Genomic DNA, 107172 nt, shown 5'->3' with positions numbered 1-107172 from the left:
GAGTAAAGTTCTATGAGAAGATTTAAAAACACTTCTTGTGTGTGTGTGTGTATCTGTGTGTGTGTGTCCAATGGCAGCCTACATATTAAGTGTCAGTTGAAAATAGCCTGCATGCGACAATGAGTTTAACATGTGTGTGTGGATATTTGTGCATGTGTGTGTATCTGTGTGTGTGTGTTTATCTCTGCATGTGTATATATGAGTTTGTGAGCGTACGATCACCCAAAACGATGCTGAATGTTCCTCTTTTAGCAGGATGTCCTTATGTCCTCCCCTGACTATGAGTGACTGTGTGTGTGTGTGTGTTTGTGTGAAAGTATATATGTGTGTGTGTGTGTTTGTGTGAAAGTATATATGTGTGTGTGTGTGAAAGTATATATGTGTGTGTGTGTGTGAAAGTATATATGTGTGTGTGTGTTAATATCTGCACCACTCCCATATTTACTCTCTTGCATCACATCCTAGTACAGAAGGATCAGGCTGCAGGTGGTGCTTTAGCAAACACACACACATTCACACATGCATACATACATACATACATACACACACACACAAACACACACACATACATAATCACGCGCGTGTTTGCTCTTTAAGCCATTTCAATTCTATATAGCAACTTTATATTATCAAACAATAGTGCGTCTCTGTCCCTACAATATTCTCCCGTCAGTGCGCGCACTTAAATGTGTGTCCTACGGTTCTGTTCGCCCTCGCCCACCCTCCGTAGGGGCCCCGAAAATAGACCAGGCACTCCGTTCAGCACACACGCGCAGTATGTTTTATCGCCCCACCGACACTTTAGATTCTCGGCGCTTAAATATACACCGTCAACAACAACAAGACGCTCGTTTACCTGAATCTGGTTCCCTCCCAATGATAGGAACAGAAGCGACGCTAGAAGGCGTCCCAATATCCTCATGATCACAAAGACCCCTTCTTTGATATTTCTTATGAATAATTTACAGTGCTTATCGAGGGTATAAAACTATCAACAGAGGTCGAACAATCTCCAGAATTCCAGCGCGTGCGTCCATCTGTCCGAACGTTAACGACTAAAAACAACTTTTTTGTCTTCTACACATTGACTCAACGGCTTGTGTTGACAGTAACATCTTCGGTAATAAAAGGCGAAACATGGTAATAACGCAACGAATATTCTTGCATATTTCCGTGTTGGGACGGAACTTCTGACGTCAGCTGTGAGAAAAAAAGCTTACTGTCAAAGAGCGGAGAGGACTGCCAACGAGTGTTTGATTGACAGGTGGTTCAGCCAACAGGTGGCGAGAACACTAGGGGCGGGGCTAAAAAGAGGGTTGGTTTGAGAAAGACCTCGATGTGATTTTGGCCCACGTGGAACAACAGCATTGAGCACACGCAACAAGTGATGCTTTATGTGCAAGAGAATGGAGGGCGACAGAATAGGAAACAGAACTCACATGAAATTAAACAAACACATTAGTACACAGTAAAAACAGAGTAGCACAAAATATAGCCGTGCCAGTCTGTTTGGCCATATCAAAACTAGTTAGATTTATTAATTTAAAAAAGTATTTAAAAAGTTAACTTTTTGGGAGATTTTTTTTTTACACAATGTTCTTCCCTTTACAAAACAGTTCAGGAGACACTAGTACGTTCCTGAATGAAGTCCCTCTGCAACACACACACGCACACACACACCCCTCTTGAGTGTCCTCAGAGTGGTCTGAGGTCTGTGGGTTTCAAGGCACCACCAGTGTTGCTACTGCCTGTGTAACCAGGGGCAACACGCAACCATGGCAACAGGTGTGTTTGAGGTGTGTAGGTAACAGGTGTAACAGCATGTGGTTACAGGTGTAACAGATCCTGGGGTTTGGGGTAACCGAACAGTTTGAAGTCGGGTTCATAGAGCTCATACAGCTTCCTCCGCAGATCCAGCGGAACCCCAGCGAACCAATCACGCTCCCAGCTGGTCGCCGTGCGGTTCCTGTTGCTAGGCGGGAAGCGGATCAGGCGGTCCACTCCCAGAATCCTCAGCAGCTGGTCAGCGTCACGCTCCAGATCCTCCAAACGACCCACAAAGTCGTAGTTCACCTGGACGCCCAGAAACACACTGGGATGTTAGCCATGATAGTGTTAGCCATGATAGTGTTAGCCATGATAGTGTTAGCCATGTTAGTGTTAGCCATGATAGTGTTAGCCATGTTAGTGTTAGCCATGTTAGTGTTAGCCATGATAGTGTTAGCCATGTTAGTGTTAGCCATGTTAGTGTGAGCCATGTTAGTGTTAGCCATGTTAGTGTGAGCCATGTTAGTGTTAGCCATGTTAGGATACCTGTCAGGGGCGGCCGTGTTAGCATTAGCATGATAGCATCATTATTAGCATGATAGCATCAGTATTAGCATTATAGCATCAATATTAGCATCAGCATGATAGCATCTTTAGCGTACCTGGTAGGGGTGGCCGTGTTAGCATTAGCAGGATAGCATCAGTATTAGCAGGATAGCATCAGTATTAGCATCAGCATGATAGCATCTTTAGCGTACCTGGCAGGGGTGGCAGAGCCGGTACACCTGACGCCAGTGCTCGTTAAACTCCTCCTCCCTCTCCGTCTCCGGGTCCAGCAGGTAACGGACGAACGCTGTGAAGGAGGGGCGGAGCCCCGCCGAGAACGCCTCTGCCGCCGTCTCCGGGAGCTCCGCCCCCCCGTCGCCGTAGCGACGCAGCATGACGGCGCCGAACTGCCGGTAGAAGTCCTGGTTGGGCTGGCCGAGTTTGTTCCGGAAGGCTGAGATGAGCCGGACGAAGGGATCTCGCACGAACAGGAACTTGGTGTAGCTCTGGAGCTTGACGGACATGAGGTGGCGTGAGAGGCGGCCGTAGCGACGCCAGAACTTGGAGAAGGTCAGGTGGAGGGTTGAGTTGTGGACGAGGTCCGAGGGCACCGCCTGGGGGTCGGCGTAGGGTTGTCCGTCCGTTGCTAGGAGACCCTGGGAGAGGACGACCATCACGCGTTTCCAGTTGGTGCACGCCACCTTGAGGAACGACCACACACACAGGTCACCTTAGGAAAGAGAGAGAAGGTGGGTTGAGGAGAGACACACACACACAGTCCTACCTTGGGTACGTAGCAGTAGATGACCTTGTGTTTGTCGTCCACAATCAGGTGATCCAGCTCGGTGTTGGGGATCTGGTTAAAGGTCAGAGTCCGCCCTGGGAACTCCACAGAACCGCCTCCAGAACACACACCCCTGATCCGCCTCCTCCTCTCCTTTTGCCTCCCCTCCTCCTCTTTTCTCCTCCTCTCCTCCCCCACCTCCCTCTCCTCCTCTCCTCTCATCCTCTCCTCCCCCACCTCCCTCTCCTCTGCTTTCATCCTCTGTTTCCCTTCTTCTTTGCCTCTCCTCTGCCCAGCGGGAGTGATGAGGTCAAGGGGAGGGTGGGAGTGGCTTCCTGGCTCCGCCACCTCCCCAAGAATGGGGTCAACCCCAGTCTGATCCCCCCTGGAGGGGGGCAGGGAGGAAAACACCCTCCCCAGGGCAGCCAAGCTCCCCCAGAAGAGTGAGAAGGGAGGGGTGAGGGATGGGCCGGGGGAGGGGGGGGGGCTGGAGGTCTGCGTCGATGTCGACCAGGGGTCACGGCGGGTGTAAAGGTCACGCAGAGGGTCGTACAAGTTGAGCGCGCTCACGTCGTCCCAGTATAAGATGATGAGCAGGATCATGAAGAGGGAGCCAATCAGGAAGGCGGCACGCACCTGCCGCCACGTTCCCATGGTTACCGGAACACCAACAAACAAACTGGAAAGAGGGCGGGTCTATCTGAGCTCCATGGCAACGCTGCCTCATGCCCAAAGACACTTCCTGGCCGGCAACCAGACCTGGGAGAAACAGGAAGTGAGATGGTCACAGTAAATAAATACAGGGTGAACAAAACAGCACAGAAAGTCACTGTTTGTTCCACACCCAGGAGTCTGGATTGGACTACAGTATGAGAATTTGTGGATTTTATAAAATACAAGGTTTTGTTCTTTGTGATGCAAACAAAAGGACGGGAAAAAAAGCCTATTTTCCAGGCTGCAGACTTTGTTGTTTCCTAAGCTGGAGTGATTCAATACAGTTAATTCAACGTAACAATCATGTGAATGATTATTATTCACTTTGGTAAGCTGTAAGTATAGGACTTGAGATGTGAACCTAAACCACATAATTAAGGACAAACACATCTTTCTTCGTCCGACCGGGTTTCTAAACATTAGTAATTCAAGCCTTCATTCCCCAATGGATCTGACCACCGAAAAGAAAGACACGAGATAACGGCACTGTGGGAATGTTCGTACTTCGGTTCGCACCGAGCTGCGAACAAACGGCAGCTCCGTCCCGAGGGAAGCAGCCGGTTGTTGTTCCGCGCTGTGGTGTTCCTGGCGCGAGGGTGCGACTTCAGAACCGTGCCCTGCAAAAAACGTTTCTCGAACCCAGCCACCTCGCGACCAAAAGTCTACCCACGGATCACAAAATCACCGTCAAGTTCCATATCGTCAACAAAATAATTAGGCTGCAAGAACCTCTTCATAACAATTAGACACATTCTTTCACAACAATCATCCTTTTGAACGACTTAAACTTTTTATCCAAGGGTTTAGTCATAATGAGTGTTATCTTTGGTTCGTTTAACGCAGGAGTTGGTATTTTGAGGTTATCTTTACGGCGTGTTTTCCAGTTACTTGATAGCCTACTGACCACCGTTATAACGACGCCTATACTTCCGCTCCTTGATCTTTATTAACTTTTATATGCACATTTTGTACTTCAATTTGATTACCTATGCGCCTGCTAAATGAATAAAAAGTAGCGTAAATGTGATTGAGCTGTTCATCCGAGTTGGTGTGTTTCCGGCTTGGTCTGCAAGTGCTGTAGACAGACTGATCCTGAAACGCGTCCTCAAGGAACTGCCTCTCTCTCTCTCTCTCTCTCTCTCTCTCTCTCTCTCTCTCTCTCTCTCTCTCTCTCTCTCTCTCTCTCTCTCCCGCTCACTCTCTCTCTCTCTCTCTCTCTCTCTCTCTCTCTCTCCCGCTCACTCCTCCTCTAACCCCCTTCTCTGAAAATGAACCTAATTTATACAGTAGACTACAAGCCCTGTACAATGTTGCCCTTTCACTAGGGAATGGACAGACAGAAACTCTCTCTCTCTCTCTCACACACACACACACACACACACACACACACACACACACACACACACTCACACGCACACGCTCGCTCCACCACTTTCCACTGCGCTTTCCTGCAGCCTTCTCTATCCTGCCAAGTTACTGTCACTCCTGCTTGAGACACGTCTACTCGTCTCCCGTTTCTACTGTTTTCCCGTTTCATCCGACAGACAGGCTATCTCAACTCGTCTAAAATATATGGCATCACGGCAACGGTTAGCTGTCAAGAGACACTGATTAACAGTTTATCCCGTTAATTAACGGTTAGTATCCTACCAAAACCGTTAATTGGAGCCTTCACAAATGTTGACTGAACGCGAAAGTCTACCGGTTTACCTTTAGAAGAGGTACCATGCCTCCCGCTGCTCCTATACCATCCCGGTGTCTCGCAGAGTGGGTTACTGGGCGTCCGGTCGGTGGATGAGACAGTTTACGAGAGCTGAGCAGCAACGGAGCCACTGGAGGCGAGAGAACTCCAAATACAAACCCTCGCGAGATGTCTTGTCAAAAGACTCAGTGGTTTGCTTTATTTCAACAGGTCCAACAGTCCCAAACATAGTCAACGAGTGTTAGGTTGAAATATTATGACGTTATTCGGCAATACCACACAGAAACCAAAATGTGGTCTGTTTATCTAGTAAGTTTAGTCAAAGGAATAAATGGCATTAATATTACAATCATGGACTTTTTCAATTTGATGTTTGTTGTAGGAACCCTGAATGGGATGTGAATCCTGGCTGCCAAGAGACCTCCAGTCAACAGTCTTAACCACTTCACCACACTGCAGCTCATGAATGTTCTGTTTCTACAGACTGACTGACATGATTCTCAGCGATGAGGACTGTGTATCACTGGCCTCCTCCCTCCAGTCACCAGACTGTCCTCTGACAGAGCTGCACCTGGAGGAGATATGGATGCTTGATGAGGATGGTGACATGAGGATTGTCCTTGCTGCCCTGAGAGGTCCACACTGTAAACTGGAGACACTGAGGTCAGTACCTGTAGAGGAGTCTTCACATGATGACAACACAAACATGAACACAATGTTGGACTGTTGGTTAGTTCGACATGGTCACCCTGAGAGCCAGTTATGAAGCAGTATATTTTAGTTTAATTGTTTTACAGACCAATCACAGTCCTTCAGAGACAGTATAGGACACAGAAGGTAGGAGAGATGGGGAGTTGTTTGAATTTATATAAGTCTGCCACTCATAGTTACTATTAGCTGGGTTACCATAGTAACCATTCAAAAGGGAATATTCAACTCAGCAGAGTGAATTAGAGTATTTCTAAACACACCTTACATTTAGTACATCACTGGCTGTATGGATTACATATACTTTATTAAAGTAGTGTAAACACTACAAACTGATATATAACAACAGGAATATTATCTTTATGCATCTGGAGAAACACAGAGGTATGACAGAGGTGTGGATGTGATGTGAATCCTGGCTGCCAAGAGACCTCCAGTCAACAGTCTTAACCACTTCACCACACTGCAGCTCAGGAATGTTCTGTTTCTACAGACTGACTGGCATGAGTGTCAGACATAAGGGGCTTGTATCACTGGCTTCCTCCCTCCAGTCACCAGTCTTCTGAGAGAGCTGCACCTGGGGAGGATTAGAGTGTCTTATTCTGTTGATGATGATTATTATGATGATCATGAAGATGGTCACTTGAATGTTGTCCTTGCTGCCCTGAGAGGTCCACAGTGTAAACTGGAGATACTGAGGTCAGTACCTGTAGAGGAGTCTTCACGTTAAAATAACCCAGTACACATTGATGGACATAGACTGTCACAGGCAGAGGATGTTATAATGAACATGATCATGTTATGGTAACACGGTCATTGAAAATACTTTTGACTATAGATGCATTTTCACTTTTGTGGAATATATAATTGTATTATCACTCCTGTCTACGAGTTAATCTTCATGTTGTCATGTGTTTCCTCATGTCTGATGTAGGTTGAACTGGTGTGACCTGACGGAGGACAGTTGTAGAAAGTTGTCTTCAGCTCTCAGCTCAAACTGTCTGAGAGAGTTGGACCTGAGTCACAACGACCTGCAGGATTCAGGAGTGAAGCTGCTCTCTGATGGACTGAAGAGTCCACACTGTGTACTGGAGATCCTGAGGTCAGTGATCAGACACACATGGAACCAGACAGGGACACATACAACATGTTGAAGAAGTAAATGTATGTCAGTCAACAATGTACCCAGTGATGTCAACAACACCCACCAGCAGAGGGCAGCAGGTTCTGGTTGTCTGTTTAGCAAAGCTGTTTTGTGTTTGTCATGTCAGTCCTGATGTGTAGTTCACACTTGACACACAGCCAGGTCAAATTAGTGTTGGTCACTCATACATTCCTCTGCATATGCCATGTTTAATGCTGAGTAGTTGTTGATTATTATAGAATGATGTTTTGGTGAGGTTCTGGTCACCTGGTTACAGAATCTGTTTGTGTTTTGACGTTCTCTGTGTTTGTCATGTTGGTCTGAGAACAGTCAGGTCCTGATATTGAGTTCTTACTGTTACTATTCACACACAACCAGGTCCCTTTACTTTAGAGATGATTACCAAAAGTAATCTCTATTCCTGACCACTCTTCATACACAGGCTGTGTGTGTGTGTGTGTGTGTCACTGTCTGTTTCTCTCTATCTCCCACAGTGTGGACCATAATGAAGAGATCTGGGTGAAACCACAGCTGCTAAAGAAGTGTAAGTTTAGTTTTACATCAGAAGATCCAACATTGAGACTTCATGTTGATATAGTGTGTGTGTGTGTGTGTGTGGTGGAGATACACACATACAGAACATACTGACACGTTTACCCACTGACACACATACAAACACTCTCTCTCTCACACACACACTCACACACAGTTAAACTATACCTGGCATCACTTATGTTGCTCATCAGTAATGCTTCCACTCTTACTGGGTTCAATCCCAGAATCCTCTGACTGAAAATCACACATGACCATCTGACAGAAACAACCTCTCACTCACTGACAAGATGGAAATGTAAACATCCAGACACACAGTTCTGATCCAGCCTCTCTGCTCTATAGATGCCTGTGATCTCACACTGGACACAGCTCACATAAAACTCTCTCTGTCTGAGGACAACAGGAGGGTGGACAGGGCGAGGGAGGACCAGACGTATCCTGATCACCCAGAGAGGTTTGATAAACAGCAGCAGGTGCTGTGTAGAGAGGGTCTGACTGGATGCCATTACTGGGAGGTGGAGGTGGGGGTGAGGGGGGATGTTCTGGTAGGAGTGACGTATAGAAGCATCAGGAGTGCTGCCTGTAGACTGTAAACGACAGATCCTGGTGTCTGAGTCTGGACTGTTAGTATTCTTATTATTTTTCCTCTTCTCCGCTAAATAGCTCAAAAAGTCCTCAAAGTTTCCCCAGCTCCACATTACTCCAAAATGACTGAAAATTGGTATACATGCCTTATTTCTCATGGGGAACAAAAAAGCCTCAAGGACCCATAAGGTCCGCCATGATAGATTTTGGTGACATAGAATAAGAAATGCAAAATGGCTGTATTTATGTAAATGTTCACATTGCCTCAATATCTTTGTGTCAATAAATCAAATATAATTTTGACTGATGGTTTTTCAAACCTTATTGGATTCAAGGTGACATCGTTCTGAAGTACCATGCACAATTTCATGCAATTTTACATTGAAATGTCAACCGTTTCTTAACCTTTGTACCAAAGCTGACCAATGCTAATAGTGTTCCCTCTTCATAAAATCTCAATAATTGGGGTGTAACAGAGAGGATAGAGAGACACTGACTTGTAACCTTATACTCACAAGTTCAAATCCCCATTCAGCCAATTGTTGTTGGCCAAACATGAAATCGTTTTGCTCTCTTGTTGTCCAACTCTTGACCTTCTACAATGCACATATTTATAATATTTTGCCATTTTGCAGAGAAACCTGCATCGCTGCTTGCAGCTATATTTTTATTACTTGTTCTTTAACTGTACATTGTGAGTTACCTGGGCACTTGAATATTTCTTGGGGACGAATAAAGTGAATGAAAGGTATAACACCTAATCTAAAGTTGTTGGTAGTCATGGTCACTTCTACATAAACTGAAATGTGGCCTGGACTATTTTATTCTTCTCAAAGGGGTGTTTTGTTGTTGTTAACCTTTCAGTCGTGTTCCCTGAGACTTGTCTTGGAAACAAACAAGGGCTCTTGCCTCATGGTCACATGTCACTTCTGCAAATTAATCTACACAGAATTAGATAACTGCACGCAGTGTTAACTCAGCTTGGAATGCTGTCACCGCACCTGCTCCCATAGAGACAGAAGCGTCTAAACCAACCCTGCAGCAGGCTGAGAAACATTCTTTTTAAACACAAGCAAAAATATATAAATATAAACATACGTGTACACCTGTATATGACAAAGGACATATAACCCCCCAAGCAACAGCTAGGTTGTAGTTACAAGTTATCTACATGAAACCTAACTTGACAAAACCACACCTTTTTCATGTTTTTTTATTTCTTTATGGAGACACGCCCCCAGGCTGTCCAGCCAATGAGAGAGGAGTAGTAGAACATATCTGAGTCTAAAGGGAGGAGGATACAAACCGCTGTAATGCCATCTCAGCATCCTAAAAAACACAGTCGCTAATTCGCTCACAACACCCCCCTCGTTTGGAGCCACGGGCTTTTCCGCAGCCATGACGACGGTGACCAGACCTGCCACTCAGCCCAGGGCAGCAGGTATGAACTGAGTCCAGGAGAGGGGGAGGAGGGAGGGAGAGGAGGGGGGGAGGACTGTTATATTTCTAGAACCAGAAAAAAGGAGAGAGGGAGGGGTCTGGAGATGGGAGAGAGAGAGAGAGAGGGGAAGGTTCAAATGCTTCTCCTCTTGCTCCCTCTCTCCTCTTTTCTTCCTTCCCTCGCTCGCTCGCTGTAATCGCTACGCGACAAGGCACGCTTTGATGACGTCACAAAGGTAGAATGTCAGAACTCTGGCGACTTCCAAGATTCCAAGCGCGGTCTTCCTCCTCCAATCAACACCTTCGTTCTCCTCTCCACAAACAAACGGTTGAACTGATGAGGGGGAGAGAGAGAGAAAGAGAGAGAGAGGTGGGGGAGGAGGAAAGAGTATTTAAAATATCAGCCCAAAAATGTACAAATTAGTCTTCTACCTATGAATGTTTGTGAGTTTAGGTAGATGATATTAAAGTGTGTGTGCGTGTGTATGTGAGGGAGTGTGTGTGTGTGTCTTACCTGCGTAGGGGACTACAGATCTCCGAGGGGAATGATTTCTTCGTTGATAAAAAACTCGATGGTCTCCTCCTCCCAGTCTTCCACGTTGCTGTCCAGCTCGTCTGTGTCCACTCCTGGAGAGAGGTCAGGGGTCATGGTTAGAGGTGAGGGGTCAGGTGTACAGGTGAGGGGTCAGGTGTACAGGTGAGGTGTACAGGTGAGGGGTCAGGTGTACAGGGGAGGGGTCAGGTGTACAGGTGAGGTGTACAGGTGAGGTGTACAGGTGAGGGGTCAGGTGTACAGGTGAGGGGTCAGGTGTACAGGTGAGGGGTCAGGTGAGGTGTACAGGTGTGGGGTCAGGTGTACCTCCTCTCAGCTCCAGGCGTAGCTCTCTCTGCTCCTGGTGGGTGCGTGTGGTCTCCTCCCTGTAGCGGTGGTAGTCCTCCATCATAGACCTGCGCTTGTCCACCAGCTCCTACTCTCACACACACACACAGAGAGAGACACACGCAGGTTACTTACAGCTGGGATCCTCAGACTAGATTAGAAAACAGCCTGTTTTGAAGCAGCCCCCCTTCCTCCCCCTCCTGCTCACCTTGGAGGCCTTTGATTGGCTGAGACGATCCTTCTGTTCGAAGATCTTGGAGTATTTCTTCAGATCCTTCTTGATCAGCTGTAGAAAGAGACCCCAGGCTAGCATTAATACCACCACTGGATCAGTAATCAATGACCTCATCCCCTCCCTCCCCCATCTCCCTCCCTCACCTTGATCTCGTCGGCGCTGAGCAGGGTGGGGGGGCGTGGCCTCCACAGCAGCTGGCAGAAGCGGTCCTTGTTGTTCTTCTGCAGCAGACGTCCCTGGAACGTCCACAGCCAGTAGGCGTTGTCCACCTACACACACACACACACACACACACACACACACACACACAGACAGGTACACAGACAGGTAAGGCAGACGAGACGAGAGAAACTCATTAATTAATCTTATTATAGGCCAGTGTGTCTGGATTATTGTGTATGAATTAATGCATTAGTGAATTATTGAAAGCATGTGTATGATAGCATGTGTGTACAGATGTGACCAGGTAGTGTGTGTGTGTACCTTGTGGCTCCACCAGGACACGGAGGTGACCAGGTAGTGTGTGTGTGTACCTTGTGGCTCCACCAGGACACGGAGGTGACCAGGTAGTGTGTGTGTGTACCTTGTGGCTCCACCAGGACACGGAGGTGACCAGGTAGTGTGTGTGTGTACCTTGTGGCTCCACCAGGACACGGAGGTGACCAGGTAGTGTGTGTGTGTACCTTGTGGCTCCACCAGGACACGGAGGTGACCAGGTAGTGTGTGTGTGTACCTTGTGGCTCCACCAGGACACGGAGGTGACCAGGTAGTGTGTGTGTGTACCTTGTGGCTCCACCAGGACACGGAGGTGACCAGGTAGTGTGTGTGTGTACCTTGTGGCTCCACCAGGACACGGAGGTGACCAGGTAGTGTGTGTGTGTACCTTGTGGCTCCACCAGGACACGGAGGTGACCAGGTAGTGTGTGTGTGTACCTTGTGGCTCCACCAGGACACGGAGGTGACCAGGTAGTGTGTGTGTGTGTACCTTGTGGCTCCACCAGGACACGGAGGTGACCAGGTAGTGTGTGTGTGTGTACCTTGTGGCTCCACCAGGACACGGAGGTGACCAGGTAGTGTGTGTGTGTACCTTGTGGCTCCACCAGGACACGGAGGTGACCAGGTATCGTCCGGTGGGGTCCCACTCCACGTCGGAGGCCATGTAGTGCTCTGCTATGTTCATCATGGTGCAGTCTGACGTGTCCACGAAGGCCAGCGCCCCGTTCATGCTGGGGAGGACAGGGGTTACCACAGGCTCACACACACAGGCTCACACACACACACAGGCTCACACACACACACAGGCTCACACACACAGGCTCACACACACACACACAGGCTCACACACACACACACAGGCTCACACACACACACACAGGCTCACACACACACACACAGGCTCACACACACACACAGGCTCACACACACACACAGGCTCACACACACAGGCTCACACACACACAGGCTCACACACACACACAGGCTCACACACACAGGCTCACACACACACAGGCTCACACACACAGGCTCACACACACACAGGCTCACACACACACACACACACACACAGGCTCACACACACACACAGGCTCACACACACACAGGCTCACACACACACAGGCTCACACACACACACACAGGCTCACACACACACACACAGGCTCACACACACAGGCTCACACACACACACACAGGCTCACACACACAGGCTCACACACACACACACAGGCTCACACACACACACACAGGCTCACACACACAGGCTCACACACACACACACAGGCTCACACACACACACAGGCTCACACACACACACAGGCTCACACACACACACAGGCTCACACACACACACACACACACACACACAGGCTCACACACACACAGGCTCACACACACACACAGGCTCACACACACAGGCTCACACACACAGGCTCACACACACAGGCTCACACACACACAGGCTCACACACACACACAGGCTCACACACACAGGCTCACACACACACAGGCTCACACACACAGGCTCACACACACACAGGCTCACACACACACACACACACACACAGGCTCACACACACACACACACACAGGCTCACACACACACACACAGGCTCACACACACACACACAGGCTCACACACACACACACAGGCTCACACACACACACACACACACACACAGGCTCACACACACACACAGGCTCACACACACACACAGGCTCACACACACACACAGGCTCACACACACAGACTCACCTCCTGAGTCCAGCCAGCACCAGGAACTGTCCCTGAGGACTCCAGAAGATGCTGTTGGCCTGCTGCTTGTCAAACATCTCTGGGGACACACACATGATACGTTGGAGTTGTTAATAAATTACATTGTTTCAAACTAATTAGATGTGTTGAAATAAGTAAACAAAGCACTGTAAAGCATGGCGGAGCGCCGTAAAGTGTTGAGAACAGCAAGAAGGCGCCAACTCACTGATGAGCTCGATCTTGCCGTTGTTCTTGACGTGGTAGAAGGTCACGCTGATGCGGGGCGTCTCTCCGTGCAGAACGGCAAACTTGCTGCCGTTGGGCTCCCAGGCAAACGCTATGATGCTCTCTGCAGGAGGAACGCAAGGGCACAACCACGCCAGGGAAATGGGCACAGAGGAAAACATTATACACAATAAACCTGTTTAAAATCAAAAAAAAAAAAAAAACTACAGCAACTGTACAATAAATAAAAAACGTATCATATACAAAGAAAAACTGCTACTAGATGAAAATAAGTTCAGAGTTCCCCTCGAGGAAAAGACTCCACTCTGTTACCATCTTATCTCCATCTATTAGCAGTTGTTTCTTTTCTATTTGTTTGTGTTTACGTGTGTTTGTTTGTGTCTAGGTCCAGACCCACCCTTCATCTCCACCACATCCACCGGCACCTGCTTCTCCCTCATGCGGAAGATCTCAAAGTTGGTGACGACCCCCTGCGTGCCCTTGGGCGTGCGGTCCACCTTGACACACAGGTAGTCCCCGTTCCTCTGCCAGTGCAGCTTGCAGTCCACCACGTTGAACAGGTTCCTCACACGGATCTCCTGCCGCGACGGCAGCTGCATCAGCGTCACGCGAGCAGGGATGTCCTTGTCCTCCGGGACCCAGAACGCTATGATGTTGTCTCCTGGAGACCAGGAGAAGTCCCTGGTGGGGAGGGAGGGAGGAAGAGAAGGGAGTGAGAGTGTGTGAGAACCCTGCACTCCAGGGGGTCCCTGAGGGCCTGACAGGCTGATCTACACCCAGGGGGGTCTGAGGAAACAGGACTTACTTGATTCCAGAGATCTTCAGACTCTTCTTGTCCAGCAGGCCCATAGACTGGAGAGAGACAAGGAAGATGTTAGTGTCAGCCACACACGCAGAGGCAGAGAGAGAGAAAGGGCAGAGAGAGAGAAAGGGCAGAGAGAGGCAGGCAGAGAGAGACAGGCAGAGAGAGAGACAGGCAGAGAGAGAAAGGGCAGATAGAGACAGGCAAAGAGAGACAGGCAGAGAGAGAGAGGCAGAGAGAGAGGCAGGCAGGCAGAGAGAGACAGACTTACTGGAGTCTCGTAGATGCTTAGAGTGTCCTGGGTCATCCTGGCGAAAAACTTTCCGTCGTGACTCCACCTGAAGCCACACACACACACGTTTAGAGCCTCTACTGAGAGGGGGGGGCAGTGCCACATCAAATAAGTAAGGCTGAATCCATGTGCCCTTGAAGATGGGCCAGTGTGTGTGTGTGTACTAACTTGAAGATGGGCCAGTGTGTGTGTGTGTCCTAACTTGAAGATGGGCCAGTGTGTGTGTGTACTAACTTGAAGATGGGCCAGTGTGTGTGTGTACTAACGTGAAGATGGGCTAGTGTGTGTGTGTACTAACTTGAAGATGGGCCAGTGCGCGGAGCTCTCGCAGTGGAAGCCCCTCTTCTTGTGTCCGGTCAGGATGTCCCAGATGATGATGGCCTGAGGGTCCTCCTTGGTGTCCATCAGAGGGCTGAAGGTCACCACGTACCTGGGGGAGGGGCCAGAGGTCAGGGGTCACCCAGAGGTCACACAGCTGCTCACAGCCACCCTGAAACAGTGTCTTAAGAGCGTGTCCCCGCACTTCGTCAGGGGACACGCTCGAGTTTCTCTTGTGATGGTAGTGATTCTGGTGACTGAAACAACGTGTTGCATGTATATATGAAGGATGAAAGGTGTGTTGATTACCCATGAGCCTTTGAGTATGTGGGTCAGTACTTAGTTCATGAACAGCGGATTTAGATCTACATAAATCAGGGGCTAGGGGAGGATGGATAAGTGATCAGTTATAGTGTTCATTGATGAGGGGTATTGGTTACCTCTCGCAGGGGGAGAAGTCAATGAGAGAGACCCCCTGGTGACTGAACCTCTGAATCTGCTTGAACTTCTCGCCGCCCCACAATGCAATGCCCCTCTGGTGGAAGGTGGCCAGGTAGGTCCCCCTGGGAGACCAGCGGACGTAGGTCTCCGTCCAGCGCTGAGGAGGGGGAGAGGAGAGAGGAATGGAGAGAGGTGGAGAGGGGGACGGAGAGAGGAGGATGGAGAGAGCGAGAGGATGTAGAGAAAGGGATGGAGAGAAGATGAAGACAAAACAAGACAGTTAAAAAGAGGGATGGAGAGAATGGTGTTGAGAGACAGAAGCAGGTGCAGAAAGGAGAGAAGAAGAAAGGGATGTACAGGACAGCAGAAAGATCAACACCCTGTATCTGAAGCTTGTGATGTCAGAATCAAAAGCAATTGAAACAATCCACTCTCTGCTGCAATAGGCCGAGACTGTTTACTCACCGCCCTCTCCTCAACTACGATTGGCTCCTTAGCGTCATTGGCAAAGATGGCTGTCCTCTCTCCTGATTCGTAGATGACGCTGTACTGGTCACGGCAGTCCGAATCCTCGATCCAATGACGCATGTTACCCTGGTAACACACACAGGAAGTAAAAACAAACAATAATGAAGTCTGCACACTTTCTACGATAACACCACCCAGTGTGTTATATTTCGACAGGATGAGGTGTCAGGTGAGCTTGTAAACATTTCAACACACCACAGCGAGCACACGCCACTAGGAACATGCGATGACATCATATCATGACTGAACCGACTTACAAAGTCCTTGAAAGGCTGTTTCTCTGGAGTCTCCCACTCATCGCTGATGTTCATGTACCTGGAACACACAGTTAGACAGCATGTCAGACACACACACGTTACGTTATTAACGACACACGTTTCATTTGGTCTGAGCTTCGTCCTATTGGTCAATAACGAGACTATAGATCAAAGACAAAGTATAGCCTTGTCCTGTAGGACTTCTCCTGGCCTGGGCACCTTTACATCCTCTCTGAACACCCAGCTTGTCTCCTTTACATCCTCTCTGAACACCCAGCTTGTCTCCTTTACATCCTCTCTGAACACCCAGCTTGTCTCCTTTACATCCTCTCTGAACACCCAGACTGTCTCCTTTACATCCTCTCTGAACACCCAGCTTGTCTCCTTTACATCCTCTCTGAACACCCAGCTTGTCTCCTTTACATCCTCTCTGAACACACAGCTTGTCTCCTTTACATCCTCTCTGAACACCCAGCTTGTCTCCTTTACATCCTCTCTGAACACTCAGCTTGTCTCCTTTACATCCTCTCTGAACACCCAGCTTGTCTCCTTTACATCCTCTCTGAACACCCAGCTTGTCTCCTTTACATCCTCTCTGAACACCCAGCTCGTCTCCCTGCTCTGAGGGGCTCTAGAAGACAGAATCCTAGATCTGCTGTGTCGTGTGTAGCTTGTCTCTCGTGTGTCAGGGCCTCTTAGTTTTTACTGTACAGCACTGTGCCTGGCACCCTGTGTTGTGTAGAAAGGGGCTGTGAGAGGAGGTCCGGTGAGTGACTCTTACTTGTCGAAGTCGGTGAAGACGTTGACCCTGAAGGTGTGTTGCTTGTCCAGCTTGTAACCGTCGGCGTTCTTCACCGCCTCCAGAGCCTGCGTCGGAGCCCCGTACTCCAGGAAGATATACCTGACAGGTAGGAGAGAGAGAGAGTGTGTGTGAGAAAGAGTGTGTGTGTGTGTGAGAGAGATTGTGAGAGTGAGTAAGAGTGTGAGAGTGTGTTAGAGAGCGTGTGTGTAAATGAGAAAGACAGCGTGTGTAAAAGAGAGCGTGTGTGAGTGACAGAAAGAGAGAGTGTGTTTCTGTGAGTGATTGCTAGGATAGTAAAGGCTGGACCACTAACTGTGTCAGAGAGATCCACCTGAATGTAGCTATTCTCCAAACAGACCTGAAAATGTTGCTTTAACAAATCCTACTCAATGCATGTTGATGTTGCCTTCATTGTGATTAGGACACGTTAAAGGCATTTCCACATTCTTCGGCTACTCACCCTTTGGTCAGACCGTCTGCGTCGGGGTAAAACTCGTTCGTGATTTTTCCAAACTTTGAGAAGATCTTGTGGATGACGTTCTTGAGCTTCTCCAGTCTCTCCGGGCCAACCTGGGGCACGTTATCCACCACCACCACCGAGTCGATACCGTCTGCTTCCAGAGGCTTCTCCCGAAGCACATCCTCGAGCATCTCTGCAAAACAGCAGGACAAAGCGGTCGTCAAATTGCGAGGGTAGGACGGTAACTTGCAGGGTTGGTTGGAAAGGTGTGAAATACATAAGCTATTCTTTTGCCACCGAAAACTGCCAGTTGGAAAGCTAGGGTGTCCGAGTCCTTATCTGATCGTAGCTAGCGACAACTCTAGCTAGCTACTCTAGCAGATGGTAGTCCTCATCTACCGCTTTTAAGTTGCAAATATGGTTGTTTTTGAACCATATTTAAAATATTTTAAACCACCTCACCCCGCAGTCAGGTAAGATATGCCGTTACACCGCCATTAGCAGATCAACTCAAACATGGGACATTTAGAGAAGATGCGCGAGGGCGAGGCTTGACTGAGGCGTTAGCATGCTATCTACATAATAACCGCTAACGTTAGCTAGCTGACGTTCGCTTGAGTTGATCTCTGACTGCTTGCTAACATATCGACATGCAGTAACAGTCGTTTAGGTTTCGGATGAATTCTAAATATTTTCTAAACAATAGACAACAACACTGTAGCTAACTCGGTCATGTGTAGCCAGACTTTAGCTAGCTAAAGGTAAGTGCTTAGCTAGCTAGGCCGCACAAAGCCGGCATATTTCCTGCGGCCGCATACCCTCATCCTCGATGTCATCTTCGAAGTCCTCTGGGTCGCTGAAGGAAGGCTCCTCTTCGTCATACTCAGGGTCGTCCGCCATATCTACCGTATCTTGCATTTAACTGATTTGGGGTTAGTTTGATAGTGTCAATAGAATATAATTTTGCGTTGTGGACGGCAGACGGTTAGCGACTGGTGTGGCACCATGTGCGATTACGTGAAAATGGACGAAGTGTTGAAAACGTAGAGCAGGAATTTGCGCGGACCACCGGCGTCGCTGTACCGGAAGAAGAGATGGATGGTATGTAGACAGGCTTAGTAATGACATTTAGTCTATCAAACAGTGATAGATCAGAGAAACGACGCAGTTTCAAGTCATATTTGGTGCTGTTACAAACCACACACTCTGCTTTCCGTAGCTACACTCTCACGTAGAATGAGAAACGTTCCCGCGAGATAAGATACATTTCAACTAGCAAGCTCAAAGTTAGTAAAATAATGTGTTTACTCTCTAGATTAATTTCTTGTAACGATATAATACGTGGGTGTAAAAGTCAATGTGTGTGAAATATAGAGGACAAAGCTAAACGCGTTATATTTTCCAGGGAGTGACGCTAGTGTTTATGCTTGATGTGGCGTGAAGTAACAATGTCTTGTCTAACGTAGCCAAGTTAGCTGGAATCCGGTTAGCATTTAAATTGACCGGTTCATTTACGTCCACTTTTCAGCACCATGGACAGAGAGTGTCTTGCATTGCTGCCCCGTGTGTGTGAGGTCCTCGCGGACCCCAAGCAGTCTTTACCGGACGACACGAGCCTGGAGAAACTCCTAGACTGGCTTTCTGGACTGACCAAAGATATTGGAGGTGAACAACTAACCCTGGGACTCCTTCCTTCCTTAAAACAAGGATAAACTGCCTCGTGCTACCTCTCTCTCTCACACTCTCTCTTTTTCTCCCTCCCCTCTCTCTCTCGCTCTCTAGCTGTCTCTCTCATGTCTATACACTTTGCTGGAATCATATGCTCTGTGTTCCAGACTGTTCTCTTTCCCGGCTGGAGATCCAACCGTGTCTGACTGAGTTCCTATCCACCGTCTTCCACAACAAAACTACAGGTCCCAGCATCCTCTCCTTCGCTCTCAGGCTCACTGGCCTGCTAGCGGCGAGGGAAGACGGCTTCAGGCTCCTGCAGGTAACATGATGGCGCACCTCGGGGTGCTAATCATTCACCCTTCTCCTCACAAAGTGTGTTATCTTTGTATCACGAAATTGGTGCAAGGTAGGGATTGACAGAGAGACAGAGGGTTGGAAAAAGAGACATAGCTGATATCTCTGCTCTCCATCCTCAGGAGGGCTCCATTTTGGGCGTGGCCTACAACAGTGAAGGCTGGCAGGAGGTGGGGTTATGGGAGGATCCCTGCGTGCGGATTGGCTGGATCCAGGGTTTGAGGAGCATGCTGCAGCATCGATTGGCTCTCCACTTCCTGGTTCAGAGAGGTGTGTGTCTAGGGCTGTCAGAGCTGGATAAGCAGCTAGATATATCTAGTCTTGAACAGCCTCTGTCTCTCATTCTAAACAGTGGTGTGTCCACTTGTTGTATCTCTGTCTTTAATGTTGGCCCATCAGGACTCACCAAGCCCCTCCTCCAGCTCCAGACAGACCCCAGCCTATTCGTGGCTTCAGCTGCCAATCAACTCCTCGCCCACCTGGTGGTCTTCTTCCAGCCTATGGGATCGTCCGAAGAGGAGGGTGAAGCGGTACAAGCAGATGCTTCCACGGATAACAGCCCGGAACACCTCCCTGTGGCCATGGCGACTGGCCCGGAACACCTCAATGTGGCCATGGCGAGCAGCGCGGAGCACGCCTGCGTCACGGTAGCCATCACGGACCACCTGGAGGAGTCTCTGACCTCCGACCAGCACCTCCAGACCCTCCAGAGCCTGAGGCTGCTGGGCCTGCTCCTAACCCAGGCCAGGGCTCCTCTCTGGGGAACCTTGCTCAGGCGAGTCCCAGGCTTCCTGGAGCCACTGGTCAGAGCAGGCCGCAGCCAGCTCATGCTGCAGCTCACAGACGTCCTGCTGACGGCGTACAGGTCAGTTAGCCTGGTTAGCATAGCAACCAGGAGCCTACAGGTCATGGGTCAGGCCTTGTCTGTAGACACTTGTGAAACCACACACTCACAGAGTTATGAGAGACCAAGCAACGTGATTATGTAGGTCCAGCATGATTTTCGATTGGCTAGTGGGGAGTGCCTCTATATATGATGGACATCTGTCCTCACCAATCAGATGTCCAACAGCGTAGGGGAATCTGGAAGCCGTTGGGAGTATTGGACATGTATATGTATGTATATATATGTGTGTGTTTATGTATATGAGGGTATTGGTGTCCCTCCAGGCTCCCTGTACCTGACCCGACCATCTGCAGACTGCTGACCGCCATCTTGGATTCCCAGAATTCCTTCGACGCCGTCCACGCTGCCGCCGCCATGCTGCGGAGGAACCACCGGTAACCACAGCGACGATATCGCCCTGAATCATAATATTTTTTGCATCACTTCAGTCTGTGTTACTGCATTACTGCAGTGTGCAGAACAACTCTTTAATAGGTGTAAGAAGTCAATGCAGTTAATCCTTTTCGTGTTCCAGTGACCCAGTGCATACGCTCAAGGCCATCTCCATACTCATGTTGCCCCTGGAGATCCTGACTGGAGTACCTCTCCTGGAGGCACACACTGCAGGTAACACACACATGCCCTAGGCAACACACACACACACCCTAGGCAACACACACACACACCCTAGGCAACACACACACATGCCCTAGGCAACACACACACACCGTAGGCAACACACACACACATGCCCTAGGCAACACACACACACCGTAGGCAACACACACACACATGCCCTAGGCAACACACACACACCGTAGGCAACACACACACACATGCCCTAGGCAACACACACACACCCTAGGCAACACACACACACCCTAGGCAACACACACACACATGCCCTAGGCAACACACACACACCGTAGGCAACACACACACACACCCTAGGCAACACACACACACCGTAGGCAACACACACACACACCCTAGGCAACACACACACACCGTAGGCAACACACACACACATGCCCTAGGCAACACACACACACCGTAGGCAACACACACACACACACCCTAGGCAACACACACATGCCCTAGGCAACACACACACACCGTAGGCAACACACACACACACACCCTAGGCAACACACACACATGCCCTAGGCAACACACACACACCGTAGGCAACACACACACACACATGCCCTAGGCAACACACACACACATGCCCTAGGCAACACACACACACCGTAGGCAACACACACACACATGCCCTAGGCAACACACACACACCGTAGGCAACACACACACACACACCCTAGGTAACACACACACACCCTAAGCAACACACACACACCGTAGGCAACACACACACACACATGCCCTAGGCAACACACACACACCGTAGGCAACACACACACACATGCCCTAGGCAACACCCACACACCCTAGGCAACACACACACACCGTAGGCAACACACACACACACCCTAGGCAACACACACACACCGTAGGCAACACACACACACATGCCCTAGGCAACACACACACACCGTAGGCAACACACACACACACACCCTAGGCAACACACACATGCCCTAGGCAACACACACACACCGTAGGCAACACACACACACACACCCTAGGCAACACACACACATGCCCTAGGCAACACACACACACCGTAGGCAACACACACACACACATGCCCTAGGCAACACACACACACATGCCCTAGGCAACACACACACACCGTAGGCAACACACACACACATGCCCTAGGCAACACACACACACCGTAGGCAACACACACACACACACCCTAGGTAACACACACACACCCTAAGCAACACACACACACCGTAGGCAACACACACACACACATGCCCTAGGCAACACACACACACCGTAGGCAACACACACACACATGCCCTAGGCAACACCCACACACCCTAGGCAACACACACACACCCTAGGCAACACACACACACATGCCCTAGGCAACACACACACACCATAGGCAACACACACACACACCCTAGGCAACACACACACACCGTAGGCAACACACACACACACCCTAGGCAACACACACACACCGTAGGCAACACACACACACATGCCCTAGGCAACACACACACACCGTAGGCAACACACACACACACACCCTAGGCAACACACACATGCCCTAGGCAACACACACACACCGTAGGCAACACACACACACACACCCTAGGCAACACACACACATGCCCTAGGCAACACACACACACCGTAGGCAACACACACACACACATGCCCTAGGCAACACACACACACCCTAGGCAACACACACACACCGTAGGCAACACACACACACACACCCTAGGTAACACACACACACCCTAAGCAACACACACACACCGTAGGCAACACACACACACACACCCTAGGCAACACACACACACACCCTAGGCAACACACACACACCGTAGGCAACACACACACACACATGCCCTAGGCAACACACACACACCCTAGGCAACACACACACACCGTAGGCAACACACACACACACACCCTAGGCAACACACACACACACCCTAGGCAACACACACACACACCCTAGGCAACACACACACACCCTAAGCAACACACACACACACCCTAGGTAACACACACACACACCCTAGGCAACACACACACACCGTAGGCAACACAAACACACCCTAGGTAACACACACACACACCCTAGGTAACACACACACACTCGTGCTGCAGTAACTGTGTCTGTCTCCAGGGAGCAGCACGAAGGACCAGCGCTCTCTGCTGGCTGAGCAGCTGAACAGCAAGTCCACCTGTGTGTCCCTTCTGTCTGTCTGCCTGTCCTGCACACAGACACTAACACACACGGTAACACACACACACACACATTATACAACACAGCTCTCCTCCAGGACACATACACGGTAATACAGCTGTGTGTGTGTGTCCACAGGTCCCTGACTACCTGCCCACTCCTGCAGTCTCTGTTGTCATCTCTGTGATGTCACTACTCAGGATATGTGGAGGCCATGCCCCCTCTCCCATTGGCTCTGGCAAAGCTTCCTGCTCTGAGCCAATTGGCCGCAACAAGGCATGTGGTAATCTGATTGGCTGCAGTAAGATTCAGAGGTGTGGCCTGGATGCTCTTGCGAACCTCAGCAGCTGTCCAGGTAAGGAACCAGCTCTTGGCTGTGTGTGTGTGAGCGTGTGAGTGTGTGTGTTTGTGCGAGGGGACAGGTTTAAGATGTCACCTGTATTTGTTGCTTTTCAGGAGCTGCAGTGGAGGAGGTGCTCTCTCTCCTGATCCTGTACCTGCAGAACCCAGACTCACACCCCACTGTGAGTGTGTGTGTGAGAGTGTGTGTGAGTGTGAGTGTGTGTGTGTGTGTGATCCTGTACCTGCAGAACCCAGACTCACACCCCACTGTGAGTGTGTGTGTGAGAGTGTGTGTGTGTGTGATCCTGTACCTGCAGAACCCAGACTCACACCACACTGTTATATACAGTATATACGTTCTCGTTTGTTCAGATCCTACAGACTTGTGATTGATAAGTTGACAACTAGGTTATATGTGGACCGTGTGTATACCATGTGTGTGTGTGTGTGTGTGTACCATGTGTGTGTGTACCAGGTGTGTAAGAAGACCTATCAGGCTTTGTTAAGGTGGCTTGGTGTTTGTGCCTCCAGCCCGTCTGTCACACACCTGCTCACAGAAGGTAAATCCCACCAATCACAATCAAGGTGCTTAATCCTGTTGGAGTTACCTTGTTCGCTGTTGATATTCACCCGTGTGTGTGTGTGTGTGTCTGTCTGTCTGTGTGTGTCTGTCTGTGTGCATGTGTCTGTCTGTGTGTGTGTGTTTGCACGCCACAGAGCTCCTCCCGGTACTGAGGAAGCGTGTGTGTGATGTTCATTGGGAGGTGCGTGACTCCACCCTGGAGTTCCTCAGCCAGCTGGCTGTCGTGTGTGAGGGCTCGCTGGGCCGCAGTACCACCCCGCTCCTCACCGAGGCGCTGGCCGACCCTGAGAGCTACGTGCGAGCTAGCGCCATCGCTGGCCTGGCAGTGACACTACGGCTCAGTCTCCAACAGGGGGCGGAGCCTGCCGTGCTGGAACAGGTGAGGCCTGAATAACGGGGCGTCACACAGGCAGCGGCGCGGTGTGGAGCTAACGAGACCTTTTTCTGCTTTTGGTGATAAAAGCATAGTAGTTAGCATAGTAGTTAGCATAGTAGCTAGCATAGTAGCTAGCACAGTAGCTAGCATAGTAGCTAGCACTACGTAGCTTCCAACGCCCACACAGAGGGTTGAATCCAGTGTGCTGTGCGAATGCATCATTAGCACCTGTGGAGGATATTTACCTGCCTATTGTAAACTCCTGCTTTGGCTTATTTTCTATGGTGTCTATACCTGTGTGTCTATGTTTGTGTGTTCTCTAGGTTGCCATAATACCCAGACTTCTGGAGATCCTCTCCCAGGATTCCGAGGCCTTTCCGAGACGAGCCGTTGTCCAGTTCTTCATCACCTGGCTCAAGACATGCCCCTCATCATCCTCATCATCCTCTTCCTGGTCCCTGGCCACGCCCCTGCAAGCCGTCCTACAGCTAGGCAGTGCTGACCTGGACTGGGAGGTCAAAGTTCACACCCTGGAGCTGGCTGAGCTGCTGATGGAGGAAGTACTTCCGGTTCAGAGGTCACGGCCGGGGTCAAACACACACCCTTACGCCATGATGCCAACCCTGCCAGCACAGACCACACACATTCCCACCGACAAAGACACACCCCTGGGGTCTCAGTATGGTGGCTGTGGGGGGACAGACCTAGCGGCCGCTCTGTGCAGTCTGGTTCAGACAGGAGTGGTGCGTGTGCTCCTAAACGGGGTGTTTGACTGCGACAGGCCGGTGGGGCAGGAGGCATGCGGTGTGCTGCTTGCGCTGCGACGCACACTCTTCCCCGACGGCGACACGGCGACCGGTGAGGTTGCCAAGGTGACGTGTGACGTTAGGGGGCAGGCTTGGGAGCGGGACGTAGTCAGGAAGTGCCTGGAGATGAGACGGGGAAGGAAGGGTTGCGGTTGGCCGAGACAGACAGGGGACTCTGATAGGCTGGATGAGGCTGGCTCGGAGGCCGGTGATAGGTCAGGAGAGGAGGTTGTGTGTGGTGGTGAGAATGTGAGTTTGTGTGAGGACGTGAGTGTGTGTGAGGACGTGAGTGTGTGTGAGGTGCTGTGTTCGCTGGCTCTGGAGGAGAGGCAGAGCGTTGTGAGTCAGAGCAGTGATTATGTTCAGAACTCTCCCCTGTCCCTGCTACAAGACATACTGACGGCTACAATGCCCACTGAAGACGTCATTGTGGACTGTTACTGACACATGCTCAACTACTGTACATCAACATACACACATGCACTCACACAAGTAATATCACAGCTGTTTTGCTAAGCATTGGTCTATTTTTGTACAATTGTTTCAATGTGTCAATGTAAGAACAAAATTAAATTAAAATACGCATTTTTCTTCATTTAACTTGTGGTAAATAAGGATTTAATCGGCACTTTGTTTCTAGAATTACAAATCAATTGTATTATTTCTCAGATGCCAACGCCACTGCAACCGGAAGAGGTTGTTTAGGCGGATGTTTTTCATCCGGTTTTCGTTTTCTTCAACAACGTTGGGAAAGCTAGTCGAAAAGGTTAGCTACATTACGGTCTTGGGATCAATGGTGTCCCAATAGCATGTCAAATTAAACGTGAAGAACACTGGAAGCTTTACGTGGAGATGGGACAGCTCGTTTGGGGTCTCGACATATAAAAACCGTTTAATTTGAGAACAGCAGGGCCAACACGTAGCACAAGCTACTGTAGTGAGTTAATTAGCTATCTTAAACTGACCTGTGTTGTTGTATATAGGCAGTGAGAACATTTCAGAATGTCCAAACTACAGCTATTTCGAGAGTTTATCAGTGAGAGATTAACAACTGCAGCTTTGGAGATTTTCGGGGCCGTCGAAAAAACGTTTGCCGAGTACGAAGAGGAAATCTCGCTTTTCAGGGAGCAGAGCGCGCGGCTACAAGGGCTGTTAGATGGTACGTCTCTACCGGGTCAAGCTTACAGTAACAGGTTCTATCGGTGTAACTTTCCCATCTGATGTGGTCACATTCGTTGTTACTTTAATTAGCTTCTCTTTATGAAGTCGGACGGCGTTCCTATTGTCGCCCGTCCCCCACATAGCATAGGCTACGCTCATGTTTTTCAGTACCGGACATACATGGTTTTGTTCGACGAGTTGAGTAACAAATGAATAAAGTAGATTACAATTATTTTCCTTTCTCTTCTTTCCCCTAGATGTGCAGCAGCTTTCTCTCCCGGAGCCCCCACAGATTAAAGAGGAACAGGAGCTGTGGACCAGTCAGGAGGAAGAGCAGCTCCAAGGACTGCAGTCTGAAACTACAGACTCCATCTTGACTTCTCCCAGCGTGAAACTCTACTGTGATCAGAACACCTCTGAACTTTCACATCTTGAGCAACGTCACCCTGTGGAGAACAGAGAAGGAGACTCTCTACTCACCAACACAACTAAGGAGCAAGTCAAAGCAGATCCTGGTGGACAGGTTTGTAGATTGCAGGATCCAGCCAGCGACTTCCGGCTTCTGTCCTTCGTAGCTCCAGACTGTTCACCAGAGGAGGCCTACCCTCCGAAAAAGAAGACATTCAAATGCCCGGCATGCAGTAGATGTTACGTGACGGCTTCCAGTCTGCAGATACACATCCGAAGCCACACGGGGGAGGAGACTCTCAAGTGCCCGGTCTGTGGCAAAGTTTTTAGTAAGAAGCCACTTCTCATGGTGCACATGAGGACTCACACGGGGGAGAAGCCGCATCAGTGCTCGGAATGCGGCAAAGCCTTCAGCCAGCGGACGAGTCTTCGCTTCCACATGAGGACTCACACGGGGGAGAAGCCCTTCCAGTGTCCGGAGTGCAGCAAAGCCTTCATCCAGAAGCAACACCTGCTGGATCACCTGAAGAGACACGCGGGGGGCAAAGGTCATCGGTGCCAGGGGTGTGGGAGAGTTCTGGGTCAGCAGGGCGGCCTGAGCGCCCACGCCAGGCCGTCTCACTGCCAGGAATGCATCAAAACCTTTGGGCGTCCTTCCCAGCTGCGGGGTCGTTTGAGTCCCCATGAAGGAGAGAGATGCAGTCTTCTACCTTCTGGTGTTCTGGAGGTTTGAGTGGAGGTGAAGGGTGGGTGGGGGTGAAAGGAGGGTTGTGGAGGTTTAAACTCTTCCGAAGCATTTGATCCCTGCAGAGTGGTCTGCTGGTTAGTCCTCGTCATGGCGACTGTGCCGAGCGCATGAAGAAATGGAGTGTTGGATAAACGGACTTCCTGGAAATCCTCCTACACGTTAATGGAGCAGATTACAAACTAGGCCAGTATTGTCGTTGACATTTTGAATAATAAAAATAATGTGAATCTTGTAGAAGTGTGCGTTTCAAAAATGTGCGGTCGTAAATCTTGTTTTGGTGTTTGTATGAACAACAACAACTTAAACTTGTAGTTATAAATTAGTTTGGGGTGTGTGGGGTCACATGACCAAGAAGCAATCGACGCAAGCGAAGAGTCAAACCCTCATTCCTGTTCAATCAATTTTTTAAGGTAATTTTAGGTGAAGATTTATTCACAAATGTAGATATATAAAGACAAAACCCTTATCGGTGGTTGTCATAAGAACCAGCACTGTACAGCAAATCACGGAAGTTGATGAAAAAAGAAAACAGCGATAAATCTGCTGAGCATTACTGATGCACAAGAATAATTATTTGAAGATGCCTCTTAGCTATTATAATTTTTATTATTAGTATGGTTGTGTCCTACGTCAAAATAGCCTAACACCGATGACTTGCCACATGTTGTAGTCCTACTATTATATTATGAAAACGTTAGGCTGTGCTTCAACAACAAGACATTTGTTTACACCCGGAAAGATTTACGTGCGGGACCCGGAAACGATATCATTTTTTTCTTCTTCACAATCTTTATTGAATTTAATGAGCACATTATACATAATGGCATTCGTAATAACAATATCAAATCAATATCCATTGGAAGCGCTATCCTCGAGTTAGGTTTGAGCTATTTGGGAAGCGTATCGAAGGGCGGTAACAAAGCTGGATTTCTGGAGTCTGTTCCGCATGGTTTGCTTGTTTCATTGCATGCGATGAAGGTAGACACGGAAGTGTTGTAAATTATATCTGAGCTGGCCCTCACGACTATTCACAAAGAACTGTAGGCGAGGGACAGAGCAAGGCGCCAAAAACAAAGTATCACGTTTTCCACCGCTAAAATGTCTAAACTAGATGCGTTTAGAGAATTGATCCGTGAGATCCTCACAATGGCAGCTTTGGAGATTTTTGGAGGATTTGAAAAAACGCATGCTGAGTACAAAGAAGAAATCTCTCGTTCTGAGGAGGATATGAAGCGGCTACAACGGCTGTTGGACGTTGTTACTCAACCCGAGATCAAGCTACACCGAACAGGTTGGAAAGCCTATTCATGTCATAATATGCTGCTAAATAATGAAATATCTGAAAACGGTTTAACCCTTGTGTTCTCCTCGGGTCGTTCTGACCCATCAGTCATTGTGACCCACCGTCGTATTGCGACAACTTTACCGCATACAAAAACAAAGTGAAGCATTTTCTTTTAACCGTCGGGCTGTCTCAGACCCCCCACATTGCGAAGGTTAAAAGAAAAGTATTTTTATTTGGTTTTGTATTGGGTAAAATTGGGTAAACACAATGATGGTTCGTTATGAACCTTTGGGTCATGTGACCCGAAGGCAGCACGAGGGTTAAGACAGATGCATCTCACCAGAAATTGCTATTGTCTCTCTGAAAAGTCACTAGATTACGTGACGATATGTAGATGTACATTCATATAGTCCTACCCAGAGCCATATAAAAATAATTACGACACTTTGATCTCACCCACACTTGATCACGTGGTTCAAGTAGCTCGCTGTAGTTCCAAAAAAACACTGCTGTCAACCTGTTTGTTTTCGATGGGACAGACAGCAGCACCATCTCGATTTACTGACATTTTCGGTATTAACACATACTGGTTATTGGTGTGTTGTATATGTCTGATAGCTACCATACTGTAGCCTAATGAGGACTATTGTTCTACTGAACATTTAACTTTCGACTGTTGAAGTAAATGGGACTTGTTAAACACGTTTTCTTATTCATCAGCCCACCTACAATTTACCACGTTAACAACATTTATATTTGTAGTACTTGATGCAAGTTGAATCTAATATAGATAACAATCACACCAGCAACTGCTCAATTTAAGACAAGAAAGGAGTTTGGAAAGTAGAACAGAATATACAAGGCAACCAATTGCATTCAATAAAACATTTTATTATACAATATGTCCACTGAGAGGGTCAAGTTTGTTTTTAGTGAGTGGACCTGAAATTCCTGCTGAGCGCCGAGAGCTAGCTGGACGATAGGGGACCCCTTAATCTGCAATTATAGAGGGTCAGATGGCTGAGCGGTTAGGGAATCGGGCTATTAATCAGAAGGTTGCCGGTTCGATTCCTAGCCGTGCAAATGATGTTGTGTCCTTGGGCAAGGCACCCTACTTGCCTCGGGGGGAATGTCCCTGTACTTTCTGTAAGTCGGTCTGGATAAGAGCGTCTGCTAAATGACTAAGTGTAAATTCATTGTTGCTGGCTCTGATCAGATACAACTAGGCTAATAAGAGAAGACTAACTTTGTATGCCAACGAACACCAATAACTAGAACTAATTTGACAGACTATAAACCAACGGACTTCTGGTTAAGATGCACGTGCTCTCTAGCTAGCTACAGTAAAAGTGTTGCTTACGTTAGATACTAGACCTACTAGTCTAGCTCTAACTGCATTTCTATCTAACAAGCTATATTTTACGATACACTTTAACTAAAGCTGGCTATATAAAATACTACTCCTAACAATTGATAAAAGGTCCACAGCATGTGTTGAAATATGAAAAAATGCAGTAATTTGATCAATTTACCAGCTATCTTGCTTCGGAAACACTGAAAATGAATGAGGTTGAACGTTGGAAAATACAATGTTTGGAACTATAGGTCGCACATGACACGCTTTACTTCTGCATTCTTCGATTACAATGGAAGTCTATGGAAGGGTCGCAACTCTCTTTTTCTATGGCTCTGGTCCTACCTAATACACAACAGCGAGTACAGCGGAGCACTTTCTCCTAGCCTCAGCCTGGCAGGGACAAACAGGGCAGAGGATAGGTCCTCCATGTAATGATGGTTGAATAGCCTATGTATTGTTGTTAATAACCAATAGGTGGCAGTGTTGGTCACAGCTAAAGAGAGTGCGTCGATTAGGTTGAAGAGGAAGACTAGTCGACAGAATAAAGAACTGGCCTGGCTAGCTCGAAGAACAACGTGTGTTTGATTAATTTCTTATACAATAAGAAACATTACACTCCAGATAGCGCAAGATAAAATGTACATTTAACTAGATAGCTAATGTTAAGTAAGATGTATTTTACAGTTAAAATTAATATACCCAATGTAATGTTTGTGAAGTAGATGGCCAAATAATCATTAATATTTCATTAATTGTGAAATAATGTTCAAGCTAAAGCTATTATGGTAACTTTAGCTAGAGATAGTACTGTAGCTGAACTCAGTGAATATACCGGTAACGTAACTTCAGTAAAGAAAATACATTCCAACAATGTTTACTTAAGATAGTGTGTTCAAATATTCCTGATTGTATGTTCTGATGAGTTTGTTACCATTTTTCTCTCAGAAGAAAAAGATGCCTGAGTGGAAGATGGCACTAGTACAGTACGATTCAGATAGCGAGGGGCTCAGAGTCTTTTTATGCAACTAAATTTTGAAGGAAATTTTAAAATCTCCCGCCGCTGCCGAAACAAATCCTAGAGGGAACACTACTGTCTACAGAGGCTGCATCTAACTGTTGTCTTGCCTCTTCCCCCAGATGTGCAGCAGCTCTCTCTCCCGGAGCCCCCACAGATTAAAGAGGAACAGGAGCTGACCAGTAAGGAGGAAGAGCAGCTCCAAGGACTGCAGTCTGAAACTACAGACTCCATGTTCACCAGGGACTCCAACTTGCATATCAGAGCATTTCTCAGTGAGAGATTAACAACAGCAGCTTCAGAGATTTTCGGGGCCATTGAAATAACATTTGCTGAGTACCAAGAAGAAATCTCTCGTTCTGAGGAGGAGAGGAAGCGGATACAACGGCTGTTTGACATTGTTGCTCAACCTGAGATCAAGCTACACCGAACAGGTTTGATATTCATACATTCATGGTAAAATGTGCTGTGTGTAGAATCGTTATGTCATGTAGGAGGGGGGAAGCTAAATTGGAAAGGTGTGGTTGAAAACTATGCGACAAACGCTTTAATATGGCTTCAAAATTTACTAATAAGAAGGCTAACAAGTAACACTAGCATGGTAGTAGCATTGCTATGAGTATTATGCTAGGTAACTTAGCCCGGAAGCTAACTAAAGCTAGCTAGCTACCGTTTCGGAAAAATAACTTGTGCTGTGGGGACCATCGGAAATATTTAGAACTCACGCATTTAAAGGTCGAGCTCTCAACTAGTATAAAGTATTTGTGTATGTTGTGTAGCATGGTTAGTCTGGTTTTGTCTTAATTAATTGGTCATGTTTTTCTACCAAACATGCATGTTTTGTTGTGCGAGTTGAGTAACGAATGAATGAAGAAGATTACAATAATTTACCTTTCTCTTCTGTCTCCCAGAAGTGCAGCAGCTCTCTCTCCCGGAGCCCCCACAGATTAAAGAGGAACAGGAGCTGTGGACCAGTCAGGAGGAAGAGCAGCTCCAAGGACTGAAGTCTGAAACTACAGACTCCATATTCACTTCTCTCAGTGTGAAACGTGATTCTGATCAGGAGGGCTCCTCTGAATGTTCACCTCTTGTCCAGACTGTTAAAGTGGAGGACAGAGAAGGAGACTCTCTACCCACCAACACAACTGAGGAGCAAATCAAACCAGAGCCTGATGTACAAGACTCTGCAGCACCAGAACTAGGCAGTGACTCTCAGCCCCTCTCTGTTGTAGCTCCAGACTGTCATGCAGCTCAGAGTTTGGAGGAACATGGAGGAGTGCTGCCCTTGCGAGAGACAATCAATTCAACAATAACACAAGTACATTCAGCTGTGCCAGGTGGAAAGATGCCACAGGCAAGTCCCACAGGAGTGAAAGTACATCAGTGCCAACATAGTGTCAGTGTCAAAAGTGTTTTGGATTGTCATATGAGTACACACACAGGAGAGAAACATTATCAGTGTCAACGCTGTAGCAAACGGTTTGTTAGCAAAGGTAATCTTGTTAAACACATGAGAACACACACAGGAGAGAAACCATATCGGTGTCAGGAATGTAGCAAAAGTTTTTATGAGAAGTTTAATTTGGTTCAACACATGAGGACACATACAGGAGAGAAACCACATCAGTGTCAGGAATGTAACAAAAGATTTTGCGTAAAGTCTCAATTGGTTAAACACATGAGGACACACACAGGAGAAAAACCATATCAGTGTCAGGAATGTAAAAAAGTATTTTCTCAAAATCAGAGTCTGGTTAGACACAAGAGGACACACGGGAGAGAAACCATATCAGTGTCAGGAATGTCATAAAATATTTTTCTTAAGGTCACAATTGGTTAAACACATGAGAACACACACAGGGGAGAAACCATTTCAGTGTCAGGAATGTAATAAAGCATTTACCCAAAGTGGGAATCTGGTTAACCCTCGTGCTGCCTTCGGGTCACATGACCCAAAGGTTCATAACGAACCATCGTTGTGTTTACCCAATTTTACCCAATACAAAAACAAATTAAAATAATTTTCTTTTAACCTTTGCAATGTGGGGGGTCTGAGACAGCCCAACGGTTAAAAGAAAATGCTTCACTTTGTCTTTGTATGCGGTAAATCTGTCGCAATACGACGGTGGGTCACAATGACTGATGGGTCATTCTGACCCGAAGATAACACAAGGGTTAAACACATCAGGACACACACAGGAGAAAAACCATATCAGTGTCAGCAATGTAGCAAACGTTTTTGTGAAAAGTTTCATTTGGTTGAACACAAGGACACACACAGGAGAGAAACCATATCAATGTCAGGAATGTAAGAAAAGATTTTGCGCAAGCTCACAATTGGTTAAACACATGAGGACACACACAGGAGAGAAACCGTATCAGTGTCAGGAATATAACTAAGCATTTACTCAAAATGGGAATCTGGTTAAACACATCAGGACACACACGGGAGAGAAACCTTAACCCTCGTGCTGCCTTCGGGTCACATGACCCAAAGGTTCATAACGAACCATCATTGTGTTTACCCAATTTTACCCAATACAAAACCAAATAAAAATACTTTTCTTTTAACCTTCGCAATGTGGGGGGTCTGAGACAGCCCGACGGTTAAAAGAAAATGCTTCACTTTGTTTTTGTATGCGGTAAAGTTGTCGCAATACGACGGTGGGTCACAATGACTGATGGGTCAGAACGACCCGAGGAGAACACAAGGGTTAACGGTGTCAACTATTTATCGAACTTTGTGATCACAAGTGTAATCTCAATTTCAAACAAGATGACACAACCAGAACAGAAACTGTCAGAAGTTCTTCAGACTTTATAAAAGCTTCAAGATGTTTAGAGTTGGGGACTCCTCTCTCTCCTGAGGCCTGTTCCATAAAGGCCGCTCAAAAAAGCTGGACTTAAAGTCCCAAACTTGAATTGGCTTAACCCTTGTGTTATCTTCGGGTCGTTCTGACCCATCAGTCATTGTGACCCACCGTCGTATTGCGACAACTTTACCGCATACAAAAACAAAGTGAAGCATTTTCTTTTAACCGTTGGGCTGTCTCAGACCCCCCACATTGCGAAGGTTAAAAGAAAATTATTTTTATTTGTTTTTGTATTGGGTAAAATTGGGTAAACACAACGATGGTTCGTTATGAACCTTTGGGTCATGTGACCCGAAGGCAGCACGAGGGTTAACAAGTCAAGCGGGGCTAAAGTGGTTCCATAAAGGCCATTTTCAGCTGACGCAAACCTACTAATTCAAGTCAGATTTAAGTAGTCAAGCTAATTGCGCGTGCACCCTATTAACCCTTGTGTTATCTTCGGGTCATTCTGACCCATCAGTCATTGTGACCCACCGTCGTATTGCGACAAATTTACCTCATACAAAAACAAAGTGAAGCATTTTCTTTTAACTGTCGGGCTGTCTCAGACCCCCCACATTGGAATGGTTAAAAGAAAATTATTTTTATTTGTTTTTGTATTAGGTAAAATTGGGTAAACACAACAATGGTTCGTTATGAACCTTTGGGTCATGTGACCCGAAGGCAGCACGAGGGTTAAGCAGCCCGAGAGGTAGAACATGGATCATATTGATCCACCACGGCAAAAAGCGATGCACATGGCCACATGACTTTTTCCAGAAAGAACGTTCCCTTTAAGCAGTTCCGTCATCCACCACTTCATCGGAATAAAATTACACGCCATGATTGACGTGAACGATAGGCTACGTAGGTTGAGGTCCTTTCTTATAGACCTTTACTTCATTGATTAAAAAAACAGACACCCTCTAAACACATTAATTAAATTTGACTTTTTTTACATGGTTTTTGTGTCAGGAAAATGAAGGATAGATGTATTGATTTAGGTTTGTTTTGCCATCGTAGGCTACTGTTAACAATTATGTAGCTATGATCATTATACTGGGATAATGTAGATTGAGATATATGCCTGATGCCTAAACATTTGAAATCACAAACTACCTCATAGCCATACGTTTAACGTAGGCTCTGTAGGTTTGTATCATTCTGAAATCATTGTTTAATGCATTAGGCTAAATGTTGTATCCTATGTATTTAAGATGATTTTCTATAAATGTAGCCTACACATTGAACTGAGGGAGAATGAGAATGTCCGTCGTAAATCATCGTTTTCCCGTTGGGTCAGTATTACAGGAACGTCTGGTTAAGCAACAACACGGGCCTGACAGTTAACCTGCCCTGGACCAGGCTAGTTTCCAAGCATAAGTTGCCATTGTAACTGAGTTCGAACTATATTGAGCTGTCTTTTTAGAACCGAATGAACTAGAAATTAGTCTGACTAACTGACATAATCCTGGCTTATTCAGTAAACTCGCTTTATGGAAGAGGGCTCTGGTTTCAAGTGTGGAAAAAGCATGAATTTGGGAAACAAGCTACAACTTTAGTTTTAGGTCTTTGGGCAAGTTTGGGTTGCAAATAAACTTGTGAACATGATTGGAAGACTCAAGTCAATATATTCACTCTACCTAATTAATATTAATTAGGAATTCCCTTGACAAGTTGAACCACAAACACATGGAGGATCAAATCGGCTATAATTATGAATACATAAACATTAGTTAATATATTTACACAAACATATTTTCAAGTCAATTATAAACGTATTTACCTATATTCATTATGTATGTATGCCCTTTATGATTTCTGCATTTATTTCCTTCATTTATTTCTTTTGTATGTCACTGATTTAAAAAAAATACAACTTCCGCAGCTCAAGTCAAGTGATTCATCGTCACATTAGGAGCTGCCTCTTCCGGAAGTCCGCCATTTAGTCTGTAGCTGTGTTTCTGACTAGGAGAACCAGGAGCTAATAGCTAACCTTGTTGTGTAAAGAACCAGTTTTCCACCGCCAAAATGTCTAAACTAAATGTAATTAGAGAATTTATCAGTGAGATATTATCAACGGCAGCTTTAGAGATTTTCGGAGTGGTTGAAAAACGCTTATTGAGTACAAAGAAGAAATCTCTCGTTCCGAGGAGGAGAGAAAGCGGCTACAACAGTTGTTAGACGTTGTTACTCAACCCAATATTATCGTTATTTATAACCTGCTTATAACCTGCTTTGTCTAGAATCGTTCTGTCTGATATGAAGTAGCCTAACCAGAACAGTGATCGCTTTTGTGTTGCTTTCCATCCCTGTGTTGGTGTAATGACACACTTGAAAACAGATGAATGCCTTGCTCACGTGAGAAGATTTAAAAAATGTTATAGTAAGAACGCACGATTGTCAAGACCCACTAGGACAACATCACAAAAAGCAGATCCATGCTTTACAAAAACTTTAATTTGTTTGTCTCTACCACACAAAACAATCACACTACTATTACACATTTGCCACTGCTTCATGTAACTCTTAGCTAGCTCTAGCAATTTTAGCTAACCTTTTAGCTCTACTTCAAAATCCAAATCCATTTCTGCCCGACTTTGTTCACTGTCAGTTCTGTTGTGGCACTTCCTACAGGTTCAGGGTATATTGTGGACAATCGTTTTTCCATCATATTTTGCAATTGGCAAAGCAAATATTTGAGGCTTGCGCTACCAATGGACGCTTGGCAATTCGCGAGACACACCAAGTGTGTTTTATTTCTCCAATTCCCATCTCCAAATCGGCATAGGGGAGACAGATGATACGTGAGGGGGGTGAAAGGAGGGCGGGGCCATCATTAAACAGCTGTAGCCTGAAGGTTGGCTAACCCTACACAATACATTTAACAAGCACTCTTACACTTAGATCTACATCCCAATACAAATACTTTTTTGCCCGACTTTGTTCACTTTCAGTTCTGTTGTGGCACTTCCTACACGATACATTTAACAAGCACTCTTACCGTTTCCATAATTCAATAAATGTGTCCTCCGTTTCTCCTGTCCCCCGCGTAAAAAGCTTGCTTGTTGCTAGGCTACGGTTCGTGACGCTTTCCCAGTCAGTCAGTTCGCAAATGTGGGTTTCAGCTCAACATTCAATCGTTGCTACTTTCTTATCTTAGTTAGCTATGTTATTATGAAAAGTGTACAAGTATTTTTGGTTCATTATGACACTATGGGGGGACAAATTTAACTTTTGTGGGTTGCCAACCTTTGGGTGTTTCATGGGAAACACTGCTCTTCTGTTCCCAGAAGTGCAGCAGCTCTTTCCCAGAGCCCCCACAGGTTAAAGAGGAACAGCAGCTGTGGACCAGTCAGGAGGAAGAGCACCTCCAAGGACTGCAGTCTGAAACTACATACTCCATATTCACTTCTCCCAGTGTGAAACATGACTCTGATCAAGAGGGCTCCTCTGAATGTTCACATATTGTCCAGATTGTTAAAGTGGAGGACAGAGAAGGAGACTCTCTACCCACCAACACAACTGAGGAGCAAATCAAAGCAGAGCCTCAAGACTCTGCAGCACCAGAACCAGGCAGTGACTCTCAGCCCCTCTCTGTTGTAGCTCCAGACTGTCCTGTAGCTCAGAGTTTGGAGGAGGAGGAACATGGAGGAATGATGCCTTTGCTAGAAACAGTCAAATCAAGCAGAAAAAGAAAGAACAAGGCTCTTCTCATGGAACGTACGCCACAGGGCAGTCACACAGGAGAGAAACCTCATCAGTGTCTAGAATGTAACAACACTTTTAATAAGAAATCTACTCTGGTTGGACACATGAGGACACACACAGGAGAAAAACCTTACCAGTGTCCACATTGTAGCAAACGTTTCGCTAAAAAGGGTGGTCTGGTTGAACACATAAGGACACACACAAGAGAGAAACCATTTCAGTGTCAAGAATGTAACAATGCTTTTAGTCAGAAAGCTACTTTGGTTGTTCATATGAGGACTCACACAGGAAAGAAACCATGTCAGTGTCAAGAATGTAACAAAACATTTACTCAAAGTGGGCATCTGGTTAGACACATGAGGACACACACAGGAGAAAAACCATATCAGTGTCAGGAATGTGACAAAGCATTTACTGAACGTGGGAATCTGGTTAAACACATGAGGACACACACAGGAGAGAAACCATTTCAGTGTCAGGAATGTAGCAAAAGATTTTGCCAAAAGTTACATTTGGTTGAACACATAAGGACACACACAGGAGAAAAACCATATCAGTGTCAGGATTGTAATAAAAGATTTTGCTCAAGCTCACAATTGGTTAAACACATGCGGACACACAGGAGAGAAACCTTAACAGTGTAAACAATTTATCGAACTCTGTGAACACAAGTGTAATCTCATTTCGAACAAGAAGATGACACAACCATAGCAGAAACTCTGTCAGAAGTTATTCAGACTTTATTAACCTTTTCATGTTCCTGTTAAATTTGCCTGAAAACGCCTAAACAGCATACCCAAAGTAAATTGGAAGCTGTTCTTGAACCATTTGGAGTACATGCATGTAAATGATCTCTTTTGAAAGCTGACACTCTGAAGTTATGTCCCCTGTTGTCAGGACCCCTGTCAGTCCTTCTAGTGTTGAGTAATAGAAGCTTGAACACAAGGAAAGTGAAAATTTCTATTTCCGCCTAGATTTTGTTTTGAAAACAGAGGCCTGAAGAGGCCTAGAGGTGGTAGGTATTATCTGGAAGACTAAATTGGACCACAGGTTGAAGCCTTACCCAATTCAAATCAAAAGTCAAACATAATACCACAATATATTCATATTTGACACATGTTTTTATAAGAGTACATCCAGGAATTTTCTAAAAGGGTCTTTTGGAGACTCCAAAATGACCCTTTGTAACCAAGGTCAAGGTCAAATAAAAAGGTATTATTTTTCATAATTGTTATCTCTGGCCCATCTCTGGTACTTAGAAATATCATATATAATAGCTAAATCCCTAATTAGTAATACTGAAACACAAAAACTGAAGCATGAACACATTGGAGTGCTTTATCTGATTCCAAGGATTGGCGCACAAAGAACACTGATTCTGTCAACCATATTGCGCAATCGACTGTTATTTTGAAGGCTCCACAGACGCATACAAATGAGGTATTGGCATTTTCAGCTAGCTGTCAGCTACAAGGCTAACGAGCTAATTTCAGAGCCAGTCGAAGCCAGTTCGAGAAATTTGTTTAGAACGAGTGTGGGGGGGGGGGGCGGGGGGGGGGCAGGACGCACAGACCTAGTTGGCTTTAGAGGGCTGTCAACGGGGCATGGAAGCTCCTATTGGGTCGAACAAGGTGTCAATCAAAAGGGGAGGGTTCAACGGACATTTTGAGACCTTCATTTTGTAAATACTCCGTTGATAAATCGGAGAAAATAACACTTTTATGTGAACAAGTTGTTTCTTCCGTCGGCTAACTTGCATAATGAAACAAAGGATAATGGCTATTCATGAACGTAAAACATTGTATTTGGACGAATTACTTTACATGGTTAGATACTTTGAACCCTTGGGACTTACGCAGATCAAGTTTTGATGGCATGATTTGCACACCTGGACCTATTTGAACAACTTAGGGTGAGTACAACTTTTTTCTTTGGCATTGTTGAAGGAATGTTCACCGGAAAAAGACGTTGACTTTGCTTGCTATTGCGACTTGATCTTGAATTGGTTTATTTCAATGGAAGCACAAGAATCGTAGCTTTCCAACGATGTATAACATGTGTAGCGTCTAAAAAATATATTTTTTAGAATTTAGTGCGTCGTAACTGAGGAAGGGGGAGGCAGCATTTTTGTCTCGCGGGCGAAACAGGAGCGTAAACAGGTTAAAGCTTCAAGATGTTTAGAGTTGGGGACTCCTCACTCTCCTGGATTCAAGTCATGTAGAAAAAGCATGGATTTGGGATACAAGCTACAACTTTAGTTTTAGGTGTTTGGGCAAGTTTGGGTTGCAAATAAACTTGTGAACATGATTTTAAGTCTCAAGTCAATATATTCACTCTACTTAATTCAATTAAGTACTTAACTACTTAATACATATTAATTAGGAATTCCCTTGACAAGTTGAATCACAAACATGCAGGATCAAATCGGCCATAATTATTAATACATAAACATTAGTTCATATAATTACACATAAACATATTTTCAAGTTAATTATAAACGTATTTACCAATATTCAGTATGTATGTATGCCCTTTATCCTTTTTCAATTTAATTCCTTCATTTATTTATTTTGTATGTCACAGAGAAAATAAATACAACTTCCGCAGCTCAGTGATTCTTTGTCGTATTTGGAGCTTCCTCTTGGAAGAATAACGTGGTCCTGATTCTTGGGACACCACCGGATATAATTAATCCTTGTGTTATCTTTGGGTCATTCTGACCCATCAGTCATTGTGACCCACCATCATATTGCGACAACTTTACCACATACAAAAATAAAGTGAAGCATTTTCTTTTAACCTTGGGGCTGTCTCAGACCCCCCACATCGCGAAGGTTAAAAGAAAATGCTTTTTATTTGTTTTTGTATTGGGTAAAATTGTCGCAACACAACGATGGTTCGTTGTGAACCTTTGGGTCATGTGACCCGAAGGTCCACAAGGGTTAAATCAAGTAAAAGGGCGTGAAAACGCCACCGGCCAACATTGCTTCGCCCCTTTCCCCCCCACGTTTTTTTCAGGATTGTTGTTCTGCTTTCTTTGGGTTTTTCGACCCTCACCCAAAAAAAACAAGCCCTAACCTAAACCCCTCTCCCCCAATCACTCCCTTTGACACGCTTAGAAAGAGTGCACCCTTCCCGGAGGCCCTGCGATACCGGGGCGATCCACTTTTCCGACTCCCTGTTGCAACAATCCGTTTAATATGTTGTCCTTGCATTGAGGACATATCAGATATTAACCCTTGTGTTACCTTCGGGTCATTGTGACCCATCAGTCATTGTGACCCACCCCCACGTTTTGCGACAACTTTACCTCATAGAAAAAGAACGTGAAGCATTTTCTTTTAACCGTCGGGCTGTCTCACACCCCCCACAGCGATTAAATTGATAAGAACAGATTGTTTATGAATTTATTAAGTCACAACCACCACAGACTAAACACAAGCCTCAATAGCCACATGGACCACAACGGTCAAGGAAAACAAAAAAACAGGAGAAACCAACACAAACAAAACCCACAACAAAACCACAAACATCCACAGGTCAGGAAAACTTCCACCGCTCAAGGGCCGCGTGGAAACCGATACTACACTTGATCTTAGCCAAAAGGCAGAGAAGCGATGACCGCATTACTGGACGCCGCCCGCGCCCGGACCTTTGTAGCCGCTGAATGAAATGGTAGAGAACCTCAATGATGCACTATTATCTGTGTTAGAAGAATAGAAATAAAAATGTTAGTGAAACGAAAAGAAAATGCAGTGCAGCAGAGAGAAAATGAAGGAAAACAAAGATCACTATCCACTACAATATCTACAAAGATACACTAACCACCTATAACAAAGCCATCCGTCTAGCAAGGAGAGAATATTTCTCCAACATTATTACAGAAAATGCCAGAAATTCCAGAGTTCTCTTCTCCACCATTGACCAGCTGCTAAACACTGTCCCTGCTCCACCTCCATCCTCAGCAGTTAAATGTGAAGAGCTTGCTTTGTTCTTCAAGAACAAAATAATTTTGATCAGAGCTAGTGTTATTAATAGTGGGGTTGAAACTGACATCAGTAGATTCTGCAACATAACCATGAGCACATTTACATGTATTACACTAAGTGAACTTTCCAAAATCAGCGAATCTAACTCCACAACCTCAGATATTGATCCTATACCCACAACATTCTTTAACCCTTGTGCTGCCTTCGGGTCACATGACCCAAAGGTTCATAACGAACCATCGTTGTGTTTACCCAATTTCACCCAATACAAAAACAAATAAAAATAATTTTCTTTTAACCTTTGCAATGTGGGGGGTCTGAGACAGCCCACGGTTAAAAGAAAATGCTTCACTTTGTTTTTGTATGCGGTAAAGTTGTCGCAATACGACGGTGGGTCACAATGACTTATGGGTCAGAATGACCCGAAGATAACACAAGGGTTAAGCAAGTGTTTGATGGTGTCTCAGGTCCGGTGCTAGAGATTATAAACACATCCCTTAGAACTGGCATCTTCCCAGATGCCTTCAAAACAGCTGTTGTAAAGCCCCTATTAAAGAAACCCAAATTGGATAACAGTCTACTTGCAAATTACGGACCAATATCAAACCTTCCATTTATTAGTAAAGTACTGGAAAAGATAGTATTAGTCCAATTAAATTATTTTCTTGAAGAAAATAACATCCTGGAAGTCTCGCAGTCAGGTTTCAGGAAATATCACAGTACTGAAACTGCTCTCACCAAAATAATTAGCGACCTCAGACTAAACTCTGATGCAAATAAAGTCTCTATCCTTATCCTGTTAGATCTCAGTGCAGCATTTGATACCATTGATCACGACATCCTAATCAATAGACTGGAAAAGCTTATTGGGTTCACGGATAGTGTATTGAACTGGATGAAATCATATATCACAGGAAGGAAGTTTTATGTTAGTTTAGGAGACCATAGGTCTCATGAGACCTATACATGAGAACGGCTACGGGGGTTGCTCAAGGAATCTGCTTAGGTCCATTACCTTTTTCTCTTTATATGTTACCACTTGGCGATATAATCAGAGAACATAACATAGATTTCCATAGCTATGCGGATGACACACAACTATATATATCCACTGAACCAGTGCTTGAAGTGGAAAAAAGGTGCCAGTACTCTCTTGCACTGGTAAATCATTATGATATTTGAGATTTCTACAGTGAAAAAACAAATTTTGAGATATTGCTGGTTATTTATTAACAACATAAATGCATAGCCGCGGGAACATATTTTATCAGGGGGGTGCTGGGGGGTGGCTTAATGTTGCGGGTCGGCAGGGACGGACTGGGAGTAAAAATAGGCCCTGGACTTTGACCCACTTTGAGCACTGCACTGAACCCAACGATGCAACGGCCATCAATTCCATTACCAAATGCCTGTTGGCAATAAACAAATGGATGAATGATAACTTTCTTAAATTAAATGAAGACAAAACTGAAGTCCTACTATGTGGCCCCAAATCCAAAAGAGAGATGCTTAGTAAGAATCTAGGAGGCTTAACCCCCTGGCTTAAACCAGAGGTGACAAGTCTCGGTGTAATCCTGGACTCAGATTTGAATTTCAACTCTCACATTAATAAAGTGACCAAAACAGCTTTCTTTCACCTGAGGAATATAGCAAACGATCATTCATAAACAAAATGATGCGAAGTTAATTCATGCTTTTATATCCAGCCGGCTGGACTACTGTAACGCACTTTTCACTGGTCTTCCCAAGAAAACCACTGAAAGACAACAGCTCATAAAAAATTCTGCAGCTAGATTATTAACCAAAACTAAAAGGAGAGAACACATTAGTCCTGTCCTAGCTACACTGGCTCCCTGTTACCTTTAGAATCGACTTTGAGGTCATTTTCCTCACATACAAACCTCTACACGGACAAGGACCTAGCTACATTGCTTACTCCCTTATAAACTACACACCAGCTAGAACACTGCAATCATCAAATGCAGGCCTATTAGAGGTCACCAGAAGCAGTCATAAGAAATAAATGCCCCAAAACTATGGAACCAATTACCCATAAATATTAGGGAAGCAAACACGCTAGACATTTTTAAAAGACAGCTTAAAACCTACCTTTTTACCAAAGCATTTAAGTAATTTTATCTCAGAAGGGTTTTACTACGTTTATTAGTTATATTATTGTTTTTATAGATTTGCTATTTTAATTATTACTTTTATCACTTGTATTATTGTTTTTATTGATTTTATGTAAAGCACCTTGAGCAGCAATTCTGGTATGAAATGTGCTATATGAATAAAGTCTTATCTTATCACTACGGAACTACAATCGTTTTTTCAGTGCACGTCACGGAGTAAAAAACTCCAAAACCCACTTTCGCAGCTCAAGTCACGTGAGTCGGATCTGCTTCTTACAGCCATTTTGCTGTGTTTCGTCTGTCATTTCCCGAAGTTACACGAACTCTCTTCATTCGGGTACGTCATTTCCTGATAAAGAGCCGAAGTTGCACGAACTCTCTTCATTCGAGTACGTCAGTTCCTGATTTTTTTATCCGGTGGTGTCCCAAGAACCGGGACCACGGTATTCCTCCATTTCGGGGCGAGGAGTATCAGGAGCTAATAGCTAACGTTGTTGTGTAAATGATCAGTTTTCCACCGCCAAAATGGCGAAACTGTATGTGTTTAGAGAATTTATCAGTGAGATATTATCAAAAGCAACTTTAAAGATTTTCGGAGTGGTTGAAAAAACGCTTATTGAGTACAAAAAAGAAATCTCTCGTTCTGAGGAGGAGAGGAAGCGGCTACAACGGCTGTTGAACGTTGTTACTCAACCCAATATTGCAGGTTCGTTATCTATACTTGAATGTTATAACCTGCTTTGTCTAGAATCGTTCGCTCTGATATGAAGTAGCCTAACTAGAACAGTGATCGCTTTTGTGTACCTTTCCGTCCCAGTGTTGGTAGGGAGGACAAACGTTCTGCTCTCAACAGAGTTCCAAGCATCAACCGCTGAAAAACTGAACTTTTTCCTCATTTAACATTTTGATAAAAACACAATTGTGAGATTTAATGTAAAATATGATGTACGCTGATATTATTAGTACATTCACTTTCGAAAACAGTAGTCAATTTTCGCTAGTTGACTGAGGCGGAGCCAGAGAAATTCCGGACTGTTGTGCAAATCAGCAATGTAACTTTATTTTAAAAATGCTGCAGCGTTTATTCGAAGAAATACAGTATATTATTATTAATGATTAATGATACTCATCTATGTGAAGACACTGATCATGTTAATGATTTCTCACAATAACTCAACAATGATTTAACCTGATTTCTGAAACGCTGCCCCCTCCTCCCCAGTTACTACTCACTACATTTTTACAAATATATTTTTGTTAAAAAGAATAGCAACAGAATAAAATACAATTTTAGACGCAGCTCATGGGTGAGTTGTGCTATTTTCAGAACGGGCGACTGGTCCTTTTGGGCGACCTGGTGCCTGCGGGCACCGTGTTGGTGACCCCTGGGCTAAAGGCTATGCTATCATTAGTGTTATAGTTGTCAGATGACTATTTGGTCAACATTTGGAAATAGGACTGCTAATAGTTGTCTGTTACTTTGATAACTTAAAAATAAAAGCCTATATATTTTTTACAGATCTGGTAACTGAAAATAAAAATATATCTGACACCTAGGCTACATCTCTTACTTATATTTGCTTTGCCGATTGCAAAATGGGATGGAAAAACAATATACCATGACCCTCCGCGATACATTTACAAGCACTCTTACCGTTGCCATCATTTAATAAATGTATCTTCTGTTCCTCCTGCGCCCAGTGTGCAAGAGGTTTGCAAGTTTGCTTGTTGCTAGGTTACGGTCCGTGACGGTTTCCGTCAGTTAGTTCGCAATTGTGGGTTTCAGCTCAACATTCAATTGTTGCTACTTTCTTATCTTAGTTAGCTATGTTATTATGAGCATACAAGTATTTTCGGTTCACTATGACACTAGGGGGGGGGACAAATTAGACTTTTGTGGGTCACCAACGTTTAGGTAATTAGTGGGAAACACTGCTCTTCTGTTCCCAGAAGTGCAGCAGGTCTCTCTCCTGGAGCCCCCACAGATTAAAGAGGAACAGGAGCTGTGGACCAGTAAGGAGGAAGAGCAGCTCCAAGGACTGCAGTCTGAAACTACAGACTCCATATTCACCAGGGACTCCAACTTGCATATCAGAGCATTTCTCAGTGAGAGATTAACAACAGCAGCTTCAGAGATTTTCGGGGCCATTGAAATAACATTTGCTGAGTACCAAGAAGAAATCTCTCGTTCTGAGGAGGAGAGGAAGCGGATACAACGGCTGTTTGACATTGTTGCTCAACCTGAGATCAAGCTACACCGAACAGGTTTGATATTCATACATTCATGGTATAATCTGCTGTGTGTAGAATCGCTATGTCATGTAGGAGGGGGGAAGCTAAATTGGAAAGGTGTGGTTGGTGCTGTTGCATCATGACATGATCTCATGATTTCATTATAATTTTAGTCTACATTCTTCCTTGTTGACAACGTTAGTCATCCTATGGAGTGATGGTGGAGGGATTGTCAGGAGCATGTTTCTCTTCAGAGGGTTTTAGATGTCAGTTCTCCATACTTCAGCACATTCCATAAAATAATACAACTAATAGAATGTGGTCTATCAACCAGACTGTCCTTTACGAAAGGCTGCATCTGTTTTATCGCCTCTCCTGTCACCTGTACAACATTAAAGGTCGAGCTCTCAACTAGTATAAAGTATTTGTGTCTATGTTGTGTAGCATGGTAAGTCTGGTTTTGTTTTAATTAATTGGTCATGTTTTTCTACCAAACATACATGTTTTGTTGAGCGAGTTGAGTAACGAATGAATGAAGATTACAATAATTTACCTTTCTCTTCTGTCTCCCAGAAGTGCAGCAGCTCTCTCTCCCGGAGCCCCCACAGATTAAAGAGGAACAGGAGCTGTGGACCAGTCAGGAGGAAGAGCAGCTCCAAGGACTGCAGTCTGAAACTACAGACTCCATATTCACTTCTCTCAGTGTGAAACATGACTCGGATCAAGAGGGCTCTGTTGAATGTTCACATCTTGACCAAGCTGTCCAAGTGGACAACAGAGAAGGAGACTCTCTACACACCAACACAACTGAGGAGCAAATCAAAGTAGATCCTGAAGAACATAACTATGCAGCACCACAACCAGGCAGTGATTCTCAGTCCCTCTCTGTTGTAGCTCCAGACTGTCCTGCAGCTCAGAGTTTGGAGGAGGAGGAACATGGCGGAGTGATGCCTTTGCTAGAAACAGTCAAATCAAGCAGAAAGAACATGACTCTGCCCACGGAAGGTACGCCACAGGGAAGTCATGCAGGAGAGAAACCTTATCAGTGTCAAGAATGTAACAAAACATTTAATAGGAAATCTCGTTTAGTTGTTCACATGAGGACGCACACTGGAGAGAAACCTTATCAGTGTCTAGAATGTAACAATGCTTTTAGTCTTAAAGCGTCTTTGGTTATTCATATGAGGACTCACACAGGAGCGAAACCTTATCAGTGTCTAGAATGTAACAATGCTTTTAGGCATAAAGCTTCTTTGGTTATTCATATGAGGACACACACAGGAGAAAAACCTTATCAGTGTCCACATTGTAGCAAACTATTTGCTCAAAGGGGTAGTTTGGTTGCACACATGAGGACACACACGGTAGAAAAACATTTTCAGTGTCATGAATGTAACCAAAGATTTCGTTGGAAGTACAATTTGGTTGATCACATGAGGACACACACAGGAGAGCAACAGGAGATGTGTACCAGTCAGGAGGGAGATCAGCTCCAAGGACTGCAGTCTCAAACTACAGACCCCATATTAACTTCTCTCAGTGTGAAACATGATTCAGATCAAGAGGGCTCAGTTGAATGTTCACATCTTGACCAAGCTGTCCAAGTGGACAACAGAGAAGGAGACTCTCTACCCACCAACACAACTGAGGAGCAAATCAAAGCAGAGCCTGATGAACAAGACTATGCAGCACCAGAACCAGGCAGTGACTCTCAGCCCCTCTCTGTTGTAGCTCCAGACTGTGCTGCAGCTCAGAGTTTGGAGGAGGAGGAGGAACATGGAGGAATGATGCCTTTCCTAGAAACAGTCAAATCAAGCAGAAAAAGAAAGAACATGACTCTGCCCATGGAAGGTATGCCGCAGGGAAGTCACGCAGGAGAGAAACCTTATCAGTGTCTAGAATGTAACAAAACTTTTCGTTGGAAATCTCATTTCCTTGCTCACATGAGGACGCACACTGGAGAGAAACCTTATCAGTGTCTAGAATGCAAGAAGAGCTTTTCTATGAAAGGTACTTTGCTTATTCATATGACAATACACACAGGAGAGAAACCTTATCAATGTCCACATTGTGGCAAACGTTTTGTTCAAAAGAGTAGTTTGGTTTTACACATGAAGAGACACACAGGAGAAAAACCTTATCAGTGTCCACATTGTAGCAAGCGATTTTTTCATGAGTGTAAACTGGTTTTACACATGAGGACACACACGGGAGAGAAACCTTTTCAGTGTGAAGAATGTAACAACACCTTCAGCCGCAAAGATACTTTGGTAGTGCACATGAGTACACACACAGTAGTGAAACCGTATCAATGTCAGGAATGTAGCAAACGCTTCATTTCCAGGTATAAGCTGGTTACACACTTGAGGAGTCACTATGTAGGAAAATCATATCAGTGTCAGGAATGTAACCAAAGATTTTGCTTAAAGTACAATTTGGTTGAACACATGAGGACACACACGGGAGAGGAACAGAAGATGTGGACCAGTCAGGAGGAAGATCAGCTCCAAGGACTGCAGTCTCAAACTACAGACCCTATATTCACTTCTCCCAGTGTGAAACATGATTCGGATCAAGAGGGCTCAGTTGAATGTTCACATCTTGACCAAGCTGTCCAAGTGGACAACAGAGAAGGAGACTCTCTACCCACCAACACAACTGAGGAGCAAATCAAAGTAGATCCTGAAGAACATAACTATGCAGCATCAGAACCAGGCAGTAACTCTCAGCCCCTCTCTGTTGTAGCTCCAGACTGTCCTGCAGCTCAGAGTTTGGAGGAACATGGAGTGATGCCTTTGCTAGAAACATTCAAATCAAGCAAAAAAAGAAAGAAGAATAACATGACTCTGCCCAATGAAGGTACTCCACAGAGAAGTCACACTGGAGAGAAACCTCAGTGTCTAGAATGTAACAAAACTTTTCGTTGGAAATCTCATTTCCTTGCTCACATGAGGACGCACACTGGAGAGAAACCTTATCAGTGTTTAGAATGTAACAAAACATTTAGCAGGAAATCTCGTTTCCTTGCTCACATGAGGACACACACAGGAGAAAAACCTTATCAGTGTCCACATTGTAGCAAACTATTTACTCAAAAGGGTGGTCTGGTTGCACACATGAGGACACACACAGGAGAAAAACCTTATCAGTGTCCACATTGTAGCAAACGTTTTGCTCACAAGGGTGGTCTGGTTGAACACATAAGGACACACACAGGAGAGAAACCATTTCAGTGTCAAGAATGTAACAACACTTTCCGCCGAAAAGATAGTTTGGTTGCGCATATGAGAACACATACAGGAGTGAGACCGTATCAATGTCAGGAATGTACCAAACGCTTCATTTCCAAGGTTAATTTGGTTCAACACTTGAGGACACACACAGGAGAGAACCCATATCAGTGTTAGGAATATCATAAAATATTTTTATTAAGGTCGCAATTGGGTAAGCATATGAGGATTCACACAGGAGAGAACCTTAACGGTGTCAACAATTTATCAAACTCTGTAATCACAAGTGTAATCTCATTTCGAACAAGAAGATGACACAAGAGCAGAAACTCTGTCAGAAGTTATTCAGACTTTATAAAAGCTTCAAGATGTTTAGAGTTGGGGACACTTCACTCCTGGTTTCAAGTCATGTGGAAAAAGCATGGATTTGGGAAACAAGCTACAACTTTAGTTTAAGGTCTTTGCGCTAGTTTGGGTTGCAAATAAACTTGTGAACATGATTTCAAGACTCGAGTCAATATATTCACTCTACCCAATTCATATTAATTAGGAATTCCCTTCACAAGTTCAAGGAAAGATCAAATCGGCCATACTTACTTACAAGAAAAAAATGTTTTACTTCCGCAGCTCAAGTCACGTGATTCCTCGTCTTATTTGGAGCTCCCTCTTGCGGAAGTCAGCCATTTTGTCTGCAACTGTGTGTAGAGTTGGGGACATCTCCTACTCAGTGGTTTCCCGGCTCAGTAACAAAGGTAACTTGTACCCAGAGATGGTGAAAGTACACACATCCTTCACTCGAGTAGAAGTACCAATACTCATGTACAAATAAGTTTTCAACCTTTCTAAATGTTTTTTTCACAGAGAGGAGGGGTGGGGAGATGAGAACAGAAAGGCTAAATCTGGGGTAAACGAGCAGAGTACAGTAGCATATAGTCGGGTCCTCATCAAGTACTCATCAATGATGCAAACTTTATTTTCAAATTGTTTCTGGAAAATATCTAGTCAACTTTTCAAAAGTTTTTTTTTCCAAAAGAAGTTCAAGGAAAGGAGAACAGAATTCTGGAACAGAACAATAGAGTAGAGTCCTCATCAAGTACTCGGGAGTCAGGTGGCTGAGCGGTGAGGGAATCGGGCTAGTAATCTGAAGGTTTCCAGTTCGATTCCTGGCCGTGCCAAATTATGTTGTGTCTTTGGGCAAGGCACTTCACCCTACTTGCCTCGGGGGAATGTCCCTGTATTTACTGTAAGTTGCTCTGGATAAGAGCGTCTGCTAAATGACTAAATGTAAAAACTCAACAATGATATGATTTTTTTAATAGAAAATATTGTTTTAAACTTTCTAAACGTTTTTTTCTGAAATAATTTTTCAACCTTTTAAAACTTTTTTCAAAACCTTTTTCAAAAATATTTTTCAACCTTTTAAAACTTTTTCCACATACACAGTGAATATAAATGAGATAATGATGTGATTTTTTTAATAGAAAATATTGTGGATGAGAACAGAGAAGCCTAAAACAGTAAGGCAGAGCAGATAAGAGGACGATAGAGTCCTCATCAAGTACTTACATTTACATTTATGCATTTAGCAGATGCTTTTATCCAAAGCGACTTCCAAGAGAGAGCTTTACAAAAGAGCATAGGTCACTGATCATAACAACGAGATAGCCCCAAACATTGTGAGCAGCCAAAACATGAAGCATACATTGTGAAAAACCAAATAAGTGCCAAAGGGAAGAACCATAAGAGCATGCAGTTAAACAAGTTACAATTAAACAACATGAAATTCAAAAAGTGCAAGAGTGTACCTGTAGAAAAGAAGACAAAACAACAATCAACAGTAAAATATTTCACAGCGAGTACAAGAATTTAAAACCGTCACAACTAACCAACAAGAGCAACAAGTCTCTCAATACGAGTCATTGTGATCCTGGAGGAAACTAACATCAGGTCCAGCCAAGCATCCCTAAGTGCCGTTGTACTCCCGGAACAAGTGCGTCTTCAGCCTTTTCTTGAAGGTGGGGAGACAGTCAGTGTCCCTGATGGAGGTGGGGAGTTGATTCCACCATTGGGGGGCCAGACAGGAGAAGAGCTTGTGTTGGGACCGGTACTCATCCATTATGGAAACTTTTGTGTTATAAAATCCTGTTTGATGTAAAGTTCTTCTGGAAATTTCCCCTTATGTCTTCATAAGGGGAAAGGTTACCTCCCCTTTCTCTGCTTTACCCGATCAGAGAATTTGGCCCGCCAATGAGAAAATGAGCTACGCGATATGGTTTTTTCCTCGAGAGACATCATGCTTGCAAACAACCGAAGCATGGCAAGTTAGCCCAGCCTCTCCCCTCCTTATAGCATTTAAAGCTACAGACACAGAAATGGCACGTCCTAAGGAAAGCTCATTGTGGGACTGCTCGTAGTGGCTGTAATTCTGCACCAAGGCTGAATTTTGGGAAAGAGACTTCGGATACAGTTAGGGGACCACTAAGGCCTATATAAAAGCATCCAAAAACAGCATTCCACCTTTAATTGTATTACAATGAAAGATTAATGTTGGCAAAACAAGATTTTATTGTGTGATCAATATATTTCAATCTTGAATCTTTGAACTGTCACGGAGAAAAAAACTGCAAAACCCACTTTCGCAGCTCAAGTCACGTGATTCCTCGTCACATTCGGAGCTGTCTCTGGCGGAAGTCCGCCATTTTGTCTACAGCTGTGTTTCGTCTATCATTTCGGGGCGAGGAGAACGTTGTTGTGTAAATGATCAGTTTTCCACTGACAAAATGTCGAAACTGTATGTGTTTAGAGAATTTATCAGTGAGATATTATCAACGGCAGCTTTGGAGATTTTCGGAGGGGTTGAAAAAACGTTAATTGAGTATAAAGAAGAAATCTCTCGTTCCGAGGAGGAGAGAAAGCGGCTACAACGGCTGTTGAACGTTGTTACTCAACCCAATATTGCAGGTTTGTTATCTATACTTTAATGTTATAATCTGCTTTGTCTAGAATCGTTCCGTCTGATATGAAGTAGCCTAACCAGAATAGTGATCATTTTTGTGTTGCTTTCCGTCCCTGTGTTGGTGTAATGACACACCTGAAAACGGATGAATGCCTTGCTTACATGAGAATATTTTAAACATTTTTTAGTAAGAACGCACGATTGTCAAGACTCACTAGGACAACATTACATGAAACAGATACATGCTTTACAAAAACGTTAATTTATTGGTCTCTACCACACGAAACAGTCACCCTAGTAGCCTACACATTTGCCACTGCTTTAAAGATCCTGTAAAGTGGAATTGAAAACGAGTTTTAAGTTCACCACACCACAGAAGAATGTGTTATTAACTACCCATCCAAATTCGAATGAAAAAAACCCACTGACAAGTATGTTAAATTAGGCTTTGTAATCGTGAGTCTCTGCTTGAGACTGGGGGGGGCGTGTCGCCTGAGGGAGCTGAAGCTCCGCCCCTCGCTGCCTACCTACCACCCAGATAATGGACGCTACGTCAAGCCGAACAAAACAGTATAGAATTAGAATGTATTTGTTCAATGAGTGAAACATACAGATGCATATAAATGAAATGTTCTCCTGAGCTGTAACACAGGAGTAAAAATGGACACCAGTGACAGCAGACAGTGAGCTCTCCAACTATTTCTAGCACATTAGCTACCATCAAAATACCATCATTCTACACCGAGTAGCCTAATATCAAGTTAACGATGTGCACTAACTCATAGCAGAGATACCTCTGGAAAAGTTATCTAGTATAATTATAACAAGCACACAGAACTGAGTGATGAACTGCTGGCGGCGGTGGATGGTCCAGGTGCGACCGGAGGAGGAACGGCCGGGAGGGTGATGCTCGGTACGGCTCCGCGCTGCAAGAGAAGCCGTGTGTCCCTGAACCCCGTCTGTCTCTGGTCCATGTTAAAACTATCCGCCGTGAAATGGTCACTGCAGAGGCGGCTGTTGGAGTTTATCTGAAGCTTTCCATCAGCGTGGCTCTTCACAAAATCAATCAACCTATTTTTCCTTTCCTCATCAATAGGGAAATTAAATAGCGTTGCAGCGCAGCTGAAGTTCTTGCATCCAGGGAAGATGCAGTTGAGGGTGGAGGGAGACATCCTGAACCTAGCTAGCTAGCTGATGTAGGCTACAATAACAGTACAGCAGGAGGAGCCATTCAGTGATCTAACGTAGATGGGTCAAAAGGACATAGATAGGTAATTTTTTTGGCTCCGCCCATTAAAACCTGATCTGAAAACGGAAGAGAAACTGTTCTACGGTCTTACTCCACATTTCAGTGCAACAAAGTTTTCGCGCTGTGCACATGCTTTCAGGAACTAATTTCTCATGTATATAATGTACTGAGAAGCAAATCATGGAATTTGCTTTACAGGATCTTTAATAGCTCTAACTAGGGATGGGCGAATGATGCCTTGTGAAGATTTGGTGGTTTCTTCCGGATTGTGCCGGCCCAAAGAGCCAAACTATCGGCGCATTGAAAATGAACAGCGTCATCTAGCAGCCGTTTAAAGTGGAACTGAACTGATTTATGAAGTACGGCTCATATTATTATTAAAATAAGATCACAAAACTTTATCTGACAACTAAAAGAGCAAAATGTTTTATTTGTTAATAAAAACGTTTTAAACTTTACTACTTAACTACAGGGCGCGACCATCTTTGAATCGTAATGTATGTGACGTTACGAGAATGGTTAGGTACTGTGACTGACAGCTGCTAGCAGTTATCAAGATTGACATGGACAGATTGTCAGGGAGAACACAGAGATAGAAATGGCTTCAAACGAACCAGCTAAAACAAGGTGCAAAGTAGGATCTTATTGTATAGCCCCAGATTGTACAAACAAATTTTACAAGACAGAAGTCATTCACTATCATGTCCTACCCAAGTGGCAACCGGTTTTACGAAAATGGCTTGTAGCTATAAAGCGCCAAAGCCCACCAGTTGGCCCCGGATTCAGAGTTTGCAGTGATCACTTTACAGAAGTGGATTATATTTTTAAACATACGTTACATAGGCTACACACACTGGCGTTTTTGACATAGCTAGCTCTAGCTCCTTAATTCACAGATATGATTGTAGCCTAATAACGCACAAAGCTAGCTCCATAACGTTTCCTACACTGTAGTTTGTTATGTTTAACCTAGCGAACAAGTTATCAACTCAACCAGTGAGCATGTTTCACACAACTTGAAGGTTACTAGTAACTGAAACTTACCAGCTATTTATAGGGCGCTCCAAACTTTCCAGTTCAAGACTTTTATTGTCAGATGCACAGAACAACACAGGGTCAGACTGAGCACTGAAACTCTTAGGACAAGACAATGCAAGACAACCTGGCATAGCATGACATATAAGTACTCAGATCATAGGTTACACCTATGATAAGCTAACATATAATAAAAAGTATTTCTCTTCACACAGCATGGGGAAGAGCCTGTGCTCAATGATGAACGATCATTTTGGTGGACCACCAACACCCAGGTCATGCTGGTCTGCCTCTTTGATCAGATCGATTCTGTCTCTGTTGGCATTGTCGTGCAGTTACCACAAGTACAAGTAAACCACTCGGTGTTGTTTAACCTGTCAGTGTTAACTATATTTTATATTTTATCTTCCGACAAAACCACATCTTCTGCATCATATGGAACAACTGCGGCCCTGCGGGAACTTAATTACGTATTGGTTCGAAAGCATACGCCATGGGAGGAACAGGGATAGGTATGATGGGTCAATCTTCTTAAATTTTTATTGCAGTTTGGCGGGTTGAAATTGAGCGCAACCATTCTCGTGACGTCAGCTGTATACATCATTTAAACATGGCGGCGCCCGGTTCTTTTTAAGTACATAATTTACACACTACAGATTTCAATTATTTATAGAATATGGCATACAGTTGTATGTTATATATTTTTTTATGTCATTAAATGTATATACTATTATAATATCACTGTCTAATCGCAATTCTTGTACCATTTGTATTTTTTTTTATATTTGTATTTTTATATTGTAAATTACTGCAACTTATATTTTATTTTGTATTTTATTGTATAGTTTATTTTAATCTAATTCCACTTAGTATTACTAGTTATGTACCCTTAGTATAGTTAGTCCTCATATTTACATTTTAGATTCCTATATGTTTAATGTTTGCACCTACCTGATAAAGCAAATTCCTTGTCTGTGCAAACTTTCATGGCGAATAAAACCAATTCTGATTCTGATTCAGTTCCACTTTAAACTGGCTGAATGAGGCGTAGTGGTTGTCTCCGACGGTAGACTACCCTACGTTATTTAATATTTTAATTAAGGCTACATGTGTTCATTTTGATCTGATATTAGTGCTCACACATTAAAATGTTGTGATACATCTGTAGGCCGTTAGAATTGTCATTTTCTCACAGTAAAAGTTAAAGAATATCGTCCGAGGTGCCCTGCACTGGGGCGCGAACTCGGGTTCCAAACTCGCGTTAACAACATGTCGTCAAACATCGATTTAACCAGAAAAGCTGTTACTTTTTGATGCTGGTGGACGGTCTTTATACGATACGGTCTTTATATCAATTAAACTAGATTACACTGATTTGTTTCTTATTCTTAACATTTGTGATATGTAGGCCTATTGTGAACTGGGGGGACTTTATTATTACTAATTATTATTACTGTGACAATGTTGCCGAATCATCAACATTTGTTTTCTGGGCACTGTATAGACCTACCTAGTCCTATCATGTTACGTTTCATTTCAATAAAATACCACAACACTCAAGTGCACAGATTTATAATTATTACAATACGGATTTGGCTAAATAATAATGACCGATGGAAGAAACTCGAGCGATGCCTGGTGCTGCTTCTCTGGTATTTGTCTTTAACAAGAAGCGGTGGCTTCGTTCCCTCTATGGCTCTGGTTCAGAAGAGCGGCAAAACTTCAAACCAGTTTGTGACGTTTGAAGCATTGAATGTCATCTATCACGTGGTTTTCGTAATTTTATACAATTTCCAAAACATTTTTTCGAAACTGCGTATTCAGGGAGTCAGGTGGCTAAGCGGTTAGGGAATCGGGCTAGTAATAAGAAGGTTGCCGGTTCGATTCCCCGCCGTGCAAAATGATGTTGTGTCTTTGGGCAAGGCACTTCACCCTACTTGCCTCGGGGGAATGTCCCTGTACTTACTGTAAGTCGCTCTGGATAAGAGCGTCTGATAAATGACTAAATGTAATGTATTGGTTTTGCGACACAAGCATCGATGCGACAGTGCCATACGTCCCATCCCTAGTTACAACCTTTAGCTCTACATCCCAATCCAAATACTTTTCTGCCCGACTTTGTTCACTGTCAGTTCTGTTGTGGCACTTCCTACACGATACATTTAACAAGCACTCTTACCGTCTCCATAATTCAATAAATGTATCCTCCGTTTCTCCTGGCCCCCGTGTGCGAGATGCAAAGGTTTGCTTGTTGCTAGGCTACGGTTTGTGACGCTTCCCCTGTCCGTCAGTTGGCGATTTTGGGCTTCAGCTCAACATTCAATCGTTGCTACTTTCTTAGCTTAGTTACAGATCTTTTTTGTTATTATGAAAAGTGCAGTATTTTCCGTTCACTATGACACTATGGGGGGACAAATTTGACTTTTGTGGGTTGCCAACATTTAGTTAATTAGTGGGAAACACTGCTCTTCTGTTCCCAGAAGTCCAGCAGCTCTCTTTCCTGGAGCCCCCAAAGATTAAAGAGGAACAGGAGCTGTGGACCAGTCAGGAGGAAGAGCACCTCCAAGGACTGCAGTCTGAAACTACAGACTCCATGTTCACCAGGGACTCCAACTTGCATATCAGAGCATTTCTCAGTGAGAGGTTAACAACAGCAGCTTCAGAGATTTTCGGGGCCATTGAAATAACATTTGCTGAGTACCAAGAAGAAATCTCTCGTTCTGAGGAGGAGAGGAAGCGGATACAACGGCTGTTTGACATTGTTGCTCAACCTGAGATCAAGCTACACCGAACAGGTTTGATATTCATACATTCATGGTATAATCTGCTGTGTGTAGAATCGTTATGTCATGTAGGAGGGGGGAAGCTAAATTGGAAAAGTGTGGTTGGTGCTGTTGCATCATGACATGGTCCACAGCATTACATTTCATTATAATTTTAGTCTACATTCTTCCTTGTTGACAACGTTAGTCATCCTATCGAGTGATGGTGGAGGGATTGTCAGGAGCATGTTTCTCTTCAGAGGGTTTTAGATGTCAGTTCTCCATACTTCAGCACGTTCCATAAAATAATACAACTAATAGAATGTGGTCTATCAACCAGACTGTCCTTTACGAAAGGCTGCATCTGTTTTATCGCCTCTCCTGTCACCTGTACAACATTAAAGGTCGAGCTCTCAACTAGTATAAAGTATTTGTGTCTATGTTGTGTAGCATGGTAAGTCTGGTTTTGTTTTAATTAATTGGTCATGTTTTTCTACCAAACATACATGTTTTGTTTAGCGAGTTGAGTAACGAATGAATGAAGATTACAATAATTTACCTTTCTCTTCTGTCTCCCAGAAGTGCAGCAGCTCTCTCTCCCGGAGCCCCGACAGATTAAAGAGGAACAGGAGCTGTGGACCAGTCAGGAGGAAGAGCAGCTCCAAGGACTGCAGTCTGAAACTACAGACTCCATATTCACTTCTCTCAGTGTGAAACATGATTCGGATCAAGATGGCTCAGTTGAATGTTCACATCTTGACCAAGCTGTCCAAGTGGACAACAGAGAAGGAGACTCTCTACACACCAACACAACTGAGGAGCAAATCAAAGTAGATCCTGAAGAACATAACTATGCAGCACCGCAACCAGGCAGTGACTCTCAGCCCCTCTCTGTTGTAGCTCCAGACTGTCCTGCAGCTCAGAGTTTGGAGGAGGAGGAACATGGAGGAGTGATGCCTTTGCTAGAAACAGTCAAATCAAGCAGAAAAAGAAAGAACATGACTCTTCCCATGGAAGGTACGCCACAGGGAAGCCACGCAGGAGACAAACCTTATCAGTGTCAAGAATGTAACAAAACTTTTAGTTGGAAATCTCGTTTCGTTGTTCACATGAGGACGCACACTGGAGAGAAACCTTATCAGTGTCTAGAATGTACCAAAACTTTTAGTTGGAAATCTCATTTAGTTGTTCACATGAGGACACACACTGGAGAGAAACCTTATCAGTGTCTAGAATGTAAGAAGAGCTTTACTTTGAAGCAAACTTTGCTTAATCATATGACAATACACACAGGAGAAAAACTTTATCAGTGTCCACATTGTGGCAAAAAATTTGTTCAAAAGGGTAGTTTGGTTTTACACATGAAGAGACACACAGGAGAAAAACCTTATAAGTGTCAACATTGTAGCAAACAATTTTTTCAAAAAGGTAATCTGGTTGCACACATGAGGATACACACGGGAGAGAAACCATTTCAGTGTCAAGAATGTTACAACACCTTCAGCCGCAAAGATAGTTTGGTATTGCATATGAGAACACACACGGGAGTGAAACCGTATCAATGTCAGGAATGTAGTAAACGCTTCATTTGCAAGGTTAACATGGTTACACACTTGAGGACACACTATGCAGGAAAATCATATCAGTGTTTGGAATGTAACCAAAGATTTCGTCTAAAGTACAATTTTGTTGAACACATGAGGACACACAAGGGAGAGGAACAGGAGCTGTGGACCAGTCAGGAGGAAGAGAAGCTCCAAGGACTGCAGTCTCAAACTACAGACTCCATATTCACTTCTCTCAGTGTGAAACATGATTCGGATCAAGAGGGCTCAGTTGAATGTTCACATTTTGACCAAGCTGTCCAAGTGGACAACAGAGAAGGAGACTCTCTACCCAGCAACACAACTGAGGAGCAAATCAAAGCAGATCCTGAAGAACATAACTATGCAGCACCAGAACCAGGCAGTGACTTTCAGCCCCTCTCTGTTGTAGCTGCAGACTGTCCTGCAGCTACAAGTACAGCTCAGAGTTTGGAGAAGGAGGAACATGGAGGAGTGATGCCTTTGCTAGAAACAGTCAAATCAAGCAGAAAAAGAAAGAATAAGAACATGACTCTGCCAATGGAAGGTACTCCACAGGGAAGTCACACAGGAGAGAAACCTTATCAGTGTCTAGAATGTAACAATGTTTTTAGTCATAAAGCTACTTTGAGTGTTCATATGAGGACTCACACAGGAGAGAAACTTTTTCAGTGTCCACATTGTAGCAAACGTTTTCCTAGTAAGGCTAACCTGGTTGAACACATGAGGACACACACAGAACAAAAAACATTTACTTTTAATGGGTATCTGGCTAATCACATCAGGACACACACGGGAGAGGAACAGGAGATGTGGACCAGTCAGGAGGAAGAGCAGCTCCAAGGACTGAAGTCTGAAACTACAGATCCCATATTAACTTCTCTCAGTGTGAAACATGACTGTGATCAGGAGAGCTCCTCTGAATGTTCACATCTTGACCAAACTGTTAAAGTGGAGAACAGAGAAGGAGACTCTTTACCCAGCAACACAACTGAGGAGCAAATTAAAGCAGAGCCTGATGAACAAGACTCTGCAGCACCAGAACCAGGCAGTGACTCTCAGCCCCTCTCTGTTGTAGCTGCAGACTGTCCTGCAGCTCAGAGTTTGGAGGAGGAGGGACATGGAGGAGTGATGCCTTTGCTAGAAACAGTCAAATCAAGCAGAAAAATAAAGAAAAAGAACATGAATCTGCCCATGGAAAATACTCCACAGGGAAGTCACACAGGAGAGAAACCTTATCAGTGTCTAGAATGTAACACAACCTTTAGTTGGAAATCTCGTTTCCTTGTTCACATGAGGACGCACACTGGAGAGAAACCTTATCAGTGTCTAGAATGTAACAGAACTTTTAATTGGAACTCTCATTTCCTTGTTCACATGAGGACGCACACTAGAGAAAAACCTTATCAGTGTCTAGAATGTAAGAAGAGCTTTACTTTCAAGCGTTCTTTGCTTCATCATATGATAATACACACTGGAGAGAAACCATTTCAGTGTCCAGAATGTAACAAAGCTTTTGGTCCTAAAGCTGCTTTGGTTGTTCACATGAGGACTCACACAGGAGAGAAACCTTTTCAGTGTCCACATTGTAGCAAACATTTTGCTAGTAGGGGTAGTGTGGTTAAACACATGAGGACTCACACAGGAGAGAAACCTTTTCAATGTCAACAATGTAACAAACGATTTGCTCAGAAAGTTAGTCTTGTTTGTCACATGAGAACACACACAGGAGAGAAACCTTTTCAGTGTCAACAATGTAACAAACAATTTTCTCAGAAATGTAATTTTGTTAGTCACATGAGAAAACACACAGGTCACAAACCTTTTCAGTGTCAACAATGTAACATAACTTTTAGTAAGAAAGGCACTTTGACTAGACATTTGAGGAAACACCCAAGAAAGAAACCTCATAAGTGTCAGGAATGTAACAAAACATTTCGCCTAAGGAATCAATTGTATCATCATGAGAGAACACATAACGTGCATATCAGACACAAACCATATTGTTGTCAACATTGTAGCAGAGGCTTTGGGTCCAACAGTGCTCTGGTTGTACACATGAGGATGCACACAGGAGAGAAACCTTTTCAGTGTCCACACTGTAACCAGACTTTTAGTCAAAAAGGTAATCTGACCACACATATGAGGAAACACAAAGGCGAGATGCATATCGATGTCAGATATGTAAGAACTTTCAGTTGAAGGTATTAGTTGGTTATTCATATGAGTACATACAGAAAAGAAGCCATATAAGTGTCAAGAATGTAAAAACATTTCAAAAGAAATGTACTCTGATTTAGTGCTTTACTCTAATTCTGGTTATCTGGTTAATAAAATATATTTTTTAACCTTTTGAAACTTTTTTTCACATACACAGTGAGAGGAGAGAGGAGTGTGGAGATGAGAACAGACAAGCCTAAAACTGAGTAAAAGAGAGCAGAGTGCAGCATAGTATAGTCGGGTCCTCATCAATGATGCAAACTTTATTTTAGAATAGTTTCTGGAAAATATTTAGGCAACCTTTCAGAACTTTTTTCATACATGAAGTGAAAGGAGAGGAGAACAGAAGTGTAGAACATACAATAGAGTACAGTAAAGTCCTCAACAAGTACTCATCAATGATGCAAACCATTTTTCGAAAATATTGTTTAAACCTTGCTAAACGTTTTTTTCTGAGAACTTTTCAACCTTCCAAAACTTTTTTTCTAAACTTTTTTCTAAAATATAGTTTCAAACTTTTTTTTCACATACACAGTGAATGGAAACAAGGAGGGGAGTGTGGAGATGAGAAAAGAGAAGCCTAAAGCAGATCAGAGGACGGTAGAATAGGGCTGGGCGGTATGGCCCAAAATGTTTATCACAATATAATTCGTAAGCACTGACGGTAACGGTATATATCACGATATATTAGTTATTCTTAAAATCTCATGACAATGCAATCCGCACCGCAGCGGCTAATCTACCGCAGTCGGACGTATTTGGATTGGGTAACTCAGGTGTGTCGCATGAGTTGAATTTTCCGACTATAGCGTTCAACAGTAGCCTATGTTTATGGGATCGCAAGAAAACTCTTAAATATTTGTAGTGAGTTAGCTATAAACAATTATTACATGGCTGAATACTCGATTCTGTTGGCCTACAATAAACATTTCACAATTCTAACCAACCTGGCATTATATTTGTTAAACGCATTCTGGTAGATTGTTCATATTCGCACACATGCATGGCTTTCAGGTGGTGAAAAAGATTGCTAGTGTTTCCACCTTTGGCTAGCATAATTCGACAACACAACTTACAGAGTAGGCCACCGTCCATGCTTAAATGTTTTAGTAAAAGATACAAATTTGAACAAGCCCACTAGGCTGTATCACTTGACTTATATTTTATACCAAACAGAAAAACACTTTACTTAATACATTTATTAATATATAGTGATATCCATGATATGGCAAAATCCATATCATGGCACAACGCCATACTGGTATTTGCATTCATACCGGTATACCACCCACTCTTACAGTAAAGTATAGTAGAGTCCTCATCAAGTACTCCTCGACTATGTAAACTTTTTTTTCGAAACTGTTGTTTCAACATTTTACAACTTAAAAAAAAAAAGTTTTGGGAAAAAATATTTGATGATATTTGATTTGATATTTGAAATATATTTGTTTTACCTTTTTCACAAAGAAACAACACAAAAACGTTGGGGGGGGGGGGGTCTGAGACAAAAAATAGGTCCTGGACTTTGATCCAAACCTGCCCACCAGAACCGGCCCCAGTATACGCCACCACAGCTGCCCTGTTAATGCATGCACATTCTGTGTTTGATGTGATGCTAGTTCGGGAGTTCGATAGCTAATGCGAGAACATTTTTGGGACTTTATTTGAGCGCAAAATAGTTTTTGAGCTTTGTGTAAAATAAACAGCCGTTTTTCAATTGGTAAAACCTTGTCTAGTGAAGGTGATGTCTTTTTGTCTCTTAATTTTTCATCCCCACTCTTACTTTTCTTAGCCTGGTTTTCCATCGTTATTCTCCTCCCGGTGCTCCCGATGGCTAGTCCGCTACTGCGGTGGCTGTGCCGCGGTGGTGGATTTTCAAGTCATATTATTTTAAATTCTCGTGCTGTCAGGGGGTGCTGCAGCACCCTCAGCACCCCTAGTTCCCGCGGCCATGGGTAAATACAACAGACTTTTTCTTTCAGTGTACCAAGATCTTACCCACCCAAAATTAGCAGTTAAGTCTGGTCAACTATAACCAGCATTATCGAAACTTCTCATCACTACGGAACTACAATCGTTTTTTCCATGTATGTCACGGAGAAAAAAACTACAAAACCCACTTTCACAGCTCAAGTCACGTGATTCTTCGTCACAGTCGCATCTGCCTCTTACGGAATTCCGCCATTTTGACTGCAGCTGTTTTTCGTCTGTCATTTCGGAGCGAGGAGAATCAGGAGCTAATTGCTAACGTTGTTGTGTAAATTATCATTTTTCCACTGCCAAAATGTCGAAACTGTATGTGTTTAGAGAATTTATCAGTGAGATATTATCAACGGCAGCTTTGGAGATTTTCGGAGTAGTTGAAAAAACGCTTATTGAGTACAAAGAAGAAATCTCTCGTTCTGAGGAGGAGAGAAAGCGGCTACAACGGCTGTTGAACGTTGTTACTCAACCCAATATTGCAGGTTTGTTATCTACACTTTAATATAATAACCTACTTTGTCAAGACTCAACATCACAAACAAGTTAATTTATTTGTCTTCACCACACGAAACAGTCACCCGACTAGCTCTTAGTAGCTATTTGCCCCTGCTTTATGTTACTCAGCTCTAGCAATTTAACCTAGCTCTAACCTTTAGCTCTACATCCCAATCCAAATACTTTTCTGCCCGACTTTGTTCACTGTCAGTTCTGTTGTGGCACTTCCTACACGATACATTTAACAAGCACTCTTACCGTTTCCATAATTCAATAAATGTATCCTCCGTTTCTCCTGTCCCCCGTGTGCGAGATACAAAGGTTTGCTTGTTGCTAGGTTACGGTTCGTGACGCTTTCCCTGTCAGTCAGTTCGCGATTGTGGGTTTCAGCTCAACATTCAATCGATGCTACTTTCTTAGTTTAGTTACAGATCTTTTATGTTATTATGAAAAGTGTCCAAGTATTTTCGGTTTATTATGACACTATGGGGTGACAAATTAGACTTTTGTGGGTTGCCAACGTTTAGGTAGTTCATGGGAAACACTGCTCTTATGTTCCCAGAAGTGCAGCAGGTCTCTCTCCTGGAGCCCCCACAGATTAAAGAGGAACAGGAGCTGTGGACCAGTCAGGAGGAAGAGCACCTCCAAGGACTGAAGTCTGAAACTACAGACTCCATATTCACCAGGGACTCTTATCATATCAGAGCATTTCTCAGTGAGAGATTAACAACAACAGCTTCAGAGATTTTTGGGGCTTTTAAAATAACATTTGCTGAGTACCAAGAAGAAATCTCTCGTTCTGAGGAGGAGAGGAAGCGGACACAACGGCTGTTTGACATTGTTGCTCAACCTGAAATCAAGCTACACCGAACAGGTTTGATATTCATACATTCATGGTATAATCTGCTGTGTGTAGAATCGTTATGTCATGTAGGAGGGGGGAAGCTAAATTGGAAAGGTGTGGTTGGTGCTGGTGCATCATGACATGGTCCACAGTATGGCTGAACGATTTTGGAAAAAATGATAATTGTGATTATTTTTTACCAATATTGCATTTGCGATTATTTATGCAATTTTTATGTTCTGTAATATTCAACAGAGACGGACGAATAACTCTATAGTATGACCTATACAGTTATAGATACTACTGATCTCCAGTCAGCAACATAACACACAAAGTTCAGAAAAATTAAGGAAAACATTTGGTGAATCAAAGCTAAACGTAGGCAAATTACATCTGCGTTGCACTTTCTTAACTAAAGCTAGCTAGCACTACCGTTTTGGAGAAAAAAAACTTGCGCTGTGGGGGCCGTCAGAAATATTTAGAACTCACGCATCTAAAGGTGAAATCTTAAAAGAAAAAGAAACACTGTCTGAACATTTCTGATCCAGTCAGTAGCCTAACAGAAACATAATGGCACTGACAGCCATAGTGATCCTACTGTATGTGTATCACCGAGGGGCATCATATCTTTCGTGATGAATGCTGTTACTGCTTGAGCAATTTCGTACATGAATATGGAGTTAGGCTTTGAAAAATTTCGATCAGTGATCCTGTCGGGTGTTATTTGGCTTATTTGACACACTGGTGTTCAGCATTTTAGCTATGCATCGTACATGGCTTTGTGGTGTTTTTTTAGGGCCGAATTAGGTTGGTGGTGTTGCCCCGTGAGGTAGCAACGTTAGCCAGGCAGGTTTTGCACCATACTTGACACTGCGCAGCATCTTTTTTAAAGGAAAAATTGGCAAAGTGTCTGTAGTGTCAGGTTCTGTCTAGCCTGAGGCCATCGTACAGGTCAAGGTAAAGTGTAACGTGCACCAAAGTAAAATCGCAGCCTTTGCGATTACAAAATCTCGTTTTGTCACATTGCGATATAATCGCAAATGCCATTAATCGTTCAGCCCTAGTCCACAGCATTACATTTCATTATAATTTTAGTCGACGGTCTTCCATGTTGACAACGTTAGTCATCCTATCGAGTGATGGTGGAGGGATTGTCAGGAGCATGTTTCTCTTCAGAGGGTTTTAGATGTCAGTTCTCCATACTTCAGCACATTCCATGAAATAATACAACCAACAGAATGCGGTTATTCAACCACACTGTCCTTTACAAAGGCTACATCTGTTTTCTACATTTACATTTAGTCATTTAGCAGACGCTCTTATCCAGAGCGACTTACAGTAAGTACAGGGACATTCCCCCCGAGGCAAGTAGGGTGAAGTGCCTTGCCCAAGGACACAACGTCATTTTTCACAACCGAGAATCGAACCGGCAACCTTCTGATTACTAGCCCGATTCCCTAACCGCTCAGCCACCTGACTCCCACGTTTTCTCACCTCTCCTGTCACCTGTACAACATTAAAGGTCGAGCTCTTAACTAGTATGAAGTATTTGTGTCTATGTTGTGTAGCATCGTAAGTCTGGTTTTGTCTTAATTAATTGGTCATGTTTTACACGTGTTGTACAGGTGTTGTTGAGTATCAGATGAATGAAGATTACAATAATTTTCCTTTCTCTTCTGTCTCCCAGAAGTGCAGCAGCTCTCTCTCCTGGAGCCCCCACAGATTAAAGAGGAACAGGAGCTGTGGACCAGTCAGGAGGAAGAGCACCTCCAAGGACTGCAGTCTGAAACTACAGACTCCATATTCACTTCTCTCAGTGTGAAACATGATTCGGATCAAGATGGCTCAGTTGAATGTTCACATCTTGACCAAGCTGTCCAAGTGGACAACAGAGAAGGAGACTCTCTACCCACCAACACAACTGAGGAGCAAATCAAAGCAGAGCCTCATGTACAAGACTATGCAGCACCAGAACCAGGCAGTGACTCTCAGCCCCTCTCTGTTGTAGCTCCAGACTGTCCTGCAGCTCAGAGTTTGGAGGAACATGGAGGAGTGATGCCCTTGCGAGAGACGATCAATTCAACAATAACACAAGTACATTCAGCTGTTCCAGGGGGAAAGATGCCACAGGCAAGTCCCACAGGAGTGAAAGTACATCAGTGTCAAAAATGTAGTAAGAGATTTAGTATTAAGTCAAATCTTCTTAATCATATGAGGACACACACAGGACAGAAACCTTATCAGTGTCAAGAGTGTAACAAAATATTTAGCTTTAAGTGGTATTTGGTTGACCACATGAGGACACACACAGGAGAGAAACCTTATCAGTGTCAACAGTGTAGAAAACTCTTTACTTTTAAGACTAATCTTGTTGAACACACGAGGACACACACAGGAGAAAAACCTTATCAGTGTCCATATTGTAGCAAACGTTTTGCTAAAAAGGGTGGTCTGGTTGACCACATGAGGACACACACAGGAGAAAAACCTTATCAGTGTCCATATTGTAGCAAACGTTTTGCTAAAAAGGGTGGTCTGGTTAAACATATGAGGACACACACAGGAGAGAAACCATTTCAGTGTCAGGAATGTAACAAAGTATTTACTGAAAATGGGAGTCTGGTTAGACACATGATGATACACACAGGAGATAAACCTTATCAGTGTCAACAGTGTAGCAAATGTTTTACTAAAAAGGGTGGTCTGGTTGAACACACAAGGACAGACACAGGAGAGAAACCATTTCAGTGTCAAGAATGTAACAACACTTTCCGCCGCAAAGATAGTTTGGTTGCGCATATGAGAACACATACAGGAGTGAGGAAGGAGCAGTCCAAGGAGGAAGAGCAGCTCCAAGGACTGCAGTCTCAAACTACAGACTCCATATTCACTTCTTTCAGTGTGAAACATGATTCTGATCAAGAGGGCTCTGTTGAATGTTCACATCTTGACCAAACTGTCCAAGTGGACAACAGAGGAGACTCTCTACCCACCAACACAACTGAGGAGCAAATCAAAGCAGAGCCTCATGTACAAGACTCTGCAGCACCAGAACCAGGCAGTGACTCTCAGCCCCTCTCTGTTGTAGCTGCAGACTGTCCTGCAGCTCAGAGTTTGGAGGAAGAGGAACATGGAGGAGTGCTGCCCTTGCGAGAGACGATCAATTCAACAATAACACAAGTATATTCAGCTGTTCCAGGGGGAAATATGCCACAGGCAAGTCCCACAGGAGTGAAAGTACATCAGTGTCAAAAATGTAGTAAGAGATTTAGTATTGAGTTGAATCTTCTTAATCATATGAGGACACACTCAAGAGATAAACCTTATCAGTGTCAACATTGTAGCAAATGTTTTTCTAAAAAGGGTGGTCTGGTTGAACACATGAGGACACACACAGGAGAGAAACCATTTCAGTGTCAAGAATGTAACAATGCTTTTAGTCATAAAGCTATTTTGGTTGTTCATATGAGGACTCACACAGGAGAAAAACCTTATCAGTGTCCACATTGTAGCAAATGTTTTGCTCAAAAGGGTGGTCTGGTTGAACACATAAGGACACACACAGGACAGAAACCATGTCAGTGTCAAGAGTGTAACAAAACATTTAGCCGTAAGTCATATTTGATTTTGCATATGAGGATACACACAGGAGATAAACCCTATCAGTGTCAACAGTGTGGCAAATGTTTTACTAAAAAGGGTGGTCTGGTTGAACACATGAGGACACACACAGGAGAGAAACCTTATCAGTGTCAACAGTGTAGCAAACTCTTTACTTTTAAGACTAATCTTGTTGAACACATGAGGACACACACAGGAGAAAAACCTTATCAGTGTCCATATTGTAGCAAACGTTTTGCTAAAAAGAGTGGTGTGGTTGACCACATGAGGACACACACAGGAGAAAAACCTTATCAGTGTCCACATTGTAGCAAACGTTTTGTTCAAAAGGGTGGTCTTGTTAAACATATGAGGACTCACACAGGAGAGAAACCATTTCAGTGTCAGGAATGTAACAAAGTATTTACTGAAAATGGGAGTCTGGTTAGACACATGATGATACACACAGGAGATAAACCTTATCAGTGTCAACAGTGTAGTAAATGTTTTTCTAAAAAGGGTGGTCTGGTTGAACACATGAGGACACACACAGGAGAGAAACCATTTCAGTGTCAAGAATGTAACAATGCTTTTAGTCATAAATCTACTTTAGTTGGTCATATGAGGACTCACACAGGAGAAAAACCTTATCAGTGTCCACATTGTAGCAAACGTTTTGCTAAAAATGGTGGTCTGGTTGAACATATGAGGACTCACACAGGAGAGAAACCTTAACCATGTCAACAATTTATAGAACTCCGTGATCACAAATGTAATCTCATTTCGAACAAGAAGATGACACAACCATAGCAGAAACTCTGTCAGACGTTATTCAGACTTTATTAAAGCTTCAAGATATTTAGAGTTGGGGACTCCTCACTCCTGGATTCAAGTCATGTGGAAAAAGCATGGATTTGGGATACAAGCTACTACTTTAGTTTTAGGTGTTTGGGCAAGTTTGAGTTGCAAATAAACTTGTGAACATGATTTCAAGACTCAAGTCCATATATTCATTTTACCTGATTAATATGAATTAGGAATTCCCTTGACAAGGTGAACCACAAACATATGGAGGATCAAATCAGACATAAATATGAATACATAAACATTGGTTCATATATTTACACATAAAAATATTTTCAAGTTAATTATAAACGTATTTACCAATATTCATAGCGTTTGTATGCCCGTTATCATTTCTGCATTTATATCCTTCATTTATTTATTTTGTATGTCATGGATAAAAAAAAAAAAACTTCCGCAGCTCAAGTCACATGATTCCTCGTCGCATTTGGAACTGCCTCTTGCAGAAGGTGACTGCTTGCTGCTGCTTTTTACCTCCTTGCTCTTTCACCTGATCTGCATCCAGTGCTGGTCCCTCCTAGCCTCCTGCCACTAACCCCTGCTCAAGAACCAGCACTGGTCCCAGTTTCCTGCCACCAACCTCCTGCTCTGCATCCATTACTGGTCCCTCGCCACCAACCCAAAACCCTGCCCCCTATCCCTGTTCTGTGAACAGTCCTGGCCCCATCAACAACGGCTCTACGTTTCATTACTGCACAGACTATCAAACAGGTCTGCTTTGGACTTTGAACTGTTCTTCAGTCAAGACTGGACATGCACTAAAAACCTGAGAAATTGCAAAACCACATACACTCAATTCACACACTTATTGGCATTTTGACCATAAGACAAACACCACTAAACTACCTCACATACACCCCTTGGTTCTGTCCTGCTTTAGTTTAGTTTCTGCAGGTTATTCTTGTTTCTCCTGTTTTCTTTGTATTAGCCTAAGCCCTTTTTGTTTTGAGGTGTTAAGCATCTAGATATCCATATATATGTATATATTAGTGCTGTCAAACGATTAAAATATTTAATCGCGATTAATGGCATTAATGTCATAGTTAACTCGCAATTAATCGCACATTTTTATCTATTCTAAATGTCCCTTTATTCCTTTTTGTCCCATTATTTTTTCTAATTTTAATGCTCTTATCAACATGGAAAAGTGGATCGGCTTTCTTGAAAACAACATTGCAATCGCCTGGCTTTGACGAGGGGGCGGAGAATTCGCATCAGCTGTGTGCTTGGCCATCAAGTGGTATTTCAGACTGGACGTGCTGCCATGATAGCTCAGTTCACAACAACAAAACACACAGATCACTTTGGTCTTGTCAATGGAACCATTTGGCAACTTTTTAAAAGTAAAATTTTCATTCAGAATCTTATTGGCATCCATTTCGGCGTCTCGCGCTCGCCATCCACTCAAAACGTAACGTTAGCCTACTACTCTTCAGCCGGCTCGCAAGCCCAAACAAGTGTGTGCGGCATGCCTGTTGTTTTGTTTCCTGTCTAGCTAGATCAGGTGTGGTGTTGTAGTTTCTCTAACATCACTAGTTGTTGCAACAGCATGTGAAAAAAACGACAAATTTTACGCCGTTAAAATTGGTTTGCGTTAACGCCGTTAATAACGCGTTTAACTGACAGCACTAATATGGATATCTAGATACTTAACACCTCAAAACAAAAAGGGCTTAGCATAATACAAATAAAACAGGAGAAACAAGAATAACCTGCAGAAACCAAACCAAAGCAGGACAGAACCAAGGGGTGTATGTGAGGTAGTTTAGTGGTGTTTATCTTATGGTCAAAATTCCAATAAGTGTGTAAATTGAGTGTATGTGATGTTGCAATTCCTTTGTGCATTTTTAGTGCAAGTCCAGTCTTGACTGAAGAACAGCTCAAAGTCCAAAGCAGACCTGTTTGTTAGTCTGTGCAGTAATGAAACATAGAGCAGTTGTTTGTGGGGCCAGGACTGTTTACAGAACAGGGCTAGGGGGCAGGGTTTGGGGTTGGTGGTGGGGACCAATGCAGAGCAGGAGGTTGGGACTAGTACTGGATGCAGAGCAGGATGTTGGGACCAGCAGGAGGTTCAGGACCAGTGGATGCAGAGCAGGAGGTTGGGACCAGCGGGTGGTTCAGGACCAGTGGATGCAGAGCAGGAGGTTGGGACCAGCGGGTGGTTCAGGACCAGTGGATGCAGAGCAGGAGGTTGGGACCAGCGGGTGGTTGGGACCAGTGCTGGATGCAGAGCAGGATGTTGGGACCAGTACTGGATGCAGAGCAGGAGGTTGGGACCAGCGGGTGGTTCAGGACCAGTGGATGCAGAGCAGGAGGTTGGGACCAGTACTGGATGCAGAGCAGGAGGTTGGGACCAGCAGGAGGTTGGGACCAGTACTAGATGCAGAGCAAGAGGTTGGGACCAGCAGGAGGTTCAGGACCAGTGGATGCAGAGCAGGAGGTTGGGACCAGCACTGGATGCAGATCAGGTGAAAGAACGAGGTACAAGGCAGCAGCAAGCAGTCACCAGGTGGGATCTGATTCTCAAGCCATCCCTGGCTACAGCAGGAAGCACATTCAGGGTACCAGGGGTTGTGGAACTGAAAGGCAGGCTGAGAAATAGCTGTTCTACTTTGAGATTTGTGGATGGTCTCGTCAAAATAAACATTGGATATGTCTAAGCATGTAATACAGATAGATGTTCCTACATGTAACTGAATGCAAAAAACTAACAACCATAGCATCAACCCACTAGCTAACAACGTAGGAGAACTCTGACGGCCTTATCAATCATTAATTATAAACTCGCCAACAAATTGCACAAATTGCATTTTGACAAAGCTTGCTACCTAAAGTAGGCCTACCTGTTTTGTTTGATGCCGGCTCATACATGGCTCATACATTTCCGATATAAATGTCAATTTTCGTGGTTGTATATTTCTGAATGCCATGGAAACGCTCAAACTAATGACAATCGATTTTAGACGAGCTCAGTTCATTCGGGAACGTCATTTCCTGAATTTCTATCCGGTGCTTTCCCAAGAACCGGGACCACGTTACTCAGAGGAGGAGAGGATGCCGAATTCTACCATTTTGTCTGCAGCTGTGTTTTTGGAGAGGAGAATCAGAAGCTAATAGCTAACGTTGTTGTGTAAACAATCAGTTTTCCACGGCCAAAATGTCTAAACTAAATGTGTTTAGAGAATGTATCAGTGAGATATTATCAGCGGCAGCTTTGGAGATTTTTGGAGTAGTTGAAAAAACGCTTATTGAGTACAAAGAAGAAATCTCTCGTTCCGAGGAGGAGAGGAAGCGGCTACAAAGGCTGTTGAACGTTGTTACTCAACCCAATATTGCAGGTTCGTTTTCTATACTTTAATGTTAATAATCTGCTTTGTCTAGAATCGTTCCGTCTGATATGAAGTAACCAGGACAGAGTAGTCACTTTTGTGTTGCTTTCTGTCTCCAGGGTTAGTTTAATGTACTGTAACTGTTTTTTTTTTTACTGTAGAACGCATACACAACGCGATGGATAATACTCACTAGGACAACATCTCAAAAAACAGATACAGGCTTTACAAAAATGTTAATTTATGTTTCTACCACACTTAACAGTCAACTTGGTACACATTTGCCACTGCTGTATGCCACGTGCTGAGCAACTGTGCAACACACAACGTTGCAGGTCCTTTATGATGTCATCAAAAGTGTTACTATTTTTGGGTGTGCTTTGCCTTCGGCAAGGGAACAACCTTTGTTCTCTCACATATATATTTATTTATTATTTATTTTCGCCCCCCTAAGGATCAGTCAATATTTGGACTACATACACAACGGCGGTGTCAAAAGGTTCGTCTTGGTAGCGATTGCGTTGGTTGTATTTTTATTTACGTTCAGTTGCATGGTTTAAGTAGAAATTGCGTTTTTGTGGTGAAAAGTGAAGCTAACGGTGGCTAATTTGCTAGCCACAGTCACTGACGTTACTAACGTCACTACGTCACTAACGTCACGAAAACACGCGTGACTACCTGTAGCAGAACATTCGTTTCACATCTGTTAACTTGGGGGATAGCTAGGCTAACTATAGCTTTACTGCAAGGCAGCTGCAGGAACGCCACAAGCAAAGAGGCCAGGGTGCTAACTATTTACTCATTTTACTTTGTGATGTGAAACACAATTATGAAATGTAATGTACAATATTAGCTGATATTATTAACCCTTGTGTTATCTTCGGGTCATTCTGACCCATCAGTCATTGTGACCCACCGTCGTATTGCGACAGATTTACCTCCTACAAAAACAAAGTGAAGCATTTTCTTTTAACTGTCGGGCTGTCTCAGACCCCCCACATTGCAATGGTTAAAAGAAAATAATTTTTATTTGTTTTTGTATTGGGTAAAATTGGGTAAACACAACGGTGGTTCGTTATGAACCTTTGGGTCATGTGACCCGAAGGCAGCACAAGGGTTAAGGAAGTAGGCCCACATCTACTTTTGGAAACGGTAGTCTACTATTTCACTGAAGCATTAGCATCATGACATTAGCCTCTGTTGCCCGGGCAACACATACTACAGTGGTCTATGATGCATCTGTTTTCAATCTTTAACCCTTGTGTTATCTTCGGGTCGTTCTGACCCATCAGTCATTGTGACCCACCGTCGTATTGCGACAACTTTACCGCATACAAAAACAAAGTGAAGCATTTTCTTTTAACCGTTGGGCTGTCTCAGACCCCCCACATTGCCAAGGTTAAAAGAAAATTATTTTTATTTGTTTTTGTATTGGGTAAAATTGGGTAAACACAACGATGGTTCGTTATGAACCTTTGGGTCATGTGACCCGAAGGCAGCACGAGGGTTAAAATAAACATTCCTCACAAATACATTTTCGTTGTAGGATTTATTATGACATTACAAGTAAACGATTTGTGGGTGAAATTATCATTACCTGTGGTTTCAAACCAGTGTTGCTCACTGCAACGCTGTAGCCTACGCGAGACACTACAAAAACATCTACACAGCTGTAGGAAGTCAAACGGCGACAGAACATGTTCGGCACTCCCCTTACTTAAATCAAAAGTCTATCTAACTGCTAACCTTAACTTCATTGCCACAGCCTAAACTTTGTCAATCTGTTCATGAAAATAATTAATTTCAGCCTAAACCGTACAACGGAACGTTAAATCCAATTCAACCAACTCAATCGCTACCAAGACGAACACAGCAGTAGTCTACTGTACTGTAGTAGTACAATTTACCGGGGCAGCTTCTCCACACAGGGATAGCGCACTTTGCGTTGTTACTGTTGTTACTGTTGTTACTTAATGATCGCTACCAGTGAGCTTTTCATGAAAGCGATTTTCCACTAAATAAATGTCAAGCTTATTTACGTTTTTGGGGGCATATTTTCAGTTAGAAGATGGTACTGTTTGAATCGCGATTCAATCTTCTACTGCCGGTAACGTCGTAGAATAATCTTCAAAGGGGGTTCTTTATTCATGAATGAATGCAATGAGTAGGCTAAATGCATGAAAATATCACGAGAAGGGAAAAACTTAAAAGGACGTTTACGTCATAGAGATTAGGTCAATTTTTACACCGGTCTGCCAAATTTATTCGTTTTGATTCAACGATGAGGATGCCTTTTGCAGGGGAAATGAGAAGATCTATTTCATTCTACACTTCACTCGTATTTTCAGTTGTAAATGAGCAGCAAAAAAAAATGCTTTTAAATCTATGTAATCTTTATAAATAATAAGTATGCATTTTTATATAAAATATACAGAAATATCAGTTTTAAAAATGTCATTCAAAAACGGACCCCTGTGCAACCGACGCAAGCAAGCACACCCTACAATTTCCCCAGAAATTGTACCCTCTCTAGTTTTGTTTATTTTGACACTATGGCGTTGACAAATTAGACTTTTGTGGGTTGCCACAGTTTAGGTATTTCATGGGAAACACTGCTCTTCTGTCCCCAGAAGTGCAGCAGGTCTCTCTCCTGGAGCCCCCACAGATTAAAGAGGAACAGGAGCTGTGGACCAGTCAGGAGGAAGAGCAGCTCCAAGGACTGCAGTCTGAAACCACAGACTCCATATTCACTTCTTCCAGTGTGGAACATGACTGGGATCAGGATGGCTCCTCTGAATGTTCACATCTTGTCCAGATTGTTAAAGTGGAGGACAGAGAAGGAGACTCTCTACCCACCAACACAACTGAGGAGCAAATCAAAGCAGATCCTGAAGAACATAACTATGCAGCACCAGAACCAGGCAGTGACTCTCAGTCCCTCTCTTTTGTAGCTCCAGACTGTCCTGCAGCTCAGAGTTTGGAGGAGGAACATGGAGGAGTGATGCTTTTACCGATCAGAACACAAAACAATGAGGCTCTTCCAAAGGACAATAGGCCACAGGGAAGTCACACAGGAAAAACAATACATCAGTTTCAACAATGTAACAACACTTTTACATCTGAATCTCATTTCATTATGCACATGAGAACGCACACAGGAGAGAAACCTTTTCAATGTCAACAATGTAACAGACGATTTGCTCAGAAAGGTTATCTTGTTCGTCACATGAGAACACACACAGGACAGAAACCTTTTCAGTGTCAACAATGTAACAAACAATTTTCCGACAAAGGTAATCTTGTTTGTCACATGAGAACACACACAGGAGAGAAACCTCATCAATGTCAACAATGTAACAAAACTTTTTGTAAGAAATTCCATTTGGCTTTTCATATGAGGGGACACACAGCAGAGAAACCTTTTTCGTGTCAAAAATGTTACAAACAATTTACTGATGAAGGTTATCTTGTTCGTCACATGAAAAGACACCCAGGAGAGAAACCTATCCAGTGTCAACAATGTAACAAAACTTTTGCTAAGAAAGGCACTTTGACTAGTCATATGAGGACACACACAAGAAAGAAAAAGCATAAGTGTGAGGAATGTAACAAAAGATTTCACCATAAGGGTCATTTTGATTTACATGTGAGAACACACGGGGTACAAACCATATCGGTGTCAACATTGTAGCAGAGGCTTTGGTGCCAACAGTGCTCACATGAGGACACACACAGGAGAGAAACCTGTTTAGTGTCCACATTGTAACCAGACTTTTAGTCAAAAAGGTAATCTGGCTACACATGAGGAAACACAAAGGAGAGATGCATATCGATGTCAGACATGTAAGAACTTTCAGTTGAAGGTATTAGTTGGTTATTCATATGATACAGTAAAGAAGCCATATAAGTGTCAAGAATGTAACAACATATTTCAAAAGAAATGTCCTCTGGTTTAGTGCTTTACTCTGAAAGGTTATCTGGTTAAACACACAGGCGATTACTGTCGACAGTGTAACAGAACTCAGTTGGAGTAAATTGGTTCAGAAACTCTGGCAGAAGTCAGACTAAAAAAGTTATTGTTTCAACCTTTCAAAACCTTTTTTTCTAAAGTTTTTGGAAAATATATTTTTAAATCTTTAAAAAAATCATACAAAAACTACAAAAAAGTCTAGTTTCAAAACTTTTTTTGTACCATGTTTTGAATTGACATTACAATACACATTAAAAACACATGTTGAATCATGAACAGAGGTTTGTTGAATGTGAAAACTTTTGTGTGATAGTAACTTTACATCAGACTCGATTTTAAGTGTATTACAATGAATGATTCATGTTGGCAAAACAAGATTTTATTGTGTGATCGATTCGATATACTTATTTCAGGTAAATACAACAGACTTTTTCTTTCAGTGTTCCTAGATTTTACCAACCCAACATCAGTTAAGGCTGGTCAACTATGACAAGCAATCAAGGGCGTAACCATGCATTCTTTGGGGGGGTCGTGTCCCCCCCAATATTGAGAAAATACCAATCTGTCCCCCCCAATATACAGCAGAAAATATGTAAAATATATGTTCTCCTTTTATGAACCCTGTCAATGGATCGGTCTCTTGTTATGTCTTATTTATTTTCAATTTATTTCCATTTGTTAAGAAAAACATAAGTGTGTGAATCTCCCCTCCTAATTGTAGCCTACACTTGTGTGATTTCGTTTGAATCCACCTTGCGTCGTTCTACGTTGTCATTGTTACCTAACACTTGTTCGTCAGTCAGTTGAGCCAAAGAAAGTATACGTCAATTAACTTGTTGGAGAGGAGGTAGAGTAATGGAGGATTTTAGGTTACCTAAAAAGCGGAGAAAATGGACCAGCAGCCAAGCATACACGTTTTTTTTTCAGACAGTAACTTGATACAGAGCTAAATGTGTAAGCAAATAAAACGAGTAGCCTAGCCTCATAAAAGCATGACTCGCAGTTTTTCTGATAAAATGACGTGGTCACAATGCAGGCAGTCTGTACAAATTACACTATTCCTTTATATGTGAATTCAAATGGTCAATGTAATCCTCGAAACCATGTTCTAAATGTGCAAATTTTCATATATAAATATAGAATTGTAGGTAATGCACTTAACAAAAAAAATATATGGGTAAGGGTATTCATTCGGACCCCCCCAATGTCTAAACCATGGTTACGCCCTTGCCAGCAATATAAAAACTTCTCATCAATACGGAACTACAATCGTTTTTTCAGTGCATGTCAAGGAGACAAAAACCCACTTTCGCAGCTCAAGTCACATGATTCCTCGTCACAGTCGGAGCCATAGATGTATATGAAGGCCTTTATATACACCTTTTTTTAATTTTTAATTTATTATAGAAAGATCAGTATACAAACAGGCAGTATACAGAGAAGCAGTATAGAAACAAGTTGTATACAAAACAAATAATGATCACATATGCTAGGGGGTACAGGAAATGATGGATCATAGAAATACATTAAAGGATGCACATAAATCTACAGTTTTAACAGATTTCTTATTAGAAGAGTGTAAAATGGTCTTAATGTACTGCTCAAATTCTCTATAGGAAACACAAAAGAGTAGGGGTGTAACGATACACTCAGCTCACAATACAATACGTATCACGATACTGGGTGTACGATACAATACGTATCACGATATTTCGAACAACATTTTAAATGAAACTGGAATTCAATTAACAGATTTATTTCCAAAACATTTAAACATTTTCAAGAATGTTCTTTGTTGTACATACAATTTAGTTAACTCAGTTCATTTCTGTAAATGCAATAAATGCACGCATGGCGCAGGTGCAGAGTAGGTCACGCACTGGTAGCTCAACCAATAGGATCAAACGGACGTCATATTGTAAAAATATTGCCATAACTCTACGATACATATTGTAAAAATGTTGTATTGCGATATATTGTTCCACGATATATTGTTACACCCCTACAAAAGAGTGGCTTTTTATTTGTGAATTTACACTTATGAATATGAAATTTGGTCATCAGCACAATTAGATTTATAAGGTAAAATTGTTTCTCTCTATCTTTACTATGGTTAAGGAAACCGAGCAGCACATTCTCCCACAAAAAACTAAAGTCATCAAGAATATTAACAATTATAAAACTGTGAATATCCTTCCACAAACGTTTTACATACATACAGTGCCAGAATAAATGAGAAACTGTGTCTGGATGCTCAACACAAAATGTACAATCAACGTTGATGTCTCTTGAGTTTTTTCATGTAATGATTTGCAGGGTAATACTTATGGATCATTCTGAAAGAGACCTCTTTAACCTTGTTAACAAGCACTTGTGTGGCAATAACCAGACTTTTTTCCAACAGATATTAGCGACCAATGTATTCCAGTAACTTGTGACATAAGGAACAGATACATTATCTCGCTGAAATAAAACACGTACAGATCTATTGTTCCGAGGGAGCAAGGAGAAACATATTTTCCCTATTGGAGAGTCAACAGGATTAAGCGATGGTAGGTCAAGAAGGTGAGGTCTGGCTACACCTCTAAATAGCAGGAGAGTTCCAGATGGAATAGCATCAAAGACTATGGCAAACTCTCTAGGTGTTACCGGGATATTGTATAGAGATAAAAATTCCTCATAATTGAGCAACAAACCTTCTGCATTAAAAAGCTGACTATCCCTGTCTGTCCCTATTGTTCCAGATGAAATGCCTATGAGGGGAGAAATTATGTTTATATATTAATGACCACGCCAAGAATGTCTATGAAAAGCAGACAGTTTTACAGGAATCTTATCAATATTATAGGCCACCAAAACGGGAGAAGATTTAATGAGGGATGGAATTCCAAATTGAATTGACTTTTTTTATCAAAGCAACTAGACACCAGCCAAAAATCTATGCGTGATTGTCTGGAGCAAGCCTTATTACTCCATGAGAAAGACTTGTCAGAAGGAAACTTTACTCTCCAAATATCTATCATATCAAACCTATCCATAAACTGCCTCAAACTCGTATTCATAGAAGTAGACTGTCCCGGAGGCCATCTATCAATAAAAAAAATCATAAAAATATTGACGTCCCCTCCTACAATAATTAACACATTCGGGAACTTGGCTAGCCAGTGGAGAATACGCTTTCCTAAAGATTCCAGTAAGTGATCATTTTCAAGTTTGTAATTGTAACCATAAATGTTGGAAATAATAATGATAATGTTGTTACAGTTGATAACAAGACAAACAAAATGACCAGAAGGGTCACAGTGGGAGTTCAAAATACTTCCATTGAAGTTATTCTTTATAGTAATAACTTGAGACAAACATCTTTAAAAAAAAAAAATATTTACCTATATTCTCTTTTTTTATTAACAGAAAATTATTACACATATTACAAAGATATAACAACAATCGCACATTAGGGGGTGCTTGATGTAGAATTAAATAAAAATATTGAAAAGTTTACAGGTCCTCAAAGTTTTCACTGCTTTTTGCTTCATTGAGAATCTTATTGAAATAAAATAATGCTCAATTTCTTTCTTAAACGGAATAAAACAAGGCTTTTTACATGAAAACTTACATTTGTGAATATAGAACTTTGCCATTAGTATAATACAATTGATCAAATAAACCTGATTACGATTGTCTCTACAGTCCTCTAAGAGACCAAATACTAAGTGTTTCCACATCAAAAGAAATTGGTCATCAATATGTACTGTAATAAAATCACAAACATTTTGCCAAAATGTTTTCACAAACGGGCAGTGCCAAAACAAATGAACCACAGTTTCAGGGTAACTGTCACAAAAGGTACACATATAATCAATGTCCATTTTAAATTTAAGAAAATAATGTTTCACTGGGTAAATCCTGTGTATAATTTTAAAAGATACTTCCTTAACTTTGTTCGTAATTAGATATTTATTAGGTACAAGCCAAACCTTTTTTCCAAATAATATTGTCTGTTAAACGATTCCAATACGAATAAATATAAGGCAAAGATACAGATTCCCTTTTAAGTAACTCTCTTATGGATTTATTACGTGAGTTAAAGAGAAACAAATATTACCTACATAAGAGTTGACTAGGTGGGGACCAGTGTTGAATGTCTATTTTTTCCCCCTGTCTAAACAACATATACACTTTCGAAGATATTACACCAAAAACTTTAGCATAATCCCCTGGTGTTACAGGAATCTTATAATGTGCCAGAAACTCTTCATAAGTGTAAAGTAAACCATCTTCATTAAATAACTGATCTACTAACACAATGCCATTATTAAACCAATGTTTCAGAAGAGCCACACATCATTACCCCACTGAGATCTCCAGAAGTTGACGTCTTTGCCTTTGACATCTATGGTCGGAGCTGCCTCTTGCGGAAGTCCGCCATTTTGTCTGCAGCTGTGTTTCGTCTGTCATTTCGGGGCGAGGAGAATAAGGAGCTAATAGCTAACGTTGTTGTGTAAATGATCAGTTTTCCACCGCCAAAATGGCGAAACTGTATGTGTTTAGAGAATTTATCAGTGAGATATTATCAACGGCAGCTTTAGAGATATTCGGAGTGGTTGAAAAAACGCTTATTGAGTACAACGAAGAAATCTCTCGTTCCGAGGAGGAGAGGAAGCGGCTACAACAGCTGTTGAACGTTGTTACTCAACCCAATATTGCAGGTTCGTTATCTATACTTTTATGTTATAACCTGCTTTGTCTAGAATCGTTCCGTTTGATATGAAGTAGCCTCACCAGAACAGTGATCGCTTTTGTGTAGCTTTCTGTCCCAGTGTTGGTGTAATTAGCTTACACACCTGAAAACAGAATTGTTTACATGAGAAGATTTTAAACATTTTATAGTAAGAACGCGCGATTGTCAAGATTCACTAGGACAACATCACAATAAGCAGATACAAGCTTTACTAAAACATTAATTTATTTGTCTCTACCACACGAAACAGTTACCCTATAGTAGCTACACATTTGACACTGCTTTATGTTACCCTGAGCTAGCTCTAGCCATTTTAGCTAACCTACATCCCAATCCAAATACATTTCTGCCCGACTTTGTTCACTGTCAGTTCTGTTGTGGCACTTCCTACACGATACATTTAACAAGCACTCTTACCGTTTCCATAATTCAATAAATGTATCCTCCGTTTCTCCTGTCCCCCGTGTGCGAGATACAAAGGTTTGCTTGTTGCTAGGTTACGGTTCGTGACGCTTTCCCTGTCAGTCAGTTCGCGATTGTGGGTTTCAGCTCAACATTCAATCGATGCTACTTTCTTAGCTTAGTTACAGATCTTTTATGTTATTATGAAGTGTCCAAGTATTTTCGGTTCATTATGACACTATGGGGGGACAAATTAGACTTTTGTGGGTTGCCAACGTTTAGGTAATTCATGGGAAACACTGCTCTTCTGTCCCCAGAAGTGCAGCAGCTCTCTCTCCTGGAGCCCCCACAGATTAAAGAGGAACAGGAGCTGTGGACCAGTCAGGAGGAAGAGCTGCAAGGACTGAAGTCTGAAACTACAGACTTCATACTCACCAGGGAGCCAGAGTTTTCAAATTTGAAAATGTCCAAATTACATATGATAAGAGAATTTTTTAGTGAACGACTAACAACGGCAGCTTCAGAGATTTTCGGGGCCGTTGAAATAACATTTACTGAGTACAAAGAAGAGATCTCTCATTTCAAGGAGGAGAGCGTGCCGATACAACGGCTGTTTGACATAGTGGCTCAACCTGAGATCAAGCTACACCGAACAGGTTCGATATTAATACTTTCATGTTATAACCTGTTGTGTGTCGAGTCCAGGAGACTTGCTAGACATAAACCCCCACAGGGCACAGGGCCCCAAACTCATCTCTCCTTTCTGCTTCCCTGTCCATGCTTCATCCAAAGAATTGTCTGATGTCTGTTGTCTTGCCTCTTCTTCCCCCAGAAGTGAAGCAGCTCTCTCTCCCGGAGCCCCCACAGATTAAAGAGAAACAGGAGCTGTGGACCAGTCAGGAGGAAGAGCAGCTCCAAGGACTGAAGTCTGAAACTACAGACTCCATATTCACTTCTCTCGGTGTGAAACGTGATTCTGATCAGGAGGGCTCCTCTGAATGTTCACATGTTGACCAGACTGTTAAAGTGGAGGACAGAGAAGGAGACTCTCTACCCACCAACACAACTGAGGAGCAAATCAAAGCAGAGCCTCATGTACAAGACTCTGCAGAACCAGGCAGTGACTCTCAGCCCCTCTCTGTTGTAGCTCCAGACTGTCCTGCAGCTCAGAGTTTGGAGGAGGAGGAACATGGAGGAGTGCTGCCCTTGCGAGAGACGATCAATTCAACAGTAACACAAGTACATTCAGCTGTGCCAGGGGGAACGATGACACAGGCAAGTACCACAGGAGTGAAAGTACATAAGTGTCAAGAATGTAGTAAACTCTTTTCTAAAAGTGGTACACTGGCTAGACATATGAGGACTCACACAAGAGAGAAATTGTATCCATGTCAGGAATGTAAGAAAGCCTTTACTTCCAAACTGCAACTGGTGGAACACACAAGAACACACACCGGAGAGAAACCTTACCAGTGTCAAGAATGTAAAAAATGCTTTACTCAAAATAGTAGTCTGGTTAAACATATGAGGACACACTCAGGAGAGAAATCTTATCAATGTCAGCATTGCGAGAACAGATTTAGCCGGAAGGATCATATGGTTGAACACATGAGGAAACACACAGGAGAGAAACCTTACCAGTGTCAGGAATGTAAACAATTCTTTGCTCAACATGGTAGTCTGGTTAAACACATAAGGACACACACAGGAGAGAAACCGTATCCGTGTCAACAATGTAACAGGAGATTTAGCCAGAAATCTACTCTGGGTAAACACATGAGTATACACAGGAGCTCACCCAGATCAGGGACAGGAGTGCAGTAACAGCTATAGTTACAAGTCAAATCTTATTGGTCATATGTGAACATAAAAATAGGGTTGGTGTCAACAACGTGTAAAACATGTGTAGTTTTGGCAATGACACACACAGAGATGAAACTGTCAAAAATCTTGTTAAAGTTTGACTTGGTTTCAAAAATGAAACTAAATCCAAGCAGCATTGAACAGATCCCAGGCTTGTTTGGGATTTCAGCGATCACTGAATTTGGAGTCGGACTGAAACTGGAGTTAGTGCCCGTTAACGCCATTCGCTGTTTGTGTTATGGATTATAGTTCATAACTAGCTTGTGTCATTTATCAGGGTTCCCAATTCCTTTACCGAAGACGACTACTGATATATATTTTTGCCTTTTCAATTAACCTGTCAACATTATCACAAACGTAACCAGCACAGCGACAATATTTATTTGTGTTTCGATTTAATTTATGTTTATTATTTGGGCTAATTTGTGTCTCAAATAAACTGTTCTGAACCTGATTTAAAGACTTGCGTCAATCTATTCACTCCATCTACTTCATGTGGATAAGGAATTCCCTTGGCAGCCACTAACACACTATACTTAATCTACTGACACAGACGGGAGTCCAACACAGTGTCTTCAGGCTAGCTCACCTCTACAGCCTGCCCTGTGTGTCTTCAGGCTAGCTCACCTCTACAGCCTGCCCTGTGTGTCTTCAGGCTAGCTCACCTCTACAGCCTGCCCTGTGTGTCTTCAGGCTAGCTCACCTCTACAGCCTGCCCTGTGTGTGTTCAGGCTAGCTCACCTCTACAGCCTGCCCTGTGTGTGTTCAGGCTAGCTCACCTCTACAGCCTGCCCTGTGTGTCTTCAGGCTAGCTCACCTCTACAGCCTGCCCTGTGTGTCTTCAGGCTAGCTCACCTCTACAGCCTGCCCTGTGTGTGTTCAGGCTAGCTCACCTCTACAGCTTGCCCTGTGTGTGTTCAGGCTAGCTCACCTCTACAGCCTGCCCTGTGTGTGTTCAGGCTAGCTCACCTCTACAGCCTGCCCTGTGTGTCTTCAGGCTAGCTCACCTCTACAGCCTGCCCTGTGTGTCTTCAGGCTAGCTCACCTCTACAGCCTGCCCTGTGTGTCTTCAGGCTAGCTCACCTCTACAGCCTGCCCTGTGTGTGTTCAGGCTAGCTCACCTCTACAGCCTGCCCTGTGTGTGTTCAGGCTAGCTCACCTCTACAGCCTGCCCTGTGTGTCTTCAGGCTAGCTCACCTCTACAGCCTGCCCTGTGTGTGTTCAGGCTAGCTCACCTCTACAGCCTGCCCTGTGTGTGTTCAGGCTAGCTCACCTCTACAGCCTGCCCTGTGTGTGTTCAGGCTAGCTCACCTCTACAGCCTGCCCTGTGTGTGTTCAGGCTAGCTCACCTCTACAGCCTGCCCTGTGTGTGTTCAGGCTAGCTCACCTCTACAGCCTGCCCTCTCTGTGTGGGATCTGGCATGTTATATTCAAACACTGCCGTCTGCAGGTGAGCTATGGTTTTATGCTGTACCATATAAGCTATTTTGACAAATGACAGAAGGTTTATAAGTAAAATAATTAAGGTAACATCACTAGCATGTTGGATGCTCACAAGACTCCTTTCATGAATAATTGATTTATTTGTGTTAGATATGCACATGTACACTTGCATTTACATGGAATAGATCTGATTGATTGTTGAATGTTCAATTTGTGTAATTGACTGTTTGATAAAAATAGCTGCACCATTATACTATAAGACAAGCCTACTAGTTCTAATAAGATAATGAGCATTAAAAAAGTTGTCCAGCAAGAAGCATGTGAATCTATAAATGAATCAGTGTAAAAAAACAGCGAAAAATAAATAGTGATTAAGCCTACTAACTGCAGGTTTACCATAACCAACATGCTGCTGTCTATAACATCAAACTGGCTATGAAACAAGTAAAAGCATTAAGCTATGATGCTACATATATGCTAACTATGTTCACAACGAGAGACTTAAATGTATCTTTAAAGTATTCTATGTTTATGAATCGTACACAACTAAAATACTCATTAGCATTTGATATGTGAAGAATAAAAACAACTTACAGCCATTGCTCTCAAGCTAACAAGGACAAGCTAACAAGGACAAGTTAACTAAAGTCTTGTTCCATTCTTCACACTGTGTCATGTGCACTGACAAATTAAATTCACGACCAAGTGCAATATTGTTGACACTGTTACGATTTCTCTCCTGAGTGTGTCCTCATGTGTCCATCCAGACGACTCTTATGAGCAAACTGTTTGCTGCACTGTTGACACTGATACGGTTTCTCCCCCGTATGTGTTCTTATATGAGACACCAATTGATTGTTCTGGCTAAATCTCTTGTTACATGCTAGACACTGATATGGTTTCTCTCCTGTGTGAGTCCTCATATGATCAACCAAAGTAGCTTTATGACTAAAAGCGTTGTTACATTCTTGACACTGAAATGGTTTCTCTCCTGTGTGAGTCCTCATATGTTTAACCAGACTACCATTTTGAGCAAAGACTTTGGTACATTGTTGACACTGATAAGGTTTTTCTCCTGTGTGTGTCCTCAAGTGTTGAACCAGGTTTACCTTGTATGTAAAGAGTTTGCTACATTCCTGACATTGATACGGTTTCACTCCTGTATGTGTTCTCATATGCGCAACCAAACTATCTTTGCGGCTGAAACTGTTGTTACATTCTTGACACTGAAATGGTTTCTCTCCTGTGTGTGTCCTTATGTGTTCAATCAGACCACCCTTTTGAGCAAAACATTTGCTACAATGTGGACACTGATAAGGTTTTTCTCCGGTGTGTCTCCTCATGTGTTCAACAAGATTAGTCTTAAAAGTAAAGAGTTTGCTACACTGTTGACACTGATAAGGTTTATCTCCTGTGTGTATCCTCATATGCGCAACCAAATGTGACTTACGACTAAATGTTTTGTTACATTCTTGACACTGACATGGTTTCTGTCCTGTGTGTGTCTTCATATGATTAAGAAGATTTGACTCAAGACTAAATGTCTTACTACATTCTTGACACTGATGTACTTTCACTCCTGTGGGACTTCCCTGTGGCATCTTTCCACCTGGCACAGCTGAATGTACTTGTGTTATTGTTGAATTGATCGTCTCTCGCAAGGGCATCACTCCTCCATGTTCCTCCAAACTCTGAGCTGCAGGACAGTCTGGAGCTACAACAGAGAGGGGCTGAGAGTCACTGCCTGGTTCTGGTGCTGCATAGTCTTGTACATGAGGCTCTGTTTTGATTTGCTCCTCAGTTTTGTTGATGGGTAGAGAGTCTCCTTCTCTGTTCTCCACTTTAACAGTCTGGTCAACATGTGAACATTCAGAGGAGCCCTCCTGATCACAGTCATGTTCCACACTGAGAGAAGTGAACATGGAGTCTGTAGTTTCAGACTGCAGTCCTTGGAGCTGCTCTTCCTCCTGACTGGTCCACAGCTCCTGTTCCTCTTTAATCTGTGGGGGCTCCGGGAGAGAGAGCTGCTGCACTTCTGGGAGACAGAAGAGAAAGGAAATAAATTGTAATCTTCATTCATCTGTTACCCAACTCACTCAACAAAACCTGTATGTTTGGTAGAAAAACATGACCAATTAATTAAGACAAAACCGGACTTACCATATTACACAACATAGACACAAATACTTTATACTAGTTGAGAGCTCGACCTTTAGTGTGGTACAAGTGACAGGAGAGGCAAGAAAACAGATGTAGCATTCGTAAAGGACAGTCTGGTTGATAGACCACATTCTATTAGTTGTATTATTTCATTGAATGTGCACCATCTTCTGGAGAACTGACAGCTAAAACCCTCTGAAGAGAAACATGCTCCTGACAATCCCTCCAACGTCACTCGATAGGATGACTAACATTGTCAACAAGGAAGACTGTCGACTAAAATTATAATGAAATATAATGCTGTGGACCATGTCATGATGCAACAGCACCAACCACACCTTTCCAATTTAGCTTCCCCCCTCCTACATGACATAACGATTCTACACACAGCAGATTATACCATGAATGTATGAATATCAAACCTGTTTTGTATAACTTTATCTTTGGTTGAGTAACAACGTTCATCAACCGCCGCTTACTCTCCTCCTTGGAACAAGAGATTTCTTCTTTGTACTCAGCAAAAGTTATTTCAATGGATCCAAAAATTTCAGTAACTGCTGTTGATAATCTCTCACTGAAAAATTCTCTCATCATATGTAATTTGGACATTTTCAAATTTGAAAACTCTGATTCCTGGGTGAATATGGAGTCTGTAGTTTCAGACTGCAGTCCTTGGAGCTGCCCTTCCTCCTGACTGGTCCACAGCTCCTGTTCCTCTTTAATCTGTGGGGGCTCCGGGAGAGAGAGCTGCTGCACTTCTGGGGGAAGAAGAGGCAAGACAACAGTTAGATGTAGCCGCTGTAGGGACAGTTTGGTTGGTCAGTTATCATTTTGTCACTAAAACAGTTCAGTCATGCCAAAATAAATGGCAGTCTAATATGTCTGGCTACAAAAAAAAATTTGACCAGTTGAAATTAAACAATGTAGGTCTATCTGTAGAATCTGGCATGGTTTGTATGTTAAACATGTTCTCTTTCCTCCAGATGGACATCAACAGTGAAAATCAAGTTTATATTCAAGTTGTATATCCTTGGGAACAGTTTGGAAAGGGCAGGCACTTGGCAGTGCCAAAATACTTGGCTGGTGATTGGATGAACCATCTGTCTATCACCATCTGTAGCAGGCTAACTTCAACCCACGCTACCAATCGTTCCTGATCGCTGATTGGTCCTAACCACTGTGGTTTGAGAATAAACAAATTGCTTGGAATTTGGCCACATGGATTCTCGAGTGGTCGTATTCTCGCCAATCCAGCTGTCGGGCAAGGTTACCAAAACGGAGGTCACTCCTGCAAAGTAGACTTCTTTGTTTACAGGACACCCCATGAATTTACGAGATCCTGTTGTTTACGAAACAGAAAACGTTCTTTCTTTCACGATGTGCTTCCAAGAATAAGTAGGCTAATGCATTTGGCTTAGCTAACTCTTTGCAGGTATTTCATTATAAAGACTAACCCTGGTCAGAAAGCAACACTAAAGCGATTACTCTGTCTTTGACACCGCAGATTATAACATATCAAACCTGTTCGGAGTAGCTTAATCTTTGGTTGAGTAACAACGTCTAACAGCCGTTGTAGCCGCTTCCTCTCCTCCTCGGAGCGAGAGATTTCTTCGTTGTACTCAGCAAGCGTTTTTTCAACGACTCCGAAAATCTCCAAAGCTGCCATTGCTAATATATCCCTGATAAATTCTTTAAGCACATTTAGTTTAGACATGTTGGCTGTGGAGAAATTATACTTTGCACAACAACGTTGGCTATTAGCTCCTGGTTCTCCTCGCCAGAAACACAGCTGCAGACAAACATGGCGGCGCTCCGCTAGAGGCAGCTCCGAATGTGACGATGAATCACGTGACTTGACCAGCAGTGCCTTAAAAAATGATTTTTATTTTCTTTACAAAATGAGCCATGTTTTCAAATTCGAAAAAAACCCAGTAAAGTTTTTTTCGGTCTCGTTCCTGAAATCCACACTCACTCCACCCTTGTTCACCTGGAGAATCCGAAGGTTGGGCCAGATTAAACCCCAGACTGGACATGAACTCATCCGAATTCACGATCCCTTGTTTTCTTTTGAACAACCCATTTTCAAGCCACAATCCGATCCAATCCGAAAGCGGTCAGATTACTTCAGAACAGGTGGGTCCTGTGTTTCCTCATATGATGAGCCAAATGACAATTTTGACCACAACTGTATTGACAGTGTTGACACTGATAAGGTTTCTCTCCTATGTGTGTCCTCATGAATAACCAACTGAAATTTCAGACGAAAAACTTTGTTACGGTGTTGACACTGATAAAGTTTCTCTCTTGTGTGTGTCACATGAAAAGACAAAGAAAGTTTTTGACAAAAGGTTTTGTTATTATGGTGACACTGATAAGGTTATGCTAATATGTGTTGAAATACTTTCCCCCAAAATTTGGAATGTGAAATAATACACATCTCATATCCCTATACTGTATATCTAAGTGTCCGCAGTTTGTAAGCAAGTACAAAGATTGTCATTTGACAACTTTTCAGGACCTTGTCTTGCTCATTGTCAATGTTTTACCACAAGGGGGTTCTGTGTGACTGCTGGCAGAGAGAAAGAAGAGATGAGAGAGAAAACAGAGAGAACACAGAGAGAGGAGAAAACCTGAGCAAAAGGAACAGAAAGAAAGAGAGAGAGAGAAAGAGAGAGTTTAAGCAGGGGAGAGAGAAATACTGATAGAAAAATTAGAAATTAAAGCAGAGCAGAAGAGAGTGTGAGTGAGGGGAGGAGATAGAGAGGAGAGTGTGAGTGAGGGGAGGAGATAGAGAGGGCGGGTGTCTACAGACTGGCTAGCAGAGATAGGGTTCACAGGTGAGAGAAAGAGGAGAGGGGGAGGGGGAGGTAGGAGGGAGGGAGTGAGAGAGGGAGTGATAGAAACAGAGAGAGAAAGAATCAGGTCAGTGTTGTCGGCGTCATGGATGGTTTGAGGACAGCTCTGCTGATCATCTGCCTGCTCTGCACAGGTAATGCTGCACCTGGACGCCACCTGGGGCTTTGGGTGCACAGTAGAACACAATAATAAGAATGTTTTTTATTAAAAAAAAGGCTTTTATAAAAAGCTACATTTGGGGAAGGGGGATTTGGAACTGCAGGTGAATGGTCTTACCGCTGAGCTGTACCTAGAATTGAACAGAATAGACTTGTAACACTCATCTTAGCTTTGTTAGTTAGCGATCATTGTATCTAAGACTATCTTTGTGATTTGATGACTGGGTTGAAAACAAAGTTTTTCAATGTTTTTTTTGTTCATTGGTTTATTTTAATGTAAGTGAAATATTTTTTTGCAAACTCAATACTTGAGTTTAGTATTGCTGATTCATCAAAATGGAGTCTAAGGCTATCTTGTTTGTTTTAGATCAGTTGTGTCATCAATGTTCGCTGCTGATTGGCTTTGTCATATCTCTGTTTGATGGTGATTGGCTGTTTGCCTTGGGGTGGCATTGTTTGCACTATTTTTTTCTTTCCCAGACCCGATCAAAAGTTCACTGAGTTTGTGTGTGAGTTAATGTATATCAATTATTTGAGTGTCTATCGGTGTCCTGTTCCTCCTCCCCCTTCCCCCCTCCCCTCCCCCAGTGGGGGCCCAGGCCCCGGTCCTGTCCCTGGAGCCCAGGGTGGTGTGGGCCCTGCAGGGGGGGACAGCCAGTCTCCGCTGCCAGGTGGTCAGTGGGACGCAGCCCGTCCACCTGGAGTGGAGGAGAACCAACAACCAGCCGCTTCCAAGTAGAACACACACACACACACACTTACACACACACAGATACACACAGATACACACACACAGATACACACACACATACACACAGATACACAGATACACACACACAGATACACACACACAGATACACACAGATACACAGATACACACACACAGATACACACACACATACACACAGATACACACACACACACACACACACACAGATACACACAGATACACAGATACACACACACAGATACACACACACATAGATACACACACACACACATAGATACATGTACCCAGCCCAGTTCTAACCAGTTTGATCTGGTCTGTCCTAGACAATGTGAAGATCGGTCCAGATGGTTCTGTACTGACCGTGGCCGGGGTTCGGTCTGCTAACCAGGGCCAGTACCGTTGCATAGCAACCAGCCCGTCGGGGCGGAGCACGGCAACAGCTACTCTGACCATCAGAAGTAAGGAGGGAGGAGGGAGGGAGAGAGGGAGGGAGAGGGAGGGAGGGAGGGAGGGGGGGGAGGGAGAGAGAGAGGGAGAGGGGGAGAGGGAGAATGATGTGTGTTTGTGTGTATGAGTGTGTTTTTCGCATTTTCAGATTTGTAAGTGTGTGTATGTACGTGTGTGTGTGTTTGTACATGTGTGTGTGTCCGCATGGCTCCCCAGTGTCTCCTAAGGTGCGGGTGACCCCGGCAGGGCCCCTGCGTGTCCGACTGGGTGAACCTGTATCTCTGGAGTGCCGTGCCACAGGTAGGCCACGCCCCTCCGTCACCTGGCAACACCAGGGTTCCACCCATCAGCTTGTTACCACAGCAACCGATGACACCAGAACGCTGCAGGTTAGACACATGCATTACGCACATGCATGCACACACACACGCATGTATGTACACACACACTGGCATTCCAAATACATACATACACACTCACTCTCTAACACACACAATCAACACACACACATTACAGTAACACACGCATGCTGTACACACACACCACACACACACGCATACTGTGAACACTCACACCACACACACACCACAGTAACCACGGTAACACACCGTGCTGCAGGTGGCGGCGGCTCGTCCAGAGGACTCTGGCGTGTACATGTGCCAGGCAAGGAACAGCGAGGGCGTCGCCGAGGCCAAGGTCGAGGTCGTCGTCGATGGAGGCCAGGGCGTTTCCATGGCACCGGTGGCGTCCGTAACTAAGGCAGAGATCACAGCTGTGGAGGGTCGGACCATCACCATGGAGTGTCGTGCCCGGGGTAATCATGTATCTTAGTCATGCTATCACGCCTGATAATGCATATTCTAGTCAGGATCACGTATATTCTAGTCAGGATCATGTATATTCGAGTCAGGATCATGTATATTTGAGTCAGGATCATGTATATTCAGGGCAGGATCATGTATATTCTAGTCAAGATCATGTATATTCGAGTCAGGATCATGTATATTCGAGTCAGGATCATGTATATTCTAGTCAGGATCATTTATATTCTAGTCAGTATCATGTATTCTAGTCAGGATCATGTATATTCTAGTCAGTATCATGTATTCTAGTCAGGATCATGTATATTCTAGTCAGTATCATGTATTCTAGTCAGGATCATGTATTCTAGTCAGGATCATGTATTCTAGTCAGGATCATGTATTCTAGTCAGGATCATGTATATTCTAGTCAGGATCATGTATTCTAGTCAGGATCATGTATTCTAGTCAGGATAATGTATTCTAGTCAGGATCATGTATATTCTAGTCAGTATCATGTATTCTAGTCAGGATCATGTATTCTAGTCAGGATCATGTATTCTAGTCAGGATCATGTATTCTAGTCAGGATCATGTATATTCTAGTCAGTATCATGTATTCTAGTCAGGATCATGTATTCTAGTCAGGATCATGTATTCTAGTCAGGATCATGTATTCTAGTCAGGATCATGTATATTCTAGTCAGGATCATGTATTCTAGTCAGGATCATGTATTCTAGTCAGGATCATGTATTCTAGTCAGGATCATGTATTCTAGTCAGGATCATGTATATTCTAGTCAGGATCATGTATTCTAGTCAGGATCATGTATTCTAGTCAGGATCATGTATTCTAGTCAGGATCATGTATTCTAGTCAGGATCATGTATTCTAGTCAGGATCATGTATTCTAGTCAGGATCATGTATATTCGAGTCAGGATCATGTATATTCGAGTCAGGATCATGTATATTCTAGTCAGGATCATGTATATTCTAGTCAGTATCATGTATTCTAGTCAGGATCATGTATATTCTAGTCAGTATCATGTATTCTAGTCAGGATCATGTATATTCTAGTCAGTATCATGTATTCTAGTCAGGATCATGTATTCTAGTCAGGATCATGTATTCTAGTCAGGATCATGTATTCTAGTCAGGATCATGTATATTCTAGTCAGGATCATGTATTCTAGTCAGGATCATGTATTCTAGTCAGGATCATGTATTCTAGTCAGGATCATGTATATTCTAGTCAGGATCATGTATTCTAGTCAGGATCATGTATTCTAGTCAGGATCATGTATTCTAGTCAGGATCATGTATTCTAGTCAGGATCATGTATTCTAGTCAGGATCATGTATTCTAGTCAGGATCATGTATATTATGTCTGCTATCCGCCAGGATCCCCCCCCCCTGTCATCACCTGGTCCAAGCTGCGGGCCCCGTTACCGTGGAGACACAGGGTGGAGGGTGGAGTTCTGACTCTGACCAGCGTGGGGCGCCAGGACTCAGGACAGTACATCTGCAACGCCACCAACACACACGGCACCAGCCAGGCATACACACAGATGGAGGTGGACTGTGAGTAGTGTACCTGTGCATGTGTGTGTGTGCGTGCAATGAGGACCCCCCCACACACATAAACCCACACCCTGTGTGCCCTCCAGCCCCTCCCTACACCACCTGTCTTCCTGACCAGCTGCAACTCCGCCCCGGCGACGCCCTGCGCATCCAGTGCCTCGCCCACGGCACTCACCCAATCACGTTCCTCTGGACCCGGGTAGGCGGGGCTGCACTACCCCAGGGAGCGGAGACAACCCAGGACGGCAAGCTCCTGATTGGCCAGGTGCAGATGACTGACAGCGGGAGCTACAAATGTTTGGCCAGCAATCATGTGGGCTCCAGTGAGGCCCTGGCCAGGGTCACAGTGAAAGGTGAGATCATCTCTCTCTCTCTCTCTCTCTCTCTCTCTCTCTCTCTCTCTCTCTCTCTCTCTCTCTCTCTCTCTCTCTCTCTCTCTCTCTCTCTCTCTCTCTCTTGCTGTCCCTGTCTCTTTCTCATTGTCTCTCTCTCTGTCCCTCCCTCCCCCCTCCACAGCCTGACCCATCATGGCGTCCCACACTGATGACACGCATGTGTAGCTCCGCCTTTCCAACTCTACTGCAAGATGAGATCGTTTCCATGGAGACTCAGAAGCTATACACTGACCACAGAACCAATCATATAGCGTAGTTGCCCTGTTGCAGGTCAAATGAGGGATTTAAATTGATAATAAACTGGGTCTCATCTGTCGTCATGCATGTATATTAATATGTGTACTTAGTCATGTATTTCCAATCAGGTAAATACCCTTGCTTTACAGAAATAATCTCTAACACACGCACAAACAAACACGCACACACACATTTACACTCACACATGTACACACGCAGATGCACACATCTTCAATCTTCTAACGGAGGAGAGGAAACATCTGCACTCTTTCTCCTCCCCCCGCCCCCTCACTTCACAGAGGGGGAGGGGAGGAGGGGGGAGGGGACGAGGGGGGAGGGGACGAGGGAGGAGGGAAGGAGAGAGGAGATTAAAGGGATTGAAGGATTGCAAAGTTGAAGGAACATCTCATATAGTAAATGTGTGTGTGTGCATGTATGTGTGTGATTTGCGTGTGCATCTGTATGTGTGTGTGTGTGTAACACTTCCTTACACGTCATTTGAAACTGCTGTTTATATCAGAGTCCATTAGCTGCAATAGATCAACGTCCACACGCACACACACACACAAACACACACACACACAAACACACAGTCACTAATGCATGCTACTAGTTTACATTAGAGTCCCAGCACAGCTAAGAGTACACACCGGCACTGCATTAGTCAGAGTTATTATATACAGAACAGGAAGGAACCAATCAGGTGAGAGAAGTTTTTCCCAGGAAGTGAAAGGTCAAAGGAAGCGCACGCCCAGTCGGTTGCCACAGTTACCACCTGGATGGTTTTCCATAGTTTCCGCTTGATGGTTTCCCATTTGACTGGATGGAGCTTGAGACAAAATGGCCTCCAGTGAACTGCAGTATCATGTGTGATCATGTGATTATACTGTGTCACAGCTGGATCAGAGCAAGACTGTGTGACTGTGTGGACGGCAACAACCGTGACTATACACACAAGCACACATACACACATACACTCATATACACACTCATATACACACATACACACTCACATACACACATACACACACACACAGCACACTTGTATGTTTCATGCTAGCTATTGCTTTGTGGATTCTATAAAGTTTTGATTCCCTGGGACTTGGAGCCCTGCTCTGGACCCTGGATCCTGGGTCCTGGGTCCATGCAGGGCCGGGTCCTTCCTATAGGCGACATAGGCATGAAGAGAGGGCCGACAATTTCCCAAGTGCACACACACACTCACACACTCAGTAACATCTCCCCCCTTCACACACGCACACACAATTTTCCTATGTTGTTTTTCTCTATATTCTGTCTTCATGTGATTAAGCTGTTAAGTGGAGTGGTACCTCTACAGACACACAGGACCACACGCACGCCACACTACACACACACACACACACACAGACAAACACACACATGTCCGGTAGGCCATCCCTCAATGTGGTAACCCATAAGTCTGAGTGTTACTGTGGAATACTCTGGAAAATGTTGCCAAAGGGTAATGATTCAGCTTCTACAAAGTAGGTGACTGTAATTCAATACCTGTTAAGAATTCTCCGTCACTCCCTCTTTCCCCCCTACCTTTCTTTACTTTTCTTTCTCTGTATCTCTCTCTCCCCCGCTCTCCCCCTCCCTCCCTCTCCCCCTCTCTCTCTCTCTCCCCCTCTCTCTCTCCCCCCCCCTTCTCCCTCTCTCTCTCCCTCTCCCCCTTTCTCCCCCTCTCTCCCCCCCTCTCTCCCTCTCCCCCTCTCTCCCTCTCTCTCCCCCTCTCTCTCCACCTTTCTCCCCTCTCCCTCTCTCCCTCTCTCTCTCTCTCTCTCTCTCTCTCTCTCTCTCTCTCTCTCTCTCTCTCTCTCTCTCTCTCTCTCCCTCTCTCTCCCCCTCTCTCTCTGCCTCCCCTCTATGTCTCTCCCTATATTTAGCACTTGAGCACGCACTCACATTCTCATATTTGACCAACTTTGGTTGTGGAGGCAAAACACCAAGCAGGCAGGAAACCGTTGTTGGTGTTTCAGTGGGAGATGTTGTGGTCTGACCACATCCAGGTCGGTCCCCTGACAGATCAAACACGCTCCTGCTCCTCGTCCTCTGACGCTTCTGAGCGACAGCCCTCCATGTCACCGTGACGACAAAAGCCTTTTGTGTACTATATGGAAGTGTGTTCATACATTTAGCTGTGTTGCTTTTAACTGTGTTGTGTTGTTGTGTACTGGATCTCCCAGCAAATGTAAAGTATCCGTACAGCTGGTGTTGTGCACGGTCCCTGTGACAGTAACTAACACGAGACAGGAAGTTTACCAGAGGCAAGTGTTGGGTTACTTCTGATTTTTCTCTGACGCAAAACGGAAGTATTCTTAGTGGTGATGTGCGTGTGTGTGTGTGTGGTGATGTGTGTGTGTGTCTTATTAGTGGTGATGTGGTGTGTGTGTGGTCACATGCACATGTGTGTGATTACTTAAGCGATAGAGACAGAAGGAGGGGGGAGGAGACCGAAGGAGAGAGTGGATGAAACATGAGAGAGAGAGAGAGAGAGGGAGGGAGAGAGAAAGGGAGAGAGAGAGAGAGAGAGAGAGAGAGAGAGAGAGAGAGAGAGAGAGGGAGAGAATGATAGAGAGAGAGAGAGAGAGAGAGAGAGAGAGAGAGAGATGGGTTTTGAATGACTTACTGGAAACAGCAGCTGTTTAGATTGTTACTCATACAGTGAGTGTCTGTCCTTTTCTCTCTCTCTCTCTCTCTCTCTCTCTCTCTCTCTCTCTCTCTCTCTCTATCTCATACTCTCTCTTTCCATTTCTCTCAAGAGGGTGATTTCCTGAAACTGTGCCAGTGGAGCATAAGGCTGTGTGTGTGTGAGAGAGCAAGAGGGAGAGAGAGGAAGAGGGAGAGAGAGCAAGAGGGAGAGAGAGCAAGAGGAGAGGCTGGGGCAAAGGTCGTGTCCAGTCTCTGTCTCAGACACGCGGTAAGAGATCGAGAGAGAGAGAGAGAGAGAGAGAGAGAGAGAGAGAGAGAAAAAGGAAGAAGGGATTTCTTGGTTTTCAGAACCAGACAAACACAGCAAAGAGGAGAAGTTAAACACGAGGATCTTGTTTTGTCTGCGAGGAGTTTCCCTCTTCTTGCCCCCAACATCAAGGATCCTGTAAAGTTGTCGTTTATTCATTGTTGATTCAGATCTCTTTGTCTTTCCCTCCTGGGTTCAGTCTGCCTGGCTCCTGCGTCTGTCAGCTCATCCATCATGAGGGAGGACTCGTGGCCGTACTGGGTGAGTCCATCAGAAGATATTCATTCACGTGTGTGTGCCGTGTGTTTTCTGAGTGGGCTTGTCAGTATGGGTGTGTTTGTGCGCTTGTGTGTGTGTATGTGTGTGTTTGTTGTGTATCAGTGTAGGTTTGTGTTATACTCAGCTAATTCACAACTGTGAGAATGTGTTACTATGTGTTACTATGTGTTACTATGTGTTACTATGTGTTACTATGTGCTAATGTTCTAAAGCATGAAAGATGACAGCAGGATAATGATAACACTACACACACACACACACACATAGACACACACACACACACAAACACACACACGGTGCCTGGTAGTTAATGTGCCACTTCTGTATTTTTCTGCTGTGACCACAAAAGACAGACAGAGAGACAGTTAAGCAAGCATGCAGACAGACAGACAGACAGTTAAGCAAGCATGCAGACAGACAGACAGTTAAGCATGCAGACAGACAGACAGACAGTTACCTAAGCAAGCATGCAGACAGACAGAAAGACAGAGAGAAAGAGAGGACGAGAGAGAGGGAAAGAGAGATAAAGACATGTAACCTCTAACACAGTGAGTACTGTGAAGGGCTGTGTTCATGAAGAGGCTCTGTGAGAGCGGCCTTCTGTTTGACCACACAATCTGTTCCCCATGACCTCACACTCATGTACTGTCACACACATACACACATACAGCTAACAGAAACACACACATAGGCACACACACGTACACAAAATCACATGGCATATTTTGCCAGAACAAACACTAGCATGCATACATACAGACACACTACCTCCACCTCTAAATTCCTCCTCTTCCTCCTCCTCTTCCTTATCATCTTCCTCCTCCTCTTCCTCCTCCTCCTCCTCCTCCTCTTCCTCCTCTTCCTCTTCCTCCTCCTCCTCTTCCTCTTCCTCTTCCTCTTCCTCCTCCTCCTCCTCCTCGTCTTCCCTCCTCCTCTTCCTCCTCCTCTTCCTCCTCCTCCTCCTCCTCCTCCTCCTCCTCCTCTTCCTCCTCCTCCTCTTCCCTCCTCCTCCCAGGTGTTTTGCTGAGTGTGCAGTGGACACAGGCAGGCACAGACTGTTCTGACGGATATCAGATCGTTAATGGGAATGCTTGGGTAAGATAAAGGGGGCTGGGTGTGAGGGTGGGGGATGAGGGGTGGAGGTGAGGGGGATGAGGGGTGGAGGTGAGGGGGATGAGGGGGTGGTGGAGAGATGAGGGGTGGTGGGAGGGGGATGAGGGGTGGAGGTGAGGGGGATGAGGGGTGGAGGTGAGGGGGATGAGGGGTGGAGGTGAGGGGGATGAGGGGTGGTGGGAGAGATGAGGGGTGGTGGGAGGGGATGAGGGGTGGAGGTGAGGGGGATGAGGGGTGGAGGTGAGGGGAATGAGGGGTGGAGGTGAGGGGGATGAGGGGGTGGTGGGAGGGGAATGAGGGGTGGAGGTGAGGGGGATGAGGGTGGTGGGAGGGGAATGAGGGGTGGAGGTGAGGGGGATGAGGGGTGGTGGGAGGGGAATGAGGGGTGGAGGTGAGGGGATGAGGGGTGGTGGGAGGGGAATGAGGGGTGGAGGTGAGGGGGATGAGGGGTGGTGGGAGGGGAATGAGGGGTGGAGGTGAGGGGGATGAGGGGTGGTGGGAGGGGAATGAGGGGTGGAGGTGAGGGGGATGAGGGGTGGTGGGAGAGATGAGGGGTGGTGGGAGGGGTATGAGGGGTGGTGGTGTGGTGTAGTGGCATCTACAGTAGTGTCTGGAGTGGTACAGTAAACCTCAGTGTGTTTTCTTCAGATTACGACGAGTGTGCCGATAATACTGAGCACTGTGGACGTAATAAACAATGCTTCAACACGAATGGCAGCTTTAACTGCATGTGCAAGTCTGGTTTTGAACCGTCGACCCTGAACAACTCCAAGACTGACGATTGTCAGGTGAGTCCCCACATGTCCCTCTCTCTCTCTCTCTCTCTCTCTCTCTCTCTCTCTCTCCTCTCTCTCTCTCTCTCTCTCTCTCTCTCTCTCTCTCTCTCTCTCTCTCCCTCTCCCTCTCTCTCCCCCTCTCTTTTTCTATCTTATTCAAACCCTCTCTTCCTCCTCAGATAAGAATGAATGTTATGAGAACAAGACACTCTGTGGTCCAGAAGAAGGCGGGGCCTGCCACAACACTCACGGCAGATACTGGTGTCAGTGTAAACCTGGATACAGTAACTATGGCAACAACCAGTCCATGTGCACAGGTGAGCAACTGGACCATGATGCATTGCTTCGCCCCCCCCCCCCACCTGGAAGAGGAAGCGAGAGGGCTTCGTTCCGTTTCTGCTTCCCCTCCTCTCCTCTGGTTTGAACAGGGCCAGCGGGCCTTGTTCCATTCCTACTCTCACTGCCTTCACGCGGCTCGCTGCCCTCTCCTCTGTCGGCTCCAGCCTCCAGGACCAGTTCCAATCTTCTTCTGCTCTCTTTCCCTGCTCACTCCACGGAGGGCTGAGCAGCTTTCTAAACTCCTGAGAAATTTAGAAAAAGCACATGCCACTGTGTTGTGATGCTATGGTGTGTTCTAGGGTGTGTCGCTACGGTGTGTTGCTATGGCGTGTTTTCTATGGCGTGTTGCTATGGGGAAATGTACAATGTTGCTGATCCTGTTGCGTTCTCATGCTTCCTCTCCCAGAGTTGAAATGTGACCAGTTCAAAGATGACGCTGACCAGGACCAGGTGAGCTCCACACACCTCCCGCCCCCCAAACAAACCTTTCAGCCTGCCCATTTTATTTTAACATCCCTGCAGCTTACATTCTCTCCCCTGTGTGTACCTCCCTCTCCCCATCCCCCCCCCCGCCCTCCCCTCCAGGCCCTCCCAGGTCTGTCGGCCTTCCTCTCCCAGCTCCAGAGCAGCTGTCTGGGGATGACAGGGTCTGGCTCCCCTGGTCGCACTGGAGAGGTGCTGCTGGAGGTACCGAACACACACACACATGCACACACACATGCACACACACACACTGGAGAGGTGCTACTGGATGTACTGAACAATACATGCACACACACACGCTGACACACACACATACAGCTAACAAACAAACATACATACAAAAATACACAACTCCTACAAGTGCATACACACACACGCACAAATTCACACAGGCACTTTTTTCTAACTTTCTGCTTCCTGTTTGCCTTCCTGTTCGCCAGAACTTGTTTACAGCTACCGACGAAATGTTGTCCCCTGGTCACCTAGGCAACCGGGTAAAAGCAAGCAGGTTGCTAAGCACTATGGAGAACGCTGTACGGTTTATTGTTCCCCAGCTCCATGACAACCACACACGGATGGAAACAGAACACACAGGTTATTTACGTTCCAAAAATGTCACTTAAATGTACAGCTCCAACCTGACCATGACCTAATTATGGTATCGTTGCCACGGGAACAGAGGCGGAGATTGAACTCAAGAGGTCAAGGACGCCACCCACTGGAATGATCCTGTTGACAAATCAGAATGCGGGTCTGAAGACCAGCTGGGAGATCGCCCGAAACAGAACATACCAAGGTAATGATGATAATGATGATGATGATGATGATGATGGTGATGATGGTGATGATGATGATGATGATGGTGATGATGGGGATGATGATGATGGTGATGATGATGAAGATGGTGGTGATGATGATGATGATGATGATGATGATGATAATGATGATGATAGCTCTTCTCTGCTCAGGTTTTGCCTTCGCTGCTCTAGTCTCCTATAAGAACTTGTCTCAGTCTCTCAACAACAACGATTCGTTTGAGAACCTGGACGACGACCACCCAGAACCAGACGAGAACCGTCGGCCCAGCTACCAGGTGAGGAACCATAACCACTGAGAACCACTTAAAACCAGTAAGAATCACTTAGAACCATAACCACTAAGAACCATACCCACTTAGAACCAGTAAGAACCACTTAGAACCAGTAAGAATCACTTAGAACCATAACCACTAAGAACCATACCCACTTAGAACCAGTAAGAACCACTTAGAACCAGTAAGAATCACTTAGAACCATACCCACTAAGAACCATACCCACTTAAAACCTATAAGAACCACTTAGAACCAGTAAGAATCATACCAGTAACTCTGTAGCACCTGTGACCAGGTGGCGTCCAGTGTGGTGACGGTCGTCGTTAGCAACACAGACACCAAGAAGCTGGACCAGAATGTCAGCATCACTCTCAGACGTCTGGAGGTAAAGTAGGATGGGGGGGAGGAGGGGGAGGGGAGGGAGGGAGGAGGGGCAGGGGAGTAGGGGGGGAGGAGGGGAGGGGAGGAGGGGGGGAGGGGAGGAGGGGGAGGGGAGGGAGGGGAGGGAGGGGAGGGAGGGGAGGGAGGGGAGGGGAGGGGAGGAGGGGAGGGGAGGGAGGGAGGAGGGGGAGGGGAGGAGGGGGGAGGAGGGGGAAGTGACTGGAGCAGGCCTTTGTACAATGATCTAAAAACCTCACCAACTTTTTCACAGGAAGGGAAGGAGTCGGAGGACAGGAAGTTCACCTGTGTGTTCTGGGAGGAGGGGGGGCCTGGCCATGGAGGGGGCGTGGTCAAGGAGAGGCTGCAGCACAGCGAAGTCCAACGTCACACACACCGCCTGCACCTGCAGTCACCTGAGCAGCTTCGCTGTGCTGATGGCCCTCTACCCTGTGGAGGTGAGGATCACACACACACACACATACAGACACACACACACTAGTTAAGCTTTCCTTTCTTTCCATCTTCCCCCCCCCCCCCTCCAGCACACCCTCCAGCTGGTGCTGCTGACCCGGGTGGGGCTGGCCGTGTCTCTGGTGTGTCTGGCTCTGAGCATCGCGACCTTCGCCCTCTGCCTCTCGCTCCAGGGGACGCGGAACACCATCCACCTGCACGCCTGCATCTGCCTCTTCCTCGCTGACCCTCGTCTTCATCACCGGCATCTCCCGCACAGAGCCCCAGGTGAGGATGTGTGTGTGTGTGCACAGAGCCCCAGGTGAGGATGTGTGTGTGTGTGTAAGCATCAAAAAGGGAGAGGGTGAGACAGAGAGAGACAGTGTTTGTATCTGTCTTAACCCTTCTTTCAACTCCCCCCCCCCTCCCCCCCCCCTCCCCTCCCCCCCTCCTTCTCCTCCCTCCTCCTCCAGTGGGGGTGCAGCCTGGTGGCGGGCCTGCTGCACCTGTTCTTCCTGTGCTCGTTCTGCTGGATGCTCCTGGAGGGGGTGCAGCTGTACCGTATGGTGGTGCAGGTGTTCAACACCTCCGTCCGGCCGCTGCACCTCCACGCCGTGGGCTACGGCCTGCCGCTCCTGGTCGTCACCGTGTCCGCCATCTCACGGCCCCACGGATACGGCACCAAGCAGTAGTAAGGGAGGGGGGGAGGGGGTGTTCATGTCTGTCCATCGCTGATGACCTCATGTCTGTCCCTCACTGATGACATCATCTCTGTCCCTCACTAATGACCTCATGTCTGTCCCTCACTGATGATGACATCATCTCTGTCTATCACTGATGACGTCATGTTTGTCTCTCACTGATGACCTCATCTCTGTCTCTCACTGATGACCTCATGTCTGTCCCTCACTGATGACCTCATGTCTGTCCCTCACTGATGACCTCATCTCGGTCCCTAACTAATGACCTCATCTGTCTCTCACTGATTACCTCATGTCTGTCTCTCACTGATGACCTCATGTTTGTCTCTCACTGATGACCTCATCTCTGTCTCTCACTGATGACCTCATGTCTGTCCCTCACTGATGACCTCATGTCTGTCCCTCACTGATGACCTCATCTCGGTCCCTAACTAATGACCTCATCTCTGTCTCTCACTGATTACCTCATGTCTGTCTCTCACTGATGACCTCATGTATGCAGGGTTCTAAATTAACTTTTTTGATCACCAGCCAATGTGGCTACTTTAGAAAGTTACCAGCCAATCAGAATTTCCACTAGCCAAATTCTTTCCGGTGAAAATAAGAACAATGAGTTTCACTGAATGCATTTGATCATTTTATTAACATTGTTGGAATGAAAAACACAGAAAATTAAGTAAAATGAAGCACAGAAGTATGATGCAAGGGTATGTGAAATCACCAACACGTGACTAAGTAAGGACACGATTTATTGTAAATGGCTAAAACGTCCATTCGCGTCATGAGATTGACTCCTGCCCATGCATTTACAGTAACGTTTTGTCCTAAGCAGGCATTAATTAAACTGACCTAATATACTTTTTATTAAGAACAGTGTATTTACATTACAGAAGACGGCGTAGACTACATGCGGCAATCCTTACAAAACATGACAACATTTTCATTGTCAAACACAAGCCATTCCCAACCCATCAGCCATTTGGCATTACATTTTCTTTTCTTCGTTTCTCTAGTGCTATCAATATCCTCATCCCCTGCCTCGTTCCTCTTCTCGCCCCCAGAAGTTTGTCCTAACCTCCGCCGCATTAAGTTAACTTTTTACTTTACTACTCTAGCTAGCTCTTAATACCTCCTATGATCTGCTATACTTCGTTTTACTTCTTCCTTGTGTTTTCTGGTGGACGCTCAGTTCGTTTCCACGGTTTCTCGCGCCGGTTTCACTTCAACTGCGCGCAGCCAATGGGCGTATAAAATGTTATCACGTAGCATTACGGCACAGTGTTCATGGGAAACTTAGGAAGTACTGCCAGGCCAGGGGGATAAATTACCGAGAACCATGCCGAGAACAGAGCCTTATGTATCATTCATGTAATGCCTCATGTATCACCGGCCAAACTGGCTAGTGAGTTTTTATTAACACCCGCCAAAATGAATTTTAACCCGCATTTGGCGGTTTGGCGGGTGTTAATTTAGAACCCTGCATGTATGTCTCTTACTGATGACCTCATCTCTGTCTCTCACTGATGACCTCATGTCTGTCCCTCACTGATGACCTCATCTCTGTCCCTCACTGATGACCTCATGTCTGTCCCTCATTGATGATGACATAATCTCTGTCCTTCACTGATGACTTCATGTCTGTCCCTCACTGATGACCTTATCTCTGTCTCTCACTGATGACGTCATGTTTGTCTCTCACTGATTACCTCATCTCTGTCTATCACTGATGACGTCATGTTTGTCTCTCACTGATGACCTCATGTCTGTCCCTCAGTGATGACCTCATCTCGGTCCCTCACTGATGACCTCATCTCTGTCTCTCACTGATTACCTCATGTCTGTCTCTCACTGGTGACCTCATGTCTGTCTCTCACTGATGACCTCATGTCTGTCCCTCACTGATGACCTCATCTCTGTCTCTCACTGGTGACCTCATGTCTGTCTCTCACTGATGACCTCATGTCTGTCCCTCACTGATGACCTCATCTCTGTCCCAGTTGCTGGCTGTCTCTTGAACATGGCCTCATGTGGAGTTTCTTCGGTCCTGTGTGCACCATCGTGTTCGTAAACGTCATCTTCTTCCTGGTCACCATGTGGAGGCTGGCCCAGAAGTTCACCAGCCTCAACCCAGAAGTCTCCCAGCTGCGCAAGATCAGGTGGAGGACGTGTGTGTGTGTCAGTGTGTGTGTCTAAATAAGCTGGGTATGTGTGTGTACGTACGTGTGTCTATGTGTGTGTCTGATTGTGTGTGTGTGTGTGTGTGTCCAGGGTGTTTACATTGACGGCCGCGGCACAGCTGTGTGTGCTGGGTGTGATGTGGATGCTGGGAGCGCTGCTGTTCCAGGACCATGGCTCCCCCGCACTGCTCTACCTCTTCACCGCCTTCAACAGCCTGCAGGGGGCGCTGTTCTTCATCCTGCACTGCCTGCTCTCCAAACAGGTGTGGGGGGGGTACCTGTATGTGAGTGTGTGTGTGTGTGAGGGGGGGGGGGGTGTGTGTGTAACTGTGTGAGTGTGTGTGTGTGGGGGGGTGTATGTGTGTGTGTAAGTGTGTGAGTGTGTGTGTGTGTGTGGGGGGGGGTTGTGTATGTGTGTGAGTGTGTGAGTGTGTGTGTGTGTGTGTGTGTGTGTGTAGATAGAGAGAGTCTGAGTGTGTCTCTGCTCCCTCCTGCAGGTGAGAGAGGAGTACAGCAACTTCCTGTCCTGCATCTGCACACCAAAGAAGAAGAGATACTCGGACCTCAGTACCACCAACCCCTCCAGCCAATCACAGGTGCTCTACACACACACACACATATACAGGTATTAACACACACAAAGACATTCACACTCACTCCTTTCTTGTGTTCTGTGGTTGCCAGGGGTTGCAGAGTCACCACACTGGAGAATCTCAGATCTGAACTCCCACAATACATTGTGAACCATCTGTCCGCCATTCTGCAACTTCCCTTCAGCCAATCACGCCTGGTTTCATCCAATAGGAGCCCTTGTTACTGTAAGCCTCATGTTAGCCAATAGGAGGAAAGCATTTGTAGTACAATACTTTAGCTTTATAAACCAATGATGCTGTAGAATAAGGTACGTCACAAGGACAGGTTTTCCTGTGAAAATTAATACATCAGGATGTAGGAATCCTCAGCTTGAATCACAGCTACAGTAGATGGTACACATTGTTTATTTTGAGATTTACATGTTGACTGTTTAGCGTAGACCATCTTTGGTATTTAGAAAGAAAGGGGGATTCACTGCAAAGATACGAGACAAGCGACCAAATATTTTATCACTCAGTTTTTGTGTATATGTGGTTTAAAGAATCTGTAATATATATAATCGTGCATATTTAAATAAGGGCTTTCTTTACAGAACAATGGCCGACCTTATTTTTCTATGAGAATGTAATATTTTCCACACTTTTCAACAAAATATTTCAACCGTTTTTGTGTTATTTTTGTATTAAACGTTTTTGAAATGTATGTGTGTGCGTGTGTGTGTGCCGTCATTTTGTATTTTACACGCGCAGACACAGGTAGAATACAGGTGGAGCCCACGCTCTCCTGTGCATCTCTCTGTCAGTCTGGTTCCACGTTCCCTGTTCCCTCATCATGTTTCTCAAGTGCCGAAGTTCACGCACGCATTCAAATGATCTTGCGGCACATCACAAGCCTCCACCCGCCCAACCGTCAAACGTGACAGGGAGAACGCGTTTAATGTATTTTTTTAATTTTGACGGGCACGTCTGAGCGCGAATGGCAGGTCTGGATTGTGGGCGTTGGTTTTGTGGAATTTCAGTTATCGGGACAGTTGCTCTTCACTTGTTGGAGCAGTAATCTTCTCCTCGTCCGCCCGGAATCTGAAAGACAAATACCGCCGCCTTAAAATAATTAAGTTAATTGATCAGTTGGTATAGATTGGTCAGTATAGATATAGATTATCGTTGCGTCTTTGTATTTTTTTTTTTAATGAATGACAGTTTGTGAGGTTTTTCTAGGCGGACAAAGTTTTTGCCATTAAGGTGGCACATAGTGAACTGCGGGCGGTGTCAGTGCCAGCTGTTGACGACACAGAGAGCCCTGGAGCGGCTGTCAACACTCACAAACACCGCACCTCGCTGCACGAACCTTGGAACGTCATCAGTTGGACAAGAAACTGATTGGTCAATAGGAGGAAACCAGCGGGTAAGAATCCACAATTGCGCTACTATTAACACTTGTGTAGTCTTATACAAGTCGTTATTTGAGTCTCTCTCTCTCTCTCTCTCTCTCTCTCTCTCTCTCTCTCTCTATTTCTCCCTTATACATGTAAATACTTAAGAGAAAATACATTCTTGACCTCTCCTCTTCCTGTTCCTCCCCTTCTCCTCCCCTCCGCTCCTCTCCAGTCTGTGATCGGTATGCTGAGCAGCGCTGTAGCGGCGCTGCTGTGCTCCGTGGCGGGGCTGT

General features: G+C 44.3%; 13 protein-coding genes and 1 pseudogene across 28 annotated transcripts; 10 read left to right on the top strand and 4 right to left on the bottom strand.

The window, feature by feature from the left end:
* Positions 1–1490: 1490 nt before the first annotated feature.
* LOC134009066 (carbohydrate sulfotransferase 12-like) lies at positions 1491–5639 on the bottom strand. Of its 2 annotated transcripts, none has more exons than XM_062448753.1 (4): positions 5522–5639; positions 3098–3856; positions 2526–3014; positions 1491–2073 (listed from the first exon to the last, which is right to left on the bottom strand). In XM_062448753.1, exons 2-4 carry the CDS (start codon positions 3749–3751, stop codon positions 1828–1830), a joined length of 1389 nt encoding a protein of 462 aa, XP_062304737.1. In that variant the 5' UTR covers positions 3752–3856; positions 5522–5639; the 3' UTR covers positions 1491–1827. The 2 variants fall into 2 exon arrangements, with proteins under 2 accessions (XP_062304737.1, XP_062304736.1); XM_062448752.1 differs by lacking the exon at positions 5522–5639 and adding an exon at positions 4798–4888.
* Positions 5640–5810: 171 nt separating this feature from the next.
* Positions 5811–7505, top strand: LOC134009211 (NACHT, LRR and PYD domains-containing protein 12-like). Its single transcript, XM_062448937.1, has 3 exons — positions 5811–6176; positions 7156–7323; positions 7493–7505. Exons 1-3 carry the CDS (start codon positions 5980–5982, stop codon positions 7503–7505), a joined length of 378 nt encoding a protein of 125 aa, XP_062304921.1. The 5' UTR covers positions 5811–5979.
* Positions 7506–9702: 2197 nt separating this feature from the next.
* Positions 9703–18488, bottom strand: eif3ba (eukaryotic translation initiation factor 3, subunit Ba). Its single transcript, XM_062448716.1, has 18 exons — positions 18276–18488; positions 17458–17650; positions 16977–17096; positions 16196–16253; positions 15876–16004; positions 15410–15567; positions 14950–15081; positions 14631–14697; positions 14363–14409; positions 13955–14238; positions 13538–13660; positions 13312–13390; positions 12148–12286; positions 11204–11329; positions 11034–11111; positions 10805–10913; positions 10460–10572; positions 9703–10279 (listed from the first exon to the last, which is right to left on the bottom strand). The coding sequence occupies exons 1-17, from the start codon at positions 18373–18375 to the stop codon at positions 10472–10474; spliced, it is 2043 nt and encodes a 680-aa protein (XP_062304700.1). The 5' UTR covers positions 18376–18488; the 3' UTR covers positions 9703–10279; positions 10460–10471.
* brat1 (BRCA1-associated ATM activator 1) lies at positions 18421–25912 on the top strand. Of its 2 annotated transcripts, XM_062448701.1 has the most exons (13): positions 18421–18743; positions 18986–19122; positions 19293–19447; positions 19605–19752; positions 19882–20347; positions 20653–20763; positions 20904–20995; positions 23151–23263; positions 23349–23565; positions 23667–23734; positions 24028–24112; positions 24270–24514; positions 24835–25912. In XM_062448701.1, exons 2-13 carry the CDS (start codon positions 18990–18992, stop codon positions 25759–25761), a joined length of 2760 nt encoding a protein of 919 aa, XP_062304685.1. In that variant the 5' UTR covers positions 18421–18743; positions 18986–18989; the 3' UTR covers positions 25762–25912. The 2 variants fall into 2 exon arrangements, with proteins under 2 accessions (XP_062304685.1, XP_062304686.1); XM_062448702.1 differs by lacking the exon at positions 18421–18743 and having other exon boundaries at positions 18766–19122.
* A 119-nt stretch (positions 25913–26031) lies between these two features.
* On the top strand, positions 26032–27624 carry LOC134009081 (zinc finger protein with KRAB and SCAN domains 8-like). The gene is made up of 2 exons (XM_062448766.1): positions 26032–26476; positions 26736–27624. Exons 1-2 carry the CDS (start codon positions 26320–26322, stop codon positions 27617–27619), a joined length of 1041 nt encoding a protein of 346 aa, XP_062304750.1. The 5' UTR covers positions 26032–26319; the 3' UTR covers positions 27620–27624.
* A 787-nt stretch (positions 27625–28411) lies between these two features.
* Positions 28412–33101, top strand: LOC134009210 (zinc finger protein 287-like). Its single transcript, XM_062448936.1, has 3 exons — positions 28412–28925; positions 31414–31725; positions 32203–33101. The coding sequence occupies exons 1-3, from the start codon at positions 28733–28735 to the stop codon at positions 33099–33101; spliced, it is 1404 nt and encodes a 467-aa protein (XP_062304920.1). The 5' UTR covers positions 28412–28732.
* Positions 33102–37111: 4010 nt separating this feature from the next.
* Positions 37112–38595, top strand: LOC134009089 (zinc finger protein 774-like). The gene is given in 2 exon segments (XM_062448778.1): positions 37112–38467; positions 38469–38595. Coding segments are annotated over 2 exon segments (690 nt in total). The 5' UTR covers positions 37112–37799; the 3' UTR covers positions 38491–38595.
* Positions 38596–41399: 2804 nt separating this feature from the next.
* On the bottom strand, positions 41400–41473 carry LOC134009239 (U2 spliceosomal RNA; annotated as a pseudogene).
* A 2962-nt stretch (positions 41474–44435) lies between these two features.
* LOC134009031 (zinc finger protein 135-like) lies at positions 44436–49926 on the top strand. Of its 4 annotated transcripts, none has more exons than XM_062448687.1 (3): positions 44436–44681; positions 45929–46240; positions 46781–49926. In XM_062448687.1, exons 1-3 carry the CDS (start codon positions 44501–44503, stop codon positions 49612–49614), a joined length of 3327 nt encoding a protein of 1108 aa, XP_062304671.1. In that variant the 5' UTR covers positions 44436–44500; the 3' UTR covers positions 49615–49926. The 4 variants fall into 4 exon arrangements, with proteins under 4 accessions (XP_062304671.1, XP_062304670.1, XP_062304673.1 ...); XM_062448686.1 differs by having other exon boundaries at positions 45926–46240; XM_062448689.1 differs by lacking the exon at positions 45929–46240 and having other exon boundaries at positions 46784–49926.
* Positions 49927–52177: 2251 nt separating this feature from the next.
* On the top strand, positions 52178–76529 carry LOC134009028 (zinc finger and SCAN domain-containing protein 2-like). Of its 8 annotated transcripts, XM_062448678.1 has the most exons (5): positions 52178–52398; positions 57158–57472; positions 64283–64594; positions 66252–67687; positions 75347–76529. In XM_062448678.1, exons 1-5 carry the CDS (start codon positions 52218–52220, stop codon positions 76046–76048), a joined length of 2946 nt encoding a protein of 981 aa, XP_062304662.1. In that variant the 5' UTR covers positions 52178–52217; the 3' UTR covers positions 76049–76529. The 8 variants fall into 8 exon arrangements, with proteins under 8 accessions (XP_062304662.1, XP_062304659.1, XP_062304656.1 ...); XM_062448675.1 differs by lacking the exons at positions 64283–64594; positions 75347–76529 and having other exon boundaries at positions 66252–69205; XM_062448672.1 differs by lacking the exons at positions 64283–64594; positions 66252–67687; positions 75347–76529 and adding an exon at positions 58019–61360.
* Positions 76530–80738: 4209 nt separating this feature from the next.
* Positions 80739–83787, top strand: LOC134009063 (zinc finger protein 252-like). Of its 2 annotated transcripts, none has more exons than XM_062448750.1 (3): positions 80739–81036; positions 81791–82126; positions 82303–83787. In XM_062448750.1, the coding sequence occupies exons 1-3, from the start codon at positions 80856–80858 to the stop codon at positions 83292–83294; spliced, it is 1509 nt and encodes a 502-aa protein (XP_062304734.1). In that variant the 5' UTR covers positions 80739–80855; the 3' UTR covers positions 83295–83787. The 2 variants fall into 2 exon arrangements, with proteins under 2 accessions (XP_062304734.1, XP_062304733.1); XM_062448749.1 differs by having other exon boundaries at positions 81788–82126.
* Positions 83788–84757: 970 nt separating this feature from the next.
* LOC134009052 (zinc finger protein 501-like) lies at positions 84758–88806 on the bottom strand. 2 transcript variants are annotated; one of them, XM_062448726.1, is made up of 3 exons: positions 88458–88806; positions 87359–87694; positions 84758–86811 (listed from the first exon to the last, which is right to left on the bottom strand). In XM_062448726.1, the coding sequence occupies exons 1-3, from the start codon at positions 88648–88650 to the stop codon at positions 85502–85504; spliced, it is 1839 nt and encodes a 612-aa protein (XP_062304710.1). In that variant the 5' UTR covers positions 88651–88806; the 3' UTR covers positions 84758–85501. The 2 variants fall into 2 exon arrangements, with proteins under 2 accessions (XP_062304710.1, XP_062304711.1); XM_062448727.1 differs by lacking the exon at positions 87359–87694 and having other exon boundaries at positions 84759–86811.
* Positions 88807–88819: 13 nt separating this feature from the next.
* LOC134009061 (basement membrane-specific heparan sulfate proteoglycan core protein-like) lies at positions 88820–94223 on the top strand. 2 transcript variants are annotated; one of them, XM_062448745.1, is made up of 8 exons: positions 88820–89069; positions 90539–90685; positions 91004–91138; positions 91344–91516; positions 91746–91941; positions 93329–93508; positions 93595–93861; positions 94025–94223. In XM_062448745.1, the coding sequence occupies exons 1-8, from the start codon at positions 88835–88837 to the stop codon at positions 94027–94029; spliced, it is 1338 nt and encodes a 445-aa protein (XP_062304729.1). In that variant the 5' UTR covers positions 88820–88834; the 3' UTR covers positions 94030–94223. The 2 variants fall into 2 exon arrangements, with proteins under 2 accessions (XP_062304729.1, XP_062304730.1); XM_062448746.1 differs by lacking the exon at positions 88820–89069 and adding an exon at positions 89772–89925.
* Positions 94224–98487: 4264 nt separating this feature from the next.
* LOC134009209 (adhesion G protein-coupled receptor E5-like) lies at positions 98488–106206 on the top strand (the record flags this gene model as incomplete). Its single annotated transcript, XM_062448934.1, is given in 18 exon segments — positions 98488–98494; positions 99161–99301; positions 99468–99605; positions 100034–100077; positions 100213–100314; positions 100551–100704; positions 100790–100906; positions 101079–101203; positions 101497–101586; positions 101854–101919; positions 101921–102037; positions 102125–102280; positions 102282–102320; positions 102506–102723; positions 104731–104889; positions 105002–105173; positions 105408–105506; positions 105595–106206. Coding segments are annotated over 18 exon segments (1983 nt in total), but the record flags the coding sequence as incomplete, so codon positions are not given.
* Positions 106207–107172: the final 966 nt, after the last annotated feature.

This window comes from Osmerus eperlanus, chromosome 22, assembly GCF_963692335.1.
Source record: "Osmerus eperlanus chromosome 22, fOsmEpe2.1, whole genome shotgun sequence".
Taxonomy (NCBI): Eukaryota; Metazoa; Chordata; class Actinopteri; order Osmeriformes; family Osmeridae; genus Osmerus; species Osmerus eperlanus.
Note: the sequence above shows the minus strand (reverse complement) of the source record. Positions and strands in the feature narration are given on the sequence as shown.

Coding starts and splice junctions, on each gene's coding strand:
- LOC134009066 (XM_062448753.1), bottom strand. CDS start 3,751: ATGGGAACGTGGCGGCAGGTGCGTGCCGCCTTCCTGATTGGCTCCCTC. Junction 3,015..3,097: donor TCTACTGCTACGTACCCAAG/GTAGGACTGTGT, acceptor TCGTTCCTCAAG/GTGGCGTGCACCAACTGGAA. Junction 2,074..2,525: donor GGCTCTGCCACCCCTGCCAG/GTACGCTAAAGA, acceptor CTGGGCGTCCAG/GTGAACTACGACTTTGTGGG.
- LOC134009211 (XM_062448937.1), top strand. CDS start 5,980: ATGTTCTGTTTCTACAGACTGACTGACATGATTCTCAGCGATGAGGAC. Junction 6,177..7,155: donor TGTAAACTGGAGACACTGAG/GTCAGTACCTGT, acceptor TGTCTGATGTAG/GTTGAACTGGTGTGACCTGA.
- eif3ba (XM_062448716.1), bottom strand. CDS start 18,375: ATGCAAGATACGGTAGATATGGCGGACGACCCTGAGTATGACGAAGAG. Junction 13,661..13,954: donor GGATGTGGTGGAGATGAAGG/GTGGGTCTGGAC, acceptor TTCCTCCTGCAG/AGAGCATCATAGCGTTTGCC. Junction 11,330..12,147: donor TGTCCTGGTGGAGCCACAAG/GTACACACACAC, acceptor GTGTGTGTGTAG/GTGGACAACGCCTACTGGCT.
- brat1 (XM_062448701.1), top strand. CDS start 18,990: ATGGACAGAGAGTGTCTTGCATTGCTGCCCCGTGTGTGTGAGGTCCTC. Junction 19,448..19,604: donor ACGGCTTCAGGCTCCTGCAG/GTAACATGATGG, acceptor CTCCATCCTCAG/GAGGGCTCCATTTTGGGCGT. Junction 23,566..23,666: donor GAACCTCAGCAGCTGTCCAG/GTAAGGAACCAG, acceptor GTTGCTTTTCAG/GAGCTGCAGTGGAGGAGGTG.
- LOC134009081 (XM_062448766.1), top strand. CDS start 26,320: ATGTCCAAACTACAGCTATTTCGAGAGTTTATCAGTGAGAGATTAACA. Junction 26,477..26,735: donor GCTACAAGGGCTGTTAGATG/GTACGTCTCTAC, acceptor TCTTTCCCCTAG/ATGTGCAGCAGCTTTCTCTC.
- LOC134009210 (XM_062448936.1), top strand. CDS start 28,733: ATGTCTAAACTAGATGCGTTTAGAGAATTGATCCGTGAGATCCTCACA. Junction 28,926..31,413: donor GATCAAGCTACACCGAACAG/GTTGGAAAGCCT, acceptor CTCTTCCCCCAG/ATGTGCAGCAGCTCTCTCTC. Junction 31,726..32,202: donor GATCAAGCTACACCGAACAG/GTTTGATATTCA, acceptor TCTGTCTCCCAG/AAGTGCAGCAGCTCTCTCTC.
- LOC134009031 (XM_062448686.1), top strand. CDS start 44,501: ATGGCGAAACTGTATGTGTTTAGAGAATTTATCAGTGAGATATTATCA. Junction 44,682..45,925: donor TACTCAACCCAATATTGCAG/GTTCGTTATCTA, acceptor TTCTGTTCCCAG/AAGTGCAGCAGGTCTCTCTC. Junction 46,241..46,780: donor GATCAAGCTACACCGAACAG/GTTTGATATTCA, acceptor TCTGTCTCCCAG/AAGTGCAGCAGCTCTCTCTC.
- LOC134009028 (XM_062448672.1), top strand. CDS start 52,218: ATGTCGAAACTGTATGTGTTTAGAGAATTTATCAGTGAGATATTATCA. Junction 52,399..57,157: donor TACTCAACCCAATATTGCAG/GTTTGTTATCTA, acceptor TTCTGTTCCCAG/AAGTCCAGCAGCTCTCTTTC. Junction 57,473..58,018: donor GATCAAGCTACACCGAACAG/GTTTGATATTCA, acceptor TCTGTCTCCCAG/AAGTGCAGCAGCTCTCTCTC.
- LOC134009063 (XM_062448749.1), top strand. CDS start 80,856: ATGGCGAAACTGTATGTGTTTAGAGAATTTATCAGTGAGATATTATCA. Junction 81,037..81,787: donor TACTCAACCCAATATTGCAG/GTTCGTTATCTA, acceptor TTCTGTCCCCAG/AAGTGCAGCAGCTCTCTCTC. Junction 82,127..82,302: donor GATCAAGCTACACCGAACAG/GTTCGATATTAA, acceptor TTCTTCCCCCAG/AAGTGAAGCAGCTCTCTCTC.
- LOC134009052 (XM_062448726.1), bottom strand. CDS start 88,650: ATGTCTAAACTAAATGTGCTTAAAGAATTTATCAGGGATATATTAGCA. Junction 87,695..88,457: donor GATTAAGCTACTCCGAACAG/GTTTGATATGTT, acceptor TTCTTCCCCCAG/AAGTGCAGCAGCTCTCTCTC. Junction 86,812..87,358: donor GATAAAGTTATACAAAACAG/GTTTGATATTCA, acceptor TCTGTCTCCCAG/AAGTGCAGCAGCTCTCTCTC.
- LOC134009061 (XM_062448745.1), top strand. CDS start 88,835: ATGAGCCATGTTTTCAAATTCGAAAAAAACCCAGTAAAGTTTTTTTCG. Junction 91,942..93,328: donor CATGGAGTGTCGTGCCCGGG/GTAATCATGTAT, acceptor GCTATCCGCCAG/GATCCCCCCCCCCTGTCATC. Junction 93,509..93,594: donor CACACAGATGGAGGTGGACT/GTGAGTAGTGTA, acceptor TGTGCCCTCCAG/CCCCTCCCTACACCACCTGT.